This window comes from Rhamphochromis sp. 'chilingali', assembly GCF_963969265.1.
Source record: "Rhamphochromis sp. 'chilingali' genome assembly, chromosome: 7".
NCBI lineage: Eukaryota > Metazoa > Chordata > Actinopteri > Cichliformes > Cichlidae > Rhamphochromis > Rhamphochromis sp. 'chilingali'.
The window spans coordinates 14,511,435-14,614,319 of record NC_137934.1 but is presented as its reverse complement, the minus strand read 5'-3'; the positions used below and the strand labels follow the sequence as shown (position 1 = coordinate 14,614,319).

General features: G+C 43.5%; 6 protein-coding genes and 5 pseudogenes across 16 annotated transcripts; 5 read left to right on the top strand and 6 right to left on the bottom strand.

The window, feature by feature from the left end:
* The first annotated feature begins 330 nt into the window (after positions 1 to 330).
* Positions 331 to 8,179, top strand: LOC308399820 (annotated as a pseudogene). Its single transcript has 9 exons — positions 331 to 909; positions 1,448 to 1,535; positions 1,637 to 1,754; positions 5,288 to 5,393; positions 5,528 to 5,665; positions 5,861 to 6,064; positions 6,727 to 6,834; positions 7,062 to 7,228; positions 7,912 to 8,179. The product of its transcript is annotated as an uncharacterized misc_RNA (transcript).
* Positions 8,180 to 13,172: 4,993 nt separating this feature from the next.
* LOC308399818 (serine/threonine-protein kinase pim-2-like) lies at positions 13,173 to 15,528 on the bottom strand (the record flags this gene model as incomplete). Its single annotated transcript, XM_080887244.1, has 8 exons — positions 13,173 to 13,264; positions 13,354 to 13,524; positions 13,611 to 13,791; positions 13,881 to 14,099; positions 14,184 to 14,231; positions 14,370 to 14,464; positions 14,839 to 15,075; positions 15,468 to 15,528. The coding sequence occupies 8 exons, from the start codon at positions 15,526 to 15,528 to the stop codon at positions 13,173 to 13,175; spliced, it is 1,104 nt and encodes a 367-aa protein (XP_080743370.1).
* Positions 15,529 to 18,314: 2,786 nt separating this feature from the next.
* On the top strand, positions 18,315 to 27,053 carry LOC308399817 (annotated as a pseudogene). The gene is made up of 9 exons: positions 18,315 to 18,893; positions 19,428 to 19,515; positions 19,617 to 19,734; positions 20,754 to 20,859; positions 20,994 to 21,131; positions 21,327 to 21,524; positions 22,187 to 22,294; positions 25,937 to 26,103; positions 26,786 to 27,053. The product of its transcript is annotated as an uncharacterized misc_RNA (transcript).
* A 2,884-nt stretch (positions 27,054 to 29,937) lies between these two features.
* LOC308399205 (serine/threonine-protein kinase pim-2-like) lies at positions 29,938 to 34,937 on the bottom strand. Its single transcript, XM_080886299.1, has 9 exons — positions 34,319 to 34,937; positions 33,690 to 33,926; positions 33,439 to 33,564; positions 33,221 to 33,315; positions 33,035 to 33,082; positions 32,732 to 32,950; positions 32,462 to 32,642; positions 32,205 to 32,375; positions 29,938 to 32,115 (listed from the first exon to the last, which is right to left on the bottom strand). The coding sequence occupies exons 1-9, from the start codon at positions 34,377 to 34,379 to the stop codon at positions 32,024 to 32,026; spliced, it is 1,230 nt and encodes a 409-aa protein (XP_080742425.1). The 5' UTR covers positions 34,380 to 34,937; the 3' UTR covers positions 29,938 to 32,023.
* A 2,211-nt stretch (positions 34,938 to 37,148) lies between these two features.
* LOC308399816 lies at positions 37,149 to 52,309 on the top strand (annotated as a pseudogene). Its single transcript has 9 exons — positions 37,149 to 37,727; positions 38,264 to 38,351; positions 38,453 to 38,570; positions 49,422 to 49,527; positions 49,662 to 49,799; positions 49,995 to 50,198; positions 50,860 to 50,967; positions 51,193 to 51,359; positions 52,042 to 52,309. The product of its transcript is annotated as an uncharacterized misc_RNA (transcript).
* LOC308399332 (uncharacterized protein) lies at positions 39,117 to 45,980 on the bottom strand. Of its 6 annotated transcripts, none has more exons than XM_080886548.1 (8): positions 45,815 to 45,980; positions 43,677 to 43,919; positions 42,843 to 43,432; positions 42,369 to 42,548; positions 41,860 to 42,000; positions 41,538 to 41,592; positions 41,225 to 41,378; positions 39,117 to 40,121 (listed from the first exon to the last, which is right to left on the bottom strand). In XM_080886548.1, the coding sequence occupies exons 2-8, from the start codon at positions 43,876 to 43,878 to the stop codon at positions 39,974 to 39,976; spliced, it is 1,470 nt and encodes a 489-aa protein (XP_080742674.1). In that variant the 5' UTR covers positions 43,879 to 43,919; positions 45,815 to 45,980; the 3' UTR covers positions 39,117 to 39,973. The 6 variants fall into 6 exon arrangements, with proteins under 6 accessions (XP_080742674.1, XP_080742676.1, XP_080742675.1 ...); XM_080886550.1 differs by lacking the exon at positions 45,815 to 45,980 and adding an exon at positions 45,667 to 45,790; XM_080886549.1 differs by lacking the exon at positions 45,815 to 45,980 and adding an exon at positions 45,663 to 45,731.
* Positions 52,310 to 57,300: 4,991 nt separating the features above from the next.
* LOC308399815 (serine/threonine-protein kinase pim-2-like) lies at positions 57,301 to 59,656 on the bottom strand (the record flags this gene model as incomplete). The annotated part of the gene is made up of 8 exons (XM_080887243.1): positions 57,301 to 57,392; positions 57,482 to 57,652; positions 57,739 to 57,919; positions 58,009 to 58,227; positions 58,312 to 58,359; positions 58,498 to 58,592; positions 58,967 to 59,203; positions 59,596 to 59,656. 8 exons carry the CDS (start codon positions 59,654 to 59,656, stop codon positions 57,301 to 57,303), a joined length of 1,104 nt encoding a protein of 367 aa, XP_080743369.1.
* Positions 59,657 to 64,112: 4,456 nt separating this feature from the next.
* LOC308399814 lies at positions 64,113 to 68,690 on the top strand (annotated as a pseudogene). The gene is made up of 9 exons: positions 64,113 to 64,630; positions 65,154 to 65,241; positions 65,343 to 65,513; positions 65,866 to 65,904; positions 66,041 to 66,227; positions 66,348 to 66,577; positions 67,240 to 67,347; positions 67,574 to 67,740; positions 68,423 to 68,690. The product of its transcript is annotated as an uncharacterized misc_RNA (transcript).
* A 4,999-nt stretch (positions 68,691 to 73,689) lies between these two features.
* Positions 73,690 to 76,045, bottom strand: LOC308399813 (serine/threonine-protein kinase pim-2-like; the record flags this gene model as incomplete). The annotated part of the gene is made up of 8 exons (XM_080887242.1): positions 73,690 to 73,781; positions 73,871 to 74,041; positions 74,128 to 74,308; positions 74,398 to 74,616; positions 74,701 to 74,748; positions 74,887 to 74,981; positions 75,356 to 75,592; positions 75,985 to 76,045. 8 exons carry the CDS (start codon positions 76,043 to 76,045, stop codon positions 73,690 to 73,692), a joined length of 1,104 nt encoding a protein of 367 aa, XP_080743368.1.
* Positions 76,046 to 82,439: 6,394 nt separating this feature from the next.
* LOC308399812 (serine/threonine-protein kinase pim-2-like) lies at positions 82,440 to 84,795 on the bottom strand (the record flags this gene model as incomplete). The annotated part of the gene is made up of 8 exons (XM_080887241.1): positions 82,440 to 82,531; positions 82,621 to 82,791; positions 82,878 to 83,058; positions 83,148 to 83,366; positions 83,451 to 83,498; positions 83,637 to 83,731; positions 84,106 to 84,342; positions 84,735 to 84,795. The coding sequence occupies 8 exons, from the start codon at positions 84,793 to 84,795 to the stop codon at positions 82,440 to 82,442; spliced, it is 1,104 nt and encodes a 367-aa protein (XP_080743367.1).
* Positions 84,796 to 90,262: 5,467 nt separating this feature from the next.
* Positions 90,263 to 98,110, top strand: LOC308399811 (annotated as a pseudogene). The gene is made up of 9 exons: positions 90,263 to 90,841; positions 91,375 to 91,462; positions 91,564 to 91,682; positions 95,227 to 95,325; positions 95,460 to 95,597; positions 95,793 to 95,996; positions 96,659 to 96,766; positions 96,994 to 97,160; positions 97,843 to 98,110. The product of its transcript is annotated as an uncharacterized misc_RNA (transcript).
* Positions 98,111 to 102,885: the final 4,775 nt, after the last annotated feature.

Sequence of the window (102,885 nt, the reverse complement as noted above, 5' to 3'; positions counted from 1 at the left end):
AAGAAAGATCGTAGCCAATTAATCTTTAAAATGCCATTCATTATTTCAAAATCGATTGCTTTTAAACCCCCCTCTTCATAATCTTTTATCAAGTCCCTGTTACTAATATAATGATGTTTATTTTTCCATATGAAATTAAAATTCGCCTTATTTATGTCTTTTATAATTCTTGGTGGGATGGCTAGGGAATAAGCTGGATAGATTAAACTGGACAAAGATTCAACCTTGGTCAACATTATCCTGCCGAACAACGTTAAATCTCTCTGTAGTCAATGGTTTAGAGGGTTTTTTTGCATTTGTCAATTGTATTCTGAATATTCTTTTCGTCTCCCTGTGAGGTGTCATGCCGAGCAGATGTCAGAGTTGAGTTCAAGCAAAGTTGACTCTTTCGGTGATTACAGTTTGTCCGGGCGGGCTGTGCGTCTTATTTCATCCGCAGACACGTCGTTGGATGAGGAACAGCTCATGTTGGCATCAGTGGCAGTCAGGATGGCAGCATCTTCCAGAGGGAAGGTCAGGTCGCTGGTCTCTCTGAGCAGGACGCTGTCCACCAACAAGCCCGGTTCCACGGCTGGAGATTACCCTTCTCCGGCTGAAGTTCCCGCTTCTCCCCCGAACAGCGAGCCAGCCGCGGCGCCTCAGCGGAGACCCAAAAAAGACCCCAGCGGCTGCTCCGTGCTCCTCTTCCCCGGTCAGGGCAGCCAGTTTGTGGGCATGGGCAGAGGACTTTTAAAATACCCCAACGTTAAAGAAATGTTCACCGTAGCCCAGAAGATCCTGGGTTACGACCTGCTGTCTCTGTGTCTGGAGGGCCCCGAGGACGAGCTGCAGAAAACGGTTCACTGTCAGCCGGCGGTGTTTGTCACCTCCCTGGCTGCTGTGGAGAGACTCAACCAAGAAAACCCCAAAGTAAGTGCCAGATAAATGTCTGGAAAAAGGACAATAACTGCAGGTCCTGCCTTCTTAAATGTGGCCATTTTATCTTTTTTTTTTTTTTTTTAAATACTGCTACAGTAATATTAATTTATATTTAAAATGTGCGCACATTATGTATGAAGGTGTGGATGAATGATGCTTGTTGTAAGAAAGCATTTTGAGTGCCCAGTAGAAGAGCATCTTTCAAATGCAAAGTTTCTCATTTCAACTTTAATTACTGCACCTGATTAAGGCGGTAGAGTAAATAAGGCTTCCAACAGTGGTTATTTCTTATTATCACATCTTGTTTTTATTGTTTTTATCAGTAGATTGTTGTTTCACTCCCACCAAAAACATCACCGTAAATAATCTTCTGATTCTGAATGACCATTTAAAAAAATAAACAAATTGTTCTGAGTTAATTTCAGTTACGGATGTATCAGTGACATAAATGATATATCGGTCATAATCGGGAGGCTGTTACATTTTTATTTTTTTTATTTTTTTTTTACTTGTTTCCTGCTGTACACAGGCCATTGAGATGTGTGTCGCTGCTGCAGGTTTCAGTGTCGGAGAATTTGCTGCTCTTGTCTTTTCTGGGGCGATGAACTTTGCAGAAGGTAGAAAGATTTCTTTTTTGGGTTTTTTTGTGCACTTGTAAAAGGTGTTTTAATCACAACTTTGGTTAATATTCTGTATTTACTCCTTATGCATCTTCTAGCTTTGTATGCAGTGAAGGTGCGAGCGGAGACTATGCAGAAGGCCTCAGAACTGGTTCCCAGTGGGATGCTGTCAGTCACTGGTAGACCTCAGGCTCAGTATAATTATGCCTGTCTGCAGTAGGGCTGCCACGATTAGTCGACTAGTCACGATTACGTCGACTATCAAAATCGTCGACAACTGATTTAATAGTCGAGGCGGCGTTTGAAGCTTTGTAAGATCACAAAAGACGCAGGAATAAGTAGTAGGATTTAAGAGTGTAATAACGGACTGAAACAGAAGATGGCAGCACTGCATATACAAGGATGCCAGCCGTTAAACCCCGAAGAAGAAGAAGAAGAAGAAGAAGAAGCGGTGTCCCAGAATTCATAGCGCGGCCTAGCTCAGTTTCCAACAATGGCGGCAGCTAGTTAGTTTTAATATTACTCTTATTATTCTTTCTGGGTCACAAAATAAACGTTTAACATATTTTCAGGCGAGAATGTAACTGTGTAAACCTCAAATATCTGCTCAGTTTATCAAGACACCACATATTTTCAAAAGCGCTCCGATGTTTTCGGAGACGTCTGTTACCCACTAGCTCGATAGCTAGCCGGGGCAAGGCTCACTAGAGCCGTGAGAACACCGGACTCCCGGCAGATCGTTTTCAAACACACCGCTGTCTTTCGCTGCTCAGGTTAAACATGATATATAAGTCACTTAGATAACTTAAAAATGTTATTGTTTGGCTTATTTTAGTATTTTATTTGTTCCTGAGTAAATCTGTTTTGCTGAGATTAAAGTTATAGTTTTTACACAGCTGAATAAACGTCAAGCAGACAGCTGATTATCAGAAGTGTGAGATGCTCGAGAATATTCTCCGGTGTCCTGTTATATTTTAGATAGCAAGGAGTTTATTAAACTTCACCGAAACAATCTGCAAATTTCATTAAAATTTAATAAACTATCATCTTGTCTTTATTTTTAGTTAGCACATACCTTAAACACTTAAAGCTGTAAGCTAATGATAGTTATATAAGAGCAGATGCTGCTGGTGCAATAAGCTGAACGTTTTACATCCAATGGATGATGAATCAGAATCAGAATCAGAATACTTTATTGATCCCTGGGGGAAATTATTTTTTGTTACAGTGCTCCATTTTAAACCAACATTAAGACAAGACAGACAATACGCTAACTAAGAATAGTACAATATATACATATATATACATACATACATACATACATAAGTCACTTATAAATAAATAGTTGGAAAAGAAACATGTGTAGCTGTAGCAGCAAACAGTGTGTTAAGTGGATGCGTTGTACAGGGAGATGGCCACAGGCAGGAATGATTTCCTGTGTCGTTCAGTGGTGCTTTTCGGTAATCTCAGTCTCTCACTGAACGAGCTCCTGTGACTGACCAACATGTCATGGAGTGGGTGGGAGGTGTTATCCAACATTGTCTTTATCTTGGACAGCATCCGCCTCTCCGACACCACCTTGAGGGAGTCCAGCTCCATCCCCACAACATTGCTGGCCTTACGGATCAGTTTATTAAGTCTGTTGGCATCTGCGACCCTCAGCCTGCTCCCCCAGCATGCAACAGCATAGAGGATCGCACTGGCCACAACAGACTCATAGAAAATCCTCAGCATTTTCTGGCAGATGTTGAAGGACCTCAGTCGCCTCAAAAAATAGAGACGACTCTGGCCCTTCCTGTAAAGTGCTGTGGTGTTTTTAGCCCAGTCCAGTTTATTGTCAATGTGTACTCCAAGGTATTTATAGTCCTCCACAATGTCAACACTGACCCCCTGGATTGAAACAGGGGTCAAGTGTTTCCTGGTCTTCCTGAAGTCCACGATCAGTTCCTTGGTCTTTGCCACGTTGAGCTGCAGATGATTCTGCTCACACCACGTGACAAAGGAGTCGACCACAGCCCGGTACTCTGTCTCATCATCCCTGCTGATGCATCCAACCACCGCAGAGTCATCAGAAAACTTCTGAAGATGGCAGGTCTCTGTGCAGTGGCTGAAGTCTGTGGTGTAGAGGGTGAAGAGGAAGGGGGAGAGGACAGTCCCCTGTGGTGCCCCTGTGTTGCTAATCACCTTGTCAGACACACACTGTGGGAGACGTACATATTGTGGTCTTCCTGTCAGGTAATCAACAATCCAGGACACCAGAGAAGCATCCACCTGCATCGCTGCTAACTTATCACCCAGGAGGGTTGGCCTGATGGTGTTGAAAGCACTGGAAAAGTCAAAAAACATGACCCTCACAGTGCTCGCCGGCTGGTCCAGATGGGTGTAGACACGATTGAGCAGGTAGATGATGGCGTCCTCTGTTCCGAGACGAGGCTGATAAGCGAACTGAAGGGGATCCAGATGTGGTCTTACTATGGGTCGCAGCTGGTCCAGGATGAGCCTTTCCAGGGTCTTCATGATGTGGGAGGTCAGTGCCACGGGCCTGTAATCCTGGGGGCCACTGGGACGAGGCGTCTTTGGTACAGGGACGAGGCATGATGTCTTCCACATCACCGGGACCCTCTGCAGACTCAGACTCAGCATAAACAGTTTATGAAAGACTCCACACAGCTGGGGGGCACAGGTCTTGAGGACAAGGGGACTCACTCCGTCTGGTCCAGCAGACTTGCCTGAGTGAAGTCTCCTCATTTGCATCTCAACCTGGTATTGAGTGAAGGTGATGGGTGGGGGAGGGGTGTCAGGAATCTCACAGGAGGCAACATGTGAAGAGAGAGGCTGGCACAGTGGTGTGGTTCTGGATTCCAGGCTGACTGCAGGTGAGGTTGTGGGGGTGGGAGCAGACACTGTGGTGTCGAATCTATTGAAAAACAGATTCAACTCGTCGGCTCTATTCTCACCTCCCTCAGCTCCCCTGCTGTTGGTTGGCCTGAATCCAGTGATGGTCTTCATGCCCCTCCACACCTCTCTCATGCTGTTCTGCTGGAGTTTCCACTCCAGCTTCCTCCTGTAATTGTCCTTAGCCTCTCTGATCTTGTCCTTTAGTAACACCTGGATCTTCCTCACCTCCTCTTTGTTGCCCCCTCTGAAAGCCCTCTTCTTGTTGTTGAGGAGGGCTTTGATGTCCTTAGTCACCCACGGCTTGTTATTTGGGTAACAATGAACAGTCTGAGCTGGAACAATGGAGTCGGTGCAGAAAGTTATGTAGCCTGTGATACACTCAGTAAGCCCATTGATGTCCTCGGCGTGAGGCTCACAGAGTGTTTCCCAGTCGGTCACCTCGAAACAGCCCTGTAGTTCCGCTATTGCCTCCTCTGACCACCTCCTAACAGTCCTGGTGGTCACAGGTTCCCTCCTCACAATTGGCACATAGCGGGGGGTGAGGTGAATCAGGTTATGATCTGACCTACCAAGTGGGGGGAGGGAGGAGGAGCTGTATGCATCCTTGACGTTAGCATACAGTAAGTCTAAAGTTTTCTCTCCCCTGGTGGGACAGTCCACATATTGTTTGAATGTTGGTAGTGTATTGTCCAGTGATACATGGTTGAAGTCACCCGAGATCACAATAAAGGCACTCGGGTGCTGAGTCTGTAGCCAAGCTATGGCAGAGTGGATAGTCTGATTAGTCGACTAATCGCAAAAATAATCGGTGACTAGTCGACTATCAAAATAATCGTTTGTGGCAGCCCTAGTCTGCAGGCAAAAGAGCACTGCAAGAGTCTGGGGATGGAGAATCCTGTGTGCTCTGTGGCCAACTAGCTTTTTCCAGATGGCAGGGTTATTGCAGGGCACCAGCAGGTAATGCATTCATATATTCTTGCTGCTTTAATATACCGTGAATCTATTGTGTTCTCTTTTCTGTCTTCTCTCAACCATCAAAAAAGTTGTTAGAGCTGCTCTTGTCATTTCTGCTGTCTTCTTTGACTTCTCAGGCTCTGGATTTCCTCCAGGAAAACTCTCGGCGCCTAAAGTTCATGCGGACCAAAACTCTCCCAGTCAGTGGTGCGTTCCATACTGAGCTGATGGCATCGGCTACTGAACCTCTCAGAGAGGTGCTCCGGCAGGTGGAGGTCAGTCAGCCACTTTATCCAAAAGGGATTAACATATTTTCCGAAACATGTATTCAATTACTCTGTAAAGCTACACCAGTCCTCATTTTTAAAAGATAACCCATCCTATTCAGTCTGACTCGGAAAGTTAAATGGAAAGTATACCCAAGATTTTACATCTGGTATTCAGCCATTCAAACTGCCCTCCGTCTTCAGAGTGAGGGAAAGTCTTCCCTTCACCATGAACTCAAACTGAAGAGACGGATCCAGCGGGAAAACAGTCAGCGGGAACGCAGCCGGAGCGCCCGCAGCAGCTGCAGCAGCAGGGGCAGCCAATCTGATGACTCGACTATCCATGAGACAGAGAAGACAGAAAAAGAGAAAGACAAACAGGACTTAGAGATTGAAAACATTATCAAGGTAAGTGAGGGCTATAAGAATCTTTTTTTGTAATATTTATTTAATTACATCATGCACCAAACTATCCATGGTAGTGATTATTTAACTAAGTCATAGTGGCACTGGGCAGCTGCCAGTGCAGTTCATTTTGTCCATTTAAAAAGTACCATGTACACTCACTGGCCACATTTTTGTTAGATACACCTGTTGAGCTGCTCATTAGGTCAAATACCTAATCAGCCTATCACATGGCAGCAGCTCAGTGCATTTAGGCATGTATACATTAATAAGATGACCTGCTGAAGGTCAAATGGGATTTAAATGACTTTGAACATGCATTGTTGTTTGTGTCGGACAGGCTTGTCTGAGTATTTCAGAAACTGTACAACCATCTAACCGGTTTATAGAAAATGGTCTGAAATAGAGGAAATCTCCTGTGAGCAGCACTTCTCTGGGAAAAAAATCACTTGTTGGTGCCAAAGATCAAAAGCGGAATGAGCAGATTACTTACAGCTGTAAGGAAAGCAACATGAACTCAAATACCCACTTACTTCAACCAAGTTATCAAGAAGAGCACCGCTGAAAGCACAATACGTTGAACCTCGAAGCTGATGGCCTAGTGTCACCTGCTGGATAGAGGTGAAAACACAAACCAAACAATGGCTCTTTCATCTGTTTCACAGCATGCTCGGGAACTGGAAACTCGCCGAAGGGAGGCAGAGGAGAGAGAGCGGAGGAAGCAGAGGGAGGTGCAGATGGAACTGGAAAGACAGCTGAAAGAGGCTGAGATGGTAAAAAAAAAAAGTTTTCCACTTGACACCAATTATGTACAGAGTCTTTTCTCCTTGACTTTGATCTTTGAGAACTGCAGCAAAATGTTGACTGTCATTATAAAATTCACATCTTTAATGATTTGGAAAAATGGTTATGACAGTCCAGGAAAAGGTGATTCAGGAATAGGTCAGTTTATACCGCTCTGTTGGTGCATCTGTTTATGTAGCTGTGTGTGTGTGCATAGATAAAAGACAGCATGCAGGCTGAGATGCAGGTGAAGGAAAAGGAGGCTGAACAACAGAAGAAGAGGATCAGGGAGCTGGAGCTGACACAGCAGCAGCTGGAAGTTGCCCTTAATATGGAGATCCAGGCTCGGCTGGAGGAGGAGAGGGCCAGACTGGAGCTTGAGCGGTAACAATGGATTTCTAACTCTTATTATGGCCCTTTATTATTTTATTTGTGATGGAGATCTGAGATATCCATGAGAAGTATTAACTGTCATGCGGCGGCTGTGTGAAGGCAAGAGAGGACCCAATTGCACGGCTCTAGACACACGGGAATGAACTCAAAGGCAGGTCTTTATTAACAGGAACATAAGAAGTCATACAAAACTATACTGGGAGAAACTAAAGCTGAGGCGCTGGGAAGACACGGGAAATGCACACAACCTAGAAGGATGACGCAACACAGAACAAAGGGACACTCTGACATAAATACACAGAAGGTAATGAGGGAAGTGGGAACACACGGGGAACACAGCTGAAGACAATTACTCATGACCGAGCAGGGAGGACACAAAAACTGAAAATACTGACACCAAGATGTGGACCTTAAACACAACACAGTACACAGAGATGAGCACAGAGAGAGAGGCAGAGAACAAGGATGAATACGAGGGGATGAGGAGAACACAGAACACAACGGACGGGAACACGGTACCAGAACAAACACCACAATAAAAGCATGGACACAGGGGGAATCCAACTACCAAACCAAACAATCCAATGGACATAAGGAACAAAATACAAAACCACAGGAAAACTGAGAACACTGGGTCAAAATGACCCAGGACCATGACAATACCCCCCCTCAAGGGCTGACTCCAGACAGCCCTTGCGGACGGCAACGGCGGCAGAACAGATCCGGAGGCCGGCCGTGTGGAAGGCGGCGGCTACAGAGCGGGACCGGAGGCCGGGCCCCTCGAACCCTCCAGCGGAGACGAGGAAGGGTTGGCTGGGCTCTCCAGAACCCCCAGCGGACAAGGCAGGTGGCAGCGTGGAAGCCGCGGAGTGCTGGATGGGCTCATCCGAGCTTCCAGCCGGAGCTGATGTAGCGCCAGAGGGTATCGGGACCCCTGGCTGAATGTTAAGCTGACCAGAAGACCAAACTGCTACAGGGGACCAAACTGATGGCTGTAGTAATGGTTGTGGTGACAGTGGAGTGGGCGGTGGAGTGGATGACTGAGTTAACGGTGACTGTGCTAATGGTTCAGCTAAGGAGTGCATTAATGACAGGACTACAGGTTGAATGACTGACTGAGCAGCAGCCTGAATGGCTGAGTGTCGTGATGGTTGTGGTGGAAGAGAAGCGGGTGATGGTGTGGATGATGGAGCTACGGGCGACTGAGTGGCAGACTGAACTGATGACTGAAGTGATGGTAGAGGTGAAAATTGAGCTTGTGGTGGGGTAGCTGACTGAGGTGCGGGGGACACAGGAGACAGAGCCAGCGGGGACACAGGAGGCAGAGCTACAGATTGAACTGAGGGAGACTGGGTAGCAAACTGAACTAGTGGTAGTAATGGCGGTTGGGGAGAAGGCTGGACTGTACACTGAGGAGAAGGCTGACTGACTGACTGAGGAGCATCCTGTGCAGCTGAGTGTAATGATGGTTGTGGGAGCGAATGTTGGACAGGTGGTGGTGTCGGGTCCCCTGAGCCTACAATGCGGATGAAAGGTGCAGGCACCTGCTGGACACCAGTCGCTCCCACCTGAGGAGCAGGTACAGGTGCAGAGATCGGCTGGGTCCTGGCGGGCCCCACCTCAGTGGTTGGCACAGATTTCGGCAGGGACTGGGCGGCTGCTGTCCCCACCCGAGGAGCTGATACGGGTGCAGGGACCAGCAGAGCCTCAGTCGACCCGGAAACCGGAACAGGGACCAGCTGGGCGCCAGCCCCCCTCACCTGGGGAACTGAGATAGGTGCAGGGGAGTGCTGGGCCGCAGCTATCCCTAGAACGCAAGGGGCCTGGGAGGCGGGCCTAGAAAGAACAGTCTGCAAGAGATCAATTCCCTGCCCTGAGTGAGCGGATGAGGAACAGCGCTCTGACTTCATAGCGTTAAGTGTGCTAAAGCTGTAGCTTACAGGCACTAATGCACCACCTTCAGTGTTTACAGACTCTAGAGAAATGTGATCAGCTGATGCACCAACAGTCTTAGAGCTTCTTTCTTCGGAGCTAACCATGCTTATACTGACAGAGGAGGGGTTAATAGCCGATGTAAACATAGGTCTGTGCACCGGAGAGGCAGATGAAACAAAGTCTTTTACCTCCGGATCGCTGGAAGCAGTAAACCTAGGGAAAACAGTGGTGGGTGTAGAGCCCCCTGACTCAAGAACATTCGAATCAGTAAATACGTCAGAATGGACTTTCCCCTGGGGTGATGGCTCAGAAGTAACGAGCTGGGGTCGAGCTATCACAGGAACATTTACAGTCTTGGACTTTACTGCTTTAACATCTAAGGAGGCAGGTTTTAAAGCCCCAGTGGTGAGCTTAACTGCAAAACAATCATTCTCAGCAGACACACAGGTAAAGGGCACAGAAGCAGGTGTCTCTAACTCAGGAAATGCTGACTTCAAGTTTTCAGACCTAGGAAACACTAGCGAAGGATAATCTTTCTCAAATATGAGTCCAAACGTAGGAGAAACGGTCTCTGAGTTGACCCTCCGGGCAGTACAACGGTTCATAAGAAGTTCGGGTTCGGATTCAACATTTACAGATCGTGAGCCTTTAGAGCCTACGGCAAGAGTCACAGAGTTTGCATTCCTGCATTCAGAGTAGTGAGAACTAGCCTCAGAGTGAACAGAAAGAGTGTCTTTGTCACTCACCCCAGCCGGCTGCTCAGTAGTCCCGGAATCCGGCTGAGGAGAGGACCGGCGACGGCGTCTCCTCCTTGATGAGGGAACGGAGGTGACGGGGGAAACCGGTGATGATGCGGGGGTGACGGTCTCCTCTTCATCATCCGACCTCATCGCTGCTAGGAAAGCAGCGGGAGAGCGACGGTCAGAGCTGAGAGGGGATGGAGAAGGGCTCCGCGGCAGCAGCGCCAAAAAACCCTCTCGTTTTAGCAGCCGCTGTTGCGATACCGAGAGCCCCGTCTGCTGCTGCGATGCCGTCGCGGCGAGCTTAGTTCGCTGCTGCTGCGGCGGCTGACTGGCGGAGATCTCCGTCTGCAGTCGCTGTGGTGTGGAATCCCGGGAACAGACACTGTCTGCCAGCTCACGAGCTTGTAATGCCTCCTTGGCTCGGCTCAGTTCGTCAATAAAGCCCTCATAGCAGGTGAGCTGGTGAAGGAAAGGGTTTCCCTCGATTATTGCCTTTATGGCGTTAAGTCCGACGGAAATTGTCCGTGAGTCCGAGGCGCGGGTTATTCGTTGCACCAGACTCTGTACACGGAGAATATCTCCCTCACGGGCGGAGCCTGCTGGGTCCATTTCGTGGTTGCGTCGTTCTGTCGTGCGGCGGCTGTGTGAAGGCAAGAGAGGACCCAAATGCACGGCTCTAGACACACGGGGATGAACTCAAAGGCAGGTCTTTATTAACAGGAACATAAGAAGTCATACAAAACTATAAATACACAGAAGGTAATGAGGGAAGTGGGAGTTGTTACAGGATGCAAACATGTTTTATACTGCTTTGAAGTCTGGGACAGCATCATAAGAGGCATAACTGATCTCACCGTAGTCCCATGAAGACTCAAGATGAGTGTTTTCACGACTGCCATCTTGGTGTTTTGAAATCAGGCATGATGAATGAAGGGAAGAACTGTCTGTTAAGGTTCTCAGTCGTTCAGGTCATCGTAGTCTAAGGAGCTTGGAAAGAAAAGCATCTGGACTTCTTTAAGCTTCTTGAAGAGCGTTTCACCTCTCATTCAAGAAGCTTCTTCAGTTCTCTGAAGAAATTCTGAACTGAAGAAGCTTCTCAGATGAGAGGTGAAACATCTTCAAGAAACTTAAAGAAGTCCAGATGCTTTTCTTTCCACGCTCCTTAGACTGTAGTTAAACTTCACACACTGGACTTGTCAGTCACACATCCTTCGCCAGTAGGCATTCCCAGAATGATCTTTCCCCTTCTGACGCTTAGAATGACCAAATATGTGCAAAATGGACAATTCAACATGCCACCATGTCAGTCTTTTATTAAATATGACATGAAACAAATGACTGAGCCATTAAATTTGTCACAAAGGTGTTCACCTAATTCCAGGCAAATGGAATAGACTTCTATGGGACCATAAGTCTTTTTGCACTTTGACATTTGTTTTACTTTTCAGATCTGTAACCTATAACTTTTATACTGTATGTGTTTTGATCATAGGAGTCTACAGGGACTTACTTACTTTTAGCACGTTTAGCAGTTGATGTTGGCTTCTTTTTTCAGTACTGGAGCTTCCTGCTCATTGAAGACTTTTCTAAAAGGAAATGCTTAATCCAAAATGGCGTTTTAAGGGCTTGGATTAATGTCAATTTCAGCAAATATTCTTTCTTATGTTAAAAGAACATGGATCTCTGTCAGTGATAACTTCTGACTTTATAACTCAAATTTTAAGAGAGAGCTTCACTGCTAAGCTCTCATCTGTGTGGGTGTCACGGTTCGCTTGAGGACTCACATGCAGGACTCAGAGGCACAGTCAGTATTTATTACAGTTCCACCAGGTGTATATACAAACAGTGCAGGGGATAGTGCTATATACAAAGCGGTGACAGGGAAAAGGCTCCGGGGAAATCCAGGTAGGGAAAAGACACTTGCTCCTCTTCTGACTCTCTCTCCAAACACTCACACAAAAAGGGAATCCGCTCGGGGAATGCAGAGTCGGGTCCAGGGGATCTATGTACAGAAGGAAACACACGTTAGAGGTTTTGCACAGGGAAGCAAATGAGAACTTGCTGAGAGCCGGGCTGCACTGACGCGAGTCACACACAACGATCCAGCGATGAGTAGAAGCCACTCCCTGGCTTAAATGCTGGCTGCACTGATGAGGCCCAGGTGTTTCCTCCTCAGAGGGGCGTGGGCCGAGGGCGTGAACCCACCATGAGTATATCTGTATCTATATAGATATATATGTGTATTCGTAACCTTTTTTCATCATCTAGTTTCCTGTGCCAGATCTTCTACTGATCCACTGAGGCAGACATGTAAAAAAACATGAACTAAAGCATATTTCTGTATATAAACAGGACCTTAAATCTTTATCAACAGCTACTTTAGAGGAAATTCTTCAATAAACTGCAACCAAAGGCTCAACTCAGAGGACAAAACCCAACCTGTTATAAATAGTGTGACAGCAAACTTTCTCTTGTGTAAAGTTACAAATAGGAGTAATTATCCACAGGAGCTTTTATACATAATGAAGTTATAATTCGTCCTGTAGAAATTGTACATTTAAGCTATATAGTTCCCTCTGTGATAACTCTGCTATGAATGCCTCTTATTAACTTTTATGCTTTTACAACCCACTATGAGCAAACACTCAGCAACAGTGGGAAGGAAAAACTCCCTTCTTGAAGGAAAAAACCTCTGGTAGAACCAGGAAATCTGTCTAAACTAGTTGGGGGTTAGAGCAACAGATGCAAGTCTTCAGATCATTTGCAGTGTGACTGTCTTTGTGCACACTTTAACCTGATTCAGTTTTCTTATTTGTCAAAATGCACCATGGGTAAAAAAAAACAAAACAAAATAGTAATGAAGGAGAATCTTCAGCAAAGATGAATTAAACAAGTTTTATTTTGATCAAATTTTACTTTAAGTAAAACACATCTTTATTTGATGACTTTAATGTCATCAAATAAAGACAGTTTTGATGGAGCTCCTGACCCAGCCCAAGCTCTCTATGAAGACGAGGAAAAACTCCCCAGGGGGCCAGATCGATGGGAAGAAACCTCGGGAAAGCCCATTCAAAGAGAGATCCCCTTTCCTGGGATGGCTGGGGGGGTTACAGGAACTCCGAAAAAGCTAAATTTTTATTTATTTATTTTTTAAGATTGACCCACTCTATCTATTCCTGTCCAACAGAAAAAAGAAAGGAAGTTACTACAATGTATCACACTTACATGATAAGGTGTGAATTGTGTGTTTGTGTGTGTTATCTTAGCCAGGGGTGAAGCTGGAGCTCCTCCAGTGTTGGGCGCTTCTCCGGGACTATAGCTAAACATGCGTCCAAGAAATTCCGGCATTCTTGAAAGAAAGAAAAGATCAAAAAGATGAAGATGATAGTTCTAGTGATCCAAGGCATCAGTGAATGTGGAAGTGTGAAGTTTTCTTACCTGTGGACAGACGCTTTTTGATGCTCAGTTGCTTTGTGAGGAACCTCGCGGTACTAAAGTATCGTGCATGAAGCGCTTCATACAACACCACTCCCATTTGCCACACCGTGGTGGGTCCACACCTGTAGCAGCTCCTAATGTACCACTCGGGAGGGATGTGAAGAGGAGTGCCTAACAAACAGACACAATTGCAATTTCTTCTAAAACAAAAGACACAAATTGTTACATCTGTGAAAAGCAGGAGCAGAATATGTTACCATAGAAGATGCGATACAGAGATCGCTGTTTAACAAAGCAGCTCAGTCCAAAGTCAATGATGCGAACTCGAGGCACATCTGAGCCGGTCTCAATCAGAATGTTTTGTCCCTTGATGTCCCGATGAAAGATGTGTTTCTCCTCAAGTTCCTTTACAGCATCAACTAGTTGCTTCAGAATGACCTGGAAAAGATGAAAAACACAATAATGAGTTAATGCTTTTCTGCCTTGATTGAATGCTGTACAGTCTAAGGCTCTCCCAGTCAACCTACCTTGGCCTTGTCCTCTGGTAAAGCTCTTCCATTTTCTGCTTTGTATTTTTGCAGGTCCACAGCAGGGACAGGTCTCTCCAGCACCAGGATCAGCTCTTTGCCAAAGTCGAACCACTCCAGCAAGGACACAGGTGCTGATATTCCCACTGACCCTTCTGCTTCACCTGCAAGTTTAAGCATAATGGCCACTTCCACCGAGAGCATCTTCCCATTTTCATCCTGAAATATTACAACAAAGTGGATGATGAGGAACGCCGCATTCAATCCAGTAATGTAAAACTAATTCAAGTGTTGGACGCTTACCGCCACTTTGCAGTAGACTTTATTTTTGGGAATGTGTTTGATGGCAACCTAGAAGACACAGAGCATTGGTGAGCATTTCCTCAGTATGACATAATGAAAGGTGGAAACACAGCAGACGTCTCAGTTTACGATATTATCCATTATCTGCGTTACTGCCTGTCTTACTACCATCATCTGAACACTTACTGGAAAACGATCTTCTATCCGGTAGCCAGAAAACACTGCTCCGCAGCCTCCTTCTCCGAGCTGGTGCTCCTCCACATATCTGGCTTGGAATTCACCTGAACAGACAAAACAGCAAATCTTGTTTTATTACAGCTGTGACACAAATTACTCTCCTCTGTAGCCTAAATGTTCCTTCTGCCCTTCCCCTGAATATAAAACCCAAGCTGCTTGCTACTTACGTTTTTGGTCTGCCACTGATTTTTTGCCCTGGTCCACATTCCTTTTTTTTTTCTTGGGTGACTCTCTGTTGTCTCCCGTGGCCTTTCTTTTGCCATTTTTTGTGCACTCCTGTTTGTTGTTCAAGTCTGGAGATGTGGAAAACACCAAAAGCACATCAGCTCACTGGATGATAGACACAAACACTAAACACCAATATCTTAAACCTAGCAACCACACTTAATCTACCCCCTTATTCAACTAATTAGCCTACCTTTACCAGAGTCCAACGAGGAGGATGCTTGCTCCTTGTCACCGCTCGTATGGTCGAGAAGTTTAGCCTTCTTTGCTTTCTTTGTTGTGCCCTCTTCATCTTGCACAACCTTGCGCTTCACTCCTTTGACCACATCTGAGCTGGTGGAAGGACCAGCCTGCTCAGCGACCCTCCTCCTTTTTATTGGGGTCTTCTTTTCAGGACTGGCCTTTCTTTTAGCAGTCCTGCTCTTACAATCTATAAACGACGACAACAACACAGTGGTGAAAAAGAGTCCCCGACATCAGGACTGGAAGAAGTTTGATGGCAAAGAATTTGAAATTGCTTTTGCTTAAATGATCACAAGTTTATTCTTGGGATTAAAAAAACTGACCAGTGCGAATTGATACTAGGTTTACTAAGTCTTAGATCTTGATGACACTTGTTGGTCTGTTTTTACTGTTGAGTCCAAGAATAAACTTATTACATTATTTTACCAAAAGACCGGTAACCTTCCTTTGATTAGACATCTTGTATTAAAGCTATTTTCAATCAAACATATGATTCAATTGCTTCAAAAATGATTCACACAGTGTCAACATTTCTAGGATTTGGATTTTACCAGGTTCTTATTTTATTATTTTACTTACCTTGATCTCCTGAATCTTTCTTATCGGCCGGAGTGGTAATTTTTCTTGTTTCCTTTTTCATTGTAATTTCGGAGACCCTTTAAAATCGAAAATGTAAACCGTAATGAGTTAATATTGAGTTAATACTTCTTCAAATGTGCACCTTTCAAATGCTTGACTTTTCTAACTGAATTCTGTAAGTGAGCTTTATAAGTAAACTCTGGAAACTACGGCAACACAACATAGAATCTTGCCTTTCAGTGACTTCACTGACTGCCAGTAGTTCAAAGTAGTTTACAGAAAAACACTCTGGCAGACAAAGCCATAATATTTCATATAATTCAATCATTTCATATCAATTAAACAGTTTCTTTCATTATCTTTCATCATTTGTATAAAGACCTCATCTATGGATGACAGTATGAAGATTTGTGGTTGACCACACACTAATAAACACAGTGTCAGCTACATTGTCATCTGATTTAAAGTATTTATTATGTACATTTAACTGTCATGGTACTGAGTCTGTGACCCAGTGTTTTGTGTTTGTTCATTTATATTCATTGATTATTCTTATGTATGTTTTTGGTTCTCTTTATTGTTTTCTTCTTGTGTTATATTCTTAGGCTTTAGGTTTCTGTTACTTTGCCTTGCCCCTGTGTCCCACGTGGCCCATTGTTTTCCTCTGTTTGCTGTTGGGTTGTCTGTGTATCATCCATGACAATTAAATTAAATAGCAAATGCAACTACAATTTCAATGAGATTCATTCCTGGCATTCTACTGCGGTGGCTGAAAGTAGACACCAAGCATTATCACTGTAACTGATGTAAATATTGGACTTGGAGGGGATTCATCTGATAGACTGATGCAAACATTACTGTAGCGACTTCCACAGTCGCTAGAGGCCAGGGATGGAGCCTGCCTATTTGCCTGACACGCTGTCAACTTTACGCAATAATGCAAGAGGTGGAATTGTTTGCTTGTTTATTAAAGTGCTTTGAGAGTTTACAGAGTAATGTCATCAGCTCCTGATTCAGACTCTTAAAACATCACAGGCTCTAATGTAACAAAGCGAAACATGTTGTGCAGCGCAGCGGTCAACAAAAACTACGGCTACCCAGCCCTCCTCTCTGTCAAAAATACGGAGTGGAAACTACAGATATTTGTTTAAAAATGTAGGGAGTAAAAATTAAGTACAGCAAGGAAGTTTTTTTTTACTTTTTTACTTCCTACCTGTGGAGCCAATTAAGCTAAATTTAAGAAGCGCATGTCTGTGTATACTTAAAAGCTCTTATGGTTATTTTCACTTTGTAGACAAATTAAAGCACAGAAAAGAAAAACACGATACATTAGAGCATGACATAATTTGACCTGAGGTGGCGCTGCACCGTGAGAGAGCCTGAACGTCAACCGGAAGAAGACGAGAATAAACTCCGTATAAACAACATGGCGTCTCCCTGTGAGGTTTTTTGTTTTGTTTTGTTTTTTAAATGAACTTTATTTAGAACAATAACAATGACAATCTCAAAGAGACAAGCGACATATTAAATCAATCAGAACAGAATCACATCTCCTGTACACCACAATGAAATCGACAATAACTGAAAGTAAACATACATACACACACACACACACACACACACACACACACACACACACACACACATATACACATACACATACATATATATACATACACATACATATATATGCATATACACATGCATACATACACATCCATATTCACACATCTACATAATAATAATATAAAAAGATGAATAACCAATACAAAAATAAATAACAATAAAAAAAAAGAATGAAAAACAAGGAACAGAAATAAAGAAGACAAGGGGGATCATAAAATCTCTAAAAGTGAGGTTCCATAAACAAGACACATAACTTAAATAAGGGGCTAAGAAAAATCAAACTCTTCTAAAAATCTATGCAATTTGATTGCTTGGGGCTTATTTATTAGCTTAAGAGATTTATGGAACAGGGAGAATTTTGTCCTACCTGGATATAAGGTGTTAACCAAATACCTCCTCAAAAATGGATTATTGCATTTTCCATTAACCAAGTCAAGACCATCTAGTTTAACTTTATGTAAATTTGTAGTCTGTATATTTGAAAAATTGTTCTTTATTGTATTTACAAGGACTGTTGGGATATTCTGTGAAACCTTTTTATAGAGCTCGAACGAGCAACTCATGTCATATTTCTCATTAAGCCTGTTTAATTCAAGTATATCTCCATTTTCATCCATTATATGTGTCACAGACCAAATTTGTTTTGTCATCCATTCGTCCACAAACATAGATTTCCCCCGATTCAATATCACCCTATTATTCCACAATGGAACATTGTGGGGACTAAAGTTATGTTTAAACATTAATTTACAATTTAACAAAACTTGTTGATGAAATTTGGAAAGTTTTATGGGTAGTTTAGAAATGTCAAAATCACATACTAAAAGGATCCCCCCAACTTTGTTGAAAATAAGAGATGGCATCAAGAACCACATCTCATTATCATTTTTCAAGAAAGATCGTAGCCAATTAATCTTTAAAATGCCATTCATTATTTCAAAATCGATTGCTTTTAAACCCCCCTCTTCATAATCTTTTATCAAGTCCCTGTTACTAATATAATGATGTTTATTTTTCCATATGAAATTAAAATTCGCCTTATTTATGTCTTTTATAATTCTTGGTGGGATGGCTAGGGAATAAGCTGGATAGATTAAACTGGACAAAGATTCAACCTTGGTCAACATTATCCTGCCGAACAACGTTAAATCTCTCTGTAGTCAATGGTTTAGAGGGTTTTTTTGCATTTGTCAATTGTATTCTGAATATTCTTTTCGTCTCCCTGTGAGGTGTCATGCCGAGCAGATGTCAGAGTTGAGTTCAAGCAAAGTTGACTCTTTCGGTGATTACAGTTTGTCCGGGCGGGCTGTGCGTCTTATTTCATCCGCAGACACGTCGTTGGATGAGGAACAGCTCATGTTGGCATCAGTGGCAGTCAGGATGGCAGCATCTTCCAGAGGGAAGGTCAGGTCGCTGGTCTCTCTGAGCAGGATGCTGTCCACCAACAAGCCCGGTTCCACGGCTGGAGATTACCCTTCTCCGGCTGAAGTTCCCGCTTCTCCCCCGAACAGCGAGCCAGCCGCGGCGCCTCAGCGGAGACCCAAAAAAGACCCCAGCGGCTGCTCCGTGCTCCTCTTCCCCGGTCAGGGCAGCCAGTTTGTGGGCATGGGCAGAGGACTTTTAAAATACCCCAACGTTAAAGAAATGTTCACCGTAGCCCAGAAGATCCTGGGTTACGACCTGCTGTCTCTGTGTCTGGAGGGCCCCGAGGACGAGCTGCAGAAAACGGTTCACTGTCAGCCGGCGGTGTTTGTCACCTCCCTGGCTGCTGTGGAGAGACTCAACCAAGAAAACCCCAAAGTAAGTGCCAGATAAATGTCTGGAAAAAGGACAATAACTGCAGGTCCTGCCTTCTTAAATGTGGCCATTTTATCTTTTTTTTTTTTTTAACACTGCTACAGTAATATTAATTTATATTTAAAATGTGCGCACATTATGTATGAAGGTGTGGATGAATGATGCTTGTTGTAAGAAAGCATTTTGAGTGCCCAGTAGAAGAGCATCTTTCAAATGCAAAGTTTCTCATTTCAACTTTAATTACTGCACCTGATTAAGGCGGTAGAGTAAATAAGGCTTCCAACAGTGGTTATTTCTTATTATCACATCTTGTTTTTATTGTTTTTATCAGTAGATTGTTGTTTCACTCCCACCAAAAACATCACCGTAAATAATCTTCTGATTCTGAATGACCATTTAAAAAAATAAACAAATTGTTCTGAGTTAATTTCAGTTACGGATGTATCAGTGACATAAATGATATATCGGTCATAATCGGGAGGCTGTTACATTTTTATTTTTTTATTTTTTTTTTGACTTGTTTCCTGCTGTACACAGGCCATTGAGATGTGTGTCGCTGCTGCAGGTTTCAGTGTCGGAGAATTTGCTGCTCTTGTCTTTTCTGGGGCGATGAACTTTGCAGAAGGTAGAAAGATTTCTTTTTTGGGTTTTTTTGTGCACTTGTAAAAGGTGTTTTAATCACAACTTTGGTTAATATTCTGTATTTACTCCTTATGCATCTTCTAGCTTTGTATGCAGTGAAGGTGCGAGCGGAGACTATGCAGAAGGCCTCAGAACTGGTTCCCAGTGGGATGCTGTCAGTCACTGGTAGACCTCAGGCTCAGTATAATTATGCCTGTCTGCAGTAGGGCTGCCACGATTAGTCGACTAGTCACGATTACGTCGACTATCAAAATCGTCGACGACTGATTTAATAGTCGAGGCGGCATTTGAAGCTTTGTAAGATCACAAAAGACGCAGGAATAAGTAGCAGGATTTAAGAGTGTAATAACGGACTGAAACAGAAGATGGCAGCACTGCATATACAAGGATGCCAGCTGCCGTTAAACCCCGAAGAAGAAGAAGAAGCGGTGTCCCAGAATTCATAGCGCGGCCTAGCTCAGTTTCCAACAATGGCGGCAGCTAGTTAGTTTTAATATTACTCTTATTATTCTTTCTGGGTCACAAAATAAACGTTTAACATATTTTCAGGCGAGAATGTAGCTGTGTAAACCTCAAATATCTGCTCAGTTTATCAAGACACCACATATTTTCAAAAGCGCTCCGATGTTTTCGGAGACGTCTGTTACCCACTAGCTCGATAGCTAGCCGGGGCAAGGCTCACTAGAGCTGTGAGAACACCGGACTCCCGGCAGATCGTTTTCAAACACACCGCTGTCTTTCGCTGCTCAGGTTAAACATGATATATAAGTCACTTAGATAACTTAAAAATGTTATTGTTTGGCTTATTTTAGTATTTTATTTGTTCCTGAGTAAATCTGTTTTGCTGAGATTAAAGTTATAGTTTTTACACAGCTGAATAAACGTCAAGCAGACAGCTGATTATCAGAAGTGTGAGATGCTCGAGAATATTCTCCGGTGTCCTGTTATATTTTAGATAGCAAGGAGTTTATTAAACTTCACCGAAACAATCTGCAAATTTCATTAAAATTTAATAAACTATCATCTTGTCTTTATTTTTAGTTAGCACATACCTTAAACACTTAAAGCTGTAAGCTAATGATAGTTATATAAGAGCAGATGCTGCTGGTGCAATAAGCTGAACGTTTTACATCCAATGGATGATGATCTGATTAGTCGACTAATCGCAAAAATAATCGGTGACTAGTCGACTATCAAAATAATCGTTTGTGGCAGCCCTAGTCTGCAGGCAAAAGAGCACTGCAAGAGTCTGGGGATGGAGAATCCTGTGTGCTCTGTGGCCAACTAGCTTTTTCCAGATGGCAGGGTTATTGCAGGGCACCAGCAGGTAATGCATTCATATATTCTTGCTGCTTTAATATACCGTGAATCTATTGTGTTCTCTTTTCTGTCTTCTCTCAACCATCAAAAAAGTTGTTAGAGCTGCTCTTGTCATTTCTGCTGTCTTCTTTGACTTCTCAGGCTCTGGATTTCCTCCAGGAAAACTCTCGGCGCCTAAAGTTCATGCGGACCAAAACTCTCCCAGTCAGTGGTGCGTTCCATACTGAGCTGATGGCATCGGCTACTGAACCTCTCAGAGAGGTGCTCCGGCAGGTGGAGGTCAGTCAGCCACTTTATCCAAAAGGGATTAACATATTTTCCGAAACATGTATTCAATTACTCTGTAAAGCTACACCAGTCCTCATTTTTAAAAGATAACCCATCCTATTCAGTCTGACTCGGAAAGTTAAATGGAAAGTATACCCAAGATTTTACATCTGGTATTCAGCCATTCAAACTGCCCTCCGTCTTCAGAGTGAGGGAAAGTCTTCCCTTCACCATGAACTCAAACTGAAGAGACGGATCCAGCGGGAAAACAGTCAGCGGGAACGCAGCCGGAGCGCCCGCAGCAGCTGCAGGGGCAGCCAATCTGATGACTCGACTATCCATGAGACAGAGAAGACAGAAAAAGAGAAAGACAAACAGGACTTAGAGATTGAAAACATTATCAAGGTAAGTGAGGGCTATAAGAATCTTTTTTTGTAATATTTATTTAATTACATCATGCACCAAACTATCCATGGTAGTGATTATTTAACTAAGTCATAGTGGCACTGGGCAGCTGCCAGTGCAGTTCATTTTGTCCATTTAAAAAGTACCATGTACACTCACTGGCCACATTTTTGTTAGATACACCTGTTGAGCTGCTCATTAGGTCAAATACCTAATCAGCCTATCACATGGCAGCAGCTCAGTGCATTTAGGCATGTATACATTAATAAGATGACCTGCTGAAGGTCAAATGGGATTTAAATGACTTTGAACATGCATTGTTGTTTGTGTCGGACAGGCTTGTCTGAGTATTTCAGAAACTGTACAACCATCTAACCGGTTTATAGAAAATGGTCTGAAATAGAGGAAATCTCCTGTGAGCAGCACTTCTCTGGGAAAAAAATCACTTGTTGGTGCCAAAGATCAAAAGCGGAATGAGCAGATTACTTACAGCTGTAAGGAAAGCAACATGAACTCAAATACCCACTTACTTCAACCAAGTTATCAAGAAGAGCACCGCTGAAAGCACAATACGTTGAACCTCGAAGCTGATGGCCTAGTGTCACCTGCTGGATAGAGGTGAAAACACAAACCAAACAATGGCTCTTTCATCTGTTTCACAGCATGCTCGGGAACTGGAAACTCGCCGAAGGGAGGCAGAGGAGAGAGAGCGGAGGAAGCAGAGGGAGGTGCAGATGGAACTGGAAAGACAGCTGAAAGAGGCTGAGATGGTAAAAAAAAAAGTTTTCCACTTGACACCAATTATGTACAGAGTCTTTTCTCCTTGACTTTGATCTTTGAGAACTGCAGCAAAATGTTAAGATAAGATAAGATAAGATAACCTTTATTAGTCCCACACGTGGGAAATTTGTTTTGTCACAGCAGGAAGTGGACAGTGCAAAAGTTATGACGCAAAAATTAGAATACAATAAGAATAAATACAGTACACAGCTGTACAGAATAGAATAAAATAATATACTATATACAGTAGAATAAAATAGAATAAAAATATACAATAAGATAAAAATAGAATACGAATGCTATATACAACTGAGTAAAAATACAACGATGCCAGAAAGGATTATTGCACTTAGTATTATTGCATATGTATGGATGTGTGTGCTTGATCAGTTAAAGTCTTTATTATGGAGTCTGACAGCAGTGGGGAGGAAAGACCTGCGAAATCTCTCCGTCCCACACCGTGGGTGCCGCAGTCTCCCACTGAAGGAGCTGCTCAGTGCTGTCACAGTCTGCTGCATGGGGTGGGAGACGTTGTCCAACAGGGATGACAGCTTAGCCGCCGTTCTCCTGTCACTCACCACCTCCACTGGGTCCAGAGGGCATCCTAGAACAGAGCTGGCCCTTCGGATCACCCTGTTCAGTCTCTTCCTGTCCCCAGCAGAGATGCTGCCGCCCCAGCAGACCACACCATAAAAGATAGCAGAAGCCACCACAGAGTCATAGAAGGTCTTCAGGAGTGGGCCCTCCACCCCAAACGACCTGAGTCTCCGCAGCAGGTACAGCATGCTCTGCCCTTTCCTGTAGAGGGCGTCTGAGTTATGAGTCCAGTCCAGTCTGTTGTTCAGATGAACACCAAGGTACCTGTAGCTGTCCACAGCCTCAATGTCCATACCTTGGATGTTCAGTGGTTGCAGTGGAGAATGCTTGTGCCTGCGGAAGTCTACCACCAGTTCCTTGGTTTTACTGGCGTTGATCTGGAGGTAGTTCAGCTGGCACCAGTCCACAAAGTCTTGAGTCAGTCCTCTGTACTCCTTGTCGTCCCCATCAGTGATGAGGCCGACTATTGCAGAGTCATCAGAGAACTTCTGCAGGAAGCACTGGGTGGAATTGTGGGAGAAGTCTGCAGTGTAGATGGTGAAGAGGAACGGAGCCAGAACCGTTCCCTGTGGGGCCCCCGTACTGCAGACGACCCTGTCCGACACACAGCCCTGAGTCCTCACATACTGTGGTCGGTCGGTGAGGTAGTCCAAAATCCAGGTAGTGAGGTAATGGTCCACTCCAGAGTTCTCCAGCTTGTCCTTCAGAACCGAGGGAAGAATAGTGTTGAAGGCACTGGAGAAATCAAAGAACATGATTCTCACAGTGCTTCCAGCGGTCTCCAGGTGAGCGAGGGAACGATGTAGGAGGTGAATGACGGCATCATCCGCTCCAATGCCAGGCTGGTAGGCAAACTGAAGTGGGTCCAGTGATGAGCTTGTTAGGCGCCGAAGCTGAGCCAGGACCAACCGCTCCAGGGTCTTCATCAGGTGGGATGTCAGAGCCACCGGCCTGTAGCTGTTGAGGTCCTTGGGGCGTGAAGTCTTTGGCACTGGTACAACACAGGAGGTTTTCCAGAGCTGTGGGACTCTTCCCAACCTCAGGCTCAAGTTGAAGAGGTGCTCCATCACCCCACACAGTTGGTCCGCGCAGGACCTGACGACCCTCGAGCTGATGCCATCTGGGCCCGCTGCCTTCTTGCCATTAATCCTCCTCAGTTCCCTCCTAACCTGGGTGGTTGAGAGAGACAGGCTGGAGCCTTGTGTTGAGTGTGTATTGGATGCTGTTGTTGGGGGTGGGGGGGAGTGAGCAGGGTGAATAGAGGAGGTGTGAAGTGTCTGAGGTGGAACAGCAGCAGTGGGGGTGGGTGAGTCTGCAGCCGATGTTGTAGACTGTCTCATGGTTGAATCAAATCTGTTGAAGAAATGATTCAGTTCATTTGCCCACCTCACATCCCTCCCAGGCAGAGAGTTCTGCTGTTTGTGGCCTGAGATGGTTCTGAGGCCTCTCCAGACTTCACCAACGTTGTTTTGCTGAAGCTGGTTCTCCATCTTCTGCCTGTAGCTGTCCTTCCCATTCCTTATCAGTCCCCTCAACTCTCTCTGCACCCTTTTCAACTCCTCTTTGTCTCTGGATTTGAAGGCCCTCCTCTTCTGCTTGAGGACAGCTTTAATTTCTGGGGTAATCCAAGGTTTGTTGTTGGAGAAACACCGTACAGTCCTGGTAGGTACAGTGTTATCCACACAGAAATTAATATAGTCAGTAATGCATGTAGTAAGGCTGTCGATGTCCTCTCCATGGTCGTCACAGATCACCTCCCACATAGTCGACTCAAAACAGTCCTTAAGAGCCTCCTCGCTCTCCTCTGACCATCTCTGCACTGTGCGGGTGGCTGGTGGCACCCTGCGCACTAAGGGCTCATACACAGGGACAAGGTGCACCAGGTTGTGGTCAGATTTGCCCAGTGGAGGGAGAGGTGATGAACTGTATGCCTCTTCAGCATTGGCATACAGTAAGTCCAGTGTTTTATTGACTCTGGTTGGGCAGGTCACATACTGGGTGAAGGTGGGCAGTGTGGAGTCCAAAGAGGCATGATTGAAGTCCCCTGATATTATGAGAAGGGCTCTCGGAGATTGTGTTTGCAGTCTGCTGACCACTGAGTGGAGAGTGTCACAGGCTGCATCCGCGTTGGCCGAGGGGGGGACATACGCTGTTATCGCGATAACATGCGAGAATTCCCGGGGCAGATAGTACGGACGCATGCTAACGGCTAACAGCTCAATGTCTCTGCTGCATAGTTGTTCTTTCACAGTGATGTGCCCAGGGTTACACCATCTGTCGTTCACAAAAACTGCCAGTCCCCCTCCTTTCCTCTTACCGCTCTCTCTCGTCCTGTCCGCTCGCAGCATCTGAAATCCCGGTAGTGTCACACTTGTGTCCGGAGTTAGCGGTGTTAGCCACGACTCCGTTAGCATCATGATGCTACATTGCCGGTACTCCCTCTGTGACCAGGTTAGCGACATGAGCTCATCCATCTTATTGGGCAAAGATCTTACGTTTCCAATAATTACAGAAGGAAGAGATGGTCGATAACGTCTCCTTCTCGGGCGACGGCGCTCCTTCCCAGCACGACACCCCCGTCTTTTCCTCCTCAGCTCGCTGGGAATGTCGGGTCTGTCCGCCGGCAGTACCGCTGCGGGACGCAGCGCTAACAGCTGATCCTTACTGTAAACAAAGGATCCCTGCTCTGGGTCCCCAGACACGCGTGAAAAAAGTAGAAATAAACGAAGAAAAACGACCAGAACTAGCACAAAACGGTAGAACATGGTTGCAGAAGTCTAATTACTGATACGTTAGTTATAAAAAATTACGAGAAGAAAAGATAAGAAAGAAAGAAACTCAGAATGAGCAGAGCTGCTGTAACAGGCTGCCGCACACGGGGGGCGCCGGAGTGACTGTCATTATAAAATTCACACCTAGTCTTTAATGATTTGGAAAAATGGTTATGACAGTCCAGGAAAAGGTGATTCAGGAATAGGTCAGTTTATACCGCTCTGTTGGTGCATCTGTTTATGTAGCTGTGTGTGTGTGCATAGATAAAAGACAGCATGCAGGCTGAGATGCAGGTGAAGGAAAAGGAGGCTGAACAACAGAAGAAGAGGATCAGGGAGCTGGAGCTGACACAGCAGCAGCTGGAAGTTGCCCTTAATATGGAGATCCAGGCTCGGCTGGAGGAGGAGAGGGCCAGACTGGAGCTTGAGCGGTAACAATGGATTTCTAACTCTTATTATGGCCCTTTATTATTTTATTTGTGATGGAGATCTGAGATATCCATGAGAAGTATTAACTGTCATGCGGCGGCTGTGTGAAGGCAAGAGAGGACCCAATTGCACGGCTCTAGACACACGGGAATGAACTCAAAGGCAGGTCTTTATTAACAGGAACATAAGAAGTCATACAAAACTATACTGGGAGAAACTAAAGCTGAGGCGCTGGGAAGACACGGGAAATGCACACAACCTAGAAGGATGACGCAACACAGAACAAAGGGACACTCTGACATAAATACACAGAAGGTAATGAGGGAAGTGGGAACACACGGGGAACACAGCTGAAGACAATTACTCATGACCGAGCAGGGAGGACACGAAACTGAAAATACTGACACCAAGATGTGGACCTTAAACACAACACAGTACACAGAGATGAGCACAGAGAGAGAGGCAGAGAACAAGGATGAATACGAGGGGATGAGGAGAACACAGAACACAACGGACGGGAACACGGTACCAGAACAAACACCACAATAAAAGCATGGACACAGGGGGAATCCAACTACCAAACCAAACAATCCAATGGACATAAGGAACAAAATACAAAACCACAGGAAAACTGAGAACACTGGGTCAAAATGACCCAGGACCATGACAATACCCCCCCTCAAGGGCTGACTCCAGACAGCCCTTGCGGACGGCAACGGCGGCAGAACAGATCCGGAGGCCGGCCGTGTGGAAGGCGGCGGCTACAGAGCGGGACCGGAGGCCGGGCCCCTCGAACCCTCCAGCGGAGACGAGGAAGGGCTGGCTGGGCTCTCCAGAACCCCCAGCGGACAAGGCAGGTGGCAGCGTGGAAGCCGCGGAGTGCTGGATGGGCTCATCCGAGCTTCCAGCCGGAGCTGATGTAGCGCCAGAGGGTATCGGGACCCCTGGCTGAATGTTAAGCTGACCAGAAGACCAAACTGCTACAGGGGACCAAACTGATGGCTGTAGTAATGGTTGTGGTGACAGTGGAGTGGGCGGTGGAGTGGATGACTGAGTTAACGGTGACTGTGCTAATGGTTCAGCTAAGGAGTGCATTAATGACAGGACTACAGGTTGAATGACTGACTGAGCATCAGCCTGAATGGCTGAGTGTCGTGATGGTTGTGGTGGAAGAGAAGCGGGTGATGGTGTGGATGATGGAGCTACGGGCGACTGAGTGGCAGACTGAACTGATGACTGAAGTGATGGTAGAGGTGAAAATTGAGCTTGTGGTGGGGTAGCTGACTGAGGTGCGGGGGACACAGGAGACAGAGCCAGCGGGGACACAGGAGGCAGAGCTACAGATTGAACTGAGGGAGACTGGGTAGCAAACTGAACTAGTGGTAGTAATGGCGGTTGGGGAGAAGGCTGGACTGTACACTGAGGAGAAGGCTGACTGACTGACTGAGGAGCATCCTGTGCAGCTGAGTGTAATGATGGTTGTGGGAGCGAATGTAGGACAGGTGGTGGTGTCGGGTCCCCTGAGCCTACAATGCGGATGAAAGGTGCAGGCACCTGCTGGACACCAGTCGCTCCCACCTGAGGAGCAGGTACAGGTGCAGAGATCGGCTGGGTCCTGGCGGGCCCCACCTCAGTGGTTGGCACAGATTTCGGCAGGGACTGGGCGGCTGCTGTCCCCACCCGAGGAGCTGATACGGGTGCAGGGACCAGCAGAGCCTCAGTCGACCCGGAAACCGGAACAGGGACCAGCTGGGCGCCAGCCCCCCTCACCTGGGGAACTGAGATAGGTGCAGGGGAGTGCTGGGCCGCAGCTATCCCTAGAACGCAAGGGGCCTGGGAGGCGGGCCTAGAAAGAACAGTCTGCAAGAGATCAATTCCCTGCCCTGAGTGAGCGGATGAGGAACAGCGCTCTGACTTCATAGCGTTAAGTGTGCTAAAGCTGTAGCTTACAGGCACTAATGCACCACCTTCAGTGTTTATAGACTCTAGAGAAATGTGATCAGCTGATGCACCAACAGTCTTAGAGCTTCTTTCTTCGGAGCTAACCATGCTTATACTGACAGAGGAGGGGTTAATAGCCGATGTAAACATAGGTCTGTGCACCGGAGAGGCAGATGAAACAAAGTCTTTTACCTCCGGCTCGCTGGAAGCAGTAAACCTAGGGAAAACAGTGGTGGGTGTAGAGCCCCCTGACTCAAGAACATTCGAATCAGTAAATACGTCAGAATGGACTTTCCCCTGGGGTGATGGCTCAGAAGTAACGAGCTGGGGTCGAGCTATCACAGGAACATTTACAGTCTTGGATTTTACTGCTTTAACATCTAAGGAGGCAGGTTTTAAAGCCCCAGTGGTGAGCTTAACTGCAAAACAATCATTCTCAGCAGACACACAGGTAAAGGGCACAGAAGCAGGTGTCTCTAACTCAGGAAATGCTGACTTCAAGTTTTCAGACCTAGGAAACACTAGCGAAGGATAATCTTTCTCAAATATGAGTCCAAACGTAGGAGAAACGGTCTCTGAGTTGACCCTCCGGGCAGTACAACGGTTCATAAGAAGTTCGGGTTCGGATTCAACATTTACAGATCGTGAGCCTTTAGAGCCTACGGCAAGAGTCACAGAGTTTGCATTCAGAGTAGTGAGAACTAGCCTCAGAGTGAACAGAAAGAGTGTCTTTGTCACTCACCCCAGCCGGCTGCTCAGTAGTCCCGGAATCCGGCTGAGGAGAGGACCGGCGACGGCGTCTCCTCCTTGATGAGGGAACGGAGGTGACGGGGGAAACCGGTGATGATGCGGGGGTGACGGTCTCCTCTTCATCATCCGACCTCATCGCTGCTAGGAAAGCAGCGGGAGAGCGACGGTCAGAGCTGAGAGGGGATGGAGAAGGGCTCCGCGGCAGCAGCGCCAAAAAACCCTCTCGTTTTAGCAGCCGCTGTTGCGATACCGAGAGCCCCGTCTGCTGCTGCGATGCCGTCGCGGCGAGCTTAGTTCGCTGCTGCTGCGGCGGCTGACTGGCGGAGATCTCCGTCTGCAGTCGCTGTGGTGTGGAATCCCGGGAACAGACACTGTCTGCCAGCTCACGAGCTTGTAATGCCTCCTTGGCTCGGCTCAGTTCGTCAATAAAGCCCTCATAGCAGGTGAGCTGGTGAAGGAAAGGGTTTCCCTCGATTATTGCCTTTATGGCGTTAAGTCCGATGGAAATTGTCCGTGAGTCCGAGGCGCGGGTTATTCGTTGCACCAGACTCTGTACACGGAGAATATCTCCCTCACGGGCGGAGCCTGCTGGGTCCATTTCGTGGTTGCGTCGGGCTGTGTGAAGGCAAGAGAGGACCCAAATGCACGGCTCTAGACACACGGGAATGAACTCAAAGGCAGGTCTTTATTAACAGGAACATAAGAAGTCATACAAAACTATAAATACACAGAAGGTAATGAGGGAAGTGGGAGTTGTTACAGGATGCAAACATGTTTTATACTGCTTTGAAGTCTGGGACAGCATCATAAGAGGCATAACTGATCTCACCGTAGTCCCATGAAGACTCAAGATGAGTGTTTTCACGACTGCCATCTTGGTGTTTTGAAATCAGGCATGATGAATGAAGGGAAGAACTGTCTGTTAAGGTTCTCAGTCGTTCAGGTCATCGTAGTCTAAGGAGCTTGGAAAGAAAAGCATCTGGACTTCTTTAAGCTTCTTGAAGAGCGTTTCACCTCTCATTCAAGAAGCTTCTTCAGTTCTCTGAAGAAATTCTGAACTGAAGAAGCTTCTCAGATGAGAGGTGAAACATCTTCAAGAAACTTAAAGAAGTCCAGATGCTTTTCTTTCCACGCTCCTTAGACTGTAGTTAAACTTCACACACTGGACTTGTCAGTCACACATCCTTCGCCAGTAGGCATTCCCAGAATGATCTTTCCCCTTCTGACGCTTAGAATGACCAAATATGTGCAAAATGGACAATTCAACATGCCACCATGTCAGTCTTTTATTAAATATGACATGAAACAAATGACTGAGCCATTAAATTTGTCACAAAGGTGTTCACCTAATTCCAGGCAAATGGAATAGACTTCTATGGGACCATAAGTCTTTTTGCACTTTGACATTTGTTTTACTTTTCAGATCTGTAACCTATAACTTTTATACTGTATGTGTTTTGATCATAGGAGTCTACAGGGACTTACTTACTTTTAGCACGTTTAGCAGTTGATGTTGGCTTCTTTTTTCAGTACTGGAGCTTCCTGCTCATTGAAGACTTTTCTAAAAGGAAATGCTTAATCCAAAATGGCGTTTTAAGGGCTTGGATTAATGTCAATTTCAGCAAATATTCTTTCTTATGTTAAAAGAACATGGATCTCTGTCAGTGATAACTTCTGACTTTATAACTCAAATTTTAAGAGAGAGCTTCACTGCTAAGCTCTCATCTGTGTGGGTGTCACGGTTCGCTTGAGGACTCACATGCAGGACTCAGAGGCACAGTCAGTATTTATTACAGTTCCACCAGGTGTATATACAAACAGTGCAGGGGATAGTGCTATATACAAAGCGGTGACAGGGAAAAGGCTCCGGGGAAATCCAGGTAGGGAAAAGACACTTGCTCCTCTTCTGACTCTCTCTCCAAACACTCACACAAAAAGGGAATCCGCTCGGGGAATGCAGAGTCGGGTCCAGGGGATCTATGTACAGAAGGAAACACACGTTAGAGGTTTTGCACAGGGAAGCAAATGAGAACTTGCTGAGAGCCGGGCTGCACTGACGCGAGTCACACACAACGATCCAGCGATGAGTAGAAGCCACTCCCTGGCTTAAATGCTGGCTGCACTGATGAGGCCCAGGTGTTTCCTCCTCAGAGGGGCGTGGGCCGAGGGCGTGAACCCACCATGAGTATATCTGTATCTATATAGATATATATGTGTATTCGTAACCTTTTTTCATCATCTAGTTTCCTGTGCCAGATCTTCTACTGATCCACTGAGGCAGACATGTAAAAAAACATGAACTAAAGCATATTTCTGTATATAAACAGGACCTTAAATCTTTATCAACAGCTACTTTAGAGGAAATTCTTCAATAAACTGCAACCAAAGGCTCAACTCAGAGGACAAAACCCAACCTGTTATAAATAGTGTGACAGCAAACTTTCTCTTGTGTAAAGTTACAAATAGGAGTAATTATCCACAGGAGCTTTTATACATAATGAAGTTATAATTCGTCCTGTAGAAATTGTACATTTAAGCTATATAGTTCCCTCTGTGATAACTCTGCTATGAATGCCTCTTATTAACTTTTATGCTTTTACAACCCACTATGAGCAAACACTCAGCAACAGTGGGAAGGAAAAACTCCCTTCTTGAAGGAAAAAACCTCTGGTAGAACCAGGAAATCTGTCTAAACTAGTTGGGGGTTAGAGCAACAGATGCAAGTCTTCAGATCATTTGCAGTGTGACTGTCTTTGTGCACACTTTAACCTGATTCAGTTTTCTTATTTGTCAAAATGCACCATGGGTAAAAAAAACAAAACAAAATAGTAATGAAGGAGAATCTTCAGCAAAGATGAATTAAACAAGTTTTATTTTGATCAAATTTTACTTTAAGTAAAACACATCTTTATTTGATGACTTTAATGTCATCAAATAAAGACAGTTTTGATGGAGCTCCTGACCCAGCCCAAGCTCTCTATGAAGACGAGGAAAAACTCCCCAGGGGGCCAGATCGATGGGAAGAAACCTCGGGAAAGCCCATTCAAAGAGAGATCCCCTTTCCTGGGATGGCTGGGGGGGTTACAGGAACTCCGAAAAAGCTAAATTTTTATTTATTTATTTTTTAAGATTGACCCACTCTATCTATTCCTGTCCAACAGAAAAAAGAAAGGAAGTTACTACAATGTATCACACTTACATGATAAGGTGTGAATTGTGTGTTTGTGTGTGTTATCTTAGCCAGGGGTGAAGCTGGAGCTCCTCCAGTGTTGGGCGCTTCTCCGGGACTATAGCTAAACATGCGTCCAAGAAATTCCGGCATTCTTGAAAGAAAGAAAAGATCAAAAAGATGAAGATGATAGTTCTAGTGATCCAAGGCATCAGTGAATGTGGAAGTGTGAAGTTTTCTTACCTGTGGACAGACGCTTTTTGATGCTCAGTTGCTTTGTGAGGAACCTCGCGGTACTAAAGTATCGTGCATGAAGCGCTTCATACAACACCACTCCCATTTGCCACACCGTGGTAGGTCCACACCTGTAGCAGCTCCTAATGTACCACTCGGGAGGGATGTGAAGAGGAGTGCCTAACAAACAGACACAATTGCAATTTCTTCTAAAACAAAAGACACAAATTGTTACATCTGTGAAAAGCAGGAGCAGAATATGTTACCATAGAAGATGCGATACAGAGATCGCTGTTTAACAAAGCAGCTCAGTCCAAAGTCAATGATGCGAACTCGAGGCACATCTGAGCCGGTCTCAATCAGAATGTTTTGTCCCTTGATGTCCCGATGAAAGATGTGTTTCTCCTCAAGTTCCTTTACAGCATCAACTAGTTGCTTCAGAATGACCTGGAAAAGATGAAAAACACAATAATGAGTTAATGCTTTTCTGCCTTGATTGAATGCTGTACAGTCTAAGGCTCTCCCAGTCAACCTACCTTGGCCTTGTCCTCTGGTAAAGCTCTTCCATTTTCTGCTTTGTATTTTTGCAGGTCCACAGCAGGGACAGGTCTCTCCAGCACCAGGATCAGCTCTTTGCCAAAGTCGAACCACTCCAGCAAGGACACAGGTGCTGATATTCCCACTGACCCTTCTGCTTCACCTGCAAGTTTAAGCATAATGGCCACTTCCACCGAGAGCATCTTCCCATTTTCATCCTGAAATATTACAACAAAGTGGATGATGAGGAACGCCGCATTCAATCCAGTAATGTAAAACTAATTCAAGTGTTGGACGCTTACCGCCACTTTGCAGTAGACTTTATTTTTGGGAATGTGTTTGATGGCAACCTAGAAGACACAGAGCATTGGTGAGCATTTCCTCAGTATGACATAATGAAAGGTGGAAACACAGCAGACGTCTCAGTTTACGATATTATCCATTATCTGCGTTACTGCCTGTCTTACTACCATCATCTGAACACTTACTGGAAAACGATCTTCTATCCGGTAGCCAGAAAACACTGCTCCGCAGCCTCCTTCTCCGAGCTGGTGCTCCTCCACATATCTGGCTTGGAATTCACCTGAACAGACAAAACAGCAAATCTTGTTTTATTACAGCTGTGACACAAATTACTCTCCTCTGTAGCCTAAATGTTCCTTCTGCCCTTCCCCTGAATATAAAACCCAAGCTGCTTGCTACTTACGTTTTTGGTCTGCTACTGATTTTTTGTCCTGGTCCACATTCCTTTTTTTTTTCTTGGGTGACTCTCTGTTGTCTCCCGTGGCCTTTCTTTTGCCATTTTTTGTGCACTCCTGTTTGTTGTTCAAGTCTGGAGATGTGGAAAACACCAAAAGCACATCAGCTCACTGGATGATAGACACAAACACTAAACACCAATATCTTAAACCTAGCAACCACACTTAATCTACCCCCTTATTCAACTAATTAGCCTACCTTTACCAGAGTCCAACGAGGAGGATGCTTGCTCCTTGTCACCGCTCGTATGGTCGAGAAGTTTAGCCTTCTTTGCTTTCTTTGTTGTGCCCTCTTCATCTTGCACAACCTTGCGCTTCACTCCTTTGACCACATCTGAGCTGGTGGAAGGACCAGCCTGCTCAGCGACCCTCCTCCTTTTTATTGGGGTCTTCTTTTCAGGACTGGCCTTTCTTTTAGCAGTCCTGCTCTTACAATCTATAAACGACGACAACAACACAGTGGTGAAAAAGAGTCCCCGACATCAGGACTGGAAGCAGTTTGATGGCAAAGAATTTGAAATTGCTTTTGCTTAAATGATCACAAGTTTATTCTTGGGATTAAAAAAACTGACCAGTGCGAATTGATACTAGGTTTACTAAGTCTTAGATCTTGATGACACTTGTTGGTCTGTTTTTACTGTTGAGTCCAAGAATAAACTTATTACATTATTTTACCAAAAGACCGGTAACCTTCCTTTGATTAGACATCTTGTATTAAAGCTATTTTCAATCAAACATATGATTCAATTGCTTCAAAAATGATTCACACAGTGTCAACATTTCTAGGATTTGGATTTTACCAGGTTCTTATTTTATTATTTTACTTACCTTGATCTCCTGAATCTTTCTTATCGGCCGGAGTGGTAATTTTTCTTGTTTCCTTTTTCATTGTAATTTCGGAGACCCTTTAAAATCGAAAATGTAAACCGTAATGAGTTAATATTGAGTTAATACTTCTTCAAATGTGCACCTTTCAAATGCTTGACTTTTCTAACTGAATTCTGTAAGTGAGCTTTATAAGTAAACTCTGGAAACTACGGCAACACAACATAGAATCTTGCCTTTCAGTGACTTCACTGACTGCCAGTAGTTCAAAGTAGTTTACAGAAAAACACTCTGGCAGACAAAGCCATAATATTTCATATAATTCAATCATTTCATATCAATTAAACAGTTTCTTTCATTATCTTTCATCATTTGTATAAAGACCTCATCTATGGATGACAGTATGAAGATTTGTGGTTGACCACACACTAATAAACACAGTGTCAGCTACATTGTCATCTGATTTAAAGTATTTATTATGTACATTTAACTGTCATGGTACTGAGTCTGTGACCCAGTGTTTTGTGTTTGTTCATTTATATTCATTGATTATTCTTATGTATGTTTTTGGTTCTCTTTATTGTTTTCTTCTTGTGTTATATTCTTAGGCTTTAGGTTTCTGTTACTTTGCCTTGCCCCTGTGTCCCACGTGGCCCATTGTTTTCCTCTGTTTGCTGTTGGGTTGTCTGTGTATCATCCATGACAATTAAATTAAATAGCAAATGCAACTACAATTTCAATGAGATTCATTCCTGGCATTCTACTGCGGTGGCTGAAAGTAGACACCAAGCATTATCACTGTAACTGATGTAAATATTGGACTTGGAGGGGATTCATCTGATAGACTGATGCAAACATTACTGTAGCGACTTCCACAGTCGCTAGAGGCCAGGGATGGAGCCTGCCTATTTGCCTGACACGCTGTCAACTTTACGCAATAATGCAAGAGGTGGAATTGTTTGCTTGTTTATTAAAGTGCTTTGAGAGTTTACAGAGTAATGTCATCAGCTCCTGATTCAGACTCTTAAAACATCACAGGCTCTAATGTAACAAAGCGAAACATGTTGTGCAGCGCAGCGGTCAACAAAAACTACGGCTACCCAGCCCTCCTCTCTGTCAAAAATACGGAGTGGAAACTACAGATATTTGTTTAAAAATGTAGGGAGTAAAAATTAAGTACAGCAAGGAAGTTTTTTTTTACTTTTTTACTTCCTACCTGTGGAGCCAATTAAGCTAAATTTAAGAAGCGCATGTCTGTGTATACTTAAAAGCTCTTATGGTTATTTTCACTTTGTAGACAAATTAAAGCACAGAAAAGAAAAACACGATACATTAGAGCATGACATAATTTGACCTGAGGTGGCGCTGCACCGTGAGAGAGCCTGAACGTCAACCGGAAGAAGACGAGAATAAACTCCTTATAAACAACATGGCGTCTCCCTGTGAGGTTTTTTGTTTTGTTTTGTTTTTTAAATGAACTTTATTTAGAACAATAACAATGACAATCTCAAAGAGACAAGCGACATATTAAATCAATCAGAACAGAATCACATCTCCTGTACACCACAATGAAATCGACAATAACTGAAAGTAAACATACATACACACACACACACACACACACACACACACACACACACACACACATACATATATATACATATATATACATATATATGCATATACACATGCATACATACACATCCATATTCACACAGCTACATAATAATAATATAAAAAGATGAATAACCAATACAAAAATAAATAACAATAAAAAAAAGAATGAAAAACAAGGAACAGAAATAAAGAAGACAAGGGGGATCATAAAATCTCTAAAAGTGAGGTTCCATAAACAAGACACATAACTTAAATAAGGGGCTAAGAAAAATCAAACTCTTCTAAAAATCTATGCAATTTGATTGCTTGGGGCTTATTTATTAGCTTAAGAGATTTATGGAACAGGGAGAATTTTGTCCTACCTGGATATAAGGTGTTAACCAAATACCTCCTCAAAAATGGATTATTGCATTTTCCATTAACCAAGTCAAGACCATCTAGTTTAACTTTATGTAAATTTGTAGTCTGTATATTTGAAAAATTGTTCTTTATTGTATTTACAAGGACTGTTGGGATATTCTGTGAAACCTTTTTATAGAGCTCGAACGAGCAACTCATGTCATATTTCTCATTAAGCCTGTTTAATTCAAGTATATCTCCATTTTCATCCATTATATGTGTCACAGACCAAATTTGTTTTGTCATCCATTCGTCCACAAACATAGATTTCCCCCGATTCAATATCACCCTATTATTCCACAATGGAACATTGTGGGGACTAAAGTTATGTTTAAACATTAATTTACAATTTAACAAAACTTGTTGATGAAATTTGGAAAGTTTTATGGGTAGTTTAGAAATGTCAAAATCACATACTAAAAGGATCCCCCCAACTTTGTTGAAAATAAGAGATGGCATCAAGAACCACATCTCATTATCATTTTTCAAGAAAGATCGTAGCCAATTAATCTTTAAAATGCCATTCATTATTTCAAAATCGATTGCTTTTAAACCCCCCTCTTCATAATCTTTTATCAAGTCCCTGTTACTAATATAATGATGTTTATTTTTCCATATGAAATTAAAATTCGCCTTATTTATGTCTTTTATAATTCTTGGTGGGATGGCTAGGGAATAAGCTGGATAGATTAATCTGGACAAAGATTCAACCTTGGTCAACATTATCCTGCCGAACAACGTTAAATCTCTCTGTAGTCAATGGTTTAGAGGTTTTTTTTGCATTTGTCAATTGTATTCTGAATATTCTTTTCGTCTCCCTGTGAGGTGTCATGCCGAGCAGATGTCAGAGTTGAGTTCAAGCAAAGTTGACTCTTTCGGTGATTACAGTTTGTCCGGGCGGGCTGTGCGTCTTATTTCATCCGCAGACACGTCGTTGGATGAGGAACAGCTCATGTTGGCATCAGTGGCAGTCAGGATGGCAGCATCTTCCAGAGGGAAGGTCAGGTCGCTGGTCTCTCTGAGCAGGACGCTGTCCACCAACAAGCCCGGTTCCACGGCTGGAGATTACCCTTCTCCGGCTGAAGTTCCCGCTTCTCCCCCGAACAGCGAGCCAGCCACGGCGCCTCAGCGGAGACCCAAAAAAGACCCCAGCGGCTGCTCCGTGCTCCTCTTCCCCGGTCAGGGCAGCCAGTTTGTGGGCATGGGCAGAGGACTTTTAAAATACCCCAACGTTAAAGAAATGTTCACCGTAGCCCAGAAGATCCTGGGTTACGACCTGCTGTCCCTGTGTCTGGAGGGCCCCGAGGACGAGCTGCAGAAAACGGTTCACTGTCAGCCGGCGGTGTTTGTCACCTCCCTGGCTGCTGTGGAGAGACTCAACCAAGAAAACCCCAAAGTAAGTGCCAGATAAATGTCTGGAAAAAGGACAATAACTGCAGGTCCTGCCTTCTTAAATGTGGCCATTTTATCTTTTTTTTTTTTTTTTAAATACTGCTACAGTAATATTAATTTATATTTAAAATGTGCGCACATTATGTATGAAGGTGTGGATGAATGATGCTTGTTGTAAGAAAGCATTTTGAGTGCCCAGTAGAAGAGCATCTTTCAAATGCAAAGTTTCTCATTTCAACTTTAATTACTGCACCTGATTAAGGCGGTAGAGTAAATAAGGCTTCCAACAGTGGTTATTTCTTATTATCACATCTTGTTTTTATTGTTTTTATCAGTAGATTGTTGTTTCACTCCCACCAAAAACATCACCGTAAATAATCTTCTGATTCTGAATGACCATTTAAAAAATTAAACAAATTGTTCTGAGTTAATTTCAGTTACGGATGTATCAGTGACATAAATGATATATCGGTCATAATCGGGAGGCTGTTACATTTTTATTTTTTTATTTTTTTTTGACTTGTTTCCTGCTGTACACAGGCCATTGAGATGTGTGTCGCTGCTGCAGGTTTCAGTGTCGGAGAATTTGCTGCTCTTGTCTTTTCTGGGGCGATGAACTTTGCAGAAGGTAGAAAGATTTCTTTTTTGGGGTTTTTTGTGCACTTGTAAAAGGTGTTTTAATCACAACTTTGGTTAATATTCTGTATTTACTCCTTATGCATCTTCTAGCTTTGTATGCAGTGAAGGTGCGAGCGGAGACTATGCAGAAGGCCTCAGAACTGGTTCCCAGTGGGATGCTGTCAGTCACTGGTAGACCTCAGGCTCAGTATAATTATGCCTGTCTGCAGTAGGGCTGCCACGATTAGTCGACTAGTCACGATTACGTCGACTATCAAAATCGTCGACGACTGATTTAATAGTCGAGGCGGCGTTTGAAGCTTTGTAAGATCACAAAAGACGCAGGAATAAGTAGTACACTGTTAAAAAAAATTCCGTTATAAAACGGAAAAAGTGCTGGTAATTAATTACCAGCACTTTTTCCGTTATTGTACGGGCACTTCCGTAAACCTTAAAACGGATATTTCTGTAGATTTACCCGAGTTTTTCTGTACCATTGACGGACATTTCCGTCAAACCTAAAATGGAAAATTCCGTATTTTCCATAAATTTCGGCGTTATTGCACAGACAATTCCGTAAACCCTATAACAGATATTTCCGTAGATTTACCTGACTTTTTCTTTACCATTTACGGACAGTTCCATCAAACCTAAAATGGAATATTCCGTATTATTTAAGTACTCAATCCATACCATTTACGGACACTTCAGTCATCCTAAAATGTTTAATTCTGTACCATTCTCTATACCGTTTACCATCAATAAAGCACAAATGTAGAATCACAGCAATTATTTATTTCCTTTAACAGCTGCCAGTGCTTTAAAGTGATTTCACTTTTTGTGGTGAATGATTTGCAATATTTACACTACAACCATTAAAACATTCAGAACATCACCTTCACATTCAGAGAAATTTTACATACATAAACCAGCTGTTTTCTCAAAGAAGTACAGCCATGTCCTTTAACAGGGAGATGCCAAATCTAGCAACTTTTTAGCATCCACAGGCTGACAGGCATTAATAACAAATTGATTTGTTAAAGACAATGACAAAATAAGACAATAAAACTGCCAGCATTGCTGTTGCTGTCTCACCTGTCAGTGCAAAATGAGGAGCCCCCTCCAGGAGGATGCAGAAACCTACACCTCCAACTCCACATATCACACCGACAGGCAGAGCTCTGCAACCAGTGGCTGACCTTTCTACAAAAAACAAATAGAACATTAGAAGTATTACATTATACAACTTTTCTATAAAACATCAGTGCAGCAATAACAACCATGACCTTAGAAGGATGACTGTGCAACATGCCATAAAGAGATTTTTAAAACTCTTAAAACAACTTAAAACTAAAAAAAAATTAAAACTTACACCTCCAACTCCACAATGACAGGAAAAGCTTAACTGGAATGACAAATATCGCCCACCTTCCCTCCCCCTTAACATGGGGGATTTGAAACTGCAGCATGTGTGTTGTGGGCATCTAGTTAAAACATCTGAACTCACCTAATACTGTAAAAATCTGTATTTCTACTCCCAAGCCCCATGTTTTTGGATTTGCCTTTGTGTGTGTGTGTGTGTGTGTGTGTACATTCAGTCCAAAAAGGTATTTTCTGAGCTCTGAGAACAGCTCAAATGGCCCATTCAGATTCCTTCTGCTTGCATTCAAATTCCTTCAGCTGAGAAACCAGCTTGCACACCTGTGGAGGAATGAAGTGCCGTTTCTTCCCCTTCTTCTCTGCCTTGGAGCCTCGCTCAGGATTGACCCCAAAGAAAACTCTGAGGGAAAAAAAAAAAAAAAACAATAGTGATATGCAGACAAAGTTTGCACATGTAGTGTGGCTTGACAGGAGTGGAGCAGTTCAATAAAATCCTACATTTGTTTTCTTCAATATGCCCCTATGTGTGAACCTCTCTATCATTCTAGTTGACCATCTGTCTAGAACCCAATGTTGTTGTGGTGCTGGTGCCAGTGGCTAAGCTCTCTTCCTTTGTCTTTTCAAGACACATGCATTCACACTGTGCATATACAGAAATGTTTGCAAGGGTGAGAAGTCTGCTTATCACCAACACATGACAGCATGCATCCTCAATGTGTATGCAGGGATATTATAAATGCACAGAACACAGAAGGGGATAGAAAACACAGTTGACATTGTCCTATCAAAAGGTGTAACAGCACATTTGAACACGGACTGTCCTGGGGGTTATTCAAACATGGAGTGGAGAAACTGTGACATTCAGTGCACGTTACACATCAGTACAAGTATTAACATTTGGGCATGAATCCACTATGTAGTATTTTTTAAATTAATATGTTTAGTCTTTCCTTCGGGGGGGGGGGGGGGGGGGGGGGGTCCCTGGAACAACATATTTTGAGTTTGGGGTCTGCAGCCAAATAAATTTCAGTTTGTGTGTCTTTGACATGAAAAGGTTTGACCACCACTGACATAACCTGGTCTCAGGTGCTAATGGTTTTAAAGAGATAGCTCAAACGAATTTTGTGTCAACAAACCATTCTGAGAAAAATATGTTTTTGCTCCATTTCCCAACTGGAATCATGTTATGTTTGTTTTGTTATTGATTGACTTAGGACACTATTTAAAGCAAAAAGCATGTTACCTGCCCTTTAAAAAGATATGACACATTTATTCCAACAATAGTCTTCAACAGGGAGCTACAAAATCTCTGAACAAATCCATATTCAGGGGGATCATAAGCCAATAACAGCTGATCTAAAAGCTCACAGCATGTGACGACACATTTTGAGCTTGTACATCTCAGACAAACGGGTTTAGTGTAGATTGACAAAAAGCAGGTCAGGTGCAGAAAGGCACGGCAAAGTCACATTTACAAAGTATTTCCAAACAATGAGTGCTTACCTTTGCATGAATTCGAGAGTAAAAGCCATCTCCGGTGGGTATTGGACGTTGCAGACATAAAACATGGAGAAGACGTAGCTCAAGGCCACAATGGGAGAGGTGATGTGGTCATTGACAAGTAACCCATCAACAGCAATCTTGAATTGCTGGTCACCTTAAACACAGATAAAAACCATGTACCATTTACAAAAAAAAAAAAATCCTATATTTTAAGGCAAGCAAAACATTTCTTTAATAAATATGACACAACAACAGCTTATAACAACAGCTAACAACAGCTTGCTGGGATACAAAAAAAGATTTAACTACAAACCTCTGATTAGGATGCATGGGGTCACTGGGAGTTCGACTTCAGGATCTGCAGAGATCTGTTTTGGTGACAGACATGATACATGAATTAATGTTTCCAGTACACACAAACCTGCTGGCAAATTGACTATCTGCTAGTGTCTTCATCAGACAGAGGTAGCCATTATGCAAAAACATTAATGTAAATAGTTTATAGATAGAGAGTTTATAGAGAATATCAGCAGCACAATTAGGGGAATCTATACTTCCTACTGTGGTTGGTTACTTGGTTCACCACTGGATGCAAATAATTATCTTGCACACAGTTTAAAATCTACAACATCTACCTCTTTTTTGTGGAAGAGTTTATAAGAGTCTTCCTTGAAGTATTTTGAAATGCCACAGATGAGCTGTATTGGACCTTCGCCCATCTTCATCCCTTTGGAGTCAAGGAAGTCATTGATCCCCTTTTCTTTTTTGGAAAGTTCCTGTTCAAGGTTCAAGGTGTTAATTTTGTACAAGTACATAAGACTAACACTCATTTTCGTTTGGAGCTATGGAGAGAATTTTGAAAAAAATAAAAATAAAAATGAATTATTTCATTTTCATTTGCAACCTGTTCTGTTTTGATCTCAAATGTCCTGCTTTTTTGGTTGTCACTTCCTGATTTTTGGTCTCAAATCTATTCCATTTGATTGTTCATCCAAGTTATTCTATTTGATTGGTTGCCAGTTTATCTTTTTTGGTCTCAACTCTCTTTTTGGGTGCAAATCTTTTTCTGATTGATTAATAAAGACAAAATTCTCTCCATATGGAGCAGCACAGCACAATCATAATAATAACAATAACAACACACCTGTGCCAGCTTGTTTTGTACAGAGAAGCCAAGGAGTTTAGATGCATGATCAAACAGGTGAGGAACTTCAAACAGGAACGGCCACTCGTCCTTTACAACGGCAATAGTGGTATCATCATCGTTGAGGATTTCACGCTGAATGGGATATGTTTCAGTCATCAATTTTCGAACAGATGACTCCTAAAGATATGAGGCAGTTAGACAAACAGTCGAACAGTTAGTCAAACTAACCAATTAAAATAATAAAACAGGGTATCAATTTCAATTGACTATGGGCATAGTGATCTACAGACGATCTACAATTTCACAATGTGTCCTAAATTGTACTTGGACCCAGACCTTATCGCATTACTCCTGCTATATACTATTGCTGTGTGAATGGTTGTATGTCTAGATGGTGGACTGTAGGAACCGAATTGCCCTTCGAGGATTAATAAAGCTTTCTGTATCTGTAATGGATGATTGCAGACCCACCTGAAGATCCTGGGTTTGAAAGGCACGTTTCAACTCATCTCGTTTAGACAGCAGGTCTTCTCTACACACGGCCCCCTCAATGATTGGATCCCACGCCACACATCCATACAGATCTGAATTCCTGGGCCTTTTCTTTGTTGAATTTTCACCCCCTGCTTGCCTCTTCAGTGAGCTTTGTGGCCTCTTCATATTTTCAATTCTGTGTTCCAGCTGACGAAAGAGAGTTTCAGAACCATCTTTTGCAAAAGGTTTGTTTCCAAACGGCTCTGTCAGCTTGAAGGAGGCAGGATATTGTCCTACAATCATACTGGCGAGTTCCCTCAGCTTTTGTCTACCAGGTCTTCCTGGGTGTTTATGGAGGTAATCTTCAGCGACGATCCGAACCATCTCTCGTCTGTCTTTCCCCATTATGTACTTTTTTTCACGCAACTCATCCATGACTTTTGAGGGAAATTTGTGCCATGGTACAGAATATGCGTCTTGGGATGGGGAGTCGGCTGTCTCAGGTGGTGTTGAGGGCAGCTGAAACCTCTGTGGTTCAGGTGTTGATGAGGGGCCAGGCCGGGTGAACTGCGGTGGAGTTTGTGAATCTATGGATGACATGACAAACATCTCCATAAATTAAACACATCACAATTGTTGCAAATCAATTAATACATTGGTCCTCAATGTCCAGTTTGGGTCAACCAGGAATACAAATGGACCTAATTATGAAAACCAATTATAGAGTAATTATTGCCATGTACAGCTGATGGCAACTTTTTTTTTGCATTTTTGGAATAAACCTTTGTAGTTTCAGAAAACTTGCATTAAAACAGAGGGGCAAAAACTCACCTGCTTCCAATGCTTTGACAGCTCTGACGAATCTTTTGCACTGAATGAATGGCAGAGTGTCTTTAATGTCCTCCGGGTCCACAAGGCTCAGGTCATCTACAGAGAGAACTCCTAATTCCTCCAGTTTAGCCATGAGTGTATCCATCTGATCGCTACTGAGCGATGGCATTGCTTTCTTGACATAGTTTTTCACAAGTTCCATGTTGGTGTGTGTTTAAGAGGAATGAGCCACCGAGTACCTCTCTGGTAAGAATAAAGTGGATGATAATCATCAAGTTTGTTCAAATCATGGCAACTGAACAGGTTAGAAGCATTTTCATCAAGTTCATAGAGTCCAAGATCAGGTATCCAGCTGGCAGTTTTCCCTCAAAGCAAAAGTAGGACAGTAGTTTCATTTTTTACAAAAATGCTTGCTATTTGTCCTAACTGCAGTAGTCCTTTTGCGTAGCTCAGTAAGACCAGCATTCCATTTGCATATGTAGTGCCTTTAACCTGCACACTCTCTGTGACAACTGAGTTACTTGAGTTCAAATCAAATTCTCCAACCACTGTCTTTATGTTCTGGTCATAGAGCTCTGGATAGAACCGTGTTGAGTCTGAGACATGAACCTGGGAACGAAACAAGGTACCACAAGACTGATAAGCCTGAAGCAACTGGTGCCGTTCAGCCAGAGACTTGGTTACATTTATGAAGTTCTTACTTGCCCTAATGCAACTTTTAAAATAATAATGTAATGCCTTGTGCATAGGGCTCTGCTCGTATATACTATTCCCAAGAGATGTTACAGTCTCCCTTGGAACACCATACTGCCCCAGTTCACAGGCTAGTGCATCCACAGTATATTCCTGTTGAATATCACTTATAGTTCTCATTTCATTTGCTATTTCTGTTATTGTGGAGGCTGGAACCAAATATTTTGCCTGTAAACCCAAGTAAAACTGAGCAAGACTCTCTGTGAAGTTGTCTTTCACTTGATCACTGCAGAAATTATCACTTTGTTCTGCATCAATGTTAAAACTTTCAGGTTCTTCAGGTTCTACATGTGATCCTTCACCTTGGAAAGACCGTTCTGTTAGTTCACATATATGAACTGGGGCTATCTTGGTAACATCCCACCCTTTATGGTATCTGGAAATATGCGTTAGGGATGACTTTACATTGAATGTCTTAGAACATCCATCAAAGGGACACGTTACAGTCAAACCCTCATCTATGTGACCACTCAAATGACACTTTAAAGTTTTAAGATCATCATATTCACTGCTGCAAAAATTAAACAAGCACCTTAACTGTACAGACACATTACGGTTCCATGTTTGTGTGCTCCTTCTGTCTACATGAGCTCGTGACATATGCACAGCAAGGCTACTGTATGTGTTAAACTTCCTTCTGCAATCCCTATGGCCACATAAAAAAGATACATTATTATTATTTCTGTGTGTTCGGCAGTGTTTCAAGTAATCAGTTGAAGACCGAGCGTTAAAGCCACAAATGTTACAAGTCAACATTTTTAAGAGATTGAATTTGCCAATTGACGGATAGCCAGAATCAGAACAGAATCAATATGAAAACAATAAATTTATATCAGCACAGTGAAGCATATTCACTTTTCAGGTACCTTCAAATAAGTAATCTGCGTTGGGCTGCATGGGCCACTCTCTTTGGGCTGCAATGTTTTCTGCAATGAAATCTGATTCTACTTAACTATCACCCCTTTTAATTATTACCATGTTCAGTTGCATGCTAACGTAACACAGCGAGCTATAACAATACACACATGTGGCTAATTTACACACACACACACACACACACAAGCGCGCGCATCCAACTTATGGGCTAACGTTAACTTTAGTTGGGCAAACCACGCTTCAAAATAACGCAAAACCCACACATTCAAATGTTACCATGAAACACACACGGCTACCAACTGACTATCGAGACCAAATTTCATGTAAGAGGGAGGGAAAAAATGGTTTTTGATGTACTTACGAAGCGCAGGCGGCTGGCTAATGCTAACGCAGCTAGCAGCAAACGTCCACTCACATACACACCACTACCAACTGCCTATCGAGACCATTTAATGTACGAGGGGGAACAAGGTGGCACTCCATTCTCATTCTCATTCCACACAACCAACCTGTTTCCAACTTTCCTTGTGACTTGCAGAAATTTAGGTAGGCACTGACCGCACTGAAAGTAATGGCGTCGGAATATTCTGGCTGGGGGAGAAAATTCTGCCTTGCGCAACAGCAAACTTTCCGTATTTCGCAAAACGGAGCGAATCCGTAGCAAATCCACGGTAAAGGGACCCCTAAATTTACGGATTTTTTTAACAGTGTAGGATTTAAGAGTGTAATAACGGACTGAAACAGAAGATGGCAGCACTGCATATACAAGGATGCCAGCCGTTAAACCCCGAAGAAGAAGAAGAAGAAGAAGAAGAAGCAGCGGTGTCCCAGAATTCATAGCGCGGCCTAGCTCAGTTTCCAACAATGGCGGCAGCTAGTTAGTTTTAATATTACTCTTATTATTCTTTCTGGGTCACAAAATAAACGTTTAACATATTTTCAGGCGAGAATGTAGCTGTGTAAACCTCAAATATCTGCTCAGTTTATCAAGACACCACATATTTTCAAAAGCGCTCCGATGTTTTCGGAGACGTCTGTTACCCACTAGCTCGATAGCTAGCCGGGGCAAGGCTCACTAGAGCCGTGAGAACACCGGACTCCCGGCAGATCGTTTTCAAACACACCGCTGTCTTTCGCTGCTCAGGTTAAACATGATATATAAGTCACTTAGATAACTTAAAAATGTTATTGTTTGGCTTATTTTAGTATTTTATTTGTTCCTGAGTAAATCTGTTTTGCTGAGATTAAAGTTATAGTTTTTACACAGCTGAATAAACGTCAAGCAGACAGCTGATTATCAGAAGTGTGAGATGCTCGAGAATATTCTCCGGTGTCCTGTTATATTTTAGATAGCAAGGAGTTTATTAAACTTCACCGAAACAATCTGCAAATTTCATTAAAATTTAATAAACTATCATCTTGTCTTTATTTTTAGTTAGCACATACCTTAAACACTTAAAGCTGTAAGCTAATGATAGTTATATAAGAGCAGATGCTGCTGGTGCAATAAGCTGAACGTTTTACATCCAATGGATGATGAATCAGAATCAGAATCAGAATACTTTATTGATCCCTGGGGGAAATTATTTTTTGTTACAGTGCTCCATTTTAAACCAACATTAAGACAAGACAGACAATACGCTAACTAAGAATAGTACAATATATACATATATATACATACATACATACATAAGTCACTTATAAATAAATAGTTGGAAAAGAAACATGTGTAGCTGTAGCAGCAAACAGTGTGTTAAGTGGATGCGTTGTACAGGGAGATGGCCACAGGCAGGAATGATTTCCTGTGTCGTTCAGTGGTGCTTTTCGGTAATCTCAGTCTCTCACTGAACGAGCTCCTGTGACTGACCAACATGTCATGGAGTGGGTGGGAGGTGTTATCCAACATTGTCTTTATCTTGGACAGCATCCGCCTCTCCGACACCACCTTGAGGGAGTCCAGCTCCATCCCCACAACATTGCTGGCCTTACGGATCAGTTTATTAAGTCTGTTGGCATCTGCGACCCTCAGCCTGCTCCCCCAGCATGCAACAGCATAGAGGATCGCACTGGCCACAACAGACTCATAGAAAATCCTCAGCATTTTCTGGCAGATGTTGAAGGACCTCAGTCGCCTCAAAAAATAGAGACGACTCTGGCCCTTCCTGTAAAGTGCTGTGGTGTTTTTAGCCCAGTCCAGTTTATTGTCAATGTGTACTCCAAGGTATTTATAGTCCTCCACAATGTCAACACTGACCCCCTGGATTGAAACAGGGGTCAAGTGTTTCCTGGTCTTCCTGAAGTCCACGATCAGTTCCTTGGTCTTTGCCACGTTGAGCTGCAGATGATTCTGCTCACACCACGTGACAAAGGAGTCGACCACAGCCCGGTACTCTGTCTCATCATCCCTGCTGATGCATCCAACCACCGCAGAGTCATCAGAAAACTTCTGAAGATGGCAGGTCTCTGTGCAGTGGCTGAAGTCTGTGGTGTAGAGGGTGAAGAGGAAGGGGGAGAGGACAGTCCCCTGTGGTGCCCCTGTGTTGCTAATCACCTTGTCAGACACACACTGTGGGAGACGTACATATTGTGGTCTTCCTGTCAGGTAATCAACAATCCAGGACACCAGAGAAGCATCCACCTGCATCGCTGCTAACTTATCACCCAGGAGGGTCGGCCTGATGGTGTTGAAAGCACTGGAAAAGTCAAAAAACATGACCCTCACAGTGCTCGCCGGCTGGTCCAGATGGGTGTAGACACGATTGAGCAGGTAGATGATGGCGTCCTCTGTTCCGAGACGAGGCTGATAAGCGAACTGAAGGGGATCCAGATGTGGTCTTACTATGGGTCGCAGCTGGTCCAGGATGAGCCTTTCCAGGGTCTTCATGATGTGGGAGGTCAGTGCCACGGGCCTGTAATCCTGGGGGCCACTGGGACGAGGCGTCTTTGGTACAGGGACGAGGCATGATGTCTTCCACATCACCGGGACCCTCTGCAGACTCAGACTCAGCATAAACAGTTTATGAAAGACTCCACACAGCTGGGGGGCACAGGTCTTGAGGACAAGGGGACTCACTCCGTCTGGTCCAGCAGACTTGCCTGAGTGAAGTCTCCTCATTTGCATCTCAACCTGGTATTGAGTGAAGGTGATGGGTGGGGGAGGGGTGTCAGGAATCTCACAGGAGGCAACATGTGAAGAGAGAGGCTGGCACAGTGGTGTGGTTCTGGATTCCAGGCTGACTGCAGGTGAGGTTGTGGGGGTGGGAGCAGACACTGTGGTGTCGAATCTATTGAAAAACAGATTCAACTCGTCGGCTCTATTCTCACCTCCCTCAGCTCCCCTGCTGTTGGTTGGCCTGAATCCAGTGATGGTCTTCATGCCCCTCCACACCTCTCTCATGCTGTTCTGCTGGAGTTTCCACTCCAGCTTCCTCCTGTAATTGTCCTTAGCCTCTCTGATCTTGTCCTTTAGTAACACCTGGATCTTCCTCACCTCCTCTTTGTTGCCCCCTCTGAAAGCCCTCTTCTTGTTGTTGAGGAGGGCTTTGATGTCCTTAGTCACCCACGGCTTGTTATTTGGGTAACAATGAACAGTCTGAGCTGGAACAATGGAGTCGGTGCAGAAAGTTATGTAGCCTGTGATACACTCAGTAAGCCCATTGATGTCCTCGGCGTGAGGCTCACAGAGTGTTTCCCAGTCGGTCACCTCGAAACAGCCCTGTAGTTCCGCTATTGCCTCCTCTGACCACCTCCTAACAGTCCTGGTGGTCACAGGTTCCCTCCTCACAATTGGCACATAGCGGGGGGTGAGGTGAATCAGGTTATGATCTGACCTACCAAGTGGGGGGAGGGAGGAGGAGCTGTATGCATCCTTGACGTTAGCATACAGTAAGTCTAAAGTTTTCTCTCCCCTGGTGGGACAGTCCACATATTGTTTGAATGTTGGTAGTGTATTGTCCAGTGATACATGGTTGAAGTCACCCGAGATCACAATAAAGGCACTCGGGTGCTGAGTCTGTAGCCGAGCTATGGCAGAGTGGATAGTCTGATTAGTCGACTAATCGCAAAAATAATCGGTGACTAGTCGACTATCAAAATAATCGTTTGTGGCAGCCCTAGTCTGCAGGCAAAAGAGCACTGCAAGAGTCTGGGGATGGAGAATCCTGTGTGCTCTGTGGCCAACTAGCTTTTTCCAGATGGCAGGGTTATTGCAGGGCACCAGCAGGTAATGCATTCATATATTCTTGCTGCTTTAATATACCGTGAATCTATTGTGTTCTCTTTTCTGTCTTCTCTCAACCATCAAAAAAGTTGTTAGAGCTGCTCTTGTCATTTCTGCTGTCTTCTTTGACTTCTCAGGCTCTGGATTTCCTCCAGGAAAACTCTCGGCGCCTAAAGTTCATGCGGACCAAAACTCTCCCAGTCAGTGGTGCGTTCCATACTGAGCTGATGGCATCGGCTACTGAACCTCTCAGAGAGGTGCTCCGGCAGGTGGAGGTCAGTCAGCCACTTTATCCAAAAGGGATTAACATATTTTCCGAAACATGTATTCAATTACTCTGTAAAGCTACACCAGTCCTCATTTTTAAAAGATAACCCATCCTATTCAGTCTGACTCGGAAAGTTAAATGGAAAGTATACCCAAGATTTTACATCTGGTATTCAGCCATTCAAACTGCCCTCCGTCTTCAGAGTGAGGGAAAGTCTTCCCTTCACCATGAACTCAAACTGAAGAGACGGATCCAGCGGGAAAACAGTCAGCGGGAACGCAGCCGGAGCGCCCGCAGCAGCTGCAGCAGCAGGGGCAGCCAATCTGATGACTCGACTATCCATGAGACAGAGAAGACAGAAAAAGAGAAAGACAAACAGGACTTAGAGATTGAAAACATTATCAAGGTAAGTGAGGGCTATAAGAATCTTTTTTTGTAATATTAGTTAATTACATCATGCACCAAACTATCCATGGTAGTGATTATTTAACTAAGTCATAGTGGCACTGGGCAGCTGCCAGTGCAGTTCATTTTGTCCATTTAAAAAGTACCATGTACACTCACTGGCCACATTTTTGTTAGATACACCTGTTGAGCTGCTCATTAGGTCAAATACCTAATCAGCCTATCACATGGCAGCAGCTCAGTGCATTTAGGCATGTATACATTAATAAGATGACCTGCTGAAGGTCAAATGGGATTTAAATGACTTTGAACATGCATTGTTGTTTGTGTCGGACAGGCTTGTCTGAGTATTTCAGAAACTGTACAACCATCTAACCGGTTTATAGAAAATGGTCTGAAATAGAGGAAATCTCCTGTGAGCAGCACTTCTCTGGGAAAAAAATCACTTGTTGGTGCCAAAGATCAAAAGCGGAATGAGCAGATTACTTACAGCTGTAAGGAAAGCAACATGAACTCAAATACCCACTTACTTCAACCAAGTTATCAAGAAGAGCACCGCTGAAAGCACAATACGTTGAACCTCGAAGCTGATGGCCTAGTGTCACCTGCTGGATAGAGGTGAAAACACAAACCAAACAATGGCTCTTTCATCTGTTTCACAGCATGCTCGGGAACTGGAAACTCGCCGAAGGGAGGCAGAGGAGAGAGAGCGGAGGAAGCAGAGGGAGGTGCAGATGGAACTGGAAAGACAGCTGAAAGAGGCTGAGATGGTAAAAAAAAAGTTTTCCACTTGACACCAATTATGTACAGAGTCTTTTCTCCTTGACTTTGATCTTTGAGAACTGCAGCAAAATGTTGACTGTCATTATAAAATTCACATCTTTAATGATTTGGAAAAATGGTTATGACAGTCCAGGAAAAGGTGATTCAGGAATAGGTCAGTTTATACCGCTCTGTTGGTGCATCTGTTTATGTAGCTGTGTGTGTGTGCATAGATAAAAGACAGCATGCAGGCTGAGATGCAGGTGAAGGAAAAGGAGGCTGAACAACAGAAGAAGAGGATCAGGGAGCTGGAGCTGACACAGCAGCAGCTGGAAGTTGCCCTTAATATGGAGATCCAGGCTCGGCTGGAGGAGGAGAGGGCCAGACTGGAGCTTGAGCGGTAACAATGGATTTCTAACTCTTATTATGGCCCTTTATTATTTTATTTGTGATGGAGATCTGAGATATCCATGAGAAGTATTAACTGTCATGCGGCGGCTGTGTGAAGGCAAGAGAGGACCCAATTGCACGGCTCTAGACACACGGGAATGAACTCAAAGGCAGGTCTTTATTAACAGGAACATAAGAAGTCATACAAAACTATACTGGGAGAAACTAAAGCTGAGGCGCTGGGAAGACACGGGAAATGCACACAACCTAGAAGGATGACGCAACACAGAACAAAGGGACACTCTGACATAAATACACAGAAGGTAATGAGGGAAGTGGGAACACACGGGGAACACAGCTGAAGACAATTACTCATGACCGAGCAGGGAGGACACGAAACTGAAAATACTGACACCAAGATGTGGACCTTAAACACAACACAGTACACAGAGATGAGCACAGAGAGAGAGGCAGAGAACAAGGATGAATACGAGGGGATGAGGAGAACACAGAACACAACGGACGGGAACACGGTACCAGAACAAACACCACAATAAAAGCATGGACACAGGGGGAATCCAACTACCAAACCAAACAATCCAATGGACATAAGGAACAAAATACAAAACCACAGGAAAACTGAGAACACTGGGTCAAAATGACCCAGGACCATGACAATACCCCCCCTCAAGGGCTGACTCCAGACAGCCCTTGCGGACGGCAACGGCGGCAGAACAGATCCGGAGGCCGGCCGTGTGGAAGGCGGCGGTTACAGAGCGGGACCGGAGGCCGGGCCCCTCGAACCCTCCAGCGGAGACGAGGAAGGGCTGGCTGGGCTCTCCAGAACCCCCAGCGGACAAGGCAGGTGGCAGCGTGGAAGCCGCGGAGTGCTGGATGGGCTCATCCGAGCTTCCAGCCGGAGCTGATGTAGCGCCAGAGGGTATCGGGACCCCTGGCTGAATGTTAAGCTGACCAGAAGACCAAACTGCTACAGGGGACCAAACTGATGGCTGTAGTAATGGTTGTGGTGACAGTGGAGTGGGCGGTGGAGTGGATGACTGAGTTAACGGTGACTGTGCTAATGGTTCAGCTAAGGAGTGCATTAATGACAGGACTACAGGTTGAATGACTGACTGAGCAGCAGCCTGAATGGCTGAGTGTCGTGATGGTTGTGGTGGAAGAGAAGCGGGTGATGGTGTGGATGATGGAGCTACGGGCGACTGAGTGGCAGACTGAACTGATGACTGAAGTGATGGTAGAGGTGAAAATTGAGCTTGTGGTGGGGTAGCTGACTGAGGTGCGGGGGACACAGGAGACAGAGCCAGCGGGGACACAGGAGGCAGAGCTACAGATTGAACTGAGGGAGACTGGGTAGCAAACTGAACTAGTGGTAGTAATGGCGGTTGGGGAGAAGGCTGGACTGTACACTGAGGAGAAGGCTGACTGACTGACTGACTGAGGAGCATCCTGTGCAGCTGAGTGTAATGATGGTTGTGGGAGCGAATGTTGGACAGGTGGTGGTGTCGGGTCCCCTGAGCCTACAATGCGGATGAAAGGTGCAGGCACCTGCTGGACACCAGTCGCTCCCACCTGAGGAGCAGGTACAGGTGCAGAGATCGGCTGGGTCCTGGCGGGCCCCACCTCAGTGGTTGGCACAGATTTCGGCAGGGACTGGGCGGCTGCTGTCCCCACCCGAGGAGCTGATACGGGTGCAGGGACCAGCAGAGCCTCAGTCGACCCGGAAACCGGAACAGGGACCAGCTGGGCGCCAGCCCCCCTCACCTGGGGAACTGAGATAGGTGCAGGGGAGTGCTGGGCCGCAGCTATCCCTAGAACGCAAGGGGCCTGGGAGGCGGGCCTAGAAAGAACAGTCTGCAAGAGATCAATTCCCTGCCCTGAGTGAGCGGATGAGGAACAGCGCTCTGACTTCATAGCGTTAAGTGTGCTAAAGCTGTAGCTTACAGGCACTAATGCACCACCTTCAGTGTTTACAGACTCTAGAGAAATGTGATCAGCTGATGCACCAACAGTCTTAGAGCTTCTTTCTTCGGAGCTAACCATGCTTATACTGACAGAGGAGGGGTTAATAGCCGATGTAAACATAGGTCTGTGCACCGGAGAGGCAGATGAAACAAAGTCTTTTACCTCCGGATCGCTGGAAGCAGTAAACCTAGGGAAAACAGTGGTGGGTGTAGAGCCCCCTGACTCAAGAACATTCGAATCAGTAAATACGTCAGAATGGACTTTCCCCTGGGGTGATGGCTCAGAAGTAACGAGCTGGGGTCGAGCTATCACAGGAACATTTACAGTCTTGGATTTTACTGCTTTAACATCTAAGGAGGCAGGTTTTAAAGCCCCAGTGGTGAGCTTAACTGCAAAACAATCATTCTCAGCAGACACACAGGTAAAGGGCACAGAAGCAGGTGTCTCTAACTCAGGAAATGCTGACTTCAAGTTTTCAGACCTAGGAAACACTAGCGAAGGATAATCTTTCTCAAATATGAGTCCAAACGTAGGAGAAACGGTCTCTGAGTTGACCCTCCGGGCAGTACAACGGTTCATAAGAAGTTCGGGTTCGGATTCAACATTTACAGATCGTGAGCCTTTAGAGCCTACGGCAAGAGTCACAGAGTTTGCATTCCTGCATTCAGAGTAGTGAGAACTAGCCTCAGAGTGAACAGAAAGAGTGTCTTTGTCACTCACCCCAGCCGGCTGCTCAGTAGTCCCGGAATCCGGCTGAGGAGAGGACCGGCGACGGCGTCTCCTCCTTGATGAGGGAACGGAGGTGACGGGGGAAACCGGTGATGATGCGGGGGTGACGGTCTCCTCTTCATCGTCCGACCTCATCGCTGCTAGGAAAGCAGCGGGAGAGCGACGGTCAGAGCTGAGAGGGGATGGAGAAGGGCTCCGCGGCAGCAGCGCCAAAAAACCCTCTCGTTTTAGCAGCCGCTGTTGCGATACCGAGAGCCCCGTCTGCTGCTGCGATGCCGTCGCGGCGAGCTTAGTTCGCTGCTGCTGCGGCGGCTGACTGGCGGAGATCTCCGTCTGCAGTCGCTGTGGTGTGGAATCCCGGGAACAGACACTGTCTGCCAGCTCACGAGCTTGTAATGCCTCCTTGGCTCGGCTCAGTTCGTCAATAAAGCCCTCATAGCAGGTGAGCTGGTGAAGGAAAGGGTTTCCCTCGATTATTGCCTTTATGGCGTTAAGTCCGACGGAAATTGTCCGTGAGTCCGAGGCGCGGGTTATTCGTTGCACCAGACTCTGTACACGGAGAATATCTCCCTCACGGGCGGAGCCTGCTGGGTCCATTTCGTGGTTGCGTCGTTCTGTCGTGCGGCGGCTGTGTGAAGGCAAGAGAGGACCCAAATGCACGGCTCTAGACACACGGGGATGAACTCAAAGGCAGGTCTTTATTAACAGGAACATAAGAAGTCATACAAAACTATAAATACACAGAAGGTAATGAGGGAAGTGGGAGTTGTTACAGGATGCAAACATGTTTTATACTGCTTTGAAGTCTGGGACAGCATCATAAGAGGCATAACTGATCTCACCGTAGTCCCATGAAGACTCAAGATGAGTGTTTTCACGACTGCCATCTTGGTGTTTTGAAATCAGGCATGATGAATGAAGGGAAGAACTGTCTGTTAAGGTTCTCAGTCGTTCAGGTCATCGTAGTCTAAGGAGCTTGGAAAGAAAAGCATCTGGACTTCTTTAAGCTTCTTGAAGAGCGTTTCACCTCTCATTCAAGAAGCTTCTTCAGTTCTCTGAAGAAATTCTGAACTGAAGAAGCTTCTCAGATGAGAGGTGAAACATCTTCAAGAAACTTAAAGAAGTCCAGATGCTTTTCTTTCCACGCTCCTTAGACTGTAGTTAAACTTCACACACTGGACTTGTCAGTCACACATCCTTCGCCAGTAGGCATTCCCAGAATGATCTTTCCCCTTCTGACGCTTAGAATGACCAAATATGTGCAAAATGGACAATTCAACATGCCACCATGTCAGTCTTTTATTAAATATGACATGAAACAAATGACTGAGCCATTAAATTTGTCACAAAGGTGTTCACCTAATTCCAGGCAAATGGAATAGACTTCTATGGGACCATAAGTCTTTTTGCACTTTGACATTTGTTTTACTTTTCAGATCTGTAACCTATAACTTTTATACTGTATGTGTTTTGATCATAGGAGTCTACAGGGACTTACTTACTTTTAGCACGTTTAGCAGTTGATGTTGGCTTCTTTTTTCAGTACTGGAGCTTCCTGCTCATTGAAGACTTTTCTAAAAGGAAATGCTTAATCCAAAATGGCGTTTTAAGGGCTTGGATTAATGTCAATTTCAGCAAATATTCTTTCTTATGTTAAAAGAACATGGATCTCTGTCAGTGATAACTTCTGACTTTATAACTCAAATTTTAAGAGAGAGAGCTAAGCTCTCATCTGTGTGGGTGTCACGGTTCGCTTGAGGACTCACATGCAGGACTCAGAGGCACAGTCAGTATTTATTACAGTTCCACCAGGTGTATATACAAACAGTGCAGGGGATAGTGCTATATACAAAGCGGTGACAGGGAAAAGGCTCCGGGGAAATCCAGGTAGGGAAAAGACACTTGCTCCTCTTCTGACTCTCTCTCCAAACACTCACACAAAAAGGGAATCCGCTCGGGGAATGCAGAGTCGGGTCCAGGGGATCTATGTACAGAAGGAAACACACGTTAGAGGTTTTGCACAGGGAAGCAAATGAGAACTTGCTGAGAGCCGGGCTGCACTGACGCGAGTCACACACAACGATCCAGCGATGAGTAGAAGCCACTCCCTGGCTTAAATGCTGGCTGCACTGATGAGGCCCAGGTGTTTCCTCCTCAGAGGGGCGTGGGCCGAGGGCGTGAACCCACCATGAGTATATCTGTATCTATATAGATATATATGTGTATTCGTAACCTTTTTTCATCATCTAGTTTCCTGTGCCAGATCTTCTACTGATCCACTGAGGCAGACATGTAAAAAAACATGAACTAAAGCATATTTCTGTATATAAACAGGACCTTAAATCTTTATCAACAGCTACTTTAGAGGAAATTCTTCAATAAACTGCAACCAAAGGCTCAACTCAGAGGACAAAACCCAACCTGTTATAAATAGTGTGACAGCAAACTTTCTCTTGTGTAAAGTTACAAATAGGAGTAATTATCCACAGGAGCTTTTATACATAATGAAGTTATAATTCGTCCTGTAGAAATTGTACATTTAAGCTATATAGTTCCCTCTGTGATAACTCTGCTATGAATGCCTCTTATTAACTTTTATGCTTTTACAACCCACTATGAGCAAACACTCAGCAACAGTGGGAAGGAAAAACTCCCTTCTTGAAGGAAAAAACCTCTGGTAGAACCAGGAAATCTGTCTAAACTAGTTGGGGGTTAGAGCAACAGATGCAAGTCTTCAGATCATTTGCAGTGTGACTGTCTTTGTGCACACTTTAACCTGATTCAGTTTTCTTATTTGTCAAAATGCACCATGGGTAAAAAAAAACAAAACAAAATAGTAATGAAGGAGAATCTTCAGCAAAGATGAATTAAACAAGTTTTATTTTGATCAAATTTTACTTTAAGTAAAACACATCTTTATTTGATGACTTTAATGTCATCAAATAAAGACAGTTTTGATGGAGCTCCTGACCCAGCCCAAGCTCTCTATGAAGACGAGGAAAAACTCCCCAGGGGGCCAGATCGATGGGAAGAAACCTCGGGAAAGCCCATTCAAAGAGAGATCCCCTTTCCTGGGATGGCTGGGGGGGTTACAGGAACTCCGAAAAAGCTAAATTTTTATTTATTTATTTTTTAAGATTGACCCACTCTATCTATTCCTGTCCAACAGAAAAAAGAAAGGAAGTTACTACAATGTATCACACTTACATGATAAGGTGTGAATTGTGTGTTTGTGTGTGTTATCTTAGCCAGGGGTGAAGCTGGAGCTCCTCCAGTGTTGGGCGCTTCTCCGGGACTATAGCTAAACATGCGTCCAAGAAATTCCGGCATTCTTGAAAGAAAGAAAAGATCAAAAAGATGAAGATGATAGTTCTAGTGATCCAAGGCATCAGTGAATGTGGAAGTGTGAAGTTTTCTTACCTGTGGACAGACGCTTTTTGATGCTCAGTTGCTTTGTGAGGAACCTCGCGGTACTAAAGTATCGTGCATGAAGCGCTTCATACAACACCACTCCCATTTGCCACACCGTGGTGGGTCCACACCTGTAGCAGCTCCTAATGTACCACTCGGGAGGGATGTGAAGAGGAGTGCCTAACAAACAGACACAATTGCAATTTCTTCTAAAACAAAAGACACAAATTGTTACATCTGTGAAAAGCAGGAGCAGAATATGTTACCATAGAAGATGCGATACAGAGATCGCTGTTTAACAAAGCAGCTCAGTCCAAAGTCAATGATGCGAACTCGAGGCACATCTGAGCCGGTCTCAATCAGAATGTTTTGTCCCTTGATGTCCCGATGAAAGATGTGTTTCTCCTCAAGTTCCTTTACAGCATCAACTAGTTGCTTCAGAATGACCTGGAAAAGATGAAAAACACAATAATGAGTTAATGCTTTTCTGCCTTGATTGAATGCTGTACAGTCTAAGGCTCTCCCAGTCAACCTACCTTGGCCTTGTCCTCTGGTAAAGCTCTTCCATTTTCTGCTTTGTATTTTTGCAGGTCCACAGCAGGGACAGGTCTCTCCAGCACCAGGATCAGCTCTTTGCCAAAGTCGAACCACTCCAGCAAGGACACAGGTGCTGATATTCCCACTGACCCTTCTGCTTCACCTGCAAGTTTAAGCATAATGGCCACTTCCACCGAGAGCATCTTCCCATTTTCATCCTGAAATATTACAACAAAGTGGATGATGAGGAACGCCGCATTCAATCCAGTAATGTAAAACTAATTCAAGTGTTGGACGCTTACCGCCACTTTGCAGTAGACTTTATTTTTGGGAATGTGTTTGATGGCAACCTAGAAGACACAGAGCATTGGTGAGCATTTCCTCAGTATGACATAATGAAAGGTGGAAACACAGCAGACGTCTCAGTTTACGATATTATCCATTATCTGCGTTACTGCCTGTCTTACTACCATCATCTGAACACTTACTGGAAAACGATCTTCTATCCGGTAGCCAGAAAACACTGCTCCGCAGCCTCCTTCTCCGAGCTGGTGCTCCTCCACATATCTGGCTTGGAATTCACCTGAACAGACAAAACAGCAAATCTTGTTTTATTACAGCTGTGACACAAATTACTCTCCTCTGTAGCCTAAATGTTCCTTCTGCCCTTCCCCTGAATATAAAACCCAAGCTGCTTGCTACTTACGTTTTTGGTCTGCCACTGATTTTTTGCCCTGGTCCACATTCCTTTTTTTTTTCTTGGGTGACTCTCTGTTGTCTCCCGTGGCCTTTCTTTTGCCATTTTTTGTGCACTCCTGTTTGTTGTTCAAGTCTGGAGATGTGGAAAACACCAAAAGCACATCAGCTCACTGGATGATAGACACAAACACTAAACACCAATATCTTAAACCTAGCAACCACACTTAATCTACCCCCTTATTCAACTAATTAGCCTACCTTTACCAGAGTCCAACGAGGAGGATGCTTGCTCCTTGTCACCGCTCGTATGGTCGAGAAGTTTAGCCTTCTTTGCTTTCTTTGTTGTGCCCTCTTCATCTTGCACAACCTTGCGCTTCACTCCTTTGACCACATCTGAGCTGGTGGAAGGACCAGCCTGCTCAGCGACCCTCCTCCTTTTTATTGGGGTCTTCTTTTCAGGACTGGCCTTTCTTTTAGCAGTCCTGCTCTTACAATCTATAAACGACGACAACAACACAGTGGTGAAAAAGAGTCCCCGACATCAGGACTGGAAGAAGTTTGATGGCAAAGAATTTGAAATTGCTTTTGCTTAAATGATCACAAGTTTATTCTTGGGATTAAAAAAACTGACCAGTGCGAATTGATACTAGGTTTACTAAGTCTTAGATCTTGATGACACTTGTTGGTCTGTTTTTACTGTTGAGTCCAAGAATAAACTTATTACATTATTTTACCAAAAGACCGGTAACCTTCCTTTGATTAGACATCTTGTATTAAAGCTATTTTCAATCAAACATATGATTCAATTGCTTCAAAAATGATTCACACAGTGTCAACATTTCTAGGATTTGGATTTTACCAGGTTCTTATTTTATTATTTTACTTACCTTGATCTCCTGAATCTTTCTTATCGGCCGGAGTGGTAATTTTTCTTGTTTCCTTTTTCATTGTAATTTCGGAGACCCTTTAAAATCGAAAATGTAAACCGTAATGAGTTAATATTGAGTTAATACTTCTTCAAATGTGCACCTTTCAAATGCTTGACTTTTCTAACTGAATTCTGTAAGTGAGCTTTATAAGTAAACTCTGGAAACTACGGCAACACAACATAGAATCTTGCCTTTCAGTGACTTCACTGACTGCCAGTAGTTCAAAGTAGTTTACAGAAAAACACTCTGGCAGACAAAGCCATAATATTTCATATAATTCAATCATTTCATATCAATTAAACAGTTTCTTTCATTATCTTTCATCATTTGTATAAAGACCTCATCTATGGATGACAGTATGAAGATTTGTGGTTGACCACACACTAATAAACACAGTGTCAGCTACATTGTCATCTGATTTAAAGTATTTATTATGTACATTTAACTGTCATGGTACTGAGTCTGTGACCCAGTGTTTTGTGTTTGTTCATTTATATTCATTGATTATTCTTATGTATGTTTTTGGTTCTCTTTATTGTTTTCTTCTTGTGTTATATTCTTAGGCTTTAGGTTTCTGTTACTTTGCCTTGCCCCTGTGTCCCACGTGGCCCATTGTTTTCCTCTGTTTGCTGTTGGGTTGTCTGTGTATCATCCATGACAATTAAATTAAATAGCAAATGCAACTACAATTTCAATGAGATTCATTCCTGGCATTCTACTGCGGTGGCTGAAAGTAGACACCAAGCATTATCACTGTAACTGATGTAAATATTGGACTTGGAGGGGATTCATCTGATAGACTGATGCAAACATTACTGTAGCGACTTCCACAGTCGCTAGAGGCCAGGGATGGAGCCTGCCTATTTGCCTGACACGCTGTCAACTTTACGCAATAATGCAAGAGGTGGAATTGTTTGCTTGTTTATTAAAGTGCTTTGAGAGTTTACAGAGTAATGTCATCAGCTCCTGATTCAGACTCTTAAAACATCACAGGCTCTAATGTAACAAAGCGAAACATGTTGTGCAGCGCAGCGGTCAACAAAAACTACGGCTACCCAGCCCTCCTCTCTGTCAAAAATACGGAGTGGAAACTACAGATATTTGTTTAAAAATGTAGGGAGTAAAAATTAAGTACAGCAAGGAAGTTTTTTTTTACTTTTTTACTTCCTACCTGTGGAGCCAATTAAGCTAAATTTAAGAAGCGCATGTCTGTGTATACTTAAAAGCTCTTATGGTTATTTTCACTTTGTAGACAAATTAAAGCACAGAAAAGAAAAACACGATACATTAGAGCATGACATAATTTGACCTGAGGTGGCGCTGCACCGTGAGAGAGCCTGAACGTCAACCGGAAGAAGACGAGAATAAACTCCGTATAAACAACATGGCGTCTCCCTGTGAGGTTTTTTGTTTTGTTTTGTTTTTTTAAATGAACTTTATTTAGAACAATAACAATGACAATCTCAAAGAGACAAGCGACATATTAAATCAATCAGAACAGAATCACATCTCCTGTACACCACAATGAAATCGACAATAACTGAAAGTAAACATACACACACACACACACACACACACACACACACACACACACACACACACACACACACACACACATATACACATACACATACATATATATACATACAGTGAGGCAAAAAAGTATTTAGTCAGCCACCGATTGTGCAAGTTCCCCCACCTAAAATGATGACAGAGGTCAGTAATTTGCACCAGAGGTACACTTCAACTGTGAGAGACAGAATGTGAAAAAAAAATCCATGAATCCACATGGTAGGATTTGTAAAGAATTTATTCGTAAATCAGGGTGGAAAATAAGTATTTGGTCAATAACAAAAATACAACTCAATACTTTGTAACATAACCTTTGTTGGCAATAACAGAGGTCAAACGTTTACTATAGGTCTTTACCAGGTTTGCACACACAGTAGCTGGTATTTTGGCCCATTCCTCCATGCAGATCTTCTCGAGAGCAGTGATGTTTTGGGGCTGTCGCCGAGCAACACGGACTTTCAACTCCCGCCACAGATTTTCTATGGGGTTGAGGTCTGGAGACTGGCTAGGCCACTCCAGGACTTTCAAATGCTTCTTACGGAGCCACTCCTTTGTTGCCCGGGCGGTGTGTTTTGGATCATTGTCATGTTGGAAGACCCAGCCTCGTTTCATCTTCAAAGTTCTCACTGATGGAAGGAGGTTTTGGCTCAAAATCTCACGATACATGGCCCCATTCATTCTGTCCTTAACACGGATCAGTCGTCCTGTCCCCTTGGCAGAAAAACAGCCCCATAGCATGATGTTTCCACCCCCATGCTTCACAGTAGGTATGGTGTTCTTGGGATGCAACTCAGTATTCTTCTTCCTCCAAACACGACGAGTTGAGTTTATACCAAAAAGTTCTACTTTGGTTTCATCTGACCACATGACATTCTCCCAATCCTCTGCTGTATCATCCATGTGCTCTCTGGCAAACTTCAGACGGGCCTGGACATGCACTGGCTTCAGCAGCGGAACACGTCTGGCACTGCGGGATTTGATTCCCTGCCGTTGTAGTGTGTTGCTGATGGTGACCTTTGTTACTTTGGTCCCAGCTCTCTGCAGGTCATTCACCAGGTCCCCCCGTGTGGTTCTGGGATCTTTGCTCACCGTTCTCATGATCATTTTGACCCCACGGGATGAGATCTTGCGTGGAGCCCCAGATCGAGGGAGATTATCAGTGGTCTTGTATGTCTTCCATTTTCTGATGATTGATCCCACAGTTGATTTTTTTCACACCAAGCTGCTTGCCTATTGTAGATTCACTCTTCCCAGTCTGGTGCAGGTCTACAATACTTTTCCTGGTGTCCTTCGAAAGCTCTTTGGTCTTGGCCATGGCGGAGTTTGGAGTCTGACTGTTTGAGGCTGTGGACAGGTGTCTTTTATACAGATGATGAGTTCAAACAGGTGCCATTCATACAGGTAACGAGTGGGGGACAGAAAAGCTTCTTACAGAAGACGTTACAGGTCTGTGAGAGCGAGAGATTTTCCTTGTTTGAGGTGACCAAATACTTATTTTCCACCCTAATTTACGAATAAATTCTTTACAAATCCTACCATGTGAATTCATGGATTTTTTTTTCACATTCTGTCTCTCACAGTTGAAGTGTACCTCTGGTGCAAATTACTGACCTCTGTCATCATTTTAAGTGGGGGAACTTGCACAATCGGTGGCTGACTAAATACTTTTTTGCCCCACTGTATATATGCATATACACATGCATACATACACATCCATATTCACACATCTACATAATAATAATATAAAAAGATGAATAACCAATACAAAAATAAATAACAATAAAAAAAAGAATGAAAAACAAGGAACAGAAATAAAGAAGACAGGGGGGATCATAAAATCTCTAAAAGTGAGGTTCCATAAACAAGACACATAACTTAAATAAGGGGCTAAGAAAAATCAAACTCTTCTAAAAATCTATGCAATTTGATTGCTTGGGGCTTATTTATTAGCTTAAGAGATTTATGGAACAGGGAGAATTTTGTCCTACCTGGATATAAGGTGTTAACCAAATACCTCCTCAAAAATGGATTATTGCATTTTCCATTAACCAAGTCAAGACCATCTAGTTTAACTTTATGTAAATTTGTAGTCTGTATATTTGAAAAATTGTTCTTTATTGTATTTACAAGGACTGTTGGGATATTCTGTGAAACCTTTTTATAGAGCTCGAACGAGCAACTCATGTCATATTTCTCATTAAGCCTGTTTAATTCAAGTATATCTCCATTTTCATCCATTATATGTGTCACAGACCAAATTTGTTTTGTCATCCATTCGTCCACAAACATAGATTTCCCCCGATTCAATATCACCCTATTATTCCACAATGGAACATTGTGGGGACTAAAGTTATGTTTAAACATTAATTTACAATTTAACAAAACTTGTTGATGAAATTTGGAAAGTTTTATGGGTAGTTTAGAAATGTCAAAATCACATACTAAAAGGATCCCCCCAACTTTGTTGAAAATAAGAGATGGCATCAAGAACCACATCTCATTATCATTTTTCAAGAAAGATCGTAGCCAATTAATCTTTAAAATGCCATTCATTATTTCAAAATCGATTGCTTTTAAACCCCCCTCTTCATAATCTTTTATCAAGTCCCTGTTACTAATATAATGATGTTTATTTTTCCATATGAAATTAAAATTCGCCTTATTTATGTCTTTTATAATTCTTGGTGGGATGGCTAGGGAATAAGCTGGATAGATCAAACTGGACAAAGATTCAACCTTGGTCAACATTATCCTGCCGAACAACGTTAAATCTCTCTGTAGTCAATGGTTTAGAGGTTTTTTTTGCATTTGTCAATTGTATTCTGAATATTCTTTTCGTCTCCCTGTGAGGTGTCATGCCGAGCAGATGTCAGAGTTGAGTTCAAGCAAAGTTGCCTCTTTCGGTGATTACAGTTTGTCCGGGCGGGCTGTGCGTCTTATTTCATCCGCAGACACGTCGTTGGATGAGGAACAGCTCATGTTGGCATCAGTGGCAGTCAGGATGGCAGCATCTTCCAGAGGGAAGGTCAGGTCGCTGGTCTCTCTGAGCAGGACGCTGTCCACCAACAAGCCCGGTTCCACGGCTGGAGATTACCCTTCTCCGGCTGAAGTTCCCGCTTCTCCCCCGAACAGCGAGCCAGCCGCGGCGCCTCAGCGGAGACCCAAAATAGACCCCAGCGGCTGCTCCGTGCTCCTCTTCCCCGGTCAGGGCAGCCAGTTTGTGGGCATGGGCAGAGGACTTTTAAAATACCCCAACGTTAAAGAAATGTTCACCGTAGCCCAGAAGATCCTGGGTTACGACCTGCTGTCTCTGTGTCTGGAGGGCCCCGAGGACGAGCTGCAGAAAACGGTTCACTGTCAGCCGGCGGTGTTTGTCACCTCCCTGGCTGCTGTGGAGAGACTCAACCAAGAAAACCCCAAAGTAAGTGCCAGATAAATGTCTGGAAAAAGGACAATAACTGCAGGTCCTGCCTTCTTAAATGTGGCCAGTTTATCTTTTTTTTTTCATTTTTAAAAAATACTGCTACAGTAATATTAATTTATATTTAAAATGTGCGCACATTATGTATGAGGGTGTGGATGAATGATGCTTGAGTGCCCAGTAGAAGAGCATCTTTCAAATGCAAAGTTTCTCATTTCAACTTTAATTACTGCACCTGATTAAGGCGGTAGAGTAAATAAGGCTTCCAACAGTGGTTATTTCTTATTATCACATCTTGTTTTTATTGTTTTTATCAGTAGATTGTTGTTTCACTCCCACCAAAAACATCACCGTAAATAATCTTCTGATTCTGAATGACCATTTAAAAAAATAAACAAATTGTTCTGAGTTAATTTCAGTTACGGATGTATCAGTGACATAAATGATATATCGGTCATAATCGGGAGGCTGTTACATTTTTATTTTTTTTATTTTTTTTTTACTTGTTTCCTGCTGTACACAGGCCATTGAGATGTGTGTCGCTGCTGCAGGTTTCAGTGTCGGAGAATTTGCTGCTCTTGTCTTTTCTGGGGCGATGAACTTTGCAGAAGGTAGAAAGATTTCTTTTTTGGGGTTTTTTGTGCACTTGTAAAAGGTGTTTTAATCACAACTTTGGTTAATATTCTGTATTTACTCCTTATGCATCTTCTAGCTTTGTATGCAGTGAAGGTGCGAGCGGAGACTATGCAGAAGGCCTCAGAACTGGTTCCCAGTGGGATGCTGTCAGTCACTGGTAGACCTCAGGCTCAGTATAATTATGCCTGTCTGCAGTAGGGCTGCCACGATTAGTCGACTAGTCACGATTACGTCGACTATCAAAATCGTCGACGACTGATTTAATAGTCGAGGCGGCGTTTGAAGCTTTGTAAGATCACAAAAGACGCAGGAATAAGTAGTAGGATTTAAGAGTGTAATAACGGACTGAAACAGAAGATGGCAGCACTGCATATACAAGGATGCCAGCTGCCGTTAAACCCCGAAGAAGAAGAAGAAGCGGTGTCCCAGAATTCATAGCGCGGCCTAGCTCAGTTTCCAACAATGGCGGCAGCTAGTTAGTTTTAATATTACTCTTATTATTCTTTCTGGGTCACAAAATAAACGTTTAACATATTTTCAGGCGAGAATGTAGCTGTGTAAACCTCAAATATCTGCTCAGTTTATCAAGACACCACTAGCTTTTTCCAGATGGCAGGGTTATTGCAGGGCACCAGCAGGTAATGCATTCATATATTCTTGCTGCTTTAATATACCGTGAATCTATTGTGTTCTCTTTTCTGTCTTTTCTCTCAACCATCAAAAAAGTTGTTAGAGCTGCTCTTGTCATTTCTGCTGTCTTCTTTGACTTCTCAGGCTCTGGATTTCCTCCAGGAAAACTCTCGGCGCCTAAAGTTCATGCGGACCAAAACTCTCCCAGTCAGTGGTGCGTTCCATACTGAGCTGATGGCATCGGCTACTGAACCTCTCAGAGAGGTGCTCCGGCAGGTGGAGGTCAGTCAGCCACTTTATCCAAAAGGGATTAACATATTTTCCGAAACATGTATTCAATTACTCTGTAAAGCTACACCAGTCCTCATTTTTAAAAGATAACCCATCCTATTCAGTCTGACTCGGAAAGTTAAATGGAAAGTATACCCAAGATTTTACATCTGGTATTCAGCCATTCAAACTGCCCTCCGTCTTCAGAGTGAGGGAAAGTCTTCCCTTCACCATGAACTCAAACTGAAGAGACGGATCCAGCGGGAAAACAGTCAGCGGGAACGCAGCCGGAGCGCCCGCAGCAGCTGCAGCAGCAGGGGCAGCCAATCTGATGACTCGACTATCCATGAGACAGAGAAGACAGAAAAAGAGAAAGACAAACAGGACTTAGAGATTGAAAACATTATCAAGGTAAGTGAGGGCTATAAGAATCTTTTTTTGTAATATTTATTTAATTACATCATGCACCAAACTATCCATGGTAGTGATTATTTAACTAAGTCATAGTGGCACTGGGCAGCTGCCAGTGCAGTTCATTTTGTCCATTTAAAAAGTACCATGTACACTCACTGGCCACATTTTTGTTAGATACACCTGTTGAGCTGCTCATTAGGTCAAATACCTAATCAGCCTATCACATGGCAGCAGCTCAGTGCATTTAGGCATGTATACATTAATAAGATGACCTGCTGAAGGTCAAATGGGATTTAAATGACTTTGAACATGCATTGTTGTTTGTGTCGGACAGGCTTGTCTGAGTATTTCAGAAACTGTACAACCATCTAACCGGTTTATAGAAAATGGTCTGAAATAGAGGAAATCTCCTGTGAGCAGCACTTCTCTGGGAAAAAAATCACTTGTTGGTGCCAAAGATCAAAAGCGGAATGAGCAGATTACTTACAGCTGTAAGGAAAGCAACATGAACTCAAATACCCACTTACTTCAACCAAGTTATCAAGAAGAGCACCGCTGAAAGCACAATACGTTGAACCTCGAAGCTGATGGCCTAGTGTCACCTGCTGGATAGAGGTGAAAACACAAACCAAACAATGGCTCTTTCATCTGTTTCACAGCATGCTCGGGAACTGGAAACTCGCCGAAGGGAGGCAGAGGAGAGAGAGCGGAGGAAGCAGAGGGAGGTGCAGATGGAACTGGAAAGACAGCTGAAAGAGGCTGAGATGGTAAAAAAAAAGTTTTCCACTTGACACCAATTATGTACAGAGTCTTTTCTCCTTGACTTTGATCTTTGAGAACTGCAGCAAAATGTTGACTGTCATTATAAAATTCACATCTTTAATGATTTGGGAAAAATGGTTATGACAGTCCAGGAAAAGGTGATTCAGGAATAGGTCAGTTTATACCGCTCTGTTGGTGCATCTGTTTATGTAGCTGTGTGTGTGTGCATAGATAAAAGACAGCATGCAGGCTGAGATGCAGGTGAAGGAAAAGGAGGCTGAACAACAGAAGAAGAGGATCAGGGAGCTGGAGCTGACACAGCAGCAGCTGGAAGTTGCCCTTAATATGGAGATCCAGGCTCGGCTGGAGGAGGAGAGGGCCAGACTGGAGCTTGAGCGGTAACAATGGATTTCTAACTCTTATTATGGCCCTTTATTATTTTATTTGTGATGGAGATCTGAGATATCCATGAGAAGTATTAACTGTCATGCGGCGGCTGTGTGAAGGCAAGAGAGGACCCAATTGCACGGCTCTAGACACACGGGAATGAACTCAAAGGCAGGTCTTTATTAACAGGAACATAAGAAGTCATACAAAACTATACTGGGAGAAACTAAAGCTGAGGCGCTGGGAAGACACGGGAAATGCACACAACCTAGAAGGATGACGCAACACAGAACAAAGGGACACTCTGACATAAATACACAGAAGGTAATGAGGGAAGTGGGAACACACGGGGAACACAGCTGAAGACAATTACTCATGACCGAGCAGGGAGGACACGAAACTGAAAATACTGACACCAAGATGTGGACCTTAAACACAACACAGTACACAGAGATGAGCACAGAGAGAGAGGCAGAGAACAAGGATGAATACGAGGGGATGAGGAGAACACAGAACACAACGGACGGGAACACGGTACCAGAACAAACACCACAATAAAAGCATGGACACAGGGGGAATCCAACTACCAAACCAAACAATCCAATGGACATAAGGAACAAAATACAAAACCACAGGAAAACTGAGAACACTGGGTCAAAATGACCCAGGACCATGACAATACCCCCCCTCAAGGGCTGACTCCAGACAGCCCTTGCGGACGGCAACGGCGGCAGAACAGATCCGGAGGCCGGCCGTGTGGAAGGCGGCGGCTACAGAGCGGGACCGGAGGCCGGGCCCCTCGAACCCTCCAGCGGAGACGAGGAAGGGCTGGCTGGGCTCTCCAGAACCCCCAGCGGACAAGGCAGGTGGCAGCGTGGAAGCCGCGGAGTGCTGGATGGGCTCATCCGAGCTTCCAGCCGGAGCTGATGTAGCGCCAGAGGGTATCGGGACCCCTGGCTGAATGTTAAGCTGACCAGAAGACCAAACTGCTACAGGGGACCAAACTGATGGCTGTAGTAATGGTTGTGGTGACAGTGGAGTGGGCGGTGGAGTGGATGACTGAGTTAACGGTGACTGTGCTAATGGTTCAGCTAAGGAGTGCATTAATGACAGGACTACAGGTTGAATGACTGACTGAGCAGCAGCCTGAATGGCTGAGTGTCGTGATGGTTGTGGTGGAAGAGAAGCGGGTGATGGTGTGGATGATGGAGCTACGGGCGACTGAGTGGCAGACTGAACTGATGACTGAAGTGATGGTAGAGGTGAAAATTGAGCTTGTGGTGGGGTAGCTGACTGAGGTGCGGGGGACACAGGAGACAGAGCCAGCGGGGACACAGGAGGCAGAGCTACAGATTGAACTGAGGGAGACTGGGTAGCAAACTGAACTAGTGGTAGTAATGGCGGTTGGGGAGAAGGCTGGACTGTACACTGAGGAGAAGGCTGACTGACTGACTGAGGAGCATCCTGTGCAGCTGAGTGTAATGATGGTTGTGGGAGCGAATGTTGGACAGGTGGTGGTGTCGGGTCCCCTGAGCCTACAATGCGGATGAAAGGTGCAGGCACCTGCTGGACACCAGTCGCTCCCACCTGAGGAGCAGGTACAGGTGCAGAGATCGGCTGGGTCCTGGCGGGCCTCACCTCAGTGGTTGGCACAGATTTCGGCAGGGACTGGGCGGCTGCTGTCCCCACCCGAGGAGCTGATACGGGTGCAGGGACCAGCAGAGCCTCAGTCGACCCGGAAACCGGAACAGGGACCAGCTGGGCGCCAGCCCCCCTCACCTGGGGAACTGAGATAGGTGCAGGGGAGTGCTGGGCCGCAGCTATCCCTAGAACGCAAGGGGCCTGGGAGGCGGGCCTAGAAAGAACAGTCTGCAAGAGATCAATTCCCTGCCCTGAGTGAGCGGATGAGGAACAGCGCTCTGACTTCATAGCGTTAAGTGTGCTAAAGCTGTAGCTTACAGGCACTAATGCACCACCTTCAGTGTTTACAGACTCTAGAGAAATGTGATCAGCTGATGCACCAACAGTCTTAGAGCTTCTTTCTTCGGAGCTAACCATGCTTATACTGACAGAGGAGGGGTTAATAGCCGATGTAAACATAGGTCTGTGCACCGGAGAGGCAGATGAAACAAAGTCTTTTACCTCCGGCTCGCTGGAAGCAGTAAACCTAGGGAAAACAGTGGTGGGTGTAGAGCCCCCTGACTCAAGAACATTCGAATCAGTAAATACGTCAGAATGGACTTTCCCCTGGGGTGATGGCTCAGAAGTAACGAGCTGGGGTCGAGCTATCACAGGAACATTTACAGTCTTGGATTTTACTGCTTTAACATCTAAGGAGGCAGGTTTTAAAGCCCCAGTGGTGAGCTTAACTGCAAAACAATCATTCTCAGCAGACACACAGGTAAAGGGCACAGAAGCAGGTGTCTCTAACTCAGGAAATGCTGACTTCAAGTTTTCAGACCTAGGAAACACTAGCGAAGGATAATCTTTCTCAAATATGAGTCCAAACGTAGGAGAAACGGTCTCTGAGTTGACCCTCCGGGCAGTACAACGGTTCATAAGAAGTTCGGGTTCGGATTCAACATTTACAGATCGTGAGCCTTTAGAGCCTACGGCAAGAGTCACAGAGTTTGCATTCCTGCATTCAGAGTAGTGAGAACTAGCCTCAGAGTGAACAGAAAGAGTGTCTTTGTCACTCACCCCAGCCGGCTGCTCAGTAGTCCCGGAATCCGGCTGAGGAGAGGACCGGCGACGGCGTCTCCTCCTTGATGAGGGAACGGAGGTGACGGGGGAAACCGGTGATGATGCGGGGGTGACGGTCTCCTCTTCATCATCCGACCTCATCGCTGCTAGGAAAGCAGCGGGAGAGCGACGGTCAGAGCTGAGAGGGGATGGAGAAGGGCTCCGCGGCAGCAGCGCCAAAAAACCCTCTCGTTTTAGCAGCCGCTGTTGCGATACCGAGAGCCCCGTCTGCTGCTGCGATGCCGTCGCGGCGAGCTTAGTTCGCTGCTGCTGCGGCGGCTGACTGGCGGAGATCTCCGTCTGCAGTCGCTGTGGTGTGGTGTGGAATCCCGGGAACAGACACTGTCTGCCAGCTCACGAGCTTGTAATGCCTCCTTGGCTCGGCTCAGTTCGTCAATAAAGCCCTCATAGCAGGTGAGCTGGTGAAGGAAAGGGTTTCCCTCGATTATTGCCTTTATGGCGTTAAGTCCGACGGAAATTGTCCGTGAGTCCGAGGCGCGGGTTATTCGTTGCACCAGACTCTGTACACGGAGAATATCTCCCTCACGGGCGGAGCCTGCTGGGTCCATTTCGTGGTTGCGTCGTTCTGTCGTGCGGCGGCTGTGTGAAGGCAAGAGAGGACCCAAATGCACGGCTCTAGACACACGGGAATGAACTCAAAGGCAGGTCTTTATTAACAGGAACATAAGAAGTCATACAAAACTATAAATACACAGAAGGTAATGAGGGAAGTGGGAGTTGTTACAGGATGCAAACATGTTTTATACTGCTTTGAAGTCTGGGACAGCATCATAAGAGGCATAACTGATCTCACCGTAGTCCCATGAAGACTCAAGATGAGTGTTTTCACGACTGCCATCTTGGTGTTTTGAAATCAGGCATGATGAATGAAGGGAAGAACTGTCTGTTAAGGTTCTCAGTCGTTCAGGTCATCGTAGTCTAAGGAGCTTGGAAAGAAAAGCATCTGGACTTCTTTAAGCTTCTTGAAGAGCGTTTCACCTCTCATTCAAGAAGCTTCTTCAGTTCTCTGAAGAAATTCTGAACTGAAGAAGCTTCTCAGATGAGAGGTGAAACATCTTCAAGAAACTTAAAGAAGTCCAGATGCTTTTCTTTCCACGCTCCTTAGACTGTAGTTAAACTTCACACACTGGACTTGTCAGTCACACATCCTTCGCCAGTAGGCATTCCCAGAATGATCTTTCCCCTTCTGACGCTTAGAATGACCAAATATGTGCAAAATGGACAATTCAACATGCCACCATGTCAGTCTTTTATTAAATATGACATGAAACAAATGACTGAGCCATTAAATTTGTCACAAAGGTGTTCACCTAATTCCAGGCAAATGGAATAGACTTCTATGGGACCATAAGTCTTTTTGCACTTTGACATTTGTTTTACTTTTCAGATCTGTAACCTATAACTTTTATACTGTATGTGTTTTGATCATAGGAGTCTACAGGGACTTACTTACTTTTAGCACGTTTAGCAGTTGATGTTGGCTTCTTTTTTCAGTACTGGAGCTTCCTGCTCATTGAAGACTTTTCTAAAAGGAAATGCTTAATCCAAAATGGCGTTTTAAGGGCTTGGATTAATGTCAATTTCAGCAAATATTCTTTCTTATGTTAAAAGAACATGGATCTCTGTCAGTGATAACTTCTGACTTTATAACTCAAATTTTAAGAGAGAGCTTCACTGCTAAGCTCTCATCTGTGTGGGTGTCACGGTTCGCTTGAGGACTCACATGCAGGACTCAGAGGCACAGTCAGTATTTATTACAGTTCCACCAGGTGTATATACAAACAGTGCAGGGGATAGTGCTATATACAAAGCGGTGACAGGGAAAAGGCTCCGGGGAAATCCAGGTAGGGAAAAGACACTTGCTCCTCTTCTGACTCTCTCTCCAAACACTCACACAAAAAGGGAATCCGCTCGGGGAATGCAGAGTCGGGTCCAGGGGATCTATGTACAGAAGGAAACACACGTTAGAGGTTTTGCACAGGGAAGCAAATGAGAACTTGCTGAGAGCCGGGCTGCACTGACGCGAGTCACACACAACGATCCAGCGATGAGTAGAAGCCACTCCCTGGCTTAAATGCTGGCTGCACTGATGAGGCCCAGGTGTTTCCTCCTCAGAGGGGCGTGGGCCGAGGGCGTGAACCCACCATGAGTATATCTGTATCTATATAGATATATATGTGTATTCGTAACCTTTTTTCATCATCTAGTTTCCTGTGCCAGATCTTCTACTGATCCACTGAGGCAGACATGTAAAAAAACATGAACTAAAGCATATTTCTGTATATAAACAGGACCTTAAATCTTTATCAACAGCTACTTTAGAGGAAACTCTTCAATAAACTGCAACCAAAGGCTCAACTCAGAGGACAAAACCCAACCTGTTATAAATAGTGTGACAGCAAACTTTCTCTTGTGTAAAGTTACAAATAGGAGTAATTATCCACAGGAGCTTTTATACATAATGAAGTTATAATTCGTCCTGTAGAAATTGTACATTTAAGCTATATAGTTCCCTCTGTGATAACTCTGCTATGAATGCCTCTTATTAACTTTTATGCTTTTACAACCCACTATGAGCAAACACTCAGCAACAGTGGGAAGGAAAAACTCCCTTCTTGAAGGAAAAAACCTCTGGTAGAACCAGGAAATCTGTCTAAACTAGTTGGGGGTTAGAGCAACAGATGCAAGTCTTCAGATCATTTGCAGTGTGACTGTCTTTGTGCACACTTTAACCTGATTCAGTTTTCTTATTTGTCAAAATGCACCATGGGTAAAAAAAAAACAAAACAAAATAGTAATGAAGGAGAATCTTCAGCAAAGATGAATTAAACAAGTTTTATTTTGATCAAATTTTACTTTAAGTAAAACACATCTTTATTTGATGACTTTAATGTCATCAAATAAAGACAGTTTTGATGGAGCTCCTGACCCAGCCCAAGCTCTCTATGAAGACGAGGAAAAACTCCCCAGGGGGCCAGATCGATGGGAAGAAACCTCGGGAAAGCCCATTCAAAGAGAGATCCCCTTTCCTGGGATGGCTGGGGGGGTTACAGGAACTCCAAAAAAGCTAAATTTTTATTTATTTATTTTTTAAGATTGACCCACTCTATCTATTCCTGTCCAACAGAAAAAAGAAAGGAAGTTACTACAATGTATCACACTTACATGATAAGGTGTGAATTGTGTGTTTGTGTGTGTTATCTTAGCCAGGGGTGAAGCTGGAGCTCCTCCAGTGTTGGGCGCTTCTCCGGGACTATAGCTAAACATGCGTCCAAGAAATTCCGGCATTCTTGAAAGAAAGAAAAGATCAAAAAGATGAAGATGATAGTTCTAGTGATCCAAGGCATCAGTGAATGTGGAAGTGTGAAGTTTTCTTACCTGTGGACAGACGCTTTTTGATGCTCAGTTGCTTTGTGAGGAACCTCGCGGTACTAAAGTATCGTGCATGAAGCGCTTCATACAACACCACTCCCATTTGCCACACCGTGGTGGGTCCACACCTGTAGCAGCTCCTAATGTACCACTCGGGAGGGATGTGAAGAGGAGTGCCTAACAAACAGACACAATTGCAATTTCTTCTAAAACAAAAGACACAAATTGTTACATCTGTGAAAAGCAGGAGCAGAATATGTTACCATAGAAGATGCGATACAGAGATCGCTGTTTAACAAAGCAGCTCAGTCCAAAGTCAATGATGCGAACTCGAGGCACATCTGAGCCGGTCTCAATCAGAATGTTTTGTCCCTTGATGTCCCGATGAAAGATGTGTTTCTCCTCAAGTTCCTTTACAGCATCAACTAGTTGCTTCAGAATGACCTGGAAAAGATGAAAAACACAATAATGAGTGAATGCTTTTCTGCCTTGATTGAATGCTGTACAGTCTAAGGCTCTCCCAGTCAACCTACCTTGGCCTTGTCCTCTGGTAAAGCTCTTCCATTTTCTGCTTTGTATTTTTGCAGGTCCACAGCAGGGACAGGTCTCTCCAGCACCAGGATCAGCTCTTTGCCAAAGTCGAACCACTCCAGCAAGGACACAGGTGCTGATATTCCCACTGACCCTTCTGCTTCACCTGCAAGTTTAAGCATAATGGCCACTTCCACCGAGAGCATCTTCCCATTTTCATCCTGAAATATTACAACAAAGTGGATGATGAGGAACGCCGCATTCAATCCAGTAATGTAAAACTAATTCAAGTGTTGGACGCTTACCGCCACTTTGCAGTAGACTTTATTTTTGGGAATGTGTTTGATGGCAACCTAGAAGACACAGAGCATTGGTGAGCATTTCCTCAGTATGACATAATGAAAGGTGGAAACACAGCAGACGTCTCAGTTTACGATATTATCCATTATCTGCGTTACTGCCTGTCTTACTACCATCATCTGAACACTTACTGGAAAACGATCTTCTATCCGGTAGCCAGAAAACACTGCTCCGCAGCCTCCTTCTCCGAGCTGGTGCTCCTCCACATATCTGGCTTGGAATTCACCTGAACAGACAAAACAGCAAATCTTGTTTTATTACAGCTGTGACACAAATTACTCTCCTCTGTAGCCTAAATGTTCCTTCTGCCCTTCCCCTGAATATAAAACCCAAGCTGCTTGCTACTTACGTTTTTGGTCTGCCACTGATTTTTTGCCCTGGTCCACATTCCTTTTTTTTTTCTTGGGTGACTCTCTGTTGTCTCCCGTGGCCTTTCTTTTGCCATTTTTTGTGCACTCCTGTTTGTTGTTCAAGTCTGGAGATGTGGAAAACACCAAAAGCACATCAGCTCACTGGATGATAGACACAAACACTAAACACCAATATCTTAAACCTAGCAACCACACTTAATCTACCCCCTTATTCAACTAATTAGCCTACCTTTACCAGAGTCCAACGAGGAGGATGCTTGCTCCTTGTCACCGCTCGTATGGTCGAGAAGTTTAGCCTTCTTTGCTTTCTTTGTTGTGCCCTCTTCATCTTGCACAACCTTGCGCTTCACTCCTTTGACCACATCTGAGCTGGTGGAAGGACCAGCCTGCTCAGCGACCCTCCTCCTTTTTATTGGGGTCTTCTTTTCAGGACTGGCCTTTCTTTTAGCAGTCCTGCTCTTACAATCTATAAACGACGACAACAACACAGTGGTGAAAAAGAGTCCCCGACATCAGGACTGGAAGCAGTTTGATGGCAAAGAATTTGAAATTGCTTTTGCTTAAATGATCACAAGTTTATTCTTGGGATTAAAAAAACTGACCAGTGCGAATTGATACTAGGTTTACTAAGTCTTAGATCTTGATGACACTTGTTGGTCTGTTTTTACTGTTGAGTCCAAGAATAAACTTATTACATTATTTTACCAAAAGACCGGTAACCTTCCTTTGATTAGACATCTTGTATTAAAGCTATTTTCAATCAAACATATGATTCAATTGCTTCAAAAATGATTCACACAGTGTCAACATTTCTAGGATTTGGATTTTACCAGGTTCTTATTTTATTATTTTACTTACCTTGATCTCCTGAATCTTTCTTATCGGCCGGAGTGGTAATTTTTCTTGTTTCCTTTTTCATTGTAATTTCGGAGACCCTTTAAAATCGAAAATGTAAACCGTAATGAGTTAATATTGAGTTAATACTTCTTCAAATGTGCACCTTTCAAATGCTTGACTTTTCTAACTGAATTCTGTAAGTGAGCTTTATAAGTAAACTCTGGAAACTACGGCAACACAACATAGAATCTTGCCTTTCAGTGACTTCACTGACTGCCAGTAGTTCAAAGTAGTTTACAGAAAAACACTGGCAGACAAAGCCATAATATTCCATATAATTCAATCATTTCATATCAATTAAACAGTTTCTTTCATTATCTTTCATCATTTGTATAAAGACCTCATCTATGGATGACAGTATGAAGATTTGTGGTTGACCACACACTAATAAACACAGTGTCAGCTACATTGTCATCTGATTTAAAGTATTTATTATGTACATTTAACTGTCATGGTACTGAGTCTGTGACCCAGTGTTTTGTGTTTGTTCATTTATATTCATTGATTATTCTTATGTATGTTTTTGGTTCTCTTTATTGTTTTCTTCTTGTGTTATATTCTTAGGCTTTAGGTTTCTGTTACTTTGCCTTGCCCCTGTGTCCCACGTGGCCCATTGTTTTCCTCTGTTTGCTGTTGGGTTGTCTGTGTATCATCCATGACAATTAAATTAAATAGCAAATGCAACTACAATTTCAATGAGATTCATTCCTGGCATTCTACTGCGGTGGCTGAAAGTAGACACCAAGCATTATCACTGTAACTGATGTAAATATTGGACTTGGAGGGGATTCATCTGATAGACTGATGCAAACATTACTGTAGCGACTTCCACAGTCGCTAGAGGCCAGGGATGGAGCCTGCCTATTTGCCTGACACGCTGTCAACTTTACGCAATAATGCAAGAGGTGGAATTGTTTGCTTGTTTATTAAAGTGCTTTGAGAGTTTACAGAGTAATGTCATCAGCTCCTGATTCAGACTCTTAAAACATCACAGGCTCTAATGTAACAAAGCGAAACATGTTGTGCAGCGCAGCGGTCAACAAAAACTACGGCTACCCAGCCCTCCTCTCTGTCAAAAATACGGAGTGGAAACTACAGATATTTGTTTAAAAATGTAGGGAGTAAAAATTAAGTACAGCAAGGAAGTTTTTTTTTACTTTTTTACTTCCTACCTGTGGAGCCAATTAAGCTAAATTTAAGAAGCGCATGTCTGTGTATACTTAAAAGCTCTTATGGTTATTTTCACTTTGTAGACAAATTAAAGCACAGAAAAGAAAAACACGATACATTAGAGCATGACATAATTTGACCTGAGGTGGCGCTGCACCGTGAGAGAGCCTGAACGTCAACCGGAAGAAGACGAGAATAAACTCCGTATAAACAACATGGCGTCTCCCTGTGAGGTTTTTTGTTTTGTTTTGTTTTTTAAATGAACTTTATTTAGAACAATAACAATGACAATCTCAAAGAGACAAGCGACATATTAAATCAATCAGAACAGAATCACATCTCCTGTACACCACAATGAAATCGACAATAACTGAAAGTAAACATACATACACACACACACACACACACACACACACACACACACACACATACACATACACATACATATATATACATATATATACATATATATGCATATACACATGCATACATACACATCCATATTCACACATCTACATAATAATAATATAAAAAGATGAATAACCAATACAAAAATAAATAACAATAAAAAAAAGAATGAAAAACAAGGAACAGAAATAAAGAAGACAAGGGGGATCATAAAATCTCTAAAAGTGAGGTTCCATAAACAAGACACATAACTTAAATAAGGGGCTAAGAAAAATCAAACTCTTCTAAAAATCTATGCAATTTGATTGCTTGGGGCTTATTTATTAGCTTAAGAGATTTATGGAACAGGGAGAATTTTGTCCTACCTGGATATAAGGTGTTAACCAAATACCTCCTCAAAAATGGATTATTGCATTTTCCATTAACCAAGTCAAGACCATCTAGTTTAACTTTATGTAAATTTGTAGTCTGTATATTTGAAAAATTGTTCTTTATTGTATTTACAAGGACTGTTGGGATATTCTGTGAAACCTTTTTATAGAGCTCGAACGAGCAACTCATGTCATATTTCTCATTAAGCCTGTTTAATTCAAGTATATCTCCATTTTCATCCATTATATGTGTCACAGACCAAATTTGTTTTGTCATCCATTCGTCCACAAACATAGATTTCCCCCGATTCAATATCACCCTATTATTCCACAATGGAACATTGTGGGGACTAAAGTTATGTTTAAACATTAATTTACAATTTAACAAAACTTGTTGATGAAATTTGGAAAGTTTTATGGGTAGTTTAGAAATGTCAAAATGATCACATACTAAAAGGATCCCCCCAACTTTGTTGAAAATAAGAGATGGCATCAAGAACCACATCTCATTATCATTTTTCAAGAAAGATCGTAGCCAATTAATCTTTAAAATGCCATTCATTATTTCAAAATCGATTGCTTTTAAACCCCCCTCTTCATAATCTTTTATCAAGTCCCTGTTACTAATATAATGATGTTTATTTTTCCATATGAAATTAAAATTCGCCTTATTTATGTCTTTTATAATTCTTGGTGGGATGGCTAGGGAATAAGCTGGATAGATTAATCTGGACAAAGATTCAACCTTGGTCAACATTATCCTGCCGAACAACGTTAAATCTCTCTGTAGTCAATGGTTTAGAGGTTTTTTTTGCATTTGTCAATTGTATTCTGAATATTCTTTTCGTCTCCCTGTGAGGTGTCATGCCGAGCAGATGTCAGAGTTGAGTTCAAGCAAAGTTGACTCTTTCGGTGATTACAGTTTGTCCGGGCGGGCTGTGCGTCTTATTTCATCCGCAGACACGTCGTTGGATGAGGAACAGCTCATGTTGGCATCAGTGGCAGTCAGGATGGCAGCATCTTCCAGAGGGAAGGTCAGGTCGCTGGTCTCTCTGAGCAGGACGCTGTCCACCAACAAGCCCGGTTCCACGGCTGGAGATTACCCTTCTCCGGCTGAAGTTCCCGCTTCTCCCCCGAACAGCGAGCCAGCCGCGGCGCCTCAGCGGAGACCCAAAAAAGACCCCAGCGGCTGCTCCGTGCTCCTCTTCCCCGGTCAGGGCAGCCAGTTTGTGGGCATGGGCAGAGGACTTTTAAAATACCCCAACGTTAAAGAAATGTTCACCGTAGCCCAGAAGATCCTGGGTTACGACCTGCTGTCTCTGTGTCTGGAGGGCCCCGAGGACGAGCTGCAGAAAACGGTTCACTGTCAGCCGGCGGTGTTTGTCACCTCCCTGGCTGCTGTGGAGAGACTCAACCAAGAAAACCCCAAAGTAAGTGCCAGATAAATGTCTGGAAAAAGGACAATAACTGCAGGTCCTGCCTTCTTAAATGTGGCCATTTTATCTTTTTTTTTTTTTTTTTTTAAATACTGCTACAGTAATATTAATTTATATTTAAAATGTGCGCACATTATGTATGAAGGTGTGGATGAATGATGCTTGTTGTAAGAAAGCATTTTGAGTGCCCAGTAGAAGAGCATCTTTCAAATGCAAAGTTTCTCATTTCAACTTTAATTACTGCACCTGATTAAGGCGGTAGAGTAAATAAGGCTTCCAACAGTGGTTATTTCTTATTATCACATCACAGGCGCGGGTTATTCGTTGCACCAGACTCTGTACACGGAGAATATCTCCCTCACGGGCGGAGCCTGCTGGGTCCATTTCGTGGTTGCGTCGTTCTGTCGTGCGGCGGCTGTGTGAAGGCAAGAGAGGACCCAAATGCACGGCTCTAGACACACGGGAATGAACTCAAAGGCAGGTCTTTATTAACAGGAACATAAGAAGTCATACAAAACTATAAATACACAGAAGGTAATGAGGGAAGTGGGAGTTGTTACAGGATGCAAACATGTTTTATACTGCTTTGAAGTCTGGGACAGCATCATAAGAGGCATAACTGATCTCACCGTAGTCCCATGAAGACTCAAGATGAGTGTTTTCACGACTGCCATCTTGGTGTTTTGAAATCAGGCATGATGAATGAAGGGAAGAACTGTCTGTTAAGGTTCTCAGTCGTTCAGGTCATCGTAGTCTAAGGAGCTTGGAAAGAAAAGCATCTGGACTTCTTTAAGCTTCTTGAAGAGCGTTTCACCTCTCATTCAAGAAGCTTCTTCAGTTCTCTGAAGAAATTCTGAACTGAAGAAGCTTCTCAGATGAGAGGTGAAACATCTTCAAGAAACTTAAAGAAGTCCAGATGCTTTTCTTTCCACGCTCCTTAGACTGTAGTTAAACTTCACACACTGGACTTGTCAGTCACACATCCTTCGCCAGTAGGCATTCCCAGAATGATCTTTCCCCTTCTGACGCTTAGAATGACCAAATATGTGCAAAATGGACAATTCAACATGCCACCATGTCAGTCTTTTATTAAATATGACATGAAACAAATGACTGAGCCATTAAATTTGTCACAAAGGTGTTCACCTAATTCCAGGCAAATGGAATAGACTTCTATGGGACCATAAGTCTTTTTGCACTTTGACATTTGTTTTACTTTTCAGATCTGTAACCTATAACTTTTATACTGTATGTGTTTTGATCATAGGAGTCTACAGGGACTTACTTACTTTTAGCACGTTTAGCAGTTGATGTTGGCTTCTTTTTTCAGTACTGGAGCTTCCTGCTCATTGAAGACTTTTCTAAAAGGAAATGCTTAATCCAAAATGGCGTTTTAAGGGCTTGGATTAATGTCAATTTCAGCAAATATTCTTTCTTATGTTAAAAGAACATGGATCTCTGTCAGTGATAACTTCTGACTTTATAACTCAAATTTTAAGAGAGAGCTTCACTGCTAAGCTCTCATCTGTGTGGGTGTCACGGTTCGCTTGAGGACTCACATGCAGGACTCAGAGGCACAGTCAGTATTTATTACAGTTCCACCAGGTGTATATACAAACAGTGCAGGGGATAGTGCTATATACAAAGCGGTGACAGGGAAAAGGCTCCGGGGAAATCCAGGTAGGGAAAAGACACTTGCTCCTCTTCTGACTCTCTCTCCAAACACTCACACAAAAAGGGAATCCGCTCGGGGAATGCAGAGTCGGGTCCAGAGGATCTATGTACAGAAGGAAACACACGTTAGAGGTTTTGCACAGGGAAGCAAATGAGAACTTGCTGAGAGCCGGGCTGCACTGACGCGAGTCACACACAACGATCCAGCGATGAGTAGAAGCCACTCCCTGGCTTAAATGCTGGCTGCACTGATGAGGCCCAGGTGTTTCCTCCTCAGAGGGGCGTGGGCCGAGGGCGTGAACCCACCATGAGTATATCTGTATCTATATAGATATATATGTGTATTCGTAACCTTTTTTCATCATCTAGTTTCCTGTGCCAGATCTTCTACTGATCCACTGAGGCAGACATGTAAAAAAACATGAACTAAAGCATATTTCTGTATATAAACAGGACCTTAAATCTTTATCAACAGCTACTTTAGAGGAAATTCTTCAATAAACTGCAACCAAAGGCTCAACTCAGAGGACAAAACCCAACCTGTTATAAATAGTGTGACAGCAAACTTTCTCTTGTGTAAAGTTACAAATAGGAGTAATTATCCACAGGAGCTTTTATACATAATGAAGTTATAATTCGTCCTGTAGAAATTGTACATTTAAGCTATATAGTTCCCTCTGTGATAACTCTGCTATGAATGCCTCTTATTAACTTTTATGCTTTTACAACCCACTATGAGCAAACACTCAGCAACAGTGGGAAGGAAAAACTCCCTTCTTGAAGGAAAAAACCTCTGGTAGAACCAGGAAATCTGTCTAAACTAGTTGGGGGTTAGAGCAACAGATGCAAGTCTTCAGATCATTTGCAGTGTGACTGTCTTTGTGCACACTTTAACCTGATTCAGTTTTCTTATTTGTCAAAATGCACCATGGGTAAAAAAAACAAAACAAAATAGTAATGAAGGAGAATCTTCAGCAAAGATGAATTAAACAAGTTTTATTTTGATCAAATTTTACTTTAAGTAAAACACATCTTTATTTGATGACTTTAATGTCATCAAATAAAGACAGTTTTGATGGAGCTCCTGACCCAGCCCAAGCTCTCTATGAAGACGAGGAAAAACTCCCCAGGGGGCCAGATCGATGGGAAGAAACCTCGGGAAAGCCCATTCAAAGAGAGATCCCCTTTCCTGGGATGGCTGGGGGGGTTACAGGAACTCCGAAAAAGCTAAATTTTTATTTATTTATTTTTTAAGATTGACCCACTCTATCTATTCCTGTCCAACAGAAAAAAGAAAGGAAGTTACTACAATGTATCACACTTACATGATAAGGTGTGAATTGTGTGTTTGTGTGTGTTATCTTAGCCAGGGGTGAAGCTGGAGCTCCTCCAGTGTTGGGCGCTTCTCCGGGACTATAGCTAAACATGCGTCCAAGAAATTCCGGCATTCTTGAAAGAAAGAAAAGATCAAAAAGATGAAGATGATAGTTCTAGTGATCCAAGGCATCAGTGAATGTGGAAGTGTGAAGTTTTCTTACCTGTGGACAGACGCTTTTTGATGCTCAGTTGCTTTGTGAGGAACCTCGCGGTACTAAAGTATCGTGCATGAAGCGCTTCATACAACACCACTCCCATTTGCCACACCGTGGTGGGTCCACACCTGTAGCAGCTCCTAATGTACCACTCGGGAGGGATGTGAAGAGGAGTGCCTAACAAACAGACACAATTGCAATTTCTTCTAAAACAAAAGACACAAATTGTTACATCTGTGAAAAGCAGGAGCAGAATATGTTACCATAGAAGATGCGATACAGAGATCGCTGTTTAACAAAGCAGCTCAGTCCAAAGTCAATGATGCGAACTCGAGGCACATCTGAGCCGGTCTCAATCAGAATGTTTTGTCCCTTGATGTCCCGATGAAAGATGTGTTTCTCCTCAAGTTCCTTTACAGCATCAACTAGTTGCTTCAGAATGACCTGGAAAAGATGAAAAACACAATAATGAGTTAATGCTTTTCTGCCTTGATTGAATGCTGTACAGTCTAAGGCTCTCCCAGTCAACCTACCTTGGCCTTGTCCTCTGGTAAAGCTCTTCCATTTTCTGCTTTGTATTTTTGCAGGTCCACAGCAGGGACAGGTCTCTCCAGCACCAGGATCAGCTCTTTGCCAAAGTCGAACCACTCCAGCAAGGACACAGGTGCTGATATTCCCACTGACCCTTCTGCTTCACCTGCAAGTTTAAGCATAATGGCCACTTCCACCGAGAGCATCTTCCCATTTTCATCCTGAAATATTACAACAAAGTGGATGATGAGGAACGCCGCATTCAATCCAGTAATGTGAAACTAATTCAAGTGTTGGACGCTTACCGCCACTTTGCAGTAGACTTTATTTTTGGGAATGTGTTTGATGGCAACCTAGAAGACACAGAGCATTGGTGAGCATTTCCTCAGTATGACATAATGAAAGGTGGAAACACAGCAGACGTCTCAGTTTACGATATTATCCATTATCTGCGTTACTGCCTGTCTTACTACCATCATCTGAACACTTACTGGAAAACGATCTTCTATCCGGTAGCCAGAAAACACTGCTCCGCAGCCTCCTTCTCCGAGCTGGTGCTCCTCCACATATCTGGCTTGGAATTCACCTGAACAGACAAAACAGCAAATCTTGTTTTATTACAGCTGTGACACAAATTACTCTCCTCTGTAGCCTAAATGTTCCTTCTGCCCTTCCCCTGAATATAAAACCCAAGCTGCTTGCTACTTACGTTTTTGGTCTGCTACTGATTTTTTGTCCTGGTCCACATTCCTTTTTTTTTTCTTGGGTGACTCTCTGTTGTCTCCCGTGGCCTTTCTTTTGCCATTTTTTGTGCACTCCTGTTTGTTGTTCAAGTCTGGAGATGTGGAAAACACCAAAAGCACATCAGCTCACTGGATGATAGACACAAACACTAAACACCAATATCTTAAACCTAGCAACCACACTTAATCTACCCCTTTATTCAACTAATTAGCCTACCTTTACCAGAGTCCAACGAGGAGGATGCTTGCTCCTTGTCACCGCTCGTATGGTCGAGAAGTTTAGCCTTCTTTGCTTTCTTTGTTGTGCCCTCTTCATCTTGCACAACCTTGCGCTTCACTCCTTTGACCACATCTGAGCTGGTGGAAGGACCAGCCTGCTCAGCGACCCTCCTCCTTTTTATTGGGGTCTTCTTTTCAGGACTGGCCTTTCTTTTAGCAGTCCTGCTCTTACAATCTATAAACGACGACAACAACACAGTGGTGAAAAAGAGTCCCCGACATCAGGACTGGAAGCAGTTTGATGGCAAAGAATTTGAAATTGCTTTTGCTTAAATGATCACAAGTTTATTCTTGGGATTAAAAAAACTGACCAGTGCGAATTGATACTAGGTTTACTAAGTCTTAGATCTTGATGACACTTGTTGGTCTGTTTTTACTGTTGAGTCCAAGAATAAACTTATTACATTATTTTACCAAAAGACCGGTAACCTTCCTTTGATTAGACATCTTGTATTAAAGCTATTTTCAATCAAACATATGATTCAATTGCTTCAAAAATGATTCACACAGTGTCAACATTTCTAGGATTTGGATTTTACCAGGTTCTTATTTTATTATTTTACTTACCTTGATCTCCTGAATCTTTCTTATCGGCCGGAGTGGTAATTTTTCTTGTTTCCTTTTTCATTGTAATTTCGGAGACCCTTTAAAATCGAAAATGTAAACCGTAATGAGTTAATATTGAGTTAATACTTCTTCAAATGTGCACCTTTCAAATGCTTGACTTTTCTAACTGAATTCTGTAAGTGAGCTTTATAAGTAAACTCTGGAAACTACGGCAACACAACATAGAATCTTGCCTTTCAGTGACTTCACTGACTGCCAGTAGTTCAAAGTAGTTTACAGAAAAACACTCTGGCAGACAAAGCCATAATATTTCATATAATTCAATCATTTCATATCAATTAAACAGTTTCTTTCATTATCTTTCATCATTTGTATAAAGACCTCATCTATGGATGACAGTATGAAGATTTGTGGTTGACCACACACTAATAAACACAGTGTCAGCTACATTGTCATCTGATTTAAAGTATTTATTATGTACATTTAACTGTCATGGTACTGAGTCTGTGACCCAGTGTTTTGTGTTTGTTCATTTATATTCATTGATTATTCTTATGTATGTTTTTGGTTCTCTTTATTGTTTTCTTCTTGTGTTATATTCTTAGGCTTTAGGTTTCTGTTACTTTGCCTTGCCCCTGTGTCCCACGTGGCCCATTGTTTTCCTCTGTTTGCTGTTGGGTTGTCTGTGTATCATCCATGACAATTAAATTAAATAGCAAATGCAACTACAATTTCAATGAGATTCATTCCTGGCATTCTACTGCGGTGGCTGAAAGTAGACACCAAGCATTATCACTGTAACTGATGTAAATATTGGACTTGGAGGGGATTCATCTGATAGACTGATGCAAACATTACTGTAGCGACTTCCACAGTCGCTAGAGGCCAGGGATGGAGCCTGCCTATTTGCCTGACACGCTGTCAACTTTACGCAATAATGCAAGAGGTGGAATTGTTTGCTTGTTTATTAAAGTGCTTTGAGAGTTTACAGAGTAATGTCATCAGCTCCTGATTCAGACTCTTAAAACATCACAGGCTCTAATGTAACAAAGCGAAACATGTTGTGCAGCGCAGCGGTCAACAAAAACTACGGCTACCCAGCCCTCCTCTCTGTCAAAAATACGGAGTGGAAACTACAGATATTTGTTTAAAAATGTAGGGAGTAAAAATTAAGTACAGCAAGGAAGTTTTTTTTTACTTTTTTACTTCCTACACTGTAAAAACTGTGACTAGAGGTTACTTAAAAAACCTATGGCAACAAAGTGACACTTAATTTACTTAAGTAGATTTAAATTTCAAGTGATTTATGTAAAATTTAGATAAAATGTTAATTAAATTTCAACAAAAAACAAAAATAGATATTATTAACATTCTCTTGTAAATATGTGTTGAATTTAGGGACAAAATCTCAAATTGAAGGTTAAAATTGCCTAATTGTAACAAAAAATTAGTTCATTTGAAATGAATCGCTGAGAAAAATTACTTTGAATTTACTAACGATCTGGCAAAGGTTTAGTAAAAAATGACTAAAATATCCATTACAAAGAAATGAAAACTTTTTGTTTTTAATTAAAACTCAAATTGGATTCACTAATTTTCCAATTAAACTTTACAATTAATGACTGAATAGTAAGAGAAAATGAAATTAATTTAACTTCTTTTCTGAGTAAAATGAATCAATTTCACAAAGACAACATTCAAACAGTAATAGTTTTTATCGTGGAATATAAAACATATACAAAATTTATAATATGACATTTTTCTGATTAATTTAGATTGTATGCACTGAAATTCTTCACTAGTGCTTGCCCCAAAATAATAGGAAGAATAGGCCATAATTGAAAATACAGTTTCAGCCAACTTCTCGAGAATGTCAGTCTTTACTTTGGAGGTGGGCAGAAGCTTTCCACTCTTTTTATACTCCTCTGTGGCTCTTTCCAGTTACATTTCAGTTTCATATGCAGACTGTGGAATGGGGAACAGCTTTGGCCAGGGCTCACAACGTTCTGTGAACTTCTGCCTTTTGTGAATAATTGTGTCCTGAGAAGATGTGGTTGCAGCAGAGTTTGCATTGGATACAACTGGATTGGATGATGAGTCATAGTCAGTTGACAGTTGATCAGAGGGGCTGCCGAAAACTGGCAGGATGACCAGGGTGATGCCAACAACCTTCACAGTGTCTTTGTGTTTTATCTGGTCACTTCTGCGAATAGTGAAGTAGTAAATTTTGGTTTAAAATACTTAAGACTGAAGTCATTTGAAATTCCAAAGGTATCCTTCACAACACTTTGCAGCTCCTCTACTGTTGGTGGGATCCCTAATGGAAGAACCAACTTCTCCATTTGGTCATCAGTGATTACATGGAGCTCTATCTCGTTCAACCTAGAATAAAATGTAAATGGGCAGAGTTACATTAGATTAAGTAGGGTCAACTTAGTCATTTTCTGCTGCTTCAATTTCAAAACTAGTAGTTTAATTTAATACAATCATCCATCAAAACTTATTCAAAATGCATAGTCTACATACTGATCAGCTGAATTTAAGTTGAGGGATCTTCCAACAACTGAAAAGAACACAACATTAATAACAATCGCACTCTCCAAAGTAAAAATTTTACACACACAAATTGTTAAAGACAAATTTGAATTAATACTACATTTTTTAAAGGTGATGTTCGTATATAAAACAATGAAACTCTTTATTAGATTAAAAAGGGGATAGACCCTATTTTCTGTACCGATTTGGTGACAGATCATGACATGAAATAACACTATTTGTGTATTTATATACTGTATATATCTTCCCATACTTGAAAAGATGTCCTTTTAATCTACACAAGGTCATCTCTGTATCCAAACACCATTGGGTGTTAAACATAGAAATTATGAAAGACTTATGTCAGATTAAACACGCATTACTATATTATTTCCTGAAAGTACCTTTATCTTGAAGATCGTTCTACAGAAACATAAACATCGTGACTGAGCGTGCGTCTCACTTATACAGTTCAACTAGAAACTTGCATCATCCCTCTATGTGAGCTGTGCCTGCACTAAATTCACGGGGCTCTGACAGCATGAAAATGAAAACCAGGTATTTTGCTGGACTGAGACAATTTAGCTTAATTACCACAACTGAAAAACTGCGTGGAGACAAAAGCTTTGAAAAACTGTGACTGACAAAATCCCGCACAAATGATTTTAACTACATCACTCACCACTGAGTGCAAAACTTTTTCATAAAATTTTAAAAATAAATGAGGGGGGTTACAGCCCATTGAAATACATCATTGATATATTTTTTTAATATGGTAAAACGTGGTTAGTCAAAGCTCTGAAGTAACACAACCGCAAAGGCTTGGAAAGTGACCTTCGTGCCATTTTGCGTAAAAATACAATACTGTCATTACAGTGGTCATTATTAATCTAATTTTGACGTATCATACTGTTTAGAACTTTTACTCAAAACTGCTATATGTTACTGTTTAAAACGTGTCGTATATTTGTACAAATTAAGATAATCTTACCTCGGACAAAATGGAGATCATCCACTGCTGAAGCATGTGTGTCCTGCACATGGCACAACGGACTACGGGCGGAAGTGTAGAATGATTGAAATGGAACTGCTTTCATTAGTTAAATCTATTAGATTTCTTCATTTTTCCTGGTACTCATACATTTTTGTTAAATCTGCTCAACTAACTATTGCTTAATTTACCCCAAACAAAATTGTGTAAATTTAAATAACTGAACATCTCAAAAATGTTTAATTTTGCTTAGATTTAATCAAAACAACACATACGTGTTTTTACTGAGTAATAGTTACTATTACTTTCCTATTAGATACTAATTAACCCAAATCACAGTTTTTACAGTGTACCTGTGGAGCCAATTAAGCTAAATTTAAGAAGCGCATGTCTGTGTATACTTAAAAGCTCTTATGGTTATTTTCACTTTGTAGACAAATTAAAGCACAGAAAAGAAAAACACGATACATTAGAGCATGACATAATTTGACCTGAGGTGGCGCTGCACCGTGAGAGAGCCTGAACGTCAACCGGAAGAAGACGAGAATAAACTCCGTATAAACAACATGGCGTCTCCCTGTGAGGTTTTTTGTTTTGTTTTGTTTTTTAAATGAACTTTATTTAGAACAATAACAATGACAATCTCAAAGAGACAAGCGACATATTAAATCAATCAGAACAGAATCACATCTCCTGTACACCACAATGAAATCGACAATAACTGAAAGTAAACATACACACACACACACACACACACACACACACACACACACACACACACACACACACACACACACACATATATACACATACACATACATATATATACATATATATACATATATATGCATATACACATGCATACATACACATCCATATTCACACATCTACATAATAATAATATAAAAAGATGAATAACCAATACAAAAATAAATAACAATAAAAAAAAGAATGAAAAACAAGGAACAGAAATAAAGAAGACAAGGGGGATCATAAAATCTCTAAAAGTGAGGTTCCATAAACAAGACACATAACTTAAATAAGGGGCTAAGAAAAATCAAACTCTTCTAAAAATCTATGCAATTTGATTGCTTGGGGCTTATTTATTAGCTTAAGAGATTTATGGAACAGGGAGAATTTTGTCCTACCTGGATATAAGGTGTTAACCAAATACCTCCTCAAAAATGGATTATTGCATTTTCCATTAACCAAGTCAAGACCATCTAGTTTAACTTTATGTAAATTTGTAGTCTGTATATTTGAAAAATTGTTCTTTATTGTATTTACAAGGACTGTTGGGATATTCTGTGAAACCTTTTTATAGAGCTCGAACGAGCAACTCATGTCATATTTCTCATTAAGCCTGTTTAATTCAAGTATATCTCCATTTTCATCCATTATATGTGTCACAGACCAAATTTGTTTTGTCATCCATTCGTCCACAAACATAGATTTCCCCCGATTCAATATCACCCTATTATTCCACAATGGAACATTGTGGGGACTAAAGTTATGTTTAAACATTAATTTACAATTTAACAAAACTTGTTGATGAAATTTGGAAAGTTTTATGGGTAGTTTAGAAATGTCAAAATCACATACTAAAAGGATCCCCCCAACTTTGTTGAAAATAAGAGATGGCATCAAGAACCACATCTCATTATCATTTTTCAAGAAAGATCGTAGCCAATTAATCTTTAAAATGCCATTCATTATTTCAAAATCGATTGCTTTTAAACCCCCCTCTTCATAATCTTTTATCAAGTCCCTGTTACTAATATAATGATGTTTATTTTTCCATATGAAATTAAAATTCGCCTTATTTATGTCTTTTATAATTCTTGGTGGGATGGCTAGGGAATAAGCTGGATAGATTAATCTGGACAAAGATTCAACCTTGGTCAACATTATCCTGCCGAACAACGTTAAATCTCTCTGTAGTCAATGGTTTAGAGGTTTTTTTTGCATTTGTCAATTGTATTCTGAATATTCTTTTCGTCTCCCTGTGAGGTGTCATGCCGAGCAGATGTCAGAGTTGAGTTCAAGCAAAGTTGACTCTTTCGGTGATTACAGTTTGTCCGGGCGGGCTGTGCGTCTTATTTCATCCGCAGACACGTCGTTGGATGAGGAACAGCTCATGTTGGCATCAGTGGCAGTCAGGATGGCAGCATCTTCCAGAGGGAAGGTCAGGTCGCTGGTCTCTCTGAGCAGGACGCTGTCCACCAACAAGCCCGGTTCCACGGCTGGAGATTACCCTTCTCCGGCTGAAGTTCCCGCTTCTCCCCCGAACAGCGAGCCAGCCGCGGCGCCTCAGCGGAGACCCAAAAAAGACCCCAGCGGCTGCTCCGTGCTCCTCTTCCCCGGTCAGGGCAGCCAGTTTGTGGGCATGGGCAGAGGACTTTTAAAATACCCCAACGTTAAAGAAATGTTCACCGTAGCCCAGAAGATCCTGGGTTACGACCTGCTGTCTCTGTGTCTGGAGGGCCCCGAGGACGAGCTGCAGAAAACGGTTCACTGTCAGCCGGCGGTGTTTGTCACCTCCCTGGCTGCTGTGGAGAGACTCAACCAAGAAAACCCCAAAGTAAGTGCCAGATAAATGTCTGGAAAAAGGACAATAACTGCAGGTCCTGCCTTCTTAAATGTGGCCATTTTATCTTTTTTTTTTTTTTAAATACTGCTACAGTAATATTAATTTATATTTAAAATGTGCGCACATTATGTATGAAGGTGTGGATGAATGATGCTTGTTGTAAGAAAGCATTTTGAGTGCCCAGTAGAAGAGCATCTTTCAAATGCAAAGTTTCTCATTTCAACTTTAATTACTGCACCTGATTAAGGCGGTAGAGTAAATAAGGCTTCCAACAGTGGTTATTTCTTATTATCACATCTTGTTTTTATTGTTTTTATCAGTAGATTGTTGTTTCACTCCCACCAAAAACATCACCGTAAATAATCTTCTGATTCTGAATGACCATTTAAAAAAATAAACAAATTGTTCTGAGTTAATTTCAGTTACGGATGTATCAGTGACATAAATGATATATCGGTCATAATCGGGAGGCTGTTACATTTTTATTTTATTTTTTTTTTTGACTTGTTTCCTGCTGTACACAGGCCATTGAGATGTGTGTCGCTGCTGCAGGTTTCAGTGTCGGAGAATTTGCTGCTCTTGTCTTTTCTGGGGCGATGAACTTTGCAGAAGGTAGAAAGATTTCTTTTTTGGGTTTTTTTGTGCACTTGTAAAAGGTGTTTTAATCACAACTTTGGTTAATATTCTGTATTTACTCCTTATGCATCTTCTAGCTTTGTATGCAGTGAAGGTGCGAGCGGAGACTATGCAGAAGGCCTCAGAACTGGTTCCCAGTGGGATGCTGTCAGTCACTGGTAGACCTCAGGCTCAGTATAATTATGCCTGTCTGCAGCAGGGCTGCCACGATTAGTCGACTAGTCACGATTACGTCGACTATCAAAATCGTCGACGACTGATTTAATAGTCGAGGCGGCGTTTGAAGCTTTGTAAGATCACAAAAGACGCAGGAATAAGTAGTAGGATTTAAGAGTGTAATAACGGACTGAAACAGAAGATGGCAGCACTGCATATACAAGGATGCCAGCTGACGTTAAACCCCGAAGAAGAAGAAGAAGAAGAAGAAGAAGAAGAAGCGGTGTCCCAGAATTCATAGCGCGGCCTAGCTCAGTTTCCAACAATGGCGGCAGCTAGTTAGTTTTAATATTACTCTTATTATTCTTTCTGGGTCACAAAATAAACGTTTAACATATTTTCAGGCGAGAATGTAGCTGTGTAAACCTCAAATATCTGCTCAGTTTATCAAGACACCACATATTTTCAAAAGCGCTCCGATGTTTTCGGAGACGTCTGTTACCCACTAGCTCGATAGCTAGCCGGGGCAAGGCTCACTAGAGCCGTGAGAACACCGGACTCCCGGCAGATCGTTTTCAAACACACCGCTGTCTTTCGCTGCTCAGGTTAAACATGATATATAAGTCACTTAGATAACTTAAAAATGTTATTGTTTGGCTTATTTTAGTATTTTATTTGTTCCTGAGTAAATCTGTTTTGCTGAGATTAAAGTTATAGTTTTTACACAGCTGAATAAACGTCAAGCAGACAGCTGATTATCAGAAGTGTGAGATGCTCGAGAATATTCTCCGGTGTCCTGTTATATTTTAGATAGCAAGGAGTTTATTAAACTTCACCGAAACAATCTGCAAATTTCATTAAAATTTAATAAACTATCATCTTGTCTTTATTTTTAGTTAGCACATACCTTAAACACTTAAAGCTGTAAGCTAATGATAGTTATATAAGAGCAGATGCTGCTGGTGCAATAAGCTGAACGTTTTACATCCAATGGATGATGAATCAGAATCAGAATCAGAATACTTTATTGATCCCTGGGGGAAATTATTTTTTGTTACAGTGCTCCATTTTAAACCAACATTAAGACAAGACAGACAATACGCTAACTAAGAATAGTACAATATATACATATATATACATACATACATACATAAGTCACTTATAAATAAATAGTTGGAAAAGAAACAGGTGTAGCTGTAGCAGCAAACAGTGTGTTAAGTGGATGCGTTGTACAGGGAGATGGCCACAGGCAGGAATGATTTCCTGTGTCGTTCAGTGGTGCTTTTCGGTAATCTCAGTCTCTCACTGAACGAGCTCCTGTGACTGACCAGCATGTCATGGAGTGGGTGGGAGGTGTTATCCAACATTGTCTTTATCTTGGACAGCATCCGCCTCTCCGACACCACCTTGAGGGAGTCCAGCTCCATCCCCACAACACTGCTGGCCTTACGGATCAGTTTATTAAGTCTGTTGGCATCTGCGACCCTCAGCCTGCTCCCCCAGCATGCAACAGCATAGAGGATCGCACTGGCCACAACAGACTCATAGAAAATCCTCAGCATTTTCTGGCAGATGTTGAAGGACCTCAGTCGCCTCAAAAAATAGAGACGACTCTGGCCCTTCCTGTAAAGTGCTGTGGTGTTTTTAGCCCAGTCCAGTTTATTGTCAATGTGTACTCCAAGGTATTTATAGTCCTCCACAATGTCAACACTGACCCCCTGGATTGAAACAGGGGTCAAGTGTTTCCTGGTCTTCCTGAAGTCCACGATCAGTTCCTTGGTCTTTGCCACGTTGAGCTGCAGATGATTCTGCTCACACCACGTGACAAAGGAGTCGACCACAGCCCGGTACTCTGTCTCATCATCCCTGCTGATGCATCCAACCACCGCAGAGTCATCAGAAAACTTCTGAAGATGGCAGGTCTCTGTGCAGTGGCTGAAGTCTGTGGTGTAGAGGGTGAAGAGGAAGGGGGAGAGGACAGTCCCCTGTGGTGCCCCTGTGTTGCTAATCACCTTGTCAGACACACACTGTGGGAGACGTACATATTGTGGTCTTCCTGTCAGGTAATCAACAATCCAGGACACCAGAGAAGCATCCACCTGCATCGCTGCTAACTTATCACCCAGGAGGGTCGGCCTGATGGTGTTGAAAGCACTGGAAAAGTCAAAAAACATGACCCTCACAGTGCTCGCCGGCTGGTCCAGATGGGTGTAGACACGATTGAGCAGGTAGATGATGGCGTCCTCTGTTCCGAGACGAGGCTGATAAGCGAACTGAAGGGGATCCAGATGTGGTCTTACTATGGGTCGCAGCTGGTCCAGGATGAGCCTTTCCAGGGTCTTCATGATGTGGGAGGTCAGTGCCACGGGCCTGTAATCCTGGGGGCCACTGGGACGAGGCGTCTTTGGTACAGGGACGAGGCATGATGTCTTCCACATCACCGGGACCCTCTGCAGACTCAGACTCAGCATAAACAGTTTATGAAAGACTCCACACAGCTGGGGGGCACAGGCCTTGAGGACAAGGGGACTCACTCTGTCTGGTCCAGCAGACTTGCCTGAGTGAAGTCTCCTCATTTGCATCTCAACCTGGTATTGAGTGAAGGTGATGGGTGGGGGAGGGGTGTCAGGAATCTCACAGGAGGCAACATGTGAAGAGAGAGGCTGGCACAGTGGTGTGGTTCTGGATTCCAGGCTGACTGCAGGTGAGGTTGTGGGGGTAGGAGCAGACACTGTGGTGTCGAATCTATTGAAAAACAGATTCAACTCGTCGGCTCTATTCTCACCTCCCTCAGCTCCCCTGCTGTTGGTTGGCCTGAATCCAGTGATGGTCTTCATGCCCCTCCACACCTCTCTCATGCTGTTCTGCTGGAGTTTCCACTCCAGCTTCCTCCTGTAATTGTCCTTAGCCTCTCTGATCTTGTCCTTTAGTAACACCTGGATCTTCCTCACCTCCTCTTTGTTGCCCCCTCTGAAAGCCCTCTTCTTGTTGTTGAGGAGGGCTTTGATGTCCTTAGTCACCCACGGCTTGTTATTTGGGTAACAATGAACAGTCTGAGCTGGAACAATGGAGTCGGTGCAGAAAGTTATGTAGCCTGTGATACACTCAGTAAGCCCATTGATGTCCTCGGCGTGAGGCTCACAGAGTGTTTCCCAGTCGGTCACCTCGAAACAGCCCTGTAGTTCCGCTATTGCCTCCTCTGACCACCTCCTAACAGTCCTGGTGGTCACAGGTTCCCTCCTCACAATTGGCACATAGCGGGGGGTGAGGTGAATCAGGTTATGATCTGACCTACCAAGTGGGGGGAGGGAGGAGGAGCTGTATGCATCCTTGACGTTAGCATACAGTAAGTCTAAAGTTTTCTCTCCCCTGGTGGGACAGTCCACATATTGTTTGAATGTTGGTAGTGTATTGTCCAGTGATACATGGTTGAAGTCACCCGAGATCACAATAAAGGCACTCGGGTGCTGAGTCTGTAGCCGAGCTATGGCAGAGTGGATAGTCTGATTAGTCGACTAATCGCAAAAATAATCGGTGACTAGTCGACTATCAAAATAATCGTTTGTGGCAGCCCTAGTCTGCAGGCAAAAGAGCACTGCAAGAGTCTGGGGATGGAGAATCCTGTGTGCTCTGTGGCCAACTAGCTTTTTCCAGATGGCAGGGTTATTGCAGGGCACCAGCAGGTAATGCATTCATATATTCTTGCTGCTTTAATATACCGTGAATCTATTGTGTTCTCTTTTCTGTCTTCTCTCAACCATCAAAAAAGTTGTTAGAGCTGCTCTTGTCATTTCTGCTGTCTTCTTTGACTTCTCAGGCTCTGGATTTCCTCCAGGAAAACTCTCGGCGCCTAAAGTTCATGCGGACCAAAACTCTCCCAGTCAGTGGTGCGTTCCATACTGAGCTGATGGCATCGGCTACTGAACCTCTCAGAGAGGTGCTCCGGCAGGTGGAGGTCAGTCAGCCACTTTATCCAAAAGGGATTAACATATTTTCCGAAACATGTATTCAATTACTCTGTAAAGCTACACCAGTCCTCATTTTTAAAAGATAACCCATCCTATTCAGTCTGACTCGGAAAGTTAAATGGAAAGTATACCCAAGATTTTACATCTGGTATTCAGCCATTCAAACTGCCCTCCGTCTTCAGAGTGAGGGAAAGTCTTCCCTTCACCATGAACTCAAACTGAAGAGACGGATCCAGCGGGAAAACAGTCAGCGGGAACGCAGCCGGAGCGCCCGCAGCAGCTGCAGCAGCAGGGGCAGCCAATCTGATGACTCGACTATCCATGAGACAGAGAAGACAGAAAAAGAGAAAGACAAACAGGACTTAGAGATTGAAAACATTATCAAGGTAAGTGAGGGCTATAAGAATCTTTTTTTGTAATATTTATTTAATTACATCATGCACCAAACTATCCATGGTAGTGATTATTTAACTAAGTCATAGTGGCACTGGGCAGCTGCCAGTGCAGTTCATTTTGTCCATTTAAAAAGTACCATGTACACTCACTGGCCACATTTTTGTTAGATACACCTGTTGAGCTGCTCATTAGGTCAAATACCTAATCAGCCTATCACATGGCAGCAGCTCAGTGCATTTAGGCATGTATACATTAATAAGATGACCTGCTGAAGGTCAAATGGGATTTAAATGACTTTGAACATGCATTGTTGTTTGTGTCGGACAGGCTTGTCTGAGTATTTCAGAAACTGTACAACCATCTAACCGGTTTATAGAAAATGGTCTGAAATAGAGGAAATCTCCTGTGAGCAGCACTTCTCTGGGAAAAAAATCACTTGTTGGTGCCAAAGATCAAAAGCGGAATGAGCAGATTACTTACAGCTGTAAGGAAAGCAACATGAACTCAAATACCCACTTACTTCAACCAAGTTATCAAGAAGAGCACCGCTGAAAGCACAATACGTTGAACCTCGAAGCTGATGGCCTAGTGTCACCTGCTGGATAGAGGTGAAAACACAAACCAAACAATGGCTCTTTCATCTGTTTCACAGCATGCTCGGGAACTGGAAACTCGCCGAAGGGAGGCAGAGGAGAGAGAGCGGAGGAAGCAGAGGGAGGTGCAGATGGAACTGGAAAGACAGCTGAAAGAGGCTGAGATGGTAAAAAAAAAAAGTTTTCCACTTGACACCAATTATGTACAGAGTCTTTTCTCCTTGACTTTGATCTTTGAGAACTGCAGCAAAATGTTGACTGTCATTATAAAATTCACACCTATAATGATTTGGAAAAATGGTTATGACAGTCCAGGAAAAGGTGATTCAGGAATAGGTCAGTTTATACCGCTCTGTTGGTGCATCTGTTTATGTAGCTGTGTGTGTGTGCATAGATAAAAGACAGCATGCAGGCTGAGATGCAGGTGAAGGAAAAGGAGGCTGAACAACAGAAGAAGAGGATCAGGGAGCTGGAGCTGACACAGCAGCAGCTGGAAGTTGCCCTTAATATGGAGATCCAGGCTCGGCTGGAGGAGGAGAGGGCCAGACTGGAGCTTGAGCGGTAACAATGGATTTCTAACTCTTATTATGGCCCTTTATTATTTTATTTGTGATGGAGATCTGAGATATCCATGAGAAGTATTAACTGTCATGCGGCGGCTGTGTGAAGGCAAGAGAGGACCCAATTGCACGGCTCTAGACACACGGGAATGAACTCAAAGGCAGGTCTTTATTAACAGGAACATAAGAAGTCATACAAAACTATACTGGGAGAAACTAAAGCTGAGGCGCTGGGAAGACACGGGAAATGCACACAACCTAGAAGGATGACGCAACACAGAACAAAGGGACACTCTGACATAAATACACAGAAGGTAATGAGGGAAGTGGGAACACACGGGGAACACAGCTGAAGACAATTACTCATGACCGAGCAGGGAGGACACGAAACTGAAAATACTGACACCAAGATGTGGACCTTAAACACAACACAGTACACAGAGATGAGCACAGAGAGAGAGGCAGAGAACAAGGATGAATACGAGGGGATGAGGAGAACACAGAACACAACGGACGGGAACACGGTACCAGAACAAACACCACAATAAAAGCATGGACACAGGGGGAATCCAACTACCAAACCAAACAATCCAATGGACATAAGGAACAAAATACAAAACCACAGGAAAACTGAGAACACTGGGTCAAAATGACCCAGGACCATGACAATACCCCCTCTCAAGGGCTGACTCCAGACAGCCCTTGCGGACGGCAACGGCGGCAGAACAGATCCGGAGGCCGGCCGTGTGGAAGGCGGCGGCTACAGAGCGGGACCGGAGGCCGGGCCCCTCGAACCCTCCAGCGGAGACGAGGAAGGGCTGGCTGGGCTCTCCAGAACCCCCAGCGGACAAGGCAGGTGGCAGCGTGGAAGCCGCGGAGTGCTGGATGGGCTCATCCGAGCTTCCAGCCGGAGCTGATGTAGCGCCAGAGGGTATCGGGACCCCTGGCTGAATGTTAAGCTGACCAGAAGACCAAACTGCTACAGGGGACCAAACTGATGGCTGTAGTAATGGTTGTGGTGACAGTGGAGTGGGCGGTGGAGTGGATGACTGAGTTAACGGTGACTGTGCTAATGGTTCAGCTAAGGAGTGCATTAATGACAGGACTACAGGTTGAATGACTGACTGAGCAGCAGCCTGAATGGCTGAGTGTCGTGATGGTTGTGGTGGAAGAGAAGCGGGTGATGGTGTGGATGATGGAGCTACGGGCGACTGAGTGGCAGACTGAACTGATGACTGAAGTGATGGTAGAGGTGAAAATTGAGCTTGTGGTGGGGTAGCTGACTGAGGTGCGGGGGACACAGGAGACAGAGCCAGCGGGGACACAGGAGGCAGAGCTACAGATTGAACTGAGGGAGACTGGGTAGCAAACTGAACTAGTGGTAGTAATGGCGGTTGGGGAGAAGGCTGGACTGTACACTGAGGAGAAGGCTGACTGACTGACTGAGGAGCATCCTGTGCAGCTGAGTGTAATGATGGTTGTGGGAGCGAATGTTGGACAGGTGGTGGTGTCGGGTCCCCTGAGCCTACAATGCGGATGAAAGGTGCAGGCACCTGCTGGACACCAGTCGCTCCCACCTGAGGAGCAGGTACAGGTGCAGAGATCGGCTGGGTCCTGGCGGGCCCCACCTCAGTGGTTGGCACAGATTTCGGCAGGGACTGGGCGGCTGCTGTCCCCACCCGAGGAGCTGATACGGGTGCAGGGACCAGCAGAGCCTCAGTCGACCCGGAAACCGGAACAGGGACCAGCTGGGCGCCAGCCCCCCTCACCTGGGGAACTGAGATAGGTGCAGGGGAGTGCTGGGCCGCAGCTATCCCTAGAACGCAAGGGGCCTGGGAGGCGGGCCTAGAAAGAACAGTCTGCAAGAGATCAATTCCCTGCCCTGAGTGAGCGGATGAGGAACAGCGCTCTGACTTCATAGCGTTAAGTGTGCTAAAGCTGTAGCTTACAGGCACTAATGCACCACCTTCAGTGTTTACAGACTCTAGAGAAATGTGATCAGCTGATGCACCAACAGTCTTAGAGCTTCTTTCTTCGGAGCTAACCATGCTTATACTGACAGAGGAGGGGTTAATAGCCGATGTAAACATAGGTCTGTGCACCGGAGAGGCAGATGAAACAAAGTCTTTTACCTCCGGATCGCTGGAAGCAGTAAACCTAGGGAAAACAGTGGTGGGTGTAGAGCCCCCTGACTCAAGAACATTCGAATCAGTAAATACGTCAGAATGGACTTTCCCCTGGGGTGATGGCTCAGAAGTAACGAGCTGGGGTCGAGCTATCACAGGAACATTTACAGTCTTGGATTTTACTGCTTTAACATCTAAGGAGGCAGGTTTTAAAGCCCCAGTGGTGAGCTTAACTGCAAAACAATCATTCTCAGCAGACACACAGGTAAAGGGCACAGAAGCAGGTGTCTCTAACTCAGGAAATGCTGACTTCAAGTTTTCAGACCTAGGAAACACTAGCGAAGGATAATCTTTCTCAAATATGAGTCCAAACGTAGGAGAAACGGTCTCTGAGTTGACCCTCCGGGCAGTACAACGGTTCATAAGAAGTTCGGGTTCGGATTCAACATTTACAGATCGTGAGCCTTTAGAGCCTACGGCAAGAGTCACAGAGTTTGCATTCCTGCATTCAGAGTAGTGAGAACTAGCCTCAGAGTGAACAGAAAGAGTGTCTTTGTCACTCACCCCAGCCGGCTGCTCAGTAGTCCCGGAATCCGGCTGAGGAGAGGACCGGCGACGGCGTCTCCTCCTTGATGAGGGAACGGAGGTGACGGGGGAAACCGGTGATGATGCGGGGGTGACGGTCTCCTCTTCATCATCCGACCTCATCGCTGCTAGGAAAGCAGCGGGAGAGCGACGGTCAGAGCTGAGAGGGGATGGAGAAGGGCTCCGCGGCAGCAGCGCCAAAAAACCCTCTCGTTTTAGCAGCCGCTGTTGCGATACCGAGAGCCCCGTCTGCTGCTGCGATGCCGTCGCGGCGAGCTTAGTTCGCTGCTGCTGCGGCGGCTGACTGGCGGAGATCTCCGTCTGCAGTCGCTGTGGTGTGGAATCCCGGGAACAGACACTGTCTGCCAGCTCACGAGCTTGTAATGCCTCCTTGGCTCGGCTCAGTTCGTCAATAAAGCCCTCATAGCAGGTGAGCTGGTGAAGGAAAGGGTTTCCCTCGATTATTGCCTTTATGGCGTTAAGTCCGACGGAAATTGTCCGTGAGTCCGAGGCGCGGGTTATTCGTTGCACCAGACTCTGTACACGGAGAATATCTCCCTCACGGGCGGAGCCTGCTGGGTCCATTTCGTGGTTGCGTCGTTCTGTCGTGCGGCGGCTGTGTGAAGGCAAGAGAGGACCCAAATGCACGGCTCTAGACACACGGGGATGAACTCAAAGGCAGGTCTTTATTAACAGGAACATAAGAAGTCATACAAAACTATAAATACACAGAAGGTAATGAGGGAAGTGGGAGTTGTTACAGGATGCAAACATGTTTTATACTGCTTTGAAGTCTGGGACAGCATCATAAGAGGCATAACTGATCTCACCGTAGTCCCATGAAGACTCAAGATGAGTGTTTTCACGACTGCCATCTTGGTGTTTTGAAATCAGGCATGATGAATGAAGGGAAGAACTGTCTGTTAAGGTTCTCAGTCGTTCAGGTCATCGTAGTCTAAGGAGCTTGGAAAGAAAAGCATCTGGACTTCTTTAAGCTTCTTGAAGAGCGTTTCACCTCTCATTCAAGAAGCTTCTTCAGTTCTCTGAAGAAATTCTGAACTGAAGAAGCTTCTCAGATGAGAGGTGAAACATCTTCAAGAAACTTAAAGAAGTCCAGATGCTTTTCTTTCCACGCTCCTTAGACTGTAGTTAAACTTCACACACTGGACTTGTCAGTCACACATCCTTCGCCAGTAGGCATTCCCAGAATGATCTTTCCCCTTCTGACGCTTAGAATGACCAAATATGTGCAAAATGGACAATTCAACATGCCACCATGTCAGTCTTTTATTAAATATGACATGAAACAAATGACTGAGCCATTAAATTTGTCACAAAGGTGTTCACCTAATTCCAGGCAAATGGAATAGACTTCTATGGGACCATAAGTCTTTTTGCACTTTGACATTTGTTTTACTTTTCAGATCTGTAACCTATAACTTTTATACTGTATGTGTTTTGATCATAGGAGTCTACAGGGACTTACTTACTTTTAGCACGTTTAGCAGTTGATGTTGGCTTCTTTTTTCAGTACTGGAGCTTCCTGCTCATTGAAGACTTTTCTAAAAGGAAATGCTTAATCCAAAATGGCGTTTTAAGGGCTTGGATTAATGTCAATTTCAGCAAATATTCTTTCTTATGTTAAAAGAACATGGATCTCTGTCAGTGATAACTTCTGACTTTATAACTCAAATTTTAAGAGAGAGCTTCACTGCTAAGCTCTCATCTGTGTGGGTGTCACGGTTCGCTTGAGGACTCACATGCAGGACTCAGAGGCACAGTCAGTATTTATTACAGTTCCACCAGGTGTATATACAAACAGTGCAGGGGATAGTGCTATATACAAAGCGGTGACAGGGAAAAGGCTCCGGGGAAATCCAGGTAGGGAAAAGACACTTGCTCCTCTTCTGACTCTCTCTCCAAACACTCACACAAAAAGGGAATCCGCTCGGGGAATGCAGAGTCGGGTCCAGGGGATCTATGTACAGAAGGAAACACACGTTAGAGGTTTTGCACAGGGAAGCAAATGAGAACTTGCTGAGAGCCGGGCTGCACTGACGCGAGTCACACACAACGATCCAGCGATGAGTAGAAGCCACTCCCTGGCTTAAATGCTGGCTGCACTGATGAGGCCCAGGTGTTTCCTCCTCAGAGGGGCGTGGGCCGAGGGCGTGAACCCACCATGAGTATATCTGTATCTATATAGATATATATGTGTATTCGTAACCTTTTTTCATCATCTAGTTTCCTGTGCCAGATCTTCTACTGATCCACTGAGGCAGACATGTAAAAAAACATGAACTAAAGCATATTTCTGTATATAAACAGGACCTTAAATCTTTATCAACAGCTACTTTAGAGGAAATTCTTCAATAAACTGCAACCAAAGGCTCAACTCAGAGGACAAAACCCAACCTGTTATAAATAGTGTGACAGCAAACTTTCTCTTGTGTAAAGTTACAAATAGGAGTAATTATCCACAGGAGCTTTTATACATAATGAAGTTATAATTCGTCCTGTAGAAATTGTACATTTAAGCTATATAGTTCCCTCTGTGATAACTCTGCTATGAATGCCTCTTATTAACTTTTATGCTTTTACAACCCACTATGAGCAAACACTCAGCAACAGTGGGAAGGAAAAACTCCCTTCTTGAAGGAAAAAACCTCTGGTAGAACCAGGAAATCTGTCTAAACTAGTTGGGGGTTAGAGCAACAGATGCAAGTCTTCAGATCATTTGCAGTGTGACTGTCTTTGTGCACACTTTAACCTGATTCAGTTTTCTTATTTGTCAAAATGCACCATGGGTAAAAAAAAACAAAACAAAATAGTAATGAAGGAGAATCTTCAGCAAAGATGAATTAAACAAGTTTTATTTTGATCAAATTTTACTTTAAGTAAAACACATCTTTATTTGATGACTTTAATGTCATCAAATAAAGACAGTTTTGATGGAGCTCCTGACCCAGCCCAAGCTCTCTATGAAGACGAGGAAAAACTCCCCAGGGGGCCAGA

Coding starts and splice junctions, on each gene's coding strand:
- LOC308399205 (XM_080886299.1), bottom strand. CDS start 34,379: ATGAAAAAGGAAACAAGAAAAATTACCACTCCGGCCGATAAGAAAGAT. Junction 33,083..33,220: donor GGATAGAAGATCGTTTTCCA/GTAAGTGTTCAG, acceptor TGTGTCTTCTAG/GTTGCCATCAAACACATTCC. Junction 32,376..32,461: donor TCTGTATCGCATCTTCTATG/GTAACATATTCT, acceptor TCTGTTTGTTAG/GCACTCCTCTTCACATCCCT.
- LOC308399332 (XM_080886548.1), bottom strand. CDS start 43,878: ATGGAACTTGTGAAAAACTATGTCAAGAAAGCAATGCCATCGCTCAGT. Junction 43,433..43,676: donor TGTCAAAGCATTGGAAGCAG/GTGAGTTTTTGC, acceptor TGTCATCCATAG/ATTCACAAACTCCACCGCAG. Junction 42,549..42,842: donor TTCAAACCCAGGATCTTCAG/GTGGGTCTGCAA, acceptor TCATATCTTTAG/GAGTCATCTGTTCGAAAATT.